Source organism: Anopheles ziemanni, chromosome 2, assembly GCF_943734765.1.
Source record: "Anopheles ziemanni chromosome 2, idAnoZiCoDA_A2_x.2, whole genome shotgun sequence".
Classification (NCBI taxonomy): Eukaryota; Metazoa; Arthropoda; class Insecta; order Diptera; family Culicidae; genus Anopheles; species Anopheles ziemanni.
The window spans coordinates 13,485,963-13,613,490 of NC_080705.1; the positions used below are offsets into that span (position 1 = coordinate 13,485,963).

The 127,528-nt window shown below is 44.1% G+C and overlaps 9 protein-coding genes across 9 annotated transcripts; 5 read left to right on the forward strand and 4 right to left on the reverse strand.

Moving 5' to 3' along the window:
- Positions 1 to 17,368: 17,368 nt before the first annotated feature.
- Positions 17,369 to 67,458, forward strand: LOC131292713 (lachesin-like). The gene is made up of 10 exons (XM_058320849.1): positions 17,369 to 17,474; positions 31,078 to 31,184; positions 34,592 to 34,808; positions 37,346 to 37,504; positions 37,733 to 37,861; positions 56,165 to 56,315; positions 56,396 to 56,538; positions 66,649 to 66,801; positions 67,090 to 67,194; positions 67,376 to 67,458. Exons 1-10 carry the CDS (start codon positions 17,369 to 17,371, stop codon positions 67,456 to 67,458), a joined length of 1,353 nt encoding a protein of 450 aa, XP_058176832.1.
- Positions 67,459 to 86,858: 19,400 nt separating this feature from the next.
- On the forward strand, positions 86,859 to 87,728 carry LOC131293003 (trypsin-1-like). Its single transcript, XM_058321083.1, has 2 exons — positions 86,859 to 87,061; positions 87,134 to 87,728. The coding sequence occupies exons 1-2, from the start codon at positions 86,859 to 86,861 to the stop codon at positions 87,726 to 87,728; spliced, it is 798 nt and encodes a 265-aa protein (XP_058177066.1).
- A 401-nt stretch (positions 87,729 to 88,129) lies between these two features.
- LOC131293004 (uncharacterized) lies at positions 88,130 to 89,823 on the reverse strand. The gene is made up of 3 exons (XM_058321084.1): positions 89,147 to 89,823; positions 88,599 to 89,082; positions 88,130 to 88,543 (listed from the first exon to the last, which is right to left on the reverse strand). The coding sequence occupies exons 1-3, from the start codon at positions 89,821 to 89,823 to the stop codon at positions 88,130 to 88,132; spliced, it is 1,575 nt and encodes a 524-aa protein (XP_058177067.1).
- A 2,014-nt stretch (positions 89,824 to 91,837) lies between these two features.
- On the forward strand, positions 91,838 to 92,718 carry LOC131282679 (methyltransferase-like 26). The gene is made up of 2 exons (XM_058312209.1): positions 91,838 to 91,940; positions 92,009 to 92,718. Exons 1-2 carry the CDS (start codon positions 91,891 to 91,893, stop codon positions 92,664 to 92,666), a joined length of 708 nt encoding a protein of 235 aa, XP_058168192.1. The 5' UTR covers positions 91,838 to 91,890; the 3' UTR covers positions 92,667 to 92,718.
- On the reverse strand, positions 92,643 to 93,975 carry LOC131282669 (probable ribosome production factor 1). The gene has a single exon (XM_058312197.1). The coding sequence runs from the start codon at positions 93,894 to 93,896 to the stop codon at positions 92,763 to 92,765; it is 1,134 nt and encodes a 377-aa protein (XP_058168180.1). The 5' UTR covers positions 93,897 to 93,975; the 3' UTR covers positions 92,643 to 92,762.
- A 750-nt stretch (positions 93,976 to 94,725) lies between these two features.
- On the forward strand, positions 94,726 to 99,406 carry LOC131287429 (Golgi phosphoprotein 3 homolog sauron). The gene is made up of 4 exons (XM_058316514.1): positions 94,726 to 95,281; positions 96,165 to 96,411; positions 96,813 to 96,988; positions 97,084 to 99,406. The coding sequence occupies exons 1-4, from the start codon at positions 95,078 to 95,080 to the stop codon at positions 97,330 to 97,332; spliced, it is 876 nt and encodes a 291-aa protein (XP_058172497.1). The 5' UTR covers positions 94,726 to 95,077; the 3' UTR covers positions 97,333 to 99,406.
- Positions 99,407 to 100,467: 1,061 nt separating this feature from the next.
- LOC131282989 (cullin-associated NEDD8-dissociated protein 1) lies at positions 100,468 to 105,285 on the forward strand. The gene is made up of 8 exons (XM_058312548.1): positions 100,468 to 100,596; positions 100,852 to 101,021; positions 101,218 to 101,884; positions 102,002 to 102,260; positions 102,344 to 103,772; positions 103,836 to 104,725; positions 104,791 to 104,937; positions 105,070 to 105,285. Exons 1-8 carry the CDS (start codon positions 100,561 to 100,563, stop codon positions 105,213 to 105,215), a joined length of 3,744 nt encoding a protein of 1,247 aa, XP_058168531.1. The 5' UTR covers positions 100,468 to 100,560; the 3' UTR covers positions 105,216 to 105,285.
- Positions 105,286 to 109,121: 3,836 nt separating this feature from the next.
- Positions 109,122 to 114,371, reverse strand: LOC131286810 (ubiquitin-conjugating enzyme E2 R2). Its single transcript, XM_058315815.1, has 5 exons — positions 114,075 to 114,371; positions 110,952 to 111,038; positions 110,636 to 110,868; positions 110,446 to 110,560; positions 109,122 to 109,458 (listed from the first exon to the last, which is right to left on the reverse strand). Exons 1-5 carry the CDS (start codon positions 114,249 to 114,251, stop codon positions 109,351 to 109,353), a joined length of 720 nt encoding a protein of 239 aa, XP_058171798.1. The 5' UTR covers positions 114,252 to 114,371; the 3' UTR covers positions 109,122 to 109,350.
- A 3,128-nt stretch (positions 114,372 to 117,499) lies between these two features.
- LOC131290634 (cytochrome P450 307a1-like) lies at positions 117,500 to 119,284 on the reverse strand. The gene is made up of 3 exons (XM_058319800.1): positions 118,798 to 119,284; positions 117,898 to 118,707; positions 117,500 to 117,834 (listed from the first exon to the last, which is right to left on the reverse strand). The coding sequence occupies exons 1-3, from the start codon at positions 119,282 to 119,284 to the stop codon at positions 117,500 to 117,502; spliced, it is 1,632 nt and encodes a 543-aa protein (XP_058175783.1).
- Between the last annotated feature and the right edge of the window lie 8,244 nt (positions 119,285 to 127,528).

Genomic DNA, 127,528 nt, shown 5'->3' on the forward strand with positions numbered 1-127,528 from the left:
CTTCCGGTGTCACTTTCAACCCGATGCGAGAATCGAGACAACGTGCAGACCGAATCAAATTCTTGCCCTGAGCGACACACCCTAAAACGGTCCAACCGCGTGGGATAAGCCCGGTTCGGAAGTCGGATAAACGGACCCTGAAGCCACTGTGTCTGACTGACACTTGGTTGGTGTGCCGGATCGGGTCGCCAGGAACCCGTTGGCAACGGAACACGGCGGAGAGCCGAGTCCGACAACAGGCAAAGGCAAAATGCTACAAATACGAGCGGCCAATTTGCGGTTTTGTTACGGCAACAAACGTTCGGTTTGTTCAGGAATCTGGTAGGATTGCGGATGCCTGCAAGCTGGAGGAGGAGGAGGTACGGCAGCATACCCGCACCCGGAAAGGGGGAACAAGTTTCCCGTTTATTTGCACATCCGGAAGGGATAGCCGGTGTCAACTGTTTGGTAAACTTTCACACCGACAAAGCTAGGGACATGCGAGAGAGAAAGAGGTGCATCGAGTTGACACTTTCAATGTCCAAACTAGTGAAGGATGTTGCGGGCAAAACATCAGAAAAATCATTTTCAACCAAAACGCTACAAAGACTCACCATATGATTGTGTACTACTGAAAAACATTGCGTCATATTTTGCAGGATCCTTATTTTTTTACGTAAATGCTATTTTATAGATTCAGTTAAAACTAGAAAATGCAATAATCACAACGTTTCTTTGAAGCAAAAACTCGTATCTCAATAATTGCAACACCAAGTTTGTTTTCATTGATTTTTATAAATGGTGAAGATTTTATAGCCATACGTTCTTCTAATATAAAAGTGGAATAACAAGAGTTTTGTGAAAGAATAAATATTTATGTATTCACAAATGCCAAAATTAAAGGCAAAAAAAAACAAGCCAATTTCAAACCAAAACTAGGATCATATCTGGAGAAAACTCATAAATGTAACAAATATCAAATAATATTATATCAATAAATATAATAAAGAACCTCTTACTCTCTCTCTAAATTTAACTTAACTCGAATGAACATTCCAAGCTTGTATCGTTCTCAACGATACCTATTGTTAAAGGCAACAAGAAAAGAACCGCCCGAAGAATCGTGCCCGTTTTCCCGATAAGCTCAATTAAACCGAACCACCGATCCAAACCGGAACCCCTTCAACTTGGCCCAACTTGAGTAAAGTCCTGCAGCTACTTTTCAGTTACGTCTAATGCTACGCAACTTGAGATCGTTCCTACAAGATGTTCTTGACGAAAGAACGAGCAACCCTCCCCCCGAAATGCCACCCATCCTCCGCCGGCGGGAAAAGCTTAGACCTTAAACCTTTCCCAGCTAAAAGTCATCGCGCGAATCTTCCCTTCACCGACTAGACCGACAACGCTGGAGGGGTTGATGCATCGTGGCAGAGACTAGCGCTCCCCCCCGCCGTTCGTCTCGATAAGGGCTATCATTCTGAAGTACGCGCTCGCGGGGCCTTTTCCGAGAAAGCATACTTTCCCGGCCCGAGCCAGTTAATGCGCTTTCGCTATTCCGCCACTCAGGGTGGAACGTGCGGTGAAAGTTCGTAAATCAGTTTCGTTGCGAATGTTTGCTAAAATTATAAAATTATTTTAATGATGATTTGCCAAGCACGCGATACAAGGCGGTTACGCTGTAACATTTTTATGCGTTCCGGGCGAGGAAGTTGATTTTTCTCGCGAGTTCCTTCCCCAGCAGAGACTGAGTGATGCTGACTGACACTGCGATAAGGATGAACCCAAGGGGCAGGGAAATGTTTCGTTTAACAACGCACTTGAAGGTTGCGTTTTTTAGGAGAGGGAATGCTTATGCCACCCTCCCTAAAAATGCTGCCTGTAAAATGCCAAAGGCTAAACATTGACTGCCTACTCCCGGTGTCTATCTCTCGCCTTGCGTTTTCTCCACCAACAAACTCGTGTTGGGCGAAAATGAATAAAAAATTTAATTAATGATTAAACTTTTCCCCAGCATACTACACGGTGCGACAGGATAGAAAAAAGAATTACCCCACTCGGAAAATGAAACCTAGTTGTACGCGAGAAAGTCACCAGCCCAAAGTCCGGAGTTACTGAGCACCAAGCAAAGCGGCTCAAACTCAAACCCGGTTCGAATTCATCGTGTCGGAAAGAAAGTGTAGCATAATTAGTTATGTTTCAACCACCGAAAGATAAGTTTACCGAGCGTCAGGTCGGAGTTATAATTATTATTATTATCGAAAATGAGTTAAACTTTGCGACCCGCTGTGCCGGTTAATGGCCACTGGCGATTGTTGAAATTGCGGTTGGAATCGTAGTTGGATGGAGGAGGAGGGGGTGGGGGTGAGAATCGGGGAAAAACTCGCCATATCTGTGAAGGACAGGAAGAAAAGGCACAGAAAAAGCATCCAGTATTGCCGAGGACGATTTAGTTAATGGCACTGACGTGAGAAGTCTTTCCGTGGAGTTTGTATTCTTTTCTTTCGTTTGGTATTCATTCCCTCTCCATCTCTTACTTTCTCACTTTTCTTTTACCTTTGCACTCAGGAAAAGGTGAACCTAGCCTTTCGTTGTAGGCTTTCAAGCCCCACCGTCAGGTAGAGTACCTGACGTTTATTGGCACAAGTTCATCGTTACCCGGAAGGGTTTGTTCCTGATATCTGCCACCCAGGTCGACTATCGTTGTTGGATGATTGGAAATTTTTACTTGCGCGCAGGCAGAAGCCATAATAGACGCCCGCAGCAACTTTGTGAGCAAATTGTGAAATTTATAGTCGGCAACTTATCGAAACAGAAAAAGTGTCACGAAACGTGATAAGACCAGTGATTGGTTAACTTTAAAATTGTCTCTTGCGAACAGTTATCTGCACAAGGCGACGCGGAAAAACGGTTTGATTTGAGTGAACTAGCATAGGAATGGAAAATAATGGTTTCGCTTTTAGAGTTATGTATAATGTAGTTGTAACACTCAACAAGAAAATTAGAAATTAACACCGGAAAATAAAACATACAATGGGTCAAATTTAAGCAAATAAACTTTTTCTGATATAGGTAAATAAACCATGCATTCTGATTATTTTTAAGTTAATTGATCAACCTTTTTTTTATTAAAAAACCACTAGTTATTGTTCCTCGGTTTTCCTCACCCTACCACTAATGATTTGGAAAAAGCTACACTTCAAGCTATCAATTTGATATTTGTTTTGGATCAACCATTCGCAAATCGATCATCCCCAAGCAATGAAGAAAACATGAAAGCACTATTTAACCCCCGTATTGTTTTTTTTTGTTAGTTCTCGCACAAACCCACCCCCGCTGGTCAGGACAACGCCGGGAAAATGTTATTCTGCACCAAATGCAGCGGGGAAATGTTATTCTATCATTAGGCGGAGAGTTACTCCGGGGATTATCCTGGCGTGCAACCCGATTACAGCCAAAGCGCACGGTGTATTGTTTTAATCCTTCCCTGTGAGGGTGTGTTTGTGTCGATGGCAGCCTTTCCGACGACCGCGTTGAAATCCGGTGAACCTGATTGCCACGATGCAGCGCGCGCAATGCAATAATAATCATGTTCGTTCGATTTTCCCCAGCCAGCGGTCAGCAGAGCTTTTCGGACGCTTGTTTTGTTATTCGAACTCGTCAAAGTTTTTTGCGCCCCCTATCTTCTTCACCTCTTCCATTCCCGTGAAGAAAAACGATCGTTGGATCGATCAATCTGGATGCTTCATCCGGCGGAGTTTGATATGCAATTACGTAAGGGCTGCAGAAGGGAATCGAAGCTGGTTTATTGAGTTCCTGTTTTGTGCCAGGGACTTTCACTAATAACGATCAGCTTGGCGGCGGGAAAGCAATCCACTTTCTCATCCAGCGAGACTGTTGCCATAAGTAATTGTTTTTGTACTTTGTGGCACACGCACACACTCTCATCGGTGGCGTTGGTAGATTAAAATTTCCTCCACTACGCTCATTCGAAGGCCCGCCGAACTTATTCCCTACACCGTAACCAACCAAATCGTTCGTCAACTTTCGGTAAACAAACCCGCGTGTGAAAGGGTTTGACGGTCGAAGGTTGGTAAAACTAGTAGAAAATAAAGGCTGATGGAGACGAATTTTACGACCTCCTTTCCCCTCTTTTTCGCTGAGCAAAAGGAACCAATTTTCAACGATAGTACGATAAGCGTATTATTTCTTCTGCCAACCGGACAATATTCAGACAATTTCATGATCCATTTATCCGTGATTTGCACGGAGACTTGGATGAGGTTTATTTTTGAACGCAACCAGTAAGCGATCGGTCGTAAAGTCGATTAAAAATGTTGTTGCGGATATAAATGAGTTTTTTAAATTGCTTTCGTGAAAACCTTGATTCGAAAGCAGAGGATGCGGTTTTGCTGAACTTAGCTATCTGCTTGGACCGTTTCATAAATAATGGATTTCTCTTTTGCAGTAAAATATTAAGATCTTCATCTATAACGAAAAAACATGTTCCGTGCACTTTCTGTCATCTAATTCGAACTCCATCATCATGAACACAGTATTATAAGGATTCTGTATGAAATATTTCCCTCTCTCTATTTTACATGTACTACAAATATATTTAATCTATGCTCATTTAAACCAAACCGGAGAGAAAATGCAGTATGTCAATTTTGCTTATTTTTTAATAAAATTAATCAATAAAAACACAAACTAAACAAAATCTGAGATTTGCCGTCAAAGTAATTTTTATACGATTCTAGGAAGGTAAAAGTAAGTATCATAAAAAGAGGTAAAAGTGAAGTAATTCACAACAGAAATGCATACTGAAATATTTTCTAAAGAAAAACATTGAACTTAAACCGAAATTCCTGATACTGAAAATGCATTACCCATTATAACTTTCATGCCGTAATATTCTCAAAACCAAACAGTGCTTGAATAACACCTGCTGAAACACTTCTCGCCCAAGGACATGTGAGCTTTCGTTTGTTGTTCATTTATGAACTCAAACTAAGGAGCACAGTCAGTTGTTTGCCGTAAGTTTACGATGCGTTAAGTTATTCTTTATCATTTTACGGGGTTTCGCTAAGCACAGAAATGTGCTTGCGTATAAAATCTACTCGACCGCAGGTCAAATTAGCAAGCGTTTGGCATTCCTTCGGCACCCAGCTCCCGGCTTCCTCTAAAACGTTCCGCTTGCTTTTTATTATGTGCCCCAAAAATTGTGTTTAACTTTCGATGCACCCGTCGGCCTCGGTCGGGTTTGGTACACACCTGCGATAAATAAAATAAGCACCGGGGCTACCATAAAGAAGGGTTCGGTAAGTACGCCTCACTCCCGTTCCGACCCGCCCAACACCCTCCCAAAGGGCACCCCGCGCGAGGAGTAACTTTGGTAGCTGAAATCTGTGCGTGCATGTGTGTGTGTGCGCGCGCGATACCACCTGGATACCATTAAGGAAAACAAACACTAAACTCAGCTGGATGAACTCCAAAACATTCCCATTCACTCGCACACATCGCTCGTACATGCGGCCACAAACAAACACATCCCTGCAGACCGGGCTCCCTCCCGGGATGGGAGAATCTGTCTATCGTCACCTTCCACCGGGACGCTGCCGCCACCCCGAGCTCCCTCCGGCCAACATCTCACTCCCAGTTTGCGCTAGCGGGATTGGAAGCGAGATCGACACGGCAAGGCCAGATGATACCTACACTGGCCACCCATTTCCCGTTAAAAACCAACACGGAAAAAGGTCGAGGACGACCAGGTTCCCGGTAGGGCCCCGAACGTCCCGTGGTGGGTGAAAGAAGACACCGATTTTCCGACCAAAAAGCGCCCCCGGGGGACCACCGGGCACACTACTGAGGCGGGGGAAAAAAAAGAGACAATCCATAGGACACACCGTTTTCCCACGTGCGCCTCCACACCCCCTCTGCACCCGTCCGACCCCGGGCTCGAAACCGGGAGCGGGCTGGCGCTGTCGAAAAATTATAATATTTTCATGTTATAAAATCGCCTACGGGTAACCGACAAAATATTTTATTATAATATAGAGTTGCTGCCTTATCTACATCTAATCGTATTTTTCATTTTTCAGCCGAAACATGTTCTTGAATTTCATTACGGGGCAGGCCCGCAACCCTCCGGCCGTCAGTGCGCTTTTCCGCACACCCTTCCTGGTCCGCGCCGCGCTTTCGTCGGCCCTTCCACCGTAAGGTGAAATTAGGTTGACGATACCCCAACCTACGACGAGAGAAAGGCCGGTGGGAAGCTTGGTTTGACATTGGACGGAGCCGGGAGTGACGGCACAGGACGTGGTGAGATTGAAAGAGAAGAGATTTGATAGCTTCCGCATTTGGAAAAGGCGCACAGGGTGATACGGAGGCCCGTCGAAGGTTACCCCGGCTCGGGATGACAGATGAATGTGTGAGGTCGATCTTGTTTACGAGTGGGTTTAGCAGAAAAGTATTCAAGAGTTGAAAATAAAACAAAAAAATTCATACAACAATGGGAAGCTAAACAAAGCAGCTTTAGAAGAACTATCAATTTTATTTAAAAAAAATGAAACAATGAAAAACCTACTTTATTTTTCAAGGTTCTTACACACCCTGTTCAGCATCCACAAAAAAAAACACGCAAAAAATAGGAAGGGGTATACATTTTCTACTAGCTTTCAAAACAAACCCCCACGAAAAATCGCGACCAACGAGTTGATTAGAAAATGATAATAAACGTTTAAAAACTTTGCCTCCAAAACAAATCGACGTAACCTCCCACCAAACCCCCCCTGTCCGCTTCCAGCGCCAACTCATGGAAAAGAGTTCAAGCCCTAAATTGCTGATCGGCGATAATAGTTCGTGATCGAGAGGAGCGTACCTGCCCCCAAATACGTTCGATTTAAGCGGTTGTTTTAAAGTTCGATCCTTGGAACGGCCTGGGTGGCGGAGGGAAGAGGATGGATAAAGACACCAAAACGCTCCCAACCGAAGTTGTACACCTGGAGTCAAGTTTGACCGCAGCGGATGGCATCGAGCTGATGAGTGAGTGAAGTTGTGGCGCTTTTTTAAGCTCGGTAGCTTTATGCCCTCAAGGGATGAGTACACATTTTGAATACAGATTGTCGAAGCTGCAAGACAACTTTCTTTCGTGCAGAAAAAGGCAGGCAACAACTTCGAAGGAACCCACGTGAAATGTTGAAATGACGAGGCGCACGGATGAGGGAGACTGTCGAATGTTGCCTATCTCGTTTCTTGACTTCGCTTGTCACGGGGCGATCTTTACGAGCGTCTTTCAGTAAATTAAAAACCCGCCCAAGCTTTCGCGTGGCCGCTCGTGAAACGAACCAATGGCCCGAGGCTCATTGGCGATGTCGGGGATGGTACCATCATTGCATGGCCGCGTACGTACATTGGGGTTTTGCGTGTTTCCAACAAACCGAGGCAAAGATCCCAACCGTTATGTCATTAGTTATGGTTCGTGGCAAATGAGTTCCAGCTTCATGCGACAGTTGAAAGTTTTTTGAAGATTTTTCTTTCCCCGGTTTCAGCAGCAGCCAACGGCCAACTTCGAATGCGTGGCGGAAACCTAACCACGTGTATGAATTTTAGGTAATTTTTCCTCGCAAAGTCTCAAGTTATGCGAACACTACACCACGCAAGGCATATTTTGGAACATATAAATGCAGATTGCGATCGAATCTCGCGGGACCCATGTGCCGAGGAGTGCGTTAGCCCCGTGGGGGGTTAGACCAATGTAAATGAAGCTTGGTTTATAAATGTACTCTCACTTTCTTTCTCTCCCTCTTGCGACGAATAGCGAAGGTTAGAGCTGAGGCACATCAATGTGGCGCCCGAAAGGCCACAGCTCCGCGTTCACGAGTTGTTTCGGCTAATAACATTTTAAAGAAGATCGCATTTAGCCGCACAAGATGATGATTTGTGCCACGGAAATATGATGGGTTGCATAAATCGACGGTTGATGTTCCGCTGAAGCATACTAGAACGCGGAGCACAGCTGCGACCTCGCTGGCTTGTGTGATTAATTGATCAAATTTATTCAAACATTTTAATAGGCATCGGGAATGATAATGGTTTGTATTTTGTTTTCCTCATGATTAATTATTGTTTTTCAGTTTTGTTGGGATTGTTCTTGGAATTTATTAAGGATGTTGAGTAGAGGTTTCTCTCGGGAAAATATTCTTGGAATCATTCAACGAAACAAACACTTGCCAAATAGGTTTGGACTAGAAATTAGTCTACCTTTTTCAATTTCAAAAAAAAAGCTGGATGTGATTTATGCGGCCAATAATATTTTAAACTGTATGATTTGTCGGAAAGTCTTCTCACAAACAAGTTAAACTGCATTTAAAGTAATGTTCTCGCTTCATCATATTTGTCTCAAACAATAATGTATTTAGTGGAAATAATTATAGTGTTCCCACCTGAATGAAGATATCAAGTATGTCAATGTCATCCTCGGGGTCATAAAATAAACTTCTACACAAAGGAAGCGTCACGTTATTGTTCGGTAAATGAATGCGTCCAATGCGATTGTTTATTTTAACGACCGAAAACATTGCCCGTAACGAATACGATTAGCTTCGTCGTATCCTGCGCCCCGCTGGTCACGTAGTGTGTGTTAGACTCATTCAAGTTTTGAGTGCAGTTGAGGTGGAAAAGGAGGTTGAATAAAAGGGAAGTGTATTACCAATTCTATTGCAGCTGCCATGAATTATGTATCAGCCAATCTCTTCCGCGTAGGTGCATGCATGCTTAACTTTTCTGTTCCACTTTTTTTTCCTCCCGATTTCTCGCAATTACCTACGGACAGGATGCGGTTATTGGGAACGCAAAACCAATTGACTTCTAGTCCCTAAGCCCGAAGTTGATCATATTGCAGTGTTTCGTCGGTCGGAATAAAACGATACTCGTTAGGAAGGCTTTGCGAGGTTCGATTCCTAATGGCGTCTAAATCCTGCGACAAGCGCCAACATCGAAAAAATATTCAACCTCCACAGGGAACGGCCCGCTGGACATTAGCTGTGGAGTGAAATTCGCGAAGTGCGGCCGCCGGTCGTTTGATTGCGGTTATGTCACGCTGCAGCTGCGTCTTCAAGAAGTTCCCTCGCTGAGCCAACATCGACGCGGGGGCACCAGATCAGACATCGACGTTGCTTATTGAATAACAATCAGGTGAGTGTGGCCCGGCGCGTACGTACGTACGTACGTCGATCGAATAAATTTCATTGCCGATGTCGATGGAGCGAAAGCGCACCCTTAAGTGCCCCCCGAGGCCAATTGCCAAACGTCGCCAATACTCCGCTTCCTTTTCCTGCTGGGTGGAAAAACGTTCCGCTCGCAGATGGCCATCCCCCCCTGGCCCCCGGTGGTTGTATGCTTGGCAGTGCTCCAACGCCGAAACTGCCCGCCTTTCTCGCGGCCTAACCTTTGCTGTGGCGAACACGAAGGCTTGTCTTGTCTGTGTGTCTCCCCAATTGAGGCTTGCACTGAATTATGCTTTCCACTGGCACGGAGTCGGCAGTAGCAGCACTGCATCGTGGTAACATCTTCAGCAAACCAGGCTCCACTAAGGCCTACCCGTGTCCTCTACCCTCGAGAGGGAACCCGGCCGGAAAAGGCACTGTGCGCTATAAAATACTGCAATGACGATGAACCATTGTTGCGATTTGCTGATGAGCTTTTTAATAATGCTCACACTCTTCGAGAAGTCCCGAAACCCGCCGGAAGGCCGGCGAACGCGACGGCCGGAGGCATACGGGTTTTGGTCTGATTTCTCGTAATCAGCTGTATACATATTTGGCCCCGATGGTGGGCTTCGGGCAGGAAAAGCAATCGAAATGGCAGATGCGGAGGCACGCCATCAATTTACTGCACAAAAAGTAGTGGCTCTTGCTACCTCAAATTACCTTCGAGAAGGATCTTGAATTTGGTCAGAAACTGCAATTACTTTCGAGTGCAGATGCTCTAGAAAAGCATTTAAAACCATATTGTATGGAAGAAACGTTCAATTTTTAAGGAGAACGTTCAATTTCTTTTCAAATGACCTAACTAACAACAATTGAAACAAGAAAACACAAGATTAAAAGTTTGTCAATCATCCATTTTTTTCTAGTTTACACGATAAATTTCAAAAGTCAACAAGAATTCACAACATTTTCTGTTGGCTTTCATGTAGTTCACAAGTTTAGAAAGTTATTCGTACATTAGGAAGATTTTATTTTATTCCGTTTTTTTTGTCTCCGCTCTCGCACAGTTGAATCCACCCCGACCGGATGCAAAATTGTCAATTCCGGCTGCCGAAAACGCTTCACCGCCGACGGTTTGCATTTGACATGCTTCGGGTCCGTTTGTTTATCGTTGTTTCGTACGCCCTTCACAACATTTACCGGCTTCCGGTAGAACCTCCGGATTTCTTGCGCAAACAGTGGCGCTGTTTGGTGTGCAACATTTCGTCCTATTCCTTATTCCGTTCTCGAAGTCAGTACGCTTCGCATTGTGCTTATCGTTTGTGCCGCTTGTACTTGTGCTTCTAATCAGAGCTTGCTTGAGCAGCGGCTTAAGGGGAAAACTTTTACTCAGTCGCTGTTTTTGTCACATTTGGCCCACCTTGACTGCCTCCGGTTTCGGTGTGAGTCGTTTATTTAGGCGAATTCTTCCTTTTTTTTGTCGATCGAAAACATGAAATAGGAAGCGAAATATCTACTCGTCAGCGTCTGAATACAGGTACTCGTGGAAAGGAATAAAAATTCATCCATGAATGAAAGATAAAGTGTTCTTTTCAAGCGCTTTCTGCCAAGTTGGGAACAAATGCTAAATTTGTGCCATTTCAGTAGCGTTTAGGTTGTTCTGATAGTAATCAAAGTTGGAGCGAAAAAAAAACTAACAGAAATAACACATAGTATTAAACAATGGACTATTATTTCTAAAACACAGCGAAACATATAAAAGTAATACTTTCTTATTATGCATTTTAGACAAATCACAAAAGATCGAAACGTATATTTATTTAACTCAAAATGAAATATTATTCATAAAATATCCACCCGTTATCGATAGCGTTACTCATACAATGGCACATTTATCAACCGGCTTATAAGACGCGCCCGGTTATCCTGCGGGATCTTTAACCATTTCTCCGCGGCAAACATTTTCCCGCACGATGTCTGACCATTTGCCGGGCCGAGAATGACCCCCGGAGGGGGGGGGGGGGTCTGCATGAGAAACTTTTTGCAAAAACTAGACCAACCGTAATGACACAAACTTATTTATCACATGCCATTTAATGACGAAATGAAACAAAACTTTACTCATTCGACTCGGCAACACAGTGGGTAAGGGGGGATGATGCGCAGATGGCAGGCACACGTGGGTAGGGAGAACTGTGGACAGTTAAGCTGTGCGGGACGAAGAAAATCATGTAGAAATTATACAATTACAGTTAAATAACTATATATATTGTATTAAATTATAACAAATGTTAAAAGAATTTCATCTGTGATTTATTATTTGGTTTATCCTGGATGATATTCAAGCATAGTAAAAGTATCTCAACCAAATGTTGCATGGCTGTGCGCAGCTTAAACTCTCGCCTCGCCAGTGTAAACGACACCGAATGCGATCGCAGCCGCCGCTGGCGACAGAATTCACTGATGAAATGTAATCAAAACCCGCTACACACACAATTCGATAAAAGCATTTTCCCGAGCACAAGGGAGCGGAGCGCCAGGTTCTCCAAATAATTGCTGTTTTTGAATAGTTTTCCACCAAAACTGCGAGGCACAGGCCATCGGCGTACCATCGTATCGATCGGTGATGGAGGGTGGAAACAGATAAAACAACCATTAGCCCACGTTTTTACTGAACGAAACGCCGGTCCGCCGTTGACATTTAACCGTTGATCGAACATCAGATAGTGGAAACATTTTAATACCTACGTCGACATCCGATACGTTGCAAAAGCCGTCGCCATGTGGTTGTCGGTATCGTAATGCGAAGATGAAAAACGGTCCGTGGCAACCGCAGTGGCTGAAAAAAGGGCCACGGGATAGGATAGTTTTGAAATTCAATTATTTAACCAGCTTCTTTTAATCGGCGAACTTCTTTTTTGTTGCAGTGAGTCGCTAATAGGAAACAAATAAACTAATAAAAACTTCCGACTGACGCCATGCCATGTCAAACGGCCGGTTGTGTGCGTGTGTGTTTTGCGAAGCAAACCGGAAGCAGTACGCTTAGAGCCTCCAAGTTCGTTCTGCCGCCTGATTTGAATCGCATTAGTAATCTAATCTTTTGGATGAATCTTAAATCTAACCTTTTATTCTCGTCGGTCGTTTTTCCGGATCGAATATCCCAAACCGACCGGCTAGAGCTGGTGGTAAAAAGGAAACAAAATGTGTGTTTGCAGGAGAGTGCGTCTCCCTTTTTTTATTATCTTACCGGGTTTTTCTTTCCTGATTTTCAACACACTTCCAACCACTTTTTCCAACGTTTTTTTTTATGATGAGCTTCCACAAGACGGGCCTTCCATAAAATGACCCCGGTTCTGGGGGGGGATGCAAAAACATGCGGCCCCGTTAGGTCAAACCCGGGTGGTTGACATTAAGGTTTTCTTTTTTTGCTTGCCTTTTGGAGACGCTGAAAAGCGATAGGACGCATGGACGAACGCATCCGGGCGAACAATAACATTTGTCTAAGGAGTAAAACCGGCAAAGGCACCGGTCTTGGTGCTGTTTGTCTCGGAAGAAACATGATTCGGGTGACCATTTGGTACAGGTACAGGACACGCACGATACACATACACATACACACGGGATCCGTAAGCAAACGAAGCAGTTCGATCCACTTTTGAGAAACACGTGTATAAGATCGAATGGCCGCTATGAAACACAACACAAAACACAAAACGAAAGAGAAACAAACGCTCGTTTCCTCCATCCCGACAGATGGGAAAAGGCTTCTACCACGTATTTGTATGTTCCAAAGAGCAACGGAGAGGGGAAAGGTTGTGTTTTCCCGTAACATTTATTTTATTTCCCGGACCACGCGCCTCGTTGCCCCCCGCTGACGATCCCGTCGCGCCCCATTACAAACCGTACCGGGCAGCGTTCGCAAAATGCAAAGATACCGTGATACTAACTTAACTGGCATAAGTGGAAACGGAAAGCCACCGCCGCGATGCTGCTAGCTGAATTTGATTTATAGTTGTTCTTTTCGGCATTGCGTTCTTATGCTCACACAATCTGCCGGAGAATGTTTTTATTCTTTCCCGGGGCATGAGACGCCAAACGGCGCAGGGGGGTGTGCTGGGGAATGCGATTTCCGAATGCGTCCGTGGGCGTGCGTTCGGAGATAATAAATTCTGTTATGATTTTGACAAATTGTGTATAAACAGAGCGCTTTGAGAAGACGGGAAGAGTGGGGCGTAGAGTGGCCAGGAATTGAGTGGGGAAAGTGAAAATGTTCCACATAATCTATGTCATTTTTACGTTGCCCGAATCACCCAACCGACGAAGTGATGAATCTTATAGGGAGCCATTTTCCACTTATGTGTTTCAATTGCCAGCGTTTCGTTTGCCATTTGTCTTTGGAAACGGTTGGAATGGATTGTTAATTAACTTGTTTGATTGTTTAATTTCATTTGAAAATTCAACAGATGAAAATGAGAATCAATATTTGGATAAAGATTTATTACTCATACGAATGTGAGTTGATTTTTTCAGATTCACAATAAGTTATTCGAGGGCAATGAATAAGAGCTTCACTAAAATTACAGTAAAACTTTTGACAATTGAAAGCCTATGAGTGTGTTTCAATTTAAAAATAAATTTTAATTTTTGACATACTTATTACGTATATAAAGGAGAATCATGTTTCAGAATTACAAATAGTTACTTCGAGCAAATAAACATTTGTTACTTCTTCTTCTTCTTCTTCTTGGCGTAACGACCTCTTGGTCATGCCTGCCCGTTAAGGGCTTACGAGACTTGTTTCCCTGTTGTACGTGGATAGTCAGTCCTCTCGTACAGGGGAGGGTCCGGTCTCGGTTGGGATTCGAACCCACGCCGTCGAGGTGGTGAGCCCCGGCGCTCATGGGCCGATTTTCTAACCGGCGCTACCGCTCGGCTGTCGCGGACCCCGGAATTTGTTACTCTAAAGTTGGAAAAAAAATCTGAAAACACATTTAAAATTAAACTTTTCGTTCACCTTTCTTCAAAAGACTATGTCAAAATGGACAATCTTTTAATTTGAACACATTTCGCTCTTCCAGCAAGTGTGCTCAACAAACGAAATCACATACTTGTTACACGCCTGAAGTATGTCGAGCCCCAACCGGATTAATTAACCCCAGTAATTCCATCCGCTCGGCGTGTCCTCTCATGTCGAACGCCAATAGGCTTGTAAACAACGCGTCCTGCCTTGCGAACCACGAACTCCGGGTTCGTGGCCCTCAAATGGCATCATCCCGGAATCATCGCAATCGTCGCCTTATCATCGTCGGCCAAATCATCGGCACGAGCCGCCCGTTATCATTCGCCATCATCGCGGACGGCATCAGCAACCGACCGTCAGCGGGCACGAACCGCCCCGAAGTGAACCGAACCCCCCGGAGGGGAAATGGGCAAGCTTCGGGAAAACTCGTGCCAGCTACCCCCACCGGCGCAAGTTTATCCCTTCCGGTGGGACGAAATTTCCACGAAATTTTCCCCTTTCCGGCCGGAGAAAGGAGAAAGTCGACACGACGACGACACCGATTGTACCCGGTGTGGCAGTGAAAATGCGGCCGCACGTGCCCACGCGACTGGTCGCTCCTTTCCCTGCCATTCCGGCACCCCGCACCCCCACGGAGACCGCTCACTGCAGCCATGTGCATCCTCTGCGTGGAGCGGATGTTGGTCTTATCGGCTGGTGACTTGGTGTAGCGCGTTCAGTATTCAGCAGGATCCACTCAGCGGCGGTTCGGAAAATCGGGCGCTGTCCGGAAATCAGGTACCGTGTGTAGGAGTGCCGGCGGTCCGAAAACTTGCTACGTCACCGGGGTGCTGGGGTTCGTCGCTTATCTCTCCGCGGTCCAACACAAATCGAACACGCAAACAGATGGTCCATCAAACGCGGTGATGGTTCTAAGTTAATCACGCCCCAGTCATCATTGGCAGCAGGGAAAAATAATAACAAGTGTGTTGTTCCATCGTTTCCGTTTTACGCACTTCCGGTTGCGTTAGAGAGTCATTAGGGAAATTTAAAACATTCTTCTCATTACCTTAATGAACCCATCGTTCATCGTTCACACCTCAATTCGACCGACTATCTGGCTCGATCCCAAGTGATGTCGAGCCGTATCGCGTTACACCACCGACCGAACAATTTCCATCACCCACTCATCAGCAGTGTGTTCTTGTGTTTGTGCGTGTGAAACCACCCCCGTTTCAACAGCCCTCACTTCCGGTGAACTCAAACAACTCACGCATCGAAGCAAACCCTCCGGCTTCCCACAATCGATGGTGGTAGTGTTGTTTTTCGGGGGTTGGTTGTGATACGATGATGATGTTGGTAATTAATTAAGTTTTTGTAAATATTTAACAAATGTGCAACATTTTCGTGCCACGCGCGGTTTCCTGGTCGAGAGGCCGAAAAATAGGGAGGGAGAAACCGTTTGGTCGAATTGGCCCAACCGTTGGCATTTTGCGGTTTTCAGCGTTCACTTACAAATGGTTTTTAGCGGGCGGGAAGGGTGGGCGATTTGACGTCACTTCCTGTATGTGATATTGTTTTGTGCGTGTGTCAGTGTGCGTGCGAAACGATAGCTGTCATCATGCAAGAGCTTCGGGTTTAAAACGATTTGAACAAAACTAAGCAGGCTTTGGCGGGTGGAAAACCCGGTATTTTCCGCCCATAAAACCATCGGCTTCGAACCCAGGGGAGGCCGAAAAAGTTAAACCAACGACGGTGCGACGAGGCTAGCACACAACGGGAAAACCACAACGCCAACACATCAAGCGACAAAACGGCCGGACGTTGGCATTTGCCAACCGTGTTCGGGCGTGAAACGGACGGAAGTTCGGACTAATTAATCGGAGGAATGTGCGCGGCGCGACGAAGTGGCACTGCGTGAACGGAAATGCGCCACCGGAAATGAGTGAGCGCTCGAAACAGTGAACCTAATGCCCAAACCGAACCCAATTTTCGCGCGGTTTTCGAAGCCTGTTGACAAGCCGGGTCGCAAAAGAGCCGAGCTGCGGCGGTGAAAAATCAATGCGAATCGCAAGGACATGGCGGCCGGTGTGTGAAACGAAATTGAAATAAATTACATCAGAGTGATGCATTTCATTGTGGCTTCCGGTTAACGCTGGGCGGTGCGATATAACGTTTGTGGTTAGAAAGAAGGGTTTATGATAGGAAATGTCAGCACATTGGGATGGGCGGTTTAATATTACAACGTTTGTAGGTGTTTATTTTCATTTGCAATGTTTTGCACGTGTTATATAATTGATGAAATAGGAAAAATGCTGTGTTTTTCGGAAAAATTAGAACGAAATAAGATAAACTTTCATTTAATAGCATGCAAATTAAAGTGGAGACATCTTCAGCTTAAGTTATAGTTTTTTTAAAAAGAGTACAGGACCCAAGAGCCGTTAAATAACAAGTTGTTGTGCTAAAGCTATCTTGAATCAAATTACTTAACTAGCAAAAGCATCCAAATTAAAATGGAGACATCTTCAGCCTAAGTTATGGTTGTTTAAAAAGAGTACAGGACTCAAGAGCCGTTAAAATGGCAAGTTGTTGTGCTAAAGCTATCTTGAAACAAATTACTTAACTAGTGAAAAAAACCGTCGAAATTTCATGCTACCGAGCGCGTAAAGCAAACCAAATCAAAATACTCATAATTACCATCTTAAAACCGGAACCTTTAATTCCTCGAGAAACCCACGCTTCCAAGAATCCTATTCCGAAGCGTGTTACGCAAATTGAGTACGAAATGAAACACTAATGAATATTAAATGTACCAAAATCAACACAATTTTCCACGTGAAAAGTGAAACCGACAGCGACCGTTGGGGTTTAGTAACGATTTTCCACCGTGACGCCGTGCGTTGGCATTCATTTATTTCTCGTTTTCGGGTGTAGCATTCGACGTAGGCCAACCCCGAAATCCAGGTCAAAAGGTGAAAGAATTTGAAAGTAATAAAAGTGTCCGTCCCTACACGAGTGTGCTGTGGAAAATTGTGACGCCGTGAAAAACGGAAGTCCAGTGCCGCGGGATAAAACGCGTGGCAGCAAATTAGTGACACACGTTTGGCGACACTGCCGGCCGAGTCGGCCCGGTCTGCGATCGATAACCTCGTGCTATGAGAAGGGCACTGCCACTGAACAGCTGATGAGCGGCCTACAAACACTCGAGGCCCTCTTCTTCATGCTTCTAGCGGCGTCGGGGGTCTCTTCTAACACAACCAGCAAAACAGGAACAGCACCTGCAACGAACGGTAAGTGTCGGCCACATTTTCGTAATTTTCGACAAGTTTTACCCCACCCCGCAACCCCTGCAAGCCGGGCCCGTCGCCTCGGGGCAAATCGTATCGCCAGCCATCGGTCGGGCGGTAAAAGCGACGAAAATGTAATTATTCTGGCGGGATCCGTTTTGTCGCTTTGCCGGGTGGTTTTTCACGAACGGCATCATTTTCACCTGCACACCGGGGTAGGAAAAAAGCTTCCGGCGGGAATTCTAATTTTGTATTCATACAAACATTGGCCCTGGGAGGAAGGTTTTCCGATGGCACGCTAGTCGTTCGCCTGAAGATGCTCTCCCTGTCGGTTCCGTGCGCCGCTCCGTGTAGCGTTTCGAATGTAATCTACATTAATTTGTGCTCCGATTTTGTGAGGTGAGTGGAATTATCGGTCGGAATAATAATTGCTACATAATTATGTTCGGGGAAGACTATTCGGGTGCGATGCTCATTTAAATCACTGTTCAAGCGAAACCCAAAGACAAACATGCGGATTTCGCAGCCTGGTGAAGACATTGCAAAGTCAGTCCCTCGCGCGTGGTGTTAATTTTGCATCTCCATGAAATCGATTCTCGTGAAGCAGTGTTGAATGAATCGGTCTTAAATAGAGTATCGGCAAATATATTCAGAATATTTTTTATAGAATATTACTCAAGATAATTATTCTGTTGCATAATTCCGTCATCCGCAATGCAGATAATAAAACACCATTTCATGCGTGATTTTATTGATGAATTAGCGGATGTTTCAAGATTTAATGATTGATTTTGTAGAACGTAAATATTGTTATCGTTTCAACATAAAGCCTGATAAAATGTTGATATGCAATTTTTTTTATATGCAATGTTTAATTCATAAATGAACGATTTACATTTTTGCAGTTAAATATTTTAGTTTTTCCCTTTATAAACGATTTCAGTTTCAAATCAGTTAGTCTAACTCTTTGCTTGTAACAAAATCAACGGTATAGTATAGATTACCTCTACCATCACATTACCGTGAGGGTAAAATGGAAACTATATTATTAAAAACCGAGGAAACTCTGAATTTGATATTTTATGTTACAGTTACAAAGCTGATTCTATAACTGATTTATTCTTATAGAAGACAAATGATGTGATATTTAATAAGTTATTTTCAAGAACTTTGATTTCCGCACATTTGCAAAGCATAACATATGCCGACGTCATTTTATTGTAAACTTTTCCATTAAAGCAATAGAAAATAAACACATTTTAAGAGTACGTCGAGCTACCGTCACAACACGTCGGCTTTAAAACGTCCTTGAAGGCGTAGACCGGACCGCTCGGACATCGATCGTTTCAGTACATCGACAGTGTCCTTGCCACAGATGTTTCCTTACGTAATATAACCACCGGCATCACCAGTACGTCGGAACCACAAACTCACCCAACATAGCGCACCGAATGTGGCCGACCCCGTTTCTCGAACCGGCCCGTAACCCCTTGGCCACTTGTCACAATAGATAATAATCAGATGTGACGGTCAATATAGCAGCGATGCTATGCGGACGGTACGGTACCGACCTGACAGCAAGGTACAACATCGCTCGAACGATGAGCGTCCACCTCTTGATGGGTCCTTTCGATTCGCTTCGAGCAAGTGAACACAATCCCATCACGCTTCGTCAATCATACGCATTTTCCCCGTCCCATCAGCTGACGAGCGAAACGACTTCGGGAAAAACTCGACCACGGTATGTCGATGGAAAAGTCATCATACGCACCCGGCGCCCCAGACCATATCCGCCGGGGGGTTGGCCTCTAATCTAGTGCGGAGCGTAAGGGACACGGCTTCACGTGTGTTGCATGTTTTCCTTTCCTTTTTTTTTTTGAGCCAATGGAAGAGCTGCCATCGACCGTGATGCAAAAGTCGGCAGACATCCTCAGGATGCTTAATTCGTCTCCCCCACCCTCTGGATGTGGTGTCCGTTGTCCCCCACCGCAAATGGCGTTCGATGGTCGGTTGTCGCACGGTGTACAAACAAAATCGACACCAATGTTTTCGGCAACAGACACACCACCCGCACACCACCGCACAAACACCGTTGCAAAGTCAATCGCTGTGGACGTGTCTCCTTCGTGGTGCATAGCCTCGCCTACGTCCAAAAGAACACGTACACCCGCCCTGGGGTTGCAGCGTGGCATTATCACGATGCTGTGCGGTCATGTTTTACATAAATACGACACACCAACAACATGTGGCTTTTTTGGGGAGGTTGCAACCGATGCAAAACGCAGCCCGGCATATGGACGCCGCTTCGCCGTCGGATTCGGGACTGGAGCGCGTCTGTGGTGAAACACCGATTCGCATCCCGATACACGGTGTACCGTTTCCTCGTCTTGCTCGTCGAGGGTGTGCCTCTAGGGTGTCCTTTCGGGACAGTAAAGCTCTTAACTTTTGTTCATTCAACACCCATTTCGTACCCTTCCACAACCCAAGCTGCACCGAATGATATGCTACACTCGCCACGAAACTACCGCCGCTTATGCTGTTGGTGCTTTTCAGGAGACGAGATTCTCAGAGCACTTACACTGAGTAGCTGTTGACACCGGACGAAACGGTCGTTGGCGTTGCGAGCGGAACGGAAACCGACCGCCGCCGATGAGACGATGATTCAATCAACCACATTCTTGTGGAACACGTCGTAATCGAACGGGCAAATGTGGGTAGAGAAGGCAACTTAATCGCTTCAAAACTCTTTTTGTTCACCCTCGGTGCCTCGGTATGCTAAAACGTTATTGCAGGGGAAATTCCTTCAACTGTACTGTGCTGATCACTTCCGCCCAGCAGGTTTGTGAAATTAGATTTTCGGGGGATGCAATTTGTTTGCATTTTGTTCCCTTCACACAATGAAGCGAAAGCGAAGGATTTGCAACAACTATGCAAATGTAATGGAATGGAAAAATGAAATTTTGGTGAAGTAAATACATATGAACATAATTCAAATTAAAAACATACTTTGATGATTAAATACTATATTCACAATAAAATGGTGGTTTCATAAAAACTTTTTTCAATTGCTCATCGTTTCACATATTACTTTAAAACACTGGTCCCTTATCAACTTTTTTCATGTTTTTTTCTTTCTCATATTCACATCGTATTTACCCTTTTAACGCTTATTTGATCGACCTTCACAAAGCATATACCGTTGAAGCTATCATAAAACAACCCGTTTCCGTGGCGCAAAATTAGTCGTAAAATTATTATGTTACGGTTTTGTTTCACAATCAAGCACAAGCCCTTCACCGGCGTTCAGCAATTAGGCTCCCCCAGCAAACAATGATTATTTGAACAAACCACGTACAGCATGATACCGGAATGGGGGAAGCATTCAGCACAGCATCAGCACCGGAATCCTATTGTAGAACTCCGGTTCCTACCCATTGACATAAAACAGCCCGAAACCGACGCTAGAACGCTTCCACTTGCGCAGCCCCACCAACTTCTCCACCTGAGCTTAAGACAAGGTAAAGACAGGGACCGGAGGTGGCTTCTTCACTCCAGGGCGAACCCCCAAAGTGTGAATTTAATTCAACTCATTCACCGCCGTTTTCGTGAATTGCGAAAACTCATTAGAGATTTATGGGATGTGATAATAGATAATCAAAGTTATGAATAAAGCATATTAAAACCGAAGTCCCGTAAGTTCACATAAAGCCCGGAACCTGAGCGAACGTACGCCACGTCGCAACGTAGTGGAAAGTTCGGATGGAAAACAGATGATCCAATTATGCTTATCTCGGGTGTTATATCGTCCCGCCCATTGTTGTGTGTGTGTTTGTGTGTGTGCGGTGCCGCCGCCATCGGGGATGTGCTATCGTCGGGAAAATTCGTCCTCACAGCCATATCCATGGAACGTATAGCATTCCCGGCTCGACGGGAGCCGTAAGCCGAGGCACTAGTGAGTCGAGAGGCTGGTAAATGTTAGACCGTATTGTCTGCAATTAATTATGTACCGAACGGGAAAATGATGCTCCCCCCGTCCGAAAACTGGGATATAGAACGGAAAAGATGCGTTGTTTGGCTTTGACGCTGGCAGAAAAGAACACTTTAATGGCACGACAATTACCCCCGATTTGCGAGCGGTCGATATTACATCAGCTTTCGGTTTGATATTATGATATCCACATCGGTGGAAAACTCGTGAGAACTGCGGAATTCGTTTATGCCCCGCTAAATTAAACATCATACCACGAGAACAAGAACCAGAGCTAGTCACAGTAATGATAATAAAAAATATATATTATTACATCGAAAATCGAGAAAATGTTGATACGCTACAGGAACAAACAAAGTCAAAAGAAAGTAACACAATTTTTAAAAAGGCACAAAAACCTTAAAAGCAAACTCATATTACATATAACATGAACATTACGTGAAATATAAACAAAGACAATTAAAGACAATACAGCCTACCATGGCCACAGGCCAAGTGCACGTCCATAAATGACCCAAACATTGTTTGCAATAGGAAAATTCGTTGCAATTTAATGAAAACAATATTCCGATCGAATTACTTTAAGCAGAATTATAAAACAATCTTGTCAAAATTGACATCCATGTATTAATTGAAATATGACGAAGAAAATCATCGAAAATAATCCCTCTGCATTCATATTTGAAAGCAAAACAATTATTTAAAATCTTCCAACTCTCCAACGGAATACGTTTACAGTCATTCTCTTTCCACGTCAATAAACGCAACAAGCAATAAATCGAGCTGCCCACGCGAGGCACGACGAAAACCCTTTGGTCAAATTATAGGATAATGTTAACATACTGAAGAGATTTGTTACTCCAACCAGCAAAGGCCCGTAAAAAAGGTACAGGTTTCACGTGCAGCCGCGGCGAGCAATTATCGCTTGTTTTTCACGACGCGCCAACTCCAGACCGGGCGGGATAAAAAGGCCCATTTATCTCCCCGTCAGCAGCTACGGTAACCTTCTCATACGAAACGGTTCCAACTCCCGGCCGCATCGTGCATCGTGGAAAAAAGCAATTGGTGGAAAATTCCCCAATTCACCCGCACATCCCGCCGGACGGGTTGCGCGTCCGGTTACAATGCAAATGGCGAGCGCCTCGCACAATGGTTGTTTAATAAAATATTAAATTTAACAGCCATGGGTATTAAATGATTAAAACCGTGCACAGGAGTGGCTTTTAATTTGGTGTCCGTAAATTGTTTTCCGTTTGCCCGACGACCCCGCGAGCGACGATGGGAGGCTTTTGTCGGTTTGCTTTTTCCAGCAGGGCCTTTTTTTTACGGTCCATCCGAATCAAAAGTTAAAATAACAAACGATGGGAAGCCGTAAATACGTGAGGAGTGGAACGCGGGCTGATGGGTAGGAACGGTCATAGGAACTAAATGAACGAATATGAACTTTGTCGCATCGTGCGAGCAGTTGAATGACCAAGCCCGGCCCCAAAATGACACCGGTGAGGCGAGTGTCAATGTCAGCAGAGTGTTTCGCAGCCATCAACAACGAGGTTGGGGAGGCACTGCCGACGGTTGGAACGGACTCGGTTACGGGCAGGACATGGTAATTGATTTCAGATGGCCCACACTCAGCCAGCATACCGTCAACCCCAAAAACCGAGCAAGAAATTTGAATCTAGCGTCAACAAAGGAGCAACGATCGGTCAACCGTTCTACCTCCACGCCGCATGTAGTGCGTGTAGAAAACGTTTTTCCGCAGACATCCACCCCCCTTGGGGCGTGAGGTGGCGGTCTAGCGACCGTCTGCCCGCTTAGCCGACGATGGCAGCATCGACCCTCGGTGGCCAGGAGAGATGATGACGATGATAGAGCTGCAATAAATTGATAGCCGACGATGGATTTGTTGTGTCCCGAGCCGGGAGCAGCCCTTTCATCGAGGGTATTGCTTTTGTGTGTCGGCCAGTAATTTAGAGTAATGAATGAACTTTGCATAAACATCTTCACCGGTGGTGGTATGATTTAATTGTCCTCATTGTGTCTCTTCGCATCGAGTGATATCGAGCATAAAATCAATAGAAAGGCGGTGTGAAGAAGTCAGGGTTCAATTGTATTATGTTGAACAGAAGCTTGATAGCAAAATAGTGCTTTTGGTTTTTAGCTAAATGAAACATAATTTAAAGTGTAAAAATAAACAGAAAAATGTACAACATATTTAAGTTAATAATTAAGAGTTTAAAAACTAATTAAAACTAAATTTAAAAAATAAGAATTTTTAAAAGAGTTAATAAAATTGCATTTAAGCAGAATAAAAGAAGAATAATAAGAAGTTCTTCAAAGATTCGGTGTCAAATTGCAAATTTTATGTTCGTTAAGGGATTTCACAACGCTAGATTTTAATGAACAGAGTAGTTTTAAATATTTCAAATATATCAGTAGTTTTTTTCAGAACGTTGAGTAATAAATCAAAAGCGAACAACAATGTAGAAATACTTAAACCAAATATTACACGGTGTGTTACGAATGTAAATTATACCGTGTTCATGCTTCATCTCTGCGATATCAATTACATTTCGCGCTCCTTTTCCTTTCACGACATCAAAGAAGATCGGTTGTAATCAACAGGCATCCAGCTACCCGGAATTTCCCACGCTTATCAACGCTTGACGCCACCACAAGCCAAAAGCCATCCCACAACCGCCCCCAAGACTAATAACCCAACAAAATTGGTCTCGCTATAGGGGAAAAAACAGAAAACACTCTTCAAACCGCGCCCATTCTTCAACCTCCAAGAAGCAACCGCCCTCGAACTCCCGAACAGTACAAGGACCTTCCGAAAAGCCACCAAATGAGCCACACCTAATCTTCCTGTTTATCGTTTAGTGTGGAAACAGGAAACCATTTATCTTAATGTAACCAACCGCTACCCACCGCCATTTTCACCATCGTGCCACCAAGAAAGCTCGTCGAAAACGCTCGTTAATCCCGCCGCAAAAAAGGGCTTTTCATTCGTTTGCTCGCTTTCTCTCGCAATGTCCGTGCCGCCCCATCCCGCTCCTACCGCCTTCGACAGGCTGCGGTTGGCTGTGGTTGGGAAAAGCATTAGGTCTTGCTTTTTATGCACATTCAATTAGATTGTTTTTGCTCCAGCCGCCTCCCAAACAGATTGTTTTCCTCAGCCAGGCTTCATCCGTTACGCCGTGAAACTTCCCTTCGGCGCGTGCCAATTCGCTAAGCCATAACAAACATTACTTCGAAGCTTCGGAGCGGGAGCCGCGGTTGGAGGCGCAAGTCTATCATTTTGCGCCACAAGAAAACGCCACCATCGAGGGGGCGGTATGGATGAACGCGAAGAACGCCCGACGGAAGCGGGTCGGATTTCCTGATTTCCGAAGCACAATTCTCCGTCATCGTTGTCGTCGACGGCAAGGCGAGGTGGGTTGCTCTCTCCAATCCCGAACCGTCACAAAGGACCGTTCCCGAAAAGGGTCACCGACGGGATAGGCGGGAGGTGAAACCGGAACCGGGACAACTTTCACCCTCACCTTTCGTCGCGGGCCATTTTTCTTCGCGCTTCGCGTGACGCCGACGTTGACGTGATTATCGTTTTATGTAATTAAGATTTAATTGGTTAATTAGTACGTCAACGTCGGTTCCGGTGATGAATAGAAATGGGACTTCCGGTTATAATTATCGAACACCTCCTTCGCCGGGGGGCGTCCGTATTACGGGATTTATTTTCTACTTGGCCCACAATGTGTTTTCCACTCGGGGTTTTCGTCTTCAAAGAAAATGTTCTACCGCTATCATAAACCATAATAAAGCAATTGTTCGATCTGCACAAGAAGGGCCTATCTTTTCACTGGTTTATCGATAATTTTCTTCATCTCTTTTATTTATAAATGAAAATCTTTACCTTTTATATATTTGGTAAAGTTAACAAACATTCTAGGACACGCTTATTGATGAAATGCTCTCGTATTCGGAGCGTTCTTGTAGCCTATTCCTTAATTGACTGTCGTTGAAACTATTGAGCAAACAACACTACATGTAATTTGGAATACATTCCAACTGATTCCAACCAGTTCCGTACAAGTGCACTTAAAGTCTCAAACAAACTCCCATCGTCGGAAATCAACATGTTTTTCATGACATGTAATGGCATTTCGTTTCGAACTGTCCCCCGAGTTTCTCGTTACGTGTCGTTACATCATACACATGTATGGCAGATGATATGCGGAAGTTTTCTAAAGTCACCCCTCAGCCCCTTCTTCCCCCGGGTAATGAAGAGGGCACGTAATCGCTCGTATTTGGATTGGCACATTCATTGGTATTCATTCGCGGTCGACTTTTCGTGCGAGTTTGTTGTCGAAAGTTGTCGATCGAACGAAGAGAAAACTTTACTGGACGAGTTTGGCGAAGAACGAAGAAGAAAAAAAAGCAATACCCCATCCCACTCCGCCTCCTTCCCTTTGGTTTTCCACCTTCCCACGCAGCGAGTGACTGCTGACGGAGAAATTTCATTTAAAATCAGCCAAAAGTCAAGTTTATCAACAACAATCAATTGGCAAAAGCGATAAAACACCGTTAATTTAATTTCGTTCGTCGCTTCCTGTGCGCCGAGGCAGGCACACAACTCCAAAACACGACCCAAAAGGGATCACGTACAACATTCCGCTGGCGCAGACCACCTTGAGTTCGGCGAGTCTTGCGTCCCGCTTGCTTCCGGATCGTGCTCCGTGCAAGATGTTTCAAGACTGACGTCTTTGGAAATTCTCTTCCATCAACAGAATGAGAACCCACTCCACCGGATCACCCAGATCTGGTGTTTCGTACTCGTTCGATCGAATCGCACCCTTTCATCAGAGCACCGGTGAAAGATGTCCTTCTGACATTAACCTCTAGCGCCGAACGAACCGCTTGCAGCACAACAAACCCGACCCAACCGAGCTGCTGACATCGAACGATTGGGAGAAGTTCGACACCACAAATGCTTCCTCCTGTCGTGTCTCGTGAAACTAGACGTGCAATTCCGAAACGAGCCATTTCAACCACGATAGGGACGACATAAATAAAAGAAAAAACTACATGCCCAACAAAATGGCCCAAAAACACACGCAAAAGATGTTTCAGCCTCAATCGTGCTGCCATAAGGCTGTTCTCCTCATCTCCTAGAACGATTCGCTCTCGCCACACTGTCTTGCGTTTTATCTGAAAGTTCTTGGAAACGGGAGTAAAAACATCCTCCTACGGCTAAAACGAGCCCTTCTGAATGTTTCCAGATGGCGAGCACTAGAATTCATGCGGCAGAAACTTGGCCAATTTATGTCGATTTAATTTCTGACGTCGTCCAAAATCGGTGACGCCGTTTGTGGCTGTCTGAAACCATCCTTTTGCGTAAGTAACTGTGTAGCGATTCCGTCTTTCACAGTTATTAAACGAAGAAATAAGTTTTGAATTTCAGCACCTATTTTGGCAATAGATTTTGGACATAATTAGAGTTACTAATGCAACTTCAATATGAAACCATGAAGTGAAAGTTGAATAGGTTTAGAAGCAAGAATTCGAGAGTGTAAATATCTTCGGATATCAACCAAAAATTCTTGGAACCTTCAGGCTTTCGAAACCAAAAACACTTTCCTGTCGAAACCCCGATGGAAAAGGTGTAGCAAAACCGTAAGATCGTGAGTAGCATACTAAACGAAAACAAACACACGGGGGCATGGTTTTTTTTGTGTGACATTTCCCTTTTTCTGCCATGCCCTATACTACAGCGGCTTCATCGATTTTCATTTCCGGTCGGTAGTGCCAAATGAAGAACGAACCCCGGATACAACCAGTTCACTTCCGCGTGACAAACGCGACATCTTCGACCTTCGCACTTGTTTATCACTCGCTGAATATTTATTTGTACATATATTTTACTGGCGCGATGCGAGACTCCCTGACCATCCTTTCGGTACCGGAGCGTATCTTTCGATCGCCGACATCGATGGTGAATAGTTACGATGGGCGACTTTTGATCGTGTTTAGCAGCGACGAAGAGAATGGGTTATACTTTCCAATTCTTGTTTCGTTCGAAAGTGTCTGCGTTCACTAAAGACAGTGTTTTTCTCGCTATCGTACCGTCGGCATCAGCACTTTTAAACTTCTCACTTTCCGTAGGCGGGGGTGGTAAGTTTTACCGAAGAAAACAAAAAACAAAACGACCCGGATCTTCTTTAGTTACCTCCCAGAGGCCAGCGGTTTCGCCAGCATCGGAGACAGGATCTTTAACGTTTGTAGGGGGTTTGTTTTCTTCCTCGGGATTGCTTCTTTCTTGATGGTTTTTGGGTGTAACAAAACTCCAGTTGGCGCCAGCGACATACACACACACCGTACACCCGCCTCCCCGAGTTGCTGAAATTGATAACCACTGTTGCCATTTATCTTCGGCAATACGGTTCCGACAGGGCCTCGCCGCTTTCGTGGCAATTTCGACGGCAACCAAAGACAAAACGCCGGAAACTGCACGACTGCGTGCTGCTGGGAGTGTTTGCGACGGCACACTTTGGCAACCGTTCAACCGAACACGAACCGGATCGGAGCAGCGTCTCGTAGTGCAGTCACCGCGGTGGTGCTCAGTCAACAAACTGAACCGATCTCGCCAGACTCGTCGATTGCCGATCGGCGGAATTATTAAAAAAGAGCAAACAGAGCGGGTCAGAGGTGGATAGCGCGATAAAGTGGAATGAATTGTTTGCCGAGCGACAATGCGTCTTGCCACGAACTACGGCCGAGAAATATGGTCTCTGCTGGCAAGATAATGCACGCCGGTCGAGGCGTTTGGGCTCCGATCGGCGCATTAATAAAAATGTACATTATCAATTCCAATTGAGCAAGTCAAACACGAGTATTGTCAATCTTGATAAGCGTTTCTGGTTTTATGCGGTTACACTAAATGGACGGGAAAGTAAAAGTGCACAGTTTTGCTAAAAACCTGTTCATGCAATTTAAAAATTTAAAAAACTTGGCGGTTTGATTGCATCTACATACCACACACATGAGTACTTAATGCAAGGGAGGACATTACATCATTGGAAATAACGGTTCTAGATCAGGATGACCCTATGAACTGTTGGTACATTCCACCACAATATTTGTGCAGCTCCGTTAATTAATATCTAGCTTCTCAACCAAATATAAGCGGTTCAAAACACTCTATCGTCTTCCAAACGACTCGAAGTTGTTCCGTAGTTCCAAGCATCTTTATAATTTCGGTTAGATCCAACCAAGCCTTCTCATCGTGCAGTGCTGGTGTTGTGCTTTGTTTCGCTGTGCTTTTCGCAAATTTACTCCATCCGTGCCAATGGTCCGGGGTGTGACTCCAACTGTACCTGTCAATCTGCAAGCGGGTTTAGATTTGAAGTGCTCTTGTCCAAATTGGACTTCCTGCAATATCAAATGCACGAACTGCGACACAACCTCAGTGACAATAGAATTGATTGATGCAATTGAAACTGGTGACAGTGTTATATATCAATAAACTATTCTGTGAAAGGACAATTTGCTTCGATCATCATTCGTCGAGAAATTCGATACAAAGAAGAAACAATCTCAAATAAACCTATTCACTTTTATCTCGATCGTTAAGTGATCAGTGTCCAATCATCATTTTAATGAAACGTACATCTTTTAATAAAGTTGGACAATAAGATGAAGCATACCAAACAACGCAAACATGTAAATAAAAATCAATATCGATCTCCATTTATTGGCGTGTTTCTTTTTTGTAAGGAAAAAAAACAGGTTTACTGTACTGGGACCTATAAAAATCACTCAGACCAGAAGAGCATAGGCCATTCGTCTGCAGACTACAGTTTGTTCGTGTTCACAACCATCATGTGGCACCATAGTACTTCAGTTGTTTTGTTATATTTCTTGTTATTGCCGATTTGTTCTACTCAAGCTAATCTTAATTGCACCGGCCAATCATTCAGCGGTTTTGGATTTGAAGTGTTGATTGCCAGGTTAGACTTTCTACAGCAAAAGGTTGACGAAATGGCTCACAACCTCAGCAGTCTACAAAATATTTCTGAAAGCCTAATCGCTCATCAATTGATTTGTAACTTTTTCGAAAAAGATTCTGTCAAGGAGAAGGAAACGAAAGTCCCGGTTGGTATTAAGACGAATCTTCACAAACAACTATTTCGATCGTGCAGCGAAGAACCCACCAAAGTGTCTGGAAAATATGTACTGCAGGTCAAGAATGAATCGTTCGAGGGAATTTGTGAGCAGACACTGTTCGGAGGAGGATGGCTTGTGATTCAGAATCGTTTCAATGGATCGGTGGATTTTTATCGCAACTGGAGCGAGTACCGCCGAGGTTTCGGGAACATCGAACAAGAGTTCTGGATCGGGCTGGACCGCCTTCATCAGCTTACCTCTTCTCGACCCCATCAGCTGTTAGTCGAAGTGCAAGACTCCACCGGAGAATATAAATATGCACAGTACAGCGAATTCGAAATTGGGAGTGAAGCTGAGCAGTACATTTTGAAGATTCTCGGAACCTGTAACGGTACGGCAACCGATGCACTGCGAGCTCACGTAGGTCTTAAATTCGTCACTTTTGACCGAGAGAACATGGCACACGGATATAATCGAGCAGTTGCGTATGGAGGAGCTTGGTGGTATGCTGACGGTCATCACTCTAATTTAAATGGCATCTATATGAAAGGTAGAAAAGGTAGAGAAGCAATGCGCTGGTATACCATAGGGGAACGCGTCAGCTTAGGGCTATCTTCGACACGAATGATGATTCGTGCAATCTAAGAAGCATTCTCAAGGATAGATAAAGATCTTCAAAAGTGTTCTTTGCAAGGTCAGAATCTGTAAGAAAAGCATATTAAGCTCAATGCTAAACTTTGTATTCATCTCTGCAACCTACACACATGCACCAATACTGTTCTCCACACTTATGTTTTTAAACTCAGTATAGTGAAATAATAAACCACATGTTATGAAAAATATCCCACCCTGCATATTTATCGAACAAATCAAACTGGGTTTTTCGTCTTAATTAAAAGAGTAAACGAGATCAGCGAGTGCCATTAGAGATAGTACAATGTTATCACAACGTTAACCGATAATAGTAAAGTCAATTTGGTCTGTTGATACATATGATTGGTAGTATAGGCTATTAGATTTCTTAAATTCATTACTAACTACCAACAGTATGTATGAAAAAATGTCCTTTCCTTATACTTATTACATACTTATCCTACTGATTTCTTACTTAAACAATTCATCGAAAGTTTAAACCTTCTTAAACCAGAACATCAGTTCAGTGTCACTTTTAACTTCGCTTTTAACAACATAGCTTCCCTGTGGTTCAAGCGTATATCATTTTAAATACGAATAAGCTTATTCTATTGAACGTTATCTCAACATCAATCGCGGAAGAGATTGTTTCCTATTCTGTTGGTTAGGCTGTTTCCATCCGGGAAGGCAACATTTTTAGTAACGAAAAAGGCAGCATGCTCGGATTGGTTAGCCCTTATAGACAGAAACATTTGACATTAAAACTAAGCTGCGTTTATAGTTTAAAATTAACGGGTTTTTTTTACTTCTCTCCATTTTCAGTTGTCGTCGAAGAACCAGAATTTACGGATGTTATAGAAAATGTTACAGTGCCTGCCGGACGGAACGTCAAATTGGCTTGTTCCGTAAAAAATCTAGGATCATATAAAGTAAGTACTAATGATTCCATTACCGACAAACAATTTGGTACAAAACATTACAGCATTACTTAACAATACTCATCGACACGAACGATCACCTCGACAAGCGCTACGGACACATTTACACTAACGACCAATACCGTTTCGTTTATCCCCTGAAAAAAAATCTCAAAATTTATAGTTCGTACGTGTCGTTAAGCCATCTAAGCATCCAATGGGGAATACATTTGAAACCACGAAGCAAACGAAAACATTCCCAAGCAGAAAGATCAAAACCACGCCTCGTCCATCAAGCTTCAATCAGTAGCACGAAACGTGTGCAAATCTGTTTTTATTAAAATTGGTATCTTTTAATAAAAAGATATCACCCCTAATCGCCCGCATGCTACCCATTTCGTCTGCGCTGTGTTCACGTGAATGCACGCAGTCATGAATATTTTGTTAATAAAAATTCACATTTATTTGCATTCTACCGGCTTACGATTTCTTCATTCCTTTGGGTTTGTCGTATTCCGTTTCTTCGTCCCCGGACAAGAAAACAAACGCAGGAGAGTGGTCGTCTGATCGTTCTCCAGCGATATTTTGCTGGCCTTTTAAATGGGCCAAACGATACGTGATTCTCTGATACATTCATTCTCCGTCGTCCTTGGTGCTTGAAGGACGAATTTTTCTACGCTTCATTCAATTGTTTTTGCGCACACATCTCTAGTATAGGAAATGAACAGAGCAAAATGAAGCAAAATAAAAAGAAAACATAACCTTCTTAGCCTCATACATGTTATCGTTTGCAATCCTACTATTTGATCCTTGTGTGATAAAAAAATACCCAGAACTGAGTATATAACCACACACAAGCCGCTCACATGCCGCCGATGGCGAATGTTTACCCAAACGATCAACTTTCCGACGTACTCGGAAGAAATGCCTACACATCCTCAGACATCCTTGTATGTCTCGGGTAAACATAAAAATTCCACATTATCCTTGTACGCATCCTTCAACCGGGAGCCGGTCTGCTGGCATTTTGTTTTTCTTCTCCATTCAAAAGACGATAAAAGGGGAACGGAAGAAGGTGCAATAAAAAATAAATTCCTCCACGTGCAAGTACATTTTCCATGTTCGTTATACCCTCAGATGGGTTGGATCCCGCCCTACTGTCTGATATCATGCCCGTATCCGTATTTTGACCACACTGGGGACTGAATCAGTATCGTGGAAATGGAAGCCTCAAGCACGCAAACCATACACAAATCCTTAGAATTTTCCTCGGGGAAAAGGGGGCGATGAAAATCAAGGTGAAAGTATATTATACGGTTCGACGGAACGAAAGACGCCTGATCCTTTGGCGTCACTTTTCGCCTACGGTGAAAGTTGTTGTTTTTAAACTCGATTTTTCCTCTTTGACCTTCCGAAAAGAACGGCTTTCCCAACGCTTCTGATTGCTTTAACGAACCCGCCGGCATATGCATGGGCTGGGAATACCGGCTTGCGTCATCACAATCGAAGAAATGCCCATGGGTTAGACCCATCGTTTGATAGCAAACATTTCCAACGAAAATGAACAGGAGAACCGAATGGTGGGAAAACCACAGAAAAAACACAAAACACCTTCTGGGATTATGTTTACGATTAATCACAACATGCGTTCAATAAAAATATAAACTCCATACGAAATGGATTTCCCGTGAGGACTACCTAAACGGTTTGGATCAACATCTGTGGTTCACGGCCAGTATAAGAAAACGACAAATAAATGGTGATGATAAAGCCGTACAAATATCTTCTCGATAAACTTGATTGTGTGGTCCCCTTGGCGATCCTAAGTGATTTTGTAGACCTGGGACAGATTTAAAACACACAAAAGAACTCAGAAGGATGAAGGAACCAACCTTGACTTTGTGTTTATTTGAGAACGACTTTTTTTAGCATTGCAAAAAATATACTGACATAACCTACAAGCAGTTTTTGATACGACAAGCGAAATTGATTAAAACTTTGTTTAAATGAATCAACTGCATCCATTTTATTTTTGATTCACCATTGTGATTCCCCCTTAATTAAGATGTTGAAGTCAATTATGAGGACGGGTTTTTGAGCTGATTGCTTAATTGGTTGGTCAATTGGATGACAACCAACATTTGCTTTAATAACAATGTCTTCCAAAGCCGAGCTCAGAGGTATAAAAGGAACGTTAATATGTAGATCGATTGCAAAGCATATCAATGCTCCTGCGTGATAAATAGTGTTACTGTCATAATTGTTACTTCGCAGAAAAATGTGTTCGTACCTTTGGATGACCCTGATGTGCACTGCTTTTTTACTCTTGTCGCAAATCGAACGTATCCAGGCGAGTGATAACTGTTCCGTTCAAACACACTACGGATTTGGCTTTGAAGTGCTAATGAACAAGTTAGAATATCTGCAGCATAAGCTGGACGAATTGGGACAAAACTTGCCGCACAATATTTCGGAAAGCATTCTCTCCAAACAAGCGACTTACAATAATCCTGTGAAAATAACCGAGACCAAAGTGGAAACGAACAATCCCCAAATTCTTGCTACTGGATCAGAGCTCCGATCGTGTCGCGAGGAACCTGGCAAAGTGTCCGGGAAATTCTTGCTACAGATCAACACAGAAGCGTACGAGGGAGTTTGTGAGCAGTTACTGTACGGAGGAGGATGGTTGGTAATTCAGCATCGTTTCAATGGATTGCTGGACTTCGATCGTAACTGGACTGAATATCGCCAGGGATTCGGTGACATCGATCAAGAGTTCTGGATCGGACTGGAGCGTCTACATAGGCTTACCACTGCTCGATCTCACCAGCTTTTGGTTGAGGTGAAAACTTCCGCTGGTGAAGCTGGCTATGCACAATACAGCGAGTTCGAAATTGGAGGTGAAGGTGAGAAATACGGCCTAAGGAAACTTGGCACCTACAATGGCACGATGGGAGATTCGTTAGTGTACCATAAGGGAAGACAATTCAGTACCAAAGATCAAGATAACGATGCCTACCCGGGGAGCTGTGCCGTAGAGTATGGGGGTGCCTGGTGGTACAACGCTTGTCATTACTCGAACTTGAATGGCCTCTACATGAAAGGAACTGTCAATCCGAAATCGATGTGCTGGAACAGTTTTAAAAACCAATGTCAAGGACTAGCGTCTTCGCGCATGATGATTCGTGAAGTGTGAAAACATATGCTCATGAAGAGAATATCGCCGTGTCAAATTGTTATCCACTTTAGACAACAAGAATGAATAAATAAAAGTTAAACATTGGATAATTATGCATTTGATCCTTGGTCTAGCTTTTGTAAAATCTAAAAAATATCACAGCTCGAATAGCGCTCCAACAAACTCCTCAAAACATATTATGGATCGTTCATACGACTTTGCTACGTATCTCTTCTTTCAGGTAGCGTGGATGCACTTCGAGCAGTCCGCGATCCTTACTGTACATAACCATGTGATCACACGGAATCCTCGCATTAGCGTCACGCACGACAAGCACGACAAGCACAAGACCTGGTTCTTACACATATCAAACGTGCAGGAGGAGGACAAGGGACGCTACATGTGCCAAATCAACACCGTCACGGCAAAGACGCAGTTCGGCTATCTGCATGTGGTCGGTAAGTAGCTTGAAGAGAAAAACCCATTATATACTAATATTAAGCAGGAACTCACAAGCACGATGAAAAGCTTAATGACTTTTCGATTCGGTTAATGCTGAATGGTAGCTAAGTTTTTTTTCATGTTTCCCTGATCTGTTTCACCTGATCGTCCAATCGTTGATGCTGTCACATCCAACTTTTTTTTCAGCTGATAGAAATGGACACTTTCGGAGCGGGGTTTATCCTGTCTCCGCCACGAGCGCCATTTAGTGGAATAAAAACCCGCCAGCACGGAAATCGATGTTCTTTGCTCCATCTATTATCCACAGGTTCTGTTTCGAAGCTGCTGGGAAGCGAACGACAATGCCGAGATTCTCGACAGTGCTAGAGGAGAGAAAAAACTCAATCCCAATGTCGTTACAGCGCCGTAAGGTGCAAATTTAATTTTCCCTCCTAATGCCAGGATAAATTGCCTGTGTCGTCGAAAACGGCTTTAAGTAATGGGGACGGTGACGCGATAAAGCGGCAGTAATTAACTTATCCCTCCAGAAAGATTAGTTTCGCAGGCAGTAAGAGAAGAACATTTATGTATGAAAGGACTGCTTTTGCTTTTCTCAACCGGTTCCTTACCAACAATATGTGTTGCTTATAAAACATAGAACATCGAGGATAATTGTGAACTGAGCTCTTTTACGTAAAGAAATAATCCCTGAATGTCGAGATCTGCAGCAGAAATTAACAATGCTGCTTATTGTTAAACATGACTACTTTTTCCAAACTGCAACTGATCGGTTTCAAATGGCGAGAATGACTAATGGAATCTGCATTGAATTTGCATACCGTTGTATTGAATCCTTCCGCTGGATGAAGTCACAAACCTTAGCACTCGACTTGCCTTTTTGTTATTGTCAGCTCCTTTTAATCTATTGCCCGAGTCAGCTTTCTGCCGAAACCGGGCGCCGATACAATTTCGCTCATCATATTGTTTCGATGCCGTAGACCTGCATGCTGTTGCAATTTTTCACGTTTTTTGCACCCCCCAAACGATGTCTCGCAGCACAATAGAACCCGTGGGGCTAAATCCGATCAGCACTGCAGCAACCGAAGCGAACGGAAGTGATTCGATTTTGCACTTTTGTCGTTTGCGCCGATGAAAAACGATAGGCGTAATGAAGAAACGGAAAATCAATTTAAATTCAAATCACATTAGGATCATCAGCCACATCGTCATCCGATACGTAAAGTACGCGCGCGACCCGGCTGCACACCGGCACGGCGAAGACGAACCGGGCAAAACTTGCAAGACGATTGACGATGGACGCAATGCCGGCCCCGGTTCGAGACCTTCCCGGTTAGCAATCTTGTGTTGAGCCATCGGATGCTGATGCAAGAAAAACAACGGTTAAACTTCCCCCGAATGGCGGGTGGTGGGGGGAGGCGATGAGAAAAATCCCAAAAGATGCTTGGCTTGCAAACAACCTCCGGTAATAGGGGACTGGAACGGTGGAGGGAGGTCGGCTGGTTGTGCCGGAGCATGAAAACAATTTCAAAATAAACATTTATTTATTTTCATTTCCCTGGAGCGTGCAGCCCACGCAAACAGTGGTTTTGGGGAAGGACGATGAAGTAAAACGGACGCTTCTTATGAACAGTCGACATCTTGAGCCTCACCATCTTTCAAACGGTGCAGACACCGGGCCATACAAAAAAAAAACAACATCGTTCGAACGGGAAGGCCAAAGGGAAATGCTTTGAAAAATGCAAACCCCCACGTTTCCCCCACTTATCGCAGGGTGTGCGGCGTGTTTTTCCACCAGTATGTGTGTGTGTTCTAAGCAAGTAATCCTTATGCTAGGACAGCATGAAAAATTTGGCACCCATTCAGGAAAACTCTTGCAAAGCGCAGGGGGGGATACCGAAACGGTGAAGAAAAACCAGCCAACTTTTTCCCATTCGTCCTCCAAACACCCATGTGGAGTTGAGCAGAGAAATTCATCAACATATCTTTTTCCTATCTCTTTTACATTGTGACACTTTGTTCACACCTTCCTCATGTTCTGGATGTATGATTTTCTTTGGAGAAAATTTCGTTTGCTGTACATCCGGAGATGGTGGCTTTTATTGTGCTTGAATAATAGGGAACTTTGGATAAAGGTTTTCTAAATCATTCATTTTGTCACATTCGATTGGGTTTGATGGTATGTAGAAACATGATTTTGGAGAAAATGATGTCCAAAGCGGGTCAGAAATGGGAAAATTTGTATTCAAATCAAAATCAAAACTGATCAAATGGTTCTGGAAAGAAAGGAACACCTTTTTCAAAAATCAATGCAAACTTTAAGCTAGCTATAGATAAAAACACACTTTTTCCATTTTTTCATCATGAGTCGTACTTTTCTGTGAAGCCATATGGACATGGTTCTGTTGATGAAAACGAGCACTTAAGTTATAACTAGTTTGAAAAACAAATTCATAATTCTTATCCGTGACACACAGGAGTTTTTGTTGATAATTATTTTTATTATTCTAACTATCCCCCCCCCCCCCCCCCCCAGTGCCGCCCAACATCGACGACTCCCTCAGCTCCAGTGACGTCATCGTGCGGGAGGGTTCCAACGTGACGCTAAAATGTCGCGCCACAGGAAGCCCAACGCCGACGGTAAAATGGAAACGGGACGACAACTCCAAGATAGCCATTAATAGATCGCTGAACGGTAAGTATGCTGGCAAACCCAAAACGTAAGAAAGTGGGCAACATTTTCCAAACGGCTCAAGAAACCCCGGGTTGCGGTTCCCGGGCGTTCTCGCACCGTTATCGACCACACGGGAACGGTCTGTCGCCTGCATTAATAAATTTCTTTTCCCTTTTCTCACCCTCCTGTACGCTACGACAACCACTTCTGCACGCTGAATCGAACACGGAAAATCGGCACCACCCGCAGTGCCCGAGTGGGAGGGCAATTCCATCGAAATTACGAAAATCTCCCGCCTGGACATGGGTGCATACCTCTGCATTGCATCGAACGGCGTACCGCCCACGGTGTCGAAGCGAATTAAAGTCAGCGTTGACTGTAAGTATTTCGCACTCCACGGAACACGCCGGCACTATCCACACGTTCGCCGATTCGGGCAAATGGACATGAATTTCCCTTACCGGCGTTGTGTGCCCTGTTGTCGCTGTTCCTAGGCGTCATTGTGGTGTAACTGCTTAAATTAAAACCAATTTACATTTGCCATTAAATTAAACTCGCCCCGTTGGGCGAAGCGGAAGAAGCGAGCGTTAACGTGTGGAAACCAGGCCGGGGAAAACTGTTGCTAGTACATACACGGGGACCCTATCGCATGAGCGAAAAGTAATACCGACACGAAACAACACGAAACAAAAAAATACATTCCCGGTGCAAACAAGCAACAGTAAATGTGATTTCCACCCGAGCCCCACGGCGCTAGAATTTTGTCGGTCGTTACCACGGCGCAACAAACCGAAACAAAAACAGAAAAAGAAGCCCAAAACAACTAGCGCTGGGCGAACGGACAAACATGGTGGAATAATTCCATACCGATGGCGGTCGCCATAATCCTGGAGCGAGTATGGAAATTAAAAACACTAATCGTCCATTTAGCCATCGAGCGAGCCCCGGAGGACGCCGTGGAATGCCGGAATGGATTGGCTACTTAAAACCATTAGAGGTGTCAGCCCGCTTGTTAGCTCAGTGTCCGGTACCTCCGGGACTGCGGGCTATGATCGGCGATTTGAGGGGGATTAATTTGAATTTTATACTGCGCTTCCGTTTCCCGGCGTGGGGCTTATGTCAATCGCTTGGAAAACCGATCTCCGAGAACGGGGATTTATTTATGAAGGTTGTTTTTTAAGTCAGTGCCACTTTGCTATCGATTTCAAAGCAGAGTCTTTCAAGTTTAAAGATTATTCTAATATGTTTCTACTGTTTTTCTCAATTAACTTGGAAAGTCATTTAATTTAAATTGTATAACTAATACTTTAAACTAACTTATACAGTACAAAATTGTGTGGCGCATTCGGTCCAAAGCTTAATGATAACTTAAACTAAAGGCGTTACTGTGCAGGATATCAATCTATGGTATTATTTGACACACGCTTATATCATTTCTTGCACAATTTTTTATTGATAACACATATTTTATGTTGTTTTGTGATGTTGTAAGACAAATTGCAAAAAAGTATATTGTTACTTGTTTGATAAACAGTCTAAGCGTATGTTAGCTTAGTTTTTAAACTCCAAGTATTTGAAGAGATAAACATGTTATCTATTCAGCATAGATTCCAAGCTCTTGAATAATGTAACATCCTTCACGACGAGTCCGTATCAACGCATCTGTCCTGACTCCCGTGAATGGATTTAATCAATCAAACTACATGTGATCAACGGAATCGTACCACTTCATCTTCGGAAATTCTACCGAGAAAACACTCTGTATTTTCAAACCTGTTCTCCTACCAGTAGAAGAAATCCGCTGGAATGAATCACGAGAAAATCAATGCAAGCATGAACGTCCCGGAATTAAAGTGCCCATTGATCTTACACTTTCACTTTAAATCTTTTCTCCGTTCTCAACTAAAATAACTCACGCTACATCCTGGCGACGTTCAGAACTTCGAGTTCCGTCCGCACAGTCGGAAGGAAAATTTAAATTTACCGAACGGAAATCGGAGAAAAATGGGCATCATTGGCGGCGACGTCGTGGACTGTAAAGGACAACGCTTCCAACGCCCCCACCTCCCCCTAGCCTGACTCCTTCCCATTCACGCGGATCGATCGTGATGTATCCTTAAAGCTACCGCGGGAAGCGAACGAAAAACGGTCACGAAACGACTTTCGGTAGCGCCGTTGAACGATGCCAAAAATGGGTTCGGGCAGAATTTAACATCGCCATTGAATTACGATATCTTCTTCGCGCCATTTCGCCGACGGGATTCGGGAAAAATCTGAATGCTTGCCAACGAACCACTCTGTCGCTGGCGAACACCGGGAGGTGGTGAACCTGGTGGTGGTGAGGCTAGAACGCAGGACAATGTAACACGATGGTGGGATAAAAAATTAAAGCTACACTTCTTGAAAGACTGATCTTGTTCCGGTGCTTCCTTCCGGCACTTTTCCGCCCCGAACCAATCCCGAATCTCCCCGATTCCGTTCCCTCTTATCCTTATTTGATCCGGCAACGGAAGAATCTTCCCAAAGAACCACCACCTGCACATGTCTTAGACACTCATGGAGGAGGGAGGTTTTCTCGGTTCTTCATTGATCTGCCTACAACTCAACACCTCCCGCAATCCAACTGATTCCGGCAGCAGGTCCCTTTTCCAACCGCCCCAACCATCACCCTTCGACAAAAGGGACGCAACCACCCTCGGGCCGGATCAAGCGTAAAGCTGGTGCGAATTGGTGCTCCACCACTCCAAGAATTCCTTTGCCCGGAAGCACCACAAACTTGGGGGAAGCTGACGATGGTTCGATGGTTTCGTTGGGAGGGCGAGAAAGATACTCAATACCACCACCGTAATTCCAGTGCCACTAAAGGAGCAACTCTGGCTGAGCCTGGTCGGGTCGTCGGTGCGTCGTTCCCTAACTTCGACGCGATGATTGGGAAGGTGTGAACGAAATAATAAAAATAAATATTTGAGCAAAAATCAACTGGCGCACTGGTGGCGCGTTCCGGCGGGTGGGGCATATCCGTTTATATCTCCCTGCACCGACGTTCCGGCCTGCCGGATGGACGTGATGCTCTGGGAGACACAAAAGGATCCAAACGAAGAGGAAACGGTCGACTTCTTTCATTTTTTCTCCCTTCCTTCGCTGTGTCCTTTACGTCGCTTGTGGCATTCGTTTACGAGCCTTTTGCCGTTGCGTGGGATTGGTCTAGACTCGCTAGACACTTCCGATGACGCGTACGTGCGGGACATGTGCGATGTAAATACACACACACACACAAACGAGTGGACCGGAAACGGCACGGTAAAAGAAAGCCAATCTGGCACAAACGTACAAATACAGATATCGCTTCACTAGACTTCTGTTCCGGCCGCCTTTCAAGGCGCAGTTTTCCACCGGGAGACGGTTCAGCGCAACACACAACCCAGGTAAGGTGGCCGTTATCAGGTAGAAGGCATCAGTGGCTTAATAATCAGAATTACACAATTTAAGGCAACATTTGATTGAGCTCGTACTGCGACAAGACGGCGATGTGGAGGAACTCCGAGCTGTTTCCCTTAGGGAAGGGAACGGTGCGAAAAGGAAACGAAGTTCCTGCTTCGCAAAATAAAATTCGATTCCGTCGGGCGAACCCGAAGCCGGCCGGAAGTAGACTGCAATCAAATAAATTGGCAGTTTTTCCTCCTTTTACTACCGGTGTTTCCGTGAGACGGACGACTGGCTGTGAGAGATTCCTTTGCACATACACACACCTTATGTTCCTGTCGTGCTTACACGCCGTTTCAACGATATCGGTGGTTAAAGGTTGACCAGCATCGATCGTGTAGTCAACCTGTTAAATGGTGTCGAAAATTATCCCCCCCGAACGGCTCCATGTCCGAGACGACCCATGAAAGCTGGTGGAACGTATTACGACCCACCCCCGGGGGGAGGGGTGGCTCGTTTGTGGCGTGATCTGCTGCAAGGTGTGGGAGACGGAGCGGCCAATCGGCATCCTCGGGCAACATAATTGATGATGCAGCATATCCACTTCCGGTGGGATAACGATTATTGCTAATGAAGACAATCATCATTTACTGGACGACCTGGTAGTCACTGCTAAGGTTGCTACCCAACCCAATGGAAACTCATACACACACACACACACATGTCCACGACCATCAAACAAGAAGGCGGGAAACCTCGTGATGTTTGCCCTTTCGCATCTGCCAAGGATGCTAGAGGGTGCTCTTGAGCTGCCGGCCTTGAGTGTGCTCGTATAAATAGCGTTCGCTTCGGAAGATTAGGGCGAGCAAAGCCCGGTCCTTTGATGCTGACCATCAAATGGCACTTCAAACGCCGTCAATCGATTCAACAAAGACGTGCACGGATACTGTGGCGATGGGTTCGATGGTTGGAGCCGACCCACCCATGCGGCCGTCTGATGAGCCCCAAACACTTGACGTGTACGGACGTGCGGGAAATGTTTGCATCTAATTAAGGATCGAAGTCCAGGTCGGTGGATTGGGGAGGGTTAATTTGATTTTGTATCCGGTAGTTATTATTACCCTTCGAAGCCTTTGTAATGGGAAAGAAAAAATTATTGAAAATTTTGGTAAGCGTTGAGTAAGAATTATTAGTAAATATGTAGAGTGTGCTTTTTTATTAAAAGACAGTTTAAAGATGGACAGACAATCAATCAAAACTAATCAAATGTGATTTTTAATATTTTGGGTATTATCTCTAAGACGCCTAACTCAATTGAATTTTTATAACGCATTTTGTTTAATTATTTCTGATATAATTCTCAATTGTAAAATTTAACCTAGTTAACTAGTTAAAATAAAGTTTTTCCAGGTTTCTAGTGCAATGCAAAAGTATGTATCAATTATTTCATTAACAGTTTTGTTGCTATATGATTAACACATTATTTTTCTCAAACTATATTGTAATGTGCTTCCGGGAAAAACACTCACCTTCAGAATGCACGGTACATGCATTTTAGGAAAATATGGCGTTACATAATTAAACAACCTATAATACCAGCTTGCCAAGGCTAAAATAATTGATGATCGCGTAACAGAAACAATCTGAAGCAAATGTCGGGAGCAACATTAATTTCTGCCAAAATAGTTGCGACAAGCTGAGTAAATGCTGTCGCAACGATTATCATCTTTTTATGTGATACCTTCAATCACGCACATTGCAAAACCTTGCGGTAAAAAGGGAAAATGTCAACTTAGCACATTGTCAAAAATTCGTTACGATACAGCTTATGGGCGACGTTTCATTTCTTTCACAGACATTTCTTGCTCTCCCCGTGCTCCTCAACAAGCACGCTGTCCTTACAGTCGTCGCAAATCGTCTTTGCTTATTCTTGCGCGGCAAAGAAAACGTTCCCTCCCAAAACAGCTGGGCCATTAACTGTTTTGGCGATTTTCGACAGACCGCCAAATGACTGCGCTATCTTGCAATCGGCTTAACTAATTACCCTCTTCTCGCGCGCTCCAGCAACTGGTTTGCCGTCCGTCGGAAAGCCAGCCTTCGCGCGCGAAAGTACACGAAAAACAGGGCCCCCTTTCGAACATTCGCACAGCAGAGATTCTAATGACCAACGAAAGACTGGCAGACAAAGTCATAAGCGCGAACTGTCTAAGCCCCAATTTACATAATGGCCGTTACAATAATTTGTTCCATTCGGTTCCGTGGCCTCCCCACCACCCATCTGGCCCCCTTCTTCACGACCTTCCGGCGCGCATTACTTTGCGGTGATGTGTCGGAAAATCGCCCACACCCACCCGCAACGAAGGGTAACAATACGCTCGTGGGGGGAGGTTGAGTGGTGTAAAAACAACTTTCAACAATCCCGTCCCGGAAAGTGGAGCAAAATTAAAGAACCCACACCAGTCGGGTGCGGAGATTTTCGTGTAGAACAAATCCCAACAGGACATCAAGTGGTGCTTCCCCGCATTCGGGCGGGCAGGTTGCGCCCCGAAAAACAAATGTAAAATTTGTAGGCTGCCACTCCGGCACCGTATCCCCTTTCCATCATTATCCTTCCATTCGCTCGCACCCTCCACTGCCTCCTCATCCTCCCACAAAAAACACATCGGAACCCGCGGTAAAATGTTTCCACGATGTAGACATAATCGTAAAACGAATCGCATAATAATTTTAATGCTAGTCATAAAATCAACACTGCGTAGACACCGGTCGGTGGGTGAAATGGCTGGGCGTTTAGGTGTGGTTGGACGTTACGGCGCGCCCATTCAACCCCCACCGGGAAATCCAACCCGCGAATGCTCCGGATGCCTTCCCGATTTCTGCCGAGTTGGGAATCTGCAATGAATTGCAGCAGCGTTTTTTTCCCCCACCCATTCCGTTCTGTGGTTTTTTCGGACAGCGGATGGGACGATAATTTAGCGCGGAAAACGCAAGGGAAAGCCAATGCCGGCGAAGAGACGTTTTTCGTCTAGTTTCACACCGGACAGAATGAAAAAAAAAACGAAGCGAGGCATCAGCCAACCGATCGTAACCGTAAAGGGAGGATACCACAAACAAACGAAAAAATGGCCGAACCACTTTCCTTCTCTACCGGGGGGAGGGGGAGGAGACAAGCCCGAGCAAAGCAAGATTCCGTGCTAAAGTTGAGCGTAAGCCTTTGGGCCGCGAAGGGCACATAGCCAGATGGAAGCAAACTTTTCTTTCACCCACGAACCACGAACGAGCCCGGCTACGTGCGTGGACTTTTGGATGAGACTCACGTTCTCGACCGGGGCCACACTCGACCGGGGTCTCGTCGTTTGAAGTCGAAGAAAGGACTTCTTTCGGCGCAACGTAAATAATGCTCACCGGGCGCTACACGGCGCTTGGTCGGGAGTTGATTTAATTAGAAGATTCTGACGCACGCGAAACCCTCGGACGGATATGCGCTCTCATTATCGCCCCTCGAAAGCCATCCCGCAATCAAATCCAATCAAACCGTACCCTTAATTACATTCCTAGTTAGCGTTAGCGCTAACAGGAGAAGAAATAATAAATGAGAGGAAAATTGCGTCCATCAAACTGCTGGGTTTCGGATTAATGTCCCGAATGGATCTATACGAGGCTTATCATTGGAACGAAGCTTCTTCACTCACATCAGAAAGTTGATACGTTGATGTCCAACGTAGAGGAAAAGTGATTTTATTTTACTCACAGAGTGCAAAGCCATTAATAATACATATCGATTGGTATGAATACCATATTTGAGGAACAAACACTTGCCATTTCTGTTCTATTTCACCCTGATCAGTCACTTCCAATAACCAATCGAAAGTAAATTTTGCTTATGGTTTCAAATTTGGTAGTGAATAAGCTCTCAAATACAAACTGATAATAATTTTTAATGGTATCTCAGCATTCAAAACAACTAAAACTGTAAACATATTGAAACCCACAACAACAATCTTAAATTAAAAAATGGAATAAGATGTTAATTTTTATTATAATCGTATTTTTATAAATTCAAGCGAAGCTATTTGATCTTGCTATTTCTTTTCATTAATATTATGTTTAAACAACGCTTTTCTATAAGAACACAATCTGTCATGCTTAAAATACACAAATTAGATTTCTGTTATCCTGATGAACCTCGGTCCCCCCTCACATTCTAAAACTGATTCAACAGATTAATCATGCTTTCCACGTCATCCCAACCCACAACCAGCACTGAGTCAGAGTGTTTGAGCAATTATTCAAAACTTTTCCCTAATCCGGAAACAATATCCTAGTACGCGTCGGAAAAGAGCGCATTCGAGCTCTACCGTCTTTCCCGCGCCTGGTCACGATAAAATTGACTCATATTTGTCCTTAACCCATCATAACTTCATTTCGCAAGAAGCACTTTCCACACCACGCCGTCGACGGGCCGGAAGTCTTCCGAGCCGGGAAGGATTTGCTTCCCGTTTGTCAGTCGGTCTGTCTGGCACTTTCTGGGAGTGTGTTTATGTTTACAGTCACACAGCGTGGCATAAAGTAAACTCACCCCGATCCTTATCCACTGCCGGGCGCAGTGTGTGGGTGTGTGGGTGTCACACGTTATCCAGTGTCACGAGAGCGGGAAATCTCCAAAACCCCGAGTGCAAATATATTATGACATTTTATGTACTTAAAAACAGTCGGCAAAAGTTTGGCGCGCCGGCGGAAGGACGACATATCCGTTGGAGGGGTGCGTTTTGGCAGATGTGTTCTTATGCTTCCCAGCCACCTATCCCCCCCTTTTTTCCCGCGCCCGTAGAATACTTTTCCGGATTGTGACGCCAAATGGCGATGCTTTCCCGAAGCTCTTAGCGCAACCCCAGCAGACTCGCCCTTTTCCCGGGGTTGCAGATCTGGATTAGCTTCAACATGACGACAGCACGCCATGCTCCGGAGCGCGTTCGAAACACACGCGCCTGACGGGGAAAACCCCGAACCGAAGAATATGCCAACAGTTTCCTCCATTTCGGTTTTCAACACCCGGACAGCCGGGGCCGGGAGGGTTGAACGGGGCCGGCTTGGAACGTGGGAAAAGTGCGGTGCCGATAGAGAAAACTCGTCCGCCGCAAGCTGGCGAACAGGCCGGGCGCAATAACCATGATTTTGCCACTTTGGTTGACGGTTTTTATGTCGGCTTTCATCGTTATGGTGGTTTGAGGTTCCGGCGGGTTCCTTTTTCTTCATTTCTTCTCGAGACGAGCGGGGAAAAAAAACGTGCCAAAGAAGCAGCACGGTTAGAACACTTCGGGGTAGTTCGAGGCAAAAACAACTCCGGTCGGATGCCGTCACGGCTAAAGAATATGAAACCAGCATAGTGGAAGAGGTTGTCTTAGTAAAAAAACAGGACCAGGAAAAGGCAACGAAATGTGGCTTGAAAGTGGATTTTTGTCAAACCGTTTTATGGTCTAACGATAAAAATCGTTTGTTTGTGTGTAGGGTGAGGATTGGGCAGGATTATTCCGCAGGTTGAACCGCTCTGCATGCTCCGCACGCGAAAACGAAATAGTGTTTCTCATAAACGAAACCAATCGAAAGTGACAACCGGCAGGACGGGTCGCGATAAATCGAAATGATAAATGAACCTTGATACCAGCCAAACGCTTGGCCAGTCCCTGGTGGTATAAGGGATAATTTGTTGTTCACCTTTGCTACCCTGCCAACTATACCAGCGATGTATTTAACATGTTCAAAGATCGTTTATTTTTCATATTGAATGTAGGATACCGCTTAATCATGTGCTTCAGAATAAACAGAACATCACAGCTATTGGGTTAAAAGTTTCAAATTGCTCTTTCATGATTAAATATCCTGCTAATACTTAATACCAATCAAATTCATTAATTTGTCGCAACAAATAACATAGCAGCTAAATATATTTTCCACTCTTCAAACGAAACAAATTAAACGAGAATTAATCCCGCTATACAGCAAAACATAAAAAGTCTTTATTAAGTACATTTCATTACTTCAATTTCAACTTTTGCTTTGATGTGTACGTAAACCGTGAACATACACTCCACATATCTATATCGGATTATTTAATAAAATTAAATACCAGCCATACCGTAACAAGCAAAAATCGGTCGGTTTACAACTTGTAACACTACCAGTGATGGAAATCAAATCTGTATTTCGTCCGTTTATCCTGCAAACACTCGGTCACAAGCTAGAACAAACATAACACCGCCCGTGTGCAACAAGTGAACAAATGCTTCCCATTTCCCGCAGGCGTTATCAAACAAACATTCACCCAATCCATTCCTTCCTCCGCAGAGAGGGCTTTGCGAGGACAAAATTGTTCAATAACACTCAAACGACCACTCGATTTCACCACCCATGACCCGACAAACAGTTGTAGCACTGTGTCCCGACCGGCAACAAAACTGCCGACAATCCCAACCCAACCAACTGTTGAGCCCGACGGAAGGGGCCATGTCCGGAGTTCGCAAGACAAGCGTGCAAATTTAAATACGACCCATTTCGAGGCCCTCTTTCGAGCATTATAAGCGCTTGCCTTATCGCCCCTTCCCGAGGTGGAAAGGTGGGGATTGGTTTATGGCTTCCTTCCGGGTTTCGGTCCCTGGCGGGAGAATGAAAAAAAAACTACGGGGTGACAAAGCTAACACATATTCGCACCAATTTGTTTCTCGACCACCACCGTCGTGGTCCCGATCTATGTTTGTTAACAATTTTATTAAAAGCAAATTATGCAGCAGGCAAGTCGAAAATCAGCTGCCACACTTGGGGAGGACAGGGCGCGTTTTCCTCTCTCTCTCTCTTGTTCTTCGGTTTCCTCCTTTAGTTTCCTCCCTTGCTTTGGCGAAGGATCGAAAATCCTTCAGAAGTAACTTTCGTCCCCACGTTCGTTTCTCGACGGCAGCCATGGAACACCATGGGAATATGATTGAATATAAATTACGAAATTTTTCCCAACCGCCTGCCTACTTCCTTTTTCTTCCTTTCACCCCGTCGCGACTGCTGACAACTTGGTGTCAATGTCTTCTGGTGAGTCTCTCCGGTGAGTTTGGCCTCTGGACCTCCGAACTGGGGGGAACTGCAGAACCAGGACCGACCGACCGACACCACCGATGTGACACACTGGAAATATTAGCATTTAGATGTAAAGTTTTTGCCACACTTTCGGATTCGTCTTTTCCCGCTCACCATTGCTGCACGCGAGGAAAGCCGTTTGCCACCGGAACTTACCTCCGTGTTGCTTGCAATGAAAATTCACCGCTGCGTAGTGGTCGCCTCCGGGTCCGCCTACCTTTGGCTCAAAATATGCTCGACCCATCGGATCCTCCCTCTGGAGATGGTCGAAACATCTGTTTCCTAAGGACAAGGAAAGCTTTAAAAAAGTGGGTGAAGAAAACCCGAAGAAAACGACCATTCGAAAGTGGGCACGGTGGTTACTTTGGAGCTTCTTTAATCTTCACTTCCGGCGACGCGACGGACGCTTTGAGGGGAGTGTTCTTTAATCTCATGTTGTTTTTCCTCCCTCATCGACGACGCTCGTTCTTCGTTACCCTAAAGGTCTCACCATACTTAAACCCACGATTTCTTAAGATAACATCGTCCGGGCGTTTCGGAGTTGGAGACAAGATTTAAGAAGCGACAGCATATGTAACTAAGGGAAGCAAGAAGGTCGTCCGGTAGGGAAAAAAATGTGCTCCCGATGAAACTATGATTACACGGAGTTGAGTGTCTGCTTTTTTATTACTGCGAGAAACTGCATATTTTATTAAATCTTGGATTGTAGTACCTTCTTAGTTTGATGCGCAGAAGAGTGGATGAAGTACGTGTTTCAGCATGTTATTAAAAGTTTATGGCCTGTTAGATAACAGCATCAATCAAAACTACTTTTGCTTTGATACATTAAGGGTTTAATGAATTCCTTTTTCACATTCTTTCGGTATCAATACCATTTCTACATTTTAATTAGTTTTTTAACATGTTTGACACTCTTTATAATATGATTTATATGCAATTCTCGCCGGCCATCAAAGCGTTCATTTGCTTGCAGCTGTTTTTTTTCCGTATGCTTTGGACATTCGAAACGAGCCTGATCTCTTGGAAGAAAACAGACCAAAAAAATGGGCCAAGAACAATCCTGATTGTTCCTGAAACAATCTAAATGAAATAAGTGGCACTCGGCATAAAACTCCAATTATGCTAAAAGTTTTCCATTTCCGCGAGGCATCTGCATCAGCAGAAATGAAATTAAGTTTCCAAACAGTTGAAAATCGCTTGGCAAAATCACGCTCATGCCTTCCGGAACCGTGGGGATGTTTTATTTTCCCCGGCCCGAGCGCCGACGAGAAAAGAGCTATTTTATGTTTCATTCAAATCGTTCTCGCTTGCTGCTTTAGATGCCCTTATGCGCGCTTATAGTTACACACACAAACAATGCAAGACAGTATTTTTTTTTTATATAGCTCTTGAGTTGTTGTTTTTCATCAGATCATTTTCTTGTCTTAGAGTCGCCTCTGGCTATCTTTTCTCTTGGCTACTCAAAGCTTCACTCATTACTCCGGGCCCTATCAACTGAGCATAATTGGTATCCGCCTGTCCGTGCTGCTGCCATCTTCAGGCTCTCCACCATTAATGAACCCTCACTGATTATTTTACCTTTAACATATCTTTAGTAAAATGTTCGTGTATACCGTTCCAACGATAAAAATATTTCAAAGAATATTCGAACTCCTTATTTGTATACTTGTTTAAAATATCTAGAACTGACCCCGCAACAGGTTTACCTCAATTAGAAGACAATTGTATCGAGACCCTCAGTCTTCTCGTAGACAATCAAACCGTCATCGATTTAATAATGCCATAAAGGCGCCCATTTTCCCACCACAAAACCGCAAATCCAAACCCGTCCTTATGAGACCGTCTAGGGAAAACGAAACAACATTCAGCGAACCGTAAAGTGTTGATGATGTGACCACTTAAAGCCTCGTCTGCTCTCTCTGCTGCTGAAGAGCGGCTCAAAAACCGACGAAAGATAACGACGGTTCGAGACATCGAGTGGAACCCACCGGTTTACCACTGATTTGATGACCCCCGGGGGCTCGTAACACTTTTCCCGGACACCGTCTTCGCCTTCTCCTTCCGCCAGCACGAATTTTCATCCCAACACCGACCGTCCTGAGGCTGGATTCCTGCACAACACACCATTCTGGCACCAACCATCATCACGCCCAACAAATTGAATTCCCATCAAACGGGAAACTCAGTCGACGGGGTATTCTGGAGTGGATGAACTTTTGTAACGTACAAGAACAAGAAAGTTCCCCGAGAAGATGTTGGGCCCCAACTGTGGTTGTTGCAATGGAAATAAAATTCCCTCCCCTCTGCCCTTCGGCCTCAAACAGAATACACAAACCGATATATAGACAAAAAAATGCGAACACTAAGATTCCTCCAAAGCTCCCGGTCAAACCGACGAAAGAGGAAGCAATAAAATATTTATGAACATGTTCCTTCTTCCTCGGAAGAGGATCTAAGGAAACCGTTGATTTTCAAAGTTTGGCATCCCCACCAGCAACCGTTGTGGGGGGGAAAGTATTTGGCAAGCTGTGTGGTTCAACGTTTTTTTTCCTTTGAAAAATGAAAAGAAATTGCTTATTGCGTTGATTTAAAGTAGGGAAACCCCCGGAACGAAAGAAGCGTAATGCATGCTCGGAATCTCGGAACATTTTACTCAAAAATTTCGCTCCCATTTTTAAGTCCACTTGCGAAACGGTGGTCACTGGAGGGAGCGCGGAGGGTAATGCAAGCCGAACGTGCAGTAATATTTCCGGTCCGTTTGAAGTTTGGCCTCCCGCGGCAACAACGTGGTGCATTTTTGATTAATTTTACATTTCGGTTCTGTTTTAAGTGAAAATTATTAAAAATTATTCTCAAGCAAATGTTTGCAAGTACAATTTTTAAGGTGCAAATGTGTAAAAAGTCTTTGTTATTAAACTTTTCCATTAAACCGCAGCGTAAAGCTGTTATTTCAAAATCAAAGACAAACAGAACACCTGTGAACATTCAGATAAATCGTTGATCCCAAGGGCTGGGAAAAGAAACAACCGTTTGCAAAACACTTCCAGCAGTTACCAAACATCAACAGCATTTTAGCATTCACAAGTTCTCCAACGAATAAACAACCGACACGTTTCCGTTCTTTCGCCCGTACGGAACGCAAATCTAAATTTGAATATCGTGCCACACGCGGATTTAAGCTTGCGGGTGCAAAATGAAGTCCGGAAGAAAGGAAAAAAATGGCGATTACGCCTCCTTTTAGCCCAGCTCTGCTCCTTTTCCAACGCCCCCCGTCACTCGACAATGATCGCATCACCTCTCGTGTACGGCTCATCAGCATGACGAATGAAGGAGCTTGATTTATCCTCCGAACAATGCGAAAATTCTCAACAAGCCTTAAGCCAACAAGCCATTAAAGCACTCAACGCTTTCCACTCCAACCAGCGGGTGATAGAAGAAGGGGAAAATCGTACGACACCACAAGAGTTGGGCCCGGGAACTGATTCTATCTTATCACCCGGATGGTGCGAGGATTCGTACGGCATCGAAAATCGGACGCGTACGTTCATATGTTCGTATCGCGTGGAAAACCAAAACCGCCAAAGTCGACCGTACCTGACGTAGTGCCGTTCGGAGAAGGAAAAACGCTTACGGTGGAAGAGCTAAACCTGATGGCGGGCAACGTCATTCCACGCACCTGCTTCGGAACTCGAGCGATCCATCTATCCTTCTCCGGCAGTGAAGGTTGGGGCCACAAACCCCGATGGTTGCGACCATCGATGCCGTTCTCGGTTCATTCGTAAGCCTCCCTTTAAAACCCGTGGCCTGTGGAAAAATGGCCTCGGATTGCACATACACTATGTGATGCTATTCCAGTGAAGGCGAATGGCGTTCTGGACACATTCTGGCGTAACCTCATTTCAACGAACTGACATCAAATGTGTTTCAAACGAATCCCGATTTGAGGCCTTCCACAAATAGCGAACATTTGCGGCTTATCCATTTTTCCACAGCGGATTTTGACCCCATCAAGCACAACATGTGGAATATTTCTATCCTATTTCGAGGAAATTAAATTGAAACAGTAAATCTTCAAATCAAACAATTCATCCAAACATTTTTCTAATGCATATTGTATATGCAATATAGTTTCCGTGAAAAACTAAGTATAAAATAATGAAAAAAATGACAAATATTCCATGTTATCATCCAACTACGGTGGCAAATTATACGTTACTTTCAGGCAACGGTGTTTGTAAAGTACGCCTTAGCACAATTTGTAACGTCCCTTGGGCTCACTCGCGGATGCAAATCGTCGTTTATGTTCCTCTAGACCAAAAGTGCATTTTTCCAGCCAAAACGGACATAAAACGATTCCAACCAACTCTTCCCATATGCTTCAACTTACTGCTAGTTTCAAGGACCGTGCACATAAAAAATCACTGCCCACAGGACTCTGGAAGCTGGACCGAACGGCTCCCAGATGTGTTGTCCGTGTCGATGGCAAGTGGCAAAATGCGATTACGTTGCAACCGAACGTCCAGAGAATCAGAGACGACGAGGAAGGATCCAGCACTCGACAGCAATATCACCACTGATGCTTTCCGTGGTAAATCCTTAAAGTGTTTCCCCTAATGTTAGTGCTAAATGTGTTGTTTTTTTAAGTGCTCTCATCGGAGGTTAAGTATGTTTTTTATGAAGGAAAACTTATAGTAAGAACTGAATTTCCACACCTTTTTCCTATGTATGAAACGCGCTATCGAGAATACGTATTTATTTAATGTTTGTTTTTGAATTTTGCGATGATTTTCTGATCGATCGTTCAACAACAACCAAGTACATGAAGGCTTCTGAAAAATAGGTTGCTGTTTCTCATTTCAGAAAGTAAAAGTTAACCAAAAGTTACAAGAACACTTCAGAGAAAATAAATAAAGATACAAATAGGTTAATTTTCGACTGTTGGATCAAGTTTTTAAGTCAGTTGAAAAAAACCAAAGCCCTTTCAACTGCACACTCCTAATAAATCAAACCATTTTCTCGCCTCTCCGGAAAATGTGCTTGTCCAGCTGCTGCCGGTCGGCAAAGAAAAACACCCAACGTCATCGCTGATGGAACGGAAAACAGATGGTTTCTTATTCATAGCCTAATCATCACGTGGAATCAACGATGCTACCTGCCGTATCGCCACCCTCAATCGGCCATTGCTATTAACATTCCAATCAATTCAACCATATCAGATCACCCCGGCCAAAGCCACTCAGCAGCGACGGCCTTTCGATTTAACCTTTCGCTTGCACGACCGAAAGTCTGGTCACCGTACCAGAAGCCATCGGCCACCAGGAGTTCAACCTCTGCTCTGGACATGATCTAGCTTTGAGGCTAGAAGTCCCGCGAGGCAGGCAAGGGAAAAACTCATGCTCTTCCAACACCGCACGAATGGAACGGTTCGTTCGGTGCAGTACGCTGGTCAGCTCCCGGTGGAATTTACACCTCGATTCGATTTCCGTACCCGGTGCTTCCTCGTGGCTGAACGGGTGGATTTATTTAAATTCAATTTCCATCCACCTCACCCAGCAATGGACCCTTTTTCGAATCCTGCAGGGCAAACATAACACGGTGCGGCCTTCGATGGCAACGGCGGCTTCGGTACTTTCACTTCACTTTGTTTTTCCAGCCATTTAGAGAAGTGTACCCTGCTGGTGTTTCGGTTCCCTTTTTGCAACGATTTGATAGAACACTACGCTAAACGACAGTTTGAAAGCGAAACAAAAAACAACCAGAAAATCCTCACCGAACACGACGACACGATGGTCCCATTCAATCGGTGGAAAAATCCGCCAAAATAGATGGAAAACAAATGAACAGATTTGAGCCCACTAAATGGATCTCTTTCCGTGTGCTTCTCAACCGGTGTGAACACATCAACCAGGTACATTCTATTCATGGCAAATCTTTCTGTTTGTTTTTCTTTCCTGCCATGTTTTCCATCGTCCGAATTGGTTTAAGTTTCGTAAAGCAAATTGAAGCACACAAGCGTTCCCGGTAGAGTGGATCCATGAACCGTTTAACAAGAATGTTCTCTCGGGTACAGACACAGTTGCCTTGTTCCTCACCAACCACTCGAAAGGATTGTGATAATGCGGAAATTCAAATTTATGTATTATCAGCCCGCAACTCTCCCGACGCTATCGGTGCCTCAGGGTGATGATGTGTCGGTGCTAATCCAATGAAAGAACCGCGAGTAAAAACGTGGCATGATCGGCTCGGGCGGGGAATAAAAACGCCAGAATGCTTTAACAAGGTTTTTGTCGATTCACTTTTTTTTCTTTCTTTGCCACTCCCAGAGGAGTCCACGAACCATGTGCTTTACTATCCATATCTGCAGACACGGTGTCACATCTTCATGGACGACGTTCGGAGATTTCATTTTTTGCACCCCTTTCGGTTATAGCTACCGGGGGTTTTCCCCGAGTTTCGTTCCACCAGCGCCATCCTCGAACCCAGCTCGGAAGTAATAAAATACGTGAATGGCATTAAAAATTCATTCATTCGACTACCGAAATGCAGTGCCCGGATTTGTACCGTGCCGTTTCGGTTACGACAGTCTTGGGTGAGAGGCGGAGGACCTTTGGGACGGTGGAAAACAGAAAAAAAGGATTCGTTCTTTCCCCTGTTTTGTGTCCCCATACGGACTAGACATACTCGTTGTAAGAAAATAGAGTTATCAGTTGTAAGGAAAACGTTCCCGGAAGTTCGTTTCATGGTCTCGCGCATATTTCACGGTTAGCGCAATGCCCAAAACCCATACTTTTATTTTATCCTCAGCCATGACTTTACCTTATGATTAACTGTATCACAGCTAACAAGTACATACGACTTGACGTTAGAACATATTTTTTGAAAGGCATAAAACACGCTTAAAGCGCCACATCCACAATCCCGGCCCGGTTTTTAGTAACCCCGGTCACGGACCGGATGCCGCTCGTTATGATTGCAGCTTCGATTACTAATTGACACATTCGACTGCGGCACGCAGGACACACCAGTGTGCGATCGGGACAATTAATCAATCATCACGCCTTATTAAGCACCATTATCTCCAACGCCGCCAATGGTTTGGGTTGACAAGAGCGGGCGACCGGTCACGCCCCGTTCGCGACAGAAGTCAGTTATTTATTTGCGTAGTCAATCGGACTATTCATGGAGTATTTAACGCTCACTTATACTACCAGTAAAAAAAAAGATTAATCTCACATGCCTTTCCCACGCACGATGAAACCGTTACGATGGTTATTTACGTACTGACTGTACGCATATTAATTGGGAGAGCCACGATGGCAATTTTAAGCAGTAAATTTCATTATCGAGTGCGTGAGTACATTAATCTACAGACGAGTTTTTAATTATCCATCACAACTCTAATTGAATTTTTCTTAACTTAATTTTAAGGGAATTTACAATCGTCGAAATTCGTTTTTAAAATAAACTTAAGTTGTGGATTTATTCAATATAGTTGATTAAGCACAAGAAGCGAATTCTTTCCTCCCTCAAATTGGCAAAATTTATAAACATCCAACAACGTACCACTTTAAAATCTCCCGTCACGATGACCCTCGATGGTTCGTGACTCGTCATCTCCACCAAATGCATTTGTCATATGGCACATAACGACGTTGTACGCCAGGACGTGCAACCATTCCTGCGACATGACACACATCTATCGTGCCAGATGGACAATACTCCTCCGCGCCATGTTTAGAGTAACAAATAACTAGACGATAAATTTCCCCATTCCCATCAGTTCCGCTGAAAAATGCCACAAACTGCATGAAAAACCGGGATCACACCCCTCTTGTTGGGAAGTTTTCGTTTCAGAATGTTACTCCCCATGATGCATTTGACAAACGTGAACTCATTGCTGTCACTCATCTGCTGCGTTCTTACATGTTTTGGATGAAGTTTATTTGTGCGGGACCGCGATCGTCGTTGAGTTACACCACAGTTACAAATCTCTAGCTGTTAACTTTACGTTTTCAGGTGGTAAACAACAGGGAAGTCTCGGTCCATAGCCCGAACGAGCGGAAGTGATCTGAAAAATGTGAAGAATGTTTACCGTTACACTTTATTTACATTTTTATTCTTCTCGGTTTCACCCAGTTCCACCGATGCTCTGGATACCGCACCAGCTGGTCGGGGTGCCACTGTACTTCAACGTGACGCTGGAATGTTTCACCGAGGCGCACCCAACATCGCTGAACTACTGGACACGCGAGGACGGCCACATGATTCATGACTCCAAGAAGTACCGGTAAGCGACGAACTGCGAAACAGCGTCCAGGTGAAACTCAATTCCACAAACTTCGTTTCTCTTGTTCACCACCTCGGCAGAACGGAGTCCAATGTCGGCATGCCGGTGTACAAGACGCACATGCGGCTACACATCTACAACATCCAGCAGACGGACTACGGGACGTACAAGTGTGTCGCCAAGAATCCACGCGGCGAAACGGACGGAACCATCCGGCTGTACAGTGAGTACATCTGCAATTCCCTTACGCAACCTGCTTAATCCGGCCCCGAAGACTAATAAGATAGGACAGATTAATTCATAACCGTGGGCACGTTGACACACCAGGTTTCACTTGACACCCGCCCGAATGCGTTTGTCACGTGTGTCGTGCCGCTTTCGGGGTACTACTTAGAGATCCGCCATTACCTTGGAGCAAAATGAAACTAAACAACCAAACAAACGAGCGTTTACCGGAAAGCGCACGAACACACAGCCTCCCTCTTCCTCTGATTCTCTCTTCCACGAGTTCACAACTTTCTGCGGTGCTTTGTTGCACCTAACACCGAGCACGGTGCGCCATAAATCACAGTTCCGTTTATTGGCTGACAGTTTTAATTACACTTATTAAATCATAAATTAAAACTTGCCGCGCTGCCGGCCAGCCAACCGGCAAACACCTGTCATTGAACGTACAATAATTGAAGCTATTATGTTTTATGAAATGCATTCCAATGGAACCCTGCACCCTGCCACCTTCACCCGGCCGTTCTGTTTCACTCCATTGGTTTCATCGCTGGCAACGTGAAGTTGACAACTTCTGGGACACGGCTTCGGCCACGCCACAAGAGGTGCTCGCGTACGAGGGGTGGTTTTCATTAAGTTTCTCCAACACCTTTACAAATCGACGATTGCGGATGCTTAGGTCCTCCACAACATCCCCTGCACCGGGAGGAGGAGAAAAATAATCTCATCCCAAACGATGGTCCGACTTTGTGGTACGATTTTGAAATGGTTTTCACCCTGAAACCTGCAACTCGAACGTACGAGCCGGCGTACGAGACTGCCTCTGTACATTAGAGGGGGACTAAGAAGGGGCCGTTGCAGTCAAGATTCTTCCACCCTCCGGGGAAAATCCTCCCCCAGCCGACGAATCTTTTGAATTATCTTACCAAGGGTTACCAAGGGTAACGCCATCCGTCCTCCGTCGGCTCAACAAATGGGAAATGGTACACACTCAAGAACAATCCCGCCAACATAACATTTCCCATGAACTACGCTTCCTCCACGCTTTGCATAATTATTTATTCAGCACAAAAACACAAAAGGCAACTGGAACCGTTGCCACACCTGGGCGGGTGGCGTTGCTGGCGAGATTTTTACTCCCACCGAGTGGCGTTTGCCTTGGCGTAACGAAGCCTTCGAGCTTTCCCTTTAAAACGGGAGATGGGGTATTCCGAATGCAACCCAGGGAAGCAACGGGACGCTGGCAGTGGATCATTATTTATGACCAAACATGCCGAAACCAGGCGTACCGTGCATGATTTGTGCCAGCAGGCGGTCGGTCGGAAGGCACCGAGCATCAGGTTCATGCTCGAATCAAAGAATACCTGGCCGGTTGCCGTGTGTGAAAGTGACTTCCCGAAGATCTGCCCACCGTACTTTTCTTCCGCCGAGCATCCGAGCGTCCGGAAAATGGCAGCTTGCGTTCGAGTGCATTCGCATGTGAAAACAAAATGCACTGCCCTCGACACCATCCTGGCCGGGATGAGCCGCCAGCTGTAGATAACCAACCAGCGCTTCTCGTTGGGCAAAGGATTTTGCATACAGGTTAAGAACTTGCCGTACGAGCTGGCTGACGCTAGGTAAACACAGTTGTTCTTCTTGCGGTCGGTTTGTGGCAATGTTTTAGATTGTTTACCACAGCTTTAGTTTTAACCCCGGTCGTATCTGCTCGGTACGGGAATTTTGTGAAATCCTAGGACCATCGAGAGAATCATCGCCAACGACTTCATTAAAATACCTTCCGTAGAAACCAATGCAACGTTGGGAAGATGGGGAGGATGAGAAAAACAAATACGAGTGAAGAGATTTTACCATTTGCTATTATTGAAATCAAACCGAAGAGGAAAGTAGAATTGAACAACGTTTAATATTTTAGAATATTAAATTTTTAAAAATCGTTCAAGGCCACGTATTCTATTCAGATTGAAGGCTAAGGTTGAACAACCCGTTATGATATTGATTTATCGTGTCTATATCGCTTTTTCCCCTTCAAGAATGTTTTGTTTGTAATCTATTCAATGGGCACAACTAACCCACGAAAACCAAGTCAAACATTTCTTTCGAAGTTAAACCCCTCACCAGTTTACTTCCGCAACAAACAAGTCCTTTTGACAGGCTTCGGCATACAAACAACTTAGGTGTACTAAGGAAATTCATAAATAATTACCTTTCCAATGGCTCGCCGCAAACGATTGAATCCATTTCGGACGGCATCAATTAATTATGGCGACATAATTTAAAACTCTCCGCTAAACCATTTTCCTTACCCAACCACCCCCAGCGAAACCTAACAAAGCGTAAAGTTACCTCTGCCGGGAGGAAAGCTAATAAATGAAAAACAGGAATAAAAATTCAACAAAACGCCACTGTTCCAGCGACGTCGCGAAACGCAGGGTGTGCCGTCCAACGGAAGGTCATTGTTTGTGAAACCTCAGATATGCCCGCACACTCGTTTTGCTCGCGAAGGAAAACCGCAAAACTTCCCTCGGCGAACAACAGCGGGGGAGCGGCGAGTCGTCTGATGGCCTTTTTATCGCTGATTTGGCACCGACTGGGAAGAGGCGGTGGAGAGTCGGATCCTGTGGAACGCCGCGGGGACGAGTTTTCTCGTTTTCTTCCGACGGAAATTCAAACGAAGCGTGCTTCAGTTATTTTTGCGCGACCATCCATTGCCTCCCGCGTCAAAGGCCAACGCCGGGCTGGCTCGGCAGTGCAAAAGGACCCTCGCCATCGTCATGATCGGCGCTCTCGTCGTCGTCGTCTGGGTGGTCCATTATTACTCTTAATAATCATATTTCATTCAACCATTGTGCGGCACATTGTTTGCTTCAATAAAAATATGTTTTTCCAGCGCATTACCCGGGCTTCCGGTATGCTGCGACTTTGCCATTCCCGGTGTTTGCAGTCTGTGACGAAATGACACTTCGGCCCCGGTTCGACGGGACTTTGGCCTGAGCGCGGGCGGAGTCGGAGTCAAGGTTGTAGAAAAATTGCTCAAACGTTGCAAGCATAAAACTTCCTCACTGTCTTGCAAACCGCCGCCACCACTTATGATGATGCTATTGATGCGGCGGTACCAATACTTTTGGTTGGTTCCTAGAATGGACGAATAAATTATGATTACAGATTTATCCATGCTCGATTCAAGGAAATCTTGACATGATTTGTGTATCATTTTATGAGTATCTCTTTTTATTTGAGAAAGAAGGACTTGATTTAATTTTCTCACGTTCGAGCAAACAAGATTTAAAATAGTTTTTTTCCTACACGAAACATTAGTTTTTACTGTTAGGATAAACATATCAATTTGATAACTTAACATTTTCTTAATCACAGAAAAAGATTTACACACACTTAATTTATCTTAAATATACGTTAAATCAAGCTTAAGAACTCCTCTTAAATATTTTGTACCTTCGTTTGCAAATTCTCGTTTGGAAAGACGAAGGAAAATGAGTTTTTCCATCACTCAACAATCGCCACCCCCGGCCTAGTGCCTGTTCTGACCAAACCACCGTTAACGGACGAATGAACACCTTCTTTTGCATCATTATGAACCATAATCAACGAAACTCACCTTTTTCCTCTACCTCAAGCACGGGCAACCAGCACCCATTTCCCAGAGGAAATGTATACTTCCCTTATGCTGATGGCCCTTGTCCCTCCTCGTCCGAAGAACGAAGAGCTGCCAGAAAACCCATCCTTCGTTTTCCATGTTTTCTTATGTTTGTAGTTCACCTTGCCTGCTTGACTTTATTCGTCCGGAGGAGTTTTTCGCTCGCTCTTGCTCACTCACTTTTTCTTATTTATGATTTATCACTCTTGACTTACTCGACCCCAAAGGAACCCGGTGCTATTGAATTGACAAAGGATGCTTCCGCTATTCGCTTTTCACCCGGCTTTAGCAATTCCCTTTTTTTGTTGTTGTTACTCCTAACGCTACTGCTCTTTTCTACTTCCGGTGAACGGTAAGTCCAGTGGACAGAATTTTAATGAACATATTGTTATTTAGTCATCAAAAATGAAAAGTCATTAATTAGGTCCCCACTTGACGCAATGAGAGACTTTAAGGATGTTTTTTCTGTTTAAAGTGATCAAACAGAAAAAAATGTTTCATGTTCTTGCTGATAAAATTAACAACTTACAGAACATTTGATTTATTATACTTTTACTGCAAAAATTAGTAACGCACAGAACATAACTTTCAGACAATTTTAAACTTCCATTTCCATTTTACAAATAATTTTCTACCGTACGATCACGTTTTCAAACCAATTTTACCCAGCCATAATGAGCAGGACTATTTAAAGCAAACTTTGCGAAAAATGATAACCGCTCTTGCCGAACCTAGTAAAACTTTAGGAGCACGTAACCTTCGAGAAATTATGCCAGCACCAAAACCCATCCTAAAGTAATCTCTACGCTACTATCGGATGAGACACAGAAAAAGTCATACCAGGCTTTCGCCAGGGACTCATCCGTGGTATAGAAGACGATGCTTAAGCAAGAAGGAATTTTACGCCCCCCTTCCTGAAGGTAAACTCGTCCTCGTAGGATCGTAACGCTATGTGGCTTCCCTACTGCTAGACTGCACCTCGGTTTGTTACAATTTAATTGAGCTTATTACATTTTTATTCATAACATAATCCAACATACTCGCAGCTAAATATGTTACTCCCGTACCGTTACCGCCGAAGGCCGTATACTGTCTATGGAGTTTGTTTCGCCACCGAACTGCTCTAGATCCTGTAGTATAGTGGAGGGTGATGTAATATGATTACTTTCAACATTAGTGCCGTCTACTGAACGATGCAACGGAGCTCGGAATGCTCATCATGCGTGCAATACTCAACCCCTTTACGACTACTGCTATTATAATATCCCTTTCTGGGACGATGGAGAACACATGGAAGAGAGTAATACTGGAGACTAGAGCGAAAAATGACTTACATTAGGATGCTTTGTGCGGTTTAACCAAAGACATCGAAGAATAAATCATTACATCAAATTAGACACCAAGTCGGGATGCCATAAAATGTTACCGAACGATGCTTCAAGATAGTGCTTTGTTAAGCTACTTACACAGTTTTGTTTAGTTTTGGGAGCTTGATAATATTTTTTTTTTCTCATTTAGAGATAGGTCAAGAAGATCCAAAAATATTTAAGTCCCTGCTTACTAAATCTACAAAACAAATTAAACAATACCAAAAGTTTTTTAAAAGAAATGACACAAAATAAGTGAGAAAATATTTCAATTATTTATTACTATGATAATCTAGTAATAATTCAGTAACTACTGAAGGTGAACATATCGCAAACACGAATATCTTCCACATTCGCTTCATGTCGAACACCCCATATACTGCATGATTTTCATTTCCAAAGTATAAAAACAGCAATTGCGTACCACGCTGTAGCTCTCCATCATTTAATCCCCCTTCGATTGGCAGAACAAAACTGTATTGTCCATTTGCACGCTCTCCATCCGCATTTGACGCATTTGCAGCAGCCGTCCAATTCGGTAATGCCGGTTACAGCATTCTGCAGACGCACACCGGCGCATCCGGATGCGCTTATTACCGCTGTCGGAGTTGTGAAGAGATGAAATGATTTATGGATTACGTAAATTCCAATTCCAACCGGCAACGGAGGCGAAAGGCTGACCGCTCGGACCGAATTTTGCCCTTGAGCGAGCTTTACACGGCCAGAGATCGGGGCTGGCTTTTACAAACTCATTATAAATTTGCATCAATTAAGCGTATCCTTCCAGGCCGATGCGCAGACCGTTTCGTACTTTTTTTGTATTATTGCGGGTGTGTTTGTTTTGACTGGTTTTATGTGTAATTTTGGCAACTTTTGTTTTCAGTTGGAACGGGATACAACAACGTAAAACAAGCCGCTGAAGGAAGACCGCCAGAGTGGATCTTTTTTATCCACTTCAATCAACCACTCTGGGGTTTGTGAGGGTTTTTTATTTGTTTCTGCAGAAAACATTTCCAGATCACTGATACAGAGAGTAATGCTGGATAATCCGGTTTTACGTTTCCAGATCGTTTACAAACCGTAACCGTGAAAACAAGTGGTACTGGTTTGACAAAATTTAGCATTTAATATAAGTGAACGCTGGTATTGGAGAAAAAGTTTTAAACTGATTTAAAATGCCTCCGAGCAAGATGTTATCAACCAACTATTAATCTAAAAGATTGAGTTGTGAGTTATATTTTCCTTAATTATTCGGCTTCCATTATTGCTATAAATCTAACCATTATTGCACTTCTTATCTAAATTGTAAAACTCTTCCTACTCAAATTAGTGATGACCTTTCGCGAGAAAGAAATTACTTCCCGAGTAGGTGACCAATGAACCCACGTAGTAACTTTTTAAACATTTGATTTATGAAGGACATCGTGCAGCAAGATACTAAACATTTTATGGGCACAGATTCATCATCGAGTACTTCATCTTTGCGCCCTCGCCAAACGAAGTCGGGAAACATATTCCACGCGAATGTTTACGGTGAAGGATCTAATAACCGCTCTTGTTTACGTCGCCCATTGCTTCAAATTACACCATGCTTGAGAAATAGTATAGCAAAGTTGGATCTTTGGCACGTTACGTAGCCCGAGGCTATGAGGTAAAGTTACGCCGTAAAAACACTTCTAAGATGGGCATCCAGCCCCAGCTTGCCTCAGCTCGACTAGCGAGAGGAAGCTATGTAATTCGAGCTCCGGTCAAAAGCCGCCCGGTCACAGCTGCTCTAAAGGGGTGCAATTTTTCTTTTCTTATTCAAATTTTGCCTCGCTCTTTTTTTTCTACTCGAAACAAGAGTCGGAGAGCTAAACTTGAAACATCACCTCCACCCACGGAGATTGTTCGACAACAATACGAACGAAAGGATAATTTCAGTTCTTTCCGACAAGCAAGCTGTCACTGACGAATCCTTTTCCCCTTCATTTCATGCCCTTTTCCCTCGCAAGGCTCCAGCGTTGTGCGTCAGGCCGTCGATAACTTCAAACTCCCACTCTCCGACAGCTGTCTTCTTTCTTCATTTTTTCTTCTTCTTTGTGAGAAAAATACCAACTCGTTGCCTTTACCGAACCCCCAGCCGCTTGACGCTGATTGCTGCGGATTTTGCTGCTTTCCTTGAGGTTTCCCTTTTACGGTTATCTTTTGCAACATGCCTGATACGCCACACCAGAAAAAAAAGAAGTGGGCAACTGAAGACTACGGAACGGAGAGGATGGTCATGACGAAGGGAAAATAAGAAGGATAACCACCTTGACACCCATCTATTTTGGAAAACATTAATTTTTACCGCTGCTCTATCGTGTTTGTATGAATGAAAAAAAGGAAAGTAGAATGAAAGAAAAACAAATTAACAAAAACTGAAACTCGAAAAATATATCCATGACGAATCAAGAAAAACTACTGGTAATTGTAATTTATTGCGATTTGCAATATCTTTTCACGGATTTACTAAAAATATTATAACCATTCATAAAAATCTTAAACATAAAATGCTTTATTGTTGGATGCAAAAAGTTTTAAAAAGGACATGAAATAATACAAAAGTAACGGTTAAGGTTGACAACAAGCCTTAAATGGCCCGTTAAACCGTTGAAGGTAGCCGATCGACGGGTTCGGCACCGATTAGAGGACAAGCTTTAACATGTGGCCCAAGCATTTCTACCTCTTTAAACCCCTACAAACATTCAGAAGGCGACGGGTTCTCCCATCACATCACCTTCCCATCTTGATGGTGGCAGTTGATTTATATTCTAGACGCACCCTCTGGACGTCAGGGGTGCAAGAGTCTTGGGTTTTTTTATGCTACTTTCATTCCTTTCATGTTATCCATTTTGGGGCTACCGACATCGGTTTTCGGTTGCCTTATAAATATTCCAACGGAACATCCGCCACCGAAACGGTGACGATGGATAATGTGGATGGATACCGGGCGGGGAGCGGCGAAGGAAAATAATGCCCACCAAACAGTTACCAACCGTCGTCAGACGGAGGTAATTTTGAACCGAAATTCGTAAAAAAGAAAAACCACCCACACACACATCGGAGGAACGCAAAGAAGAACATAGGTTCCGGTCAGGTTGAGGCTGAGTCCTTGCACCTTGGAAAAATTCGCTCACCCTCAGAGGATGGGTAAGGCTACCTGTCATTGTTACTGCTTGCCGGCGAGAACGAGGTTCACCAGAGTCACGGGAAAGAGGGATAGTAATTTCCGCGCACGGGATTCGAAACACGAAGCCGAAAAAAACACCGACAATTTGAACTGTCTACAAACGCTGGCAAGGTGGGCGGATGCTTCACGCCCCCAAAATACCCACACCTGCACAGCTTCAACGGTGATGGCGTTATTATCAGCCTCGTCATCGTCATCATCACCATTTCGTTTCGACAGTTGCTCTCCGAGCCGACGTTTGAGACAGTGTCAAATAATGGCAGAATAGAACGCAAGTCATCGGCGGTTGATTTATTGGTGAAAATGGTAAAATAATTGAACAAGGACTTTTAAGTTATTTTAAGGCACGGAGGGAATTTCTCACCCTTGGTGACAAAACATCGGGCAGAACGGACGAATCGCCAATATAACCGTCATCTGTTTTTTTCGATTTCTCAAAAATGAATGATTTTATTTCTACCCATACCAGACGTCCCTTGAAGCCTTCAAACGATTCTATTTATACAGATGGAAGAAAAACTTTCTTGATTCGCATTTCCCGAATTCGAGAAGCACAGGCAAGCAATCCAATCATAAATAAAATAAGATATCATTCCGGTGAACCATAGCAAATCTCCGATCCGGTAGGATATCGTCGTAAGCGAAAATTCAAATGATACCACCCTACCGACTTCCGGTTTCGGTTTTTCCCCCCACCCTTTTCCACTTTGACATTTGCTTTAAAACCAACCACAAAACATTACCGAACGGACCGGATGGATCATTTGTATTTCCGCTGAACTGTTTGAACCTCTTCTGCCTCTTCTTTTGCAAGGTGAGCCTTTATGCTTCGGCCCGTCCCAAGGTTCTCTTATTTGATGCCCTCGAAGTTTTGAGCTTCGTTCCTCGTTCTGACCTAGTAAATGCTGCGGAAAATGCGTAGGCAGCGGCAACAACAATCGAGCAAAATATACCTATTATGCCTTCCTAATCCGGTCCTGAGACGGCATAGCCTTGGAAAGGAAGAAAATGACCCGTAACTAATGCTGGCGTAATGCTGTTACGGGGGATTTTATATTTGGGGTCGGAATTGGCATGTTTTAGATCGGAGCTCTACATGATCTTCCGTTTGCGAGTGTAGGCTTTTGAGGTGAATCCAAACTGTTTTTTCAATCGTTTACAATCAAGGTCGGAATGAATCTTTGTTTAAAATCATGGAATCTATTTTTTAAGATCACATCTCTAAATTCGAGTTTCACCGGAAAATACAGTTTATTTTATTTATTTTTTTAAATTTTCGTTCATCCATCTTCATCCAGGCTTGCTGCCACACAAAATATAATCACCTTCGCTTCGTGACCATAACTCACGATTTGGGAAGCCACTTTCCGAAAACTCCGGGAAGCGTACAAAACTTTCCCTCTAACGAGCTCCCTCGACGGGAGGATCCAAAGTGGATCGTTGGAGTGCCCGTGAATGGCCCGGGTAACCGCCAAGTTATCGTGTCCCTTATGTCGTCCGTAAGTTTTCCCAGTGGACTTTCAATTGGACGAACGAAAGCCGGACTCCCGGCATCCACCGAACGCAGAAATACAGCTCGTTTCCGGCCCCGGAAATCATCTCTTACCAAAGGCGAAGAGCCACTTGGTTGGATGAAAAATATTTTCTATTGCTTCTTCTTTTTTTCCACCCCACCCACCGTTGGCCCTTTTCACCTCTTTCCCGATCGGTACGCATTCAGTCGCGCCAGCAGGACTAGTACTATTCGATTTCAGCATTATGCTTCCCTTATTTTGGTGTCTCACGGTGCAGGCTAGCCTATGTCCGACTCACCCAAATCTTGCTACGTGTCTTCTCTCCGTGACTATTTTTTCGTCCCTCTTTTTCTGCTAGCATCCACACCTCCGACAACGTCACCCGGACCGCCGACGACCGAGTCCTACTCCGACCAGTGGCCCAACCGGAACGGTAACGATTCGGCGGGCGGCCTCCACCATCATCACGGTCAGCATCCGAATTCCTATTCCGTGCACGCGTTTGATAGAAGTAAGTATGTGCCAAGTGTATCATCATTAAAAGGGGGTCTGCAGCTATTTGTAGGGTTCCTGTGCGTCCTTAAGCACTGGATTACGTAACCCCGAAGGGTTTCACACTTGAGTGGGAGTAATTGAATTAAACCTACCACTAATATGCGAAGGGAATTTCATCGAGACCTTCCTAAGGCCACGAATTCTCAAAAGGGAAAATGGTACCAAGTTGCCGGAAGCAGTGCAAACACAAAACAATGCCAGCTAATAGTTTATGGAAATATTCCACACTCTTTATTCCGAACAGATTCTAAATACTCCTCCAATTTGAACGATATCGATCGATCGGAGCAAAAGTCCTTCGATACGAAAGTCATCCAATGGCCACCAGAAACGATTCGTAACAATCAAGGTAAGTGATATAGTAATATCGAGTGATGTGCCCTACCTTTCCGCTGTTGCCTTTTGATATCTTGTAGAGAAATAATTTTGAAGTATGCAAGTCAAACAATTTTTAGTAAATAATATTTAATAACATTTTTCCACGAACCAAAACATCAATATAAATTCCACATTTCTCTGTTTTCGCGCAGGAGCTGCAGTTACTACCCGAAATATTCTGTCCATTATTGTTAGCACAAGTATGCTATATTTAGCAAAAGTATGCCTCCAGTAATCTCAACAGTAATCAAACCATTCTATGTAAAATAAGTGCACCCGTGCGTGAAGAGTAAACGGAGGTTCAGCCACTTCGCAAACAAACGGAACGCTTGTTGTAATTGTATACTTTCTCCGCCGCCGACCCGGGGACAAGGTGATAGATGGTTTGAGTTATTATATTTTTTGTTTCTGATTTCTGAATGCAAAATGTTCGGTGGAAAAACGGACCCAGGTGCGGTTCCAACGCATCAACTGCAACACGCAGCTACAGCAACAAAAGAAACTATTTCAACATGTATAACTGAATGCAGGGTTTATAAACATATATACTAAATGAAAAACTATATATATACAAGTATATACTAATTATACAATATATTACAAAGAGGAATCCCAGGCAAGCATATACACAGCAACATTTAGCCAAAACGACGTGAGATAGCACTGCAAAACAATCTATAGGATGGTGTGAAATGTGTAACGGATTGAAAAACTTAACTTAGCGCATATCTCAATTGTCAAACGCACCATCAACTGTAGAGTTTATGTATGTCACAGCAGAAGCTAAAAATTCATACCCAAACAAATGGCTAAAAGTGTAGTATGGCCGTGTTAAGTAAACAAATGTATACCGGAGTAACGTGGCGTAACTTACTCAAATGCTCAAAATTCCCTATAATAATAACTGGCGTATGGAAAATAGATCGATTACATGGTAGTAGATCGATTGGTAGAAAGTGCAAAGAAAGATCCTTACTCCTTACAGCTACGGTGAAAGTGTTTTTGACAAAAAGCTCGACTCTTCCAGCACTGCTGTCAGAAAGAAGTTGTTTTTTTTTAACCAAAAAAAGGAAATGAAATTGAGGAACACAAACTCATTGCAAATGTTTTGAAGGAATGTAGGAATGTACTGTAAACGTTAAACTCGCTACCATGACCTCAAACCATTAAAACAAATGTTCCAGAATGACGCTATTCACATCAAGTCTAGCAACATCAGCATCCGGAGGGAAATATCCGATCTGCTGATCGCAGGGTTACAGTTACTTGAAGCAACATTTAGCATAAACGTTCTTCGGAAAGTACATCGATCAAAATTATTGAAATGCTCATCTGGTGCAGGTGCAGGAAAGAAAAAAATAGTTAAAGCATCTGGAACTAGTTATAGCTTAAAAATCAACATATCAACATATTCTCAGTTTCTTTAAAGGTTCCTGCACACCTGGGAATGTATGAAAATAGTAAATTACGAAGATGTAGGCAAAATTATCTTTTAGTACAATGCGCGCTCTCAAGATAACCATAATAAGTAATAGAACAAATCACATCTTTTAAATTAAATTTTTATAGATAGATATTAAGTTTCAGAGACCGACGCGCTCTTTTCTAACGGTCTTTTGTGTGTTTTATCAAATAAATGAAATTAATCTATCGATAGCAAAAACATGATACGTTAAACAGACATGAACGTTATACTGGGAAAACGCATCCAAAGTGCAGTTTGCAGATATGCTTTTCAGACAAGTTTGGAAAATTCCTAACATTTTTTCTTATCGAAAGTTTTGCAAAAACGAATCGAAAGTAAGCATTGGGTAGCGCTATGAAACTGATTGCGACTTAGGCCCTGGTCCTATTCGAATGCATTTCGAGCACCATTTCCAACGATAATTGGATTTCTTTTGCAACTGGCCTACGATTGTCGACCGCAATTTGGTCGGTCTTACAAGAGTGGTAAAAAAGTAGCCTCGTCTTACGAAAACCACCCTCGTATTACTCTTCCAGCGCTTGGCGTACTAAATCATCATCCACACAATGCGTCCCGCCGGCCAATTCCGTAACTTTCCAAACGGGAAAACTTCTTGCGACGCGAACGACATCGTTGAAGTTGGTCGAAGCGTCGGTCTTCCAAAGAATCTTAAACCAGCAGTACGGTTCCATTTGATTATTTTCACATCGTCGGTGATTTCCATAATTACAGTCCGTGCATCAGGCAAGGCAGGGTCTTACATTTATTTTCAACTGATAACTTTTAACCCATTTTTTCGAATTGAATAGTCAAACTTAATACCAGCGATAGCGCCGATGAAAAACCACTATTTAAAATTAAACAGGTCCAATAGTCAGCAAAAACTGCTAATATGGTACTGGAAAGCGTGTAAATTTGGCCAAAGCTAGAGCACACTAATGACGCACAAGCCGCTTTAATTGTGCGACCATTTAAAACTACTCGCCAAGCGATGTGAAACTCCTGTGCTATCTAATATTGTGCCAAAAAGCGTAACAGCAGGATTGCAGGACGAGTATATCACGTTAAAATTTGAAACGAAATTGCCATTGCTTCTGTTGTGATGTTGTTGTTACTTTGTTAAGTTGTAGATGGAGTGAAAGTGGGAAGTTTGTAAAAAATAATCCATGGGCGAAAGCAAAGCGATGTCAAAGAGAATTGGAAAGCAGATCAGGAGGTAAGCCGAATGTTAATATGGATAGGGAAGACATTCTAGTGACAACGAGATATACGTACGATATAAACTAAAAGCTAGTTGTGGACCGCTCGAAGGCAACATATGAACGCGTAACTGGACCATTAGATAAACGTTTGGTTTTCCTTCTGATTTTCCCGGTACACCCGGTACACAGGGAGATCGCTCAATTTGGTGGAGCCTACGTGTGTATTGAAAATGAAATCGCGGCTAAATGTTCCATAAATATTTAAGATGTAGTATGCAAACTGTAAAGAACAAACCTAATGTATCGAACACTATACAAACACACACATACACTCACACACACATTTATCGTGACAAACGCTCCTTCCTCTCTGTAAGCCAACAAGCACACTGGGTGGGGCAATGCTATCAAAAGATTCTGAACACCTAGATCACAAAACCAATAAAAGCTTTGAGTAAAAAACTGTTATCTAGGATGATTAAAAGGTATCGCTATCTATCTCGGTTTAGTATCCGAAAGAAATCATTTAATAATAGTTCGTACGAACGTAAGGTAAGTCTTCAGCCGAATATTGCAGCTGCATATAAAATGCTCCGGTGAGTAAAATTATTTTACTTTAACTTTAATTTTAATAAAATAAAATAAGCTATTTCTTCTCATTGGTTACATTGCAAAATGATCTTCAACTGTTATTCTTTTTTATACATTCAACTCACATAAACTTATGGAAGATATGTTTAACTCTCTGTAGGAAAAAAAATACAACGTTAGTGAAGATAACCAAATAAAAGTTCCAAGTTCATAAATGTGTGCAATAACAAATCACCAGAAGGCGGAATTAAATGAGCAAACTTCGCAATCGGTTAATCTTTTCGACGTGAATCAAAGTTTTCTTCCCTCTTTTACCAAACACCTACGGTGTTTCTGGAAAACTTTTTACGTTTCAATAATCATCTCTACATTTGTCACGGTGCTGATAGGACAACGAAAATGTCCTATGAAAAGTGGTCGCCTGTGGCATCCGATTTCGAAGTAGAACCTTTTTTACAGCGATAAACTTTGAGCAAAGGAATACATTCGCTGATTCATTCAATAATGGCATCATTTGGTATGTATTTTATGAGTAAATGTAATGCAAATACATGTTGAACACGTTCCAATATTTGTCAATGATTTTTATGTTCGAAATTAAATAACTCCCAACGACTGTGTGGAATTTAAGATGAGGTGAACCTCCTGCAATGTGTATTTCAATCGTTTTAACGGTTTTCTTTTCGTGCCCTTTCTTTCTGTTTTACCACACCGGAGACAAAAAAGTGAGGTGGAAAATTTACAAACCGAATTATTTCAATGCTTCTCCATGCGTTCCACAGCATCAGTTTTTTGAAAAAAACCTTTCTTCTTCCATCGTGAGAAAAATGAACAATGCTTTTGTTCAAGATTTAAAAAAAACGCAACGAAACCGGGCCAAAGAAACCCTTCCGGGCGACTAATACTTGCAGAAAGTACCGGAACGATTCCGCTCTTCCGGTTTGGGCTGTGGTTTTCCCGGCACGAGATTAAATGTATAACGTTCATACTTCACCGATTGCTTCCATCGTACGAAACAAAAAATTGTTACATGTTTCCGCTTTTCGACGACCGGATGACGAGCGGAAAGAAGTACTTGCCGAACCTTCGTGGAGGGGTGGGACTAAAAATGGTGGATGTTTGTATTTCCCCTTTTTCCACCAATTGTTTTCCCTCTTTACTTGTAGCCGCATTCAAGTGGGATTCTCAACTCATTGTTTGGCATTTTTGTTTTATTTTTTATGCTATCGTAGTGTTTCACTATGACAAATATTCTTGCAGAATGATAACTGACTTTGAAACACCGCAATGACGAAATGGGTACAAGTTGGCGTACTCGAAAACCACTTCAATTTCTCGAGCTGCGAGATACTAGCAATGGCAGGTTTTGCAAGGCATTGCCTTCAACATCTTTAGTGAATGAAGTTGACATAACCGGTAAGCAGGTAGATTAAAACACCCTACGAAAGCAAGCACTCTCAGATACTTTTGGTGACACACGAACGACCAACAGATGAGACTTTGTGTCATAATTCCATTATTAATGCGACCTACGTACGAACGACTTAACCAAACAAACAACACGCACAACAGGCTGTGAATACTTTCTTTGGATCCGTAGGCATCCCTAAAAAGTACGTTAAGCCATGCTACTGAAGATGATGCTCTTCGGTGCCTCAAGTCGAGTTGCAAGAACGACCTAATCTAATCAATAAGACACTTTCTTGGCATTACGGGACGTAAGTATTTGGCTATATTTCGATCGTGTCGCCGAAAAAAACCTTTCATCGCGGCTTATTTCTATGCCCATAAGCCTAATGTGTTAAGTGACCTACGCGCCCTGCTGAGAAAGATTAAAGAAATGTTAACTTGGCGCCGATTTGATAATACAGTTCTGCGAAGATTCCATACATTAAGGTGAATCATTAAGTCGTTTCAATATGCCAAACACAGCTAAGGATTAGCTCAAGCAAAGTGGCAATAAAAGTAAGTCGGTGCGTCTGGTAACATGTATGTGTTTATATGATATTTTCTTATCAATCTGATGGTGGTAAGACGCCACGCAGCTCACAAATGAATGACGTCAACAACCGGGAAATCGAATGGGAGTTTTGAACAGCAACGCTTCTTATGAGCAGAAAAGATAAAAAGTATGTTCAAGCTGTCCGATTAAAGCTATCTCTTGGGCGATATCAGGCACCTAAAACATGAGCGATATAGTTAACGTCGGTTGCATTATTCGGGGCAGGCCAGTTCACTGCCTGCTTGTTTTAATATCCTGCTTGTTGTGATATCCAAACTTTTCACTATTTCACTGTATTCTTGACGTTACTATTGTATTCTAACAATCTTATGAAAGTATGATAAAAAAAACAAAAACACGAAGAAATTCTATGCTTGTATGCATTTTTAATACACCGTACCATATGCCAGAAGATTAAATATATCACACCATTTAATGTATGGTCGGCTGTCAAATGACACTACATGGTGTAATCAGTTGGCACAATTATAAGATAAGACTGCTATCGTATAACCCATAAAAAATTCTAAGAAATGCAAATCGAAGTGCTGATAAGCCGAACGTCAGACGAGTTTTAGGAATTCTATGTTGACATGCTTGCTTATCTCTAATCAAACCAAATATAATACGTGTCCAATGTGTTGCGAGTAGTGTTGTGTCAAGTAACTTTTCTTTTGCTGTACTGTGGTACCACACAGTACTTTTGTGTGGTACCTTTACACACAGACTTTTGTTGTGGCACCGTATACTGGCTAAAAAAGAAGTAAATATGTAATTAGTCACAGTTGATCTGATTAAATTGTTCACATTTTATACCATAAAACCACAAACAACTACCAAAAATCCAAGCAAAAGTAAAACACAATACAAAACATTGATATATGAAACATTGTGCTGTGTACTCACTTTATTGGTGGGGACAATTTTGACCATATCTCGGGAACCCAAACTCGCGTCCAAATTACGTAAACATGAAGAAGATAATGCAAAGAACAATCCCTTATTTTTACTTTTTTAACAATTGTTCGTCCGCGACAGCCGAGCGGTAGCGCCGGTTAGAAAATCGGCCCATGAGCGCCGGGGCTCACTACCTCGACGGCGTGGGTTCGAATCCCAACCGAGACCGGACCCTCCCCTGTACGAGAGGACTGACTATCCACGTACAACAGGGAAACAAGTCTCGTAAGCCCTTAACGGGGCAGACATGACCAAGAGGTCGTTACGACAAGAAGAAGAAGAAACAATTGTTCCTTTCAAAGTAAATTACCTTTGTTTCTGTTTTAGCCTACAGTGTACTGGCTTTATGGGTACAGTGTTTTACAGAAAGAAGATAGAACATAGAAGATAGTTCTATCGGCAATCGTGTAACGTGGGTAAAGGAAGGATTCATCATCGGGTACACGGTTAGCGTTTAATGAGCTTCTACAACAGTGTGTCCTGAGTGCTGGATACATCCCAGGTAGTCTTGTAGGTGGGGTACTGTCGAATGGGTTTGTCCGCGCGCCCATGGGCGTCTAGAGCCGTGTTGCATACTCGGTGAAGCATGGCGACGGTGGCAGGTAGCCGACCTATAACTCGTTTCAACAACTTCCAACAGTCAAAAGGAGTTATAAACGTAATTTTTATAACGGTATAACATTTTATTGAGCTACCGTAATTCATTTTGAAAGTACGTTTGTGATGCCACACTCTACTGTGCTGACTGTGTTGGGTAGCACAGTAGCACACGACCCAACACTAGTTCCGAGCCATCTGGTTTCAATAAATCATTTTAGTTCGACCATAGCAGCGTTCGTAGTCAGACGTATTTTTCTACAAAAGTGGTTTACAAAGTATTATTTATGAAATGGAAACACAAAATTTTAATGATATTTCATATAGCTGTTGACGTGGAGTTGGTTGTGGTGAATTGCCGAAAAGTGTTATAGAATCTGTGGCGCAAGTTTAAGCCAATGATTTCAAGAAGGTTAATCTCAGCACTGAACTAGGCGCGTTGAGTATGGCCTCTGCTAAAACGTTAAACTCGCATTGGTAAATAAAGTCGGTGTGTATTAAACAAACGTTGTTAAATCAAACACAATTTACAAGTGCATGTTAAAATAAGCTGAATAGAGCTTTAGCATATGATTTTTATATTTAGAACTTGAAGGTTTTATTTTTTGTTTCAGCTTCCGCCACACACGACGTAAAGCATGGCGCAGCATGTGTCACAATCCGGGGTGTACTTAGAGGAGATAAGAAAGTACATTGAACTTGATATAAAAGAAGATTATATACTTTTGATGGTTGACGATGTGTTTAAAAAAGCCCGTGAAAAGAACATTACGATAGATGTTTTACATATATTCCACGATGGTCAGACGGTAGCTGGGATCGTCGAAACGAAGAAACTCAATAAAATCAACGCGCTTTTTTTGGAGAAAGGTACTGGCACAAGCAAACAAGACGCCCAAAGCAGTCCTATACTAAAGAAAAGAAAAATTACTGCAAACGACGGTAAAACAATCAATGTGCCGAAAAATACACATTCTGCTGCGGTTGCGACGACCAGTTCAAAGCAAAATGAAAACACCGGATTGAAAAGTTTCCTGCATGGAATTGCGTATCAGCTGAAGCTTATTCTGATCATATTCTCCCATGCCTATCATTTGAAGAAAAATAAGAGCAACTTCGAATGTACCATTTCAACGGAAGATCCAGAAGCAGGAAAGTTTGATGATATAGTCTACAAATACTCGTACCCAGGCGAAATCAATACCGTTTACATACAAGCAAAACACAAGAAAAATACCTACAGTATTGTAAAAAATGATCTAACAACATCATCGAACGACTCACCGTTTGCGCTGGTTCCTTACTTTTCGTCCTTTCTGGACCTGAAACTACTAGACAACTCCAACACAAAGGAACTGTTCTTAACCACCAACGCCACACTGCACGAAACATTGTTGCCCATCGTAGAAAAGTTAAAACGTTCAACAGCTGCTGAAATAGACACCTTTTTGACAGCAATTAGCGATCCCGAAAGTGCTCAACAAGCAACGTCCTATAGGCTGAATTGGCAAAAATTGAAATCAGATCGAGAGTTCCTGCCTTTAATAGAAAAACTTAAAGGTTGCTCGAATAGCAATCGTTTGGCAAAACTTCTCGCGGAACACATTCATGGTAAAAAAAAGCTTACTCAAAGAACCGCTCTGTTCAAAGCAAACGGTGCAGCCATCATAAACAACATCGTAGGGAAGGTAAAAAACAAAAAGTTGGATCAATTTTACATAAACGATAACTTTTTAACACCAACTGCACAAACACGCCAAAATGTCAAGTATTTTAGAGATATATTTGAAGCGGAATACAAGAAGTTGTCTAACGGCATTGATGTTTGGCAGGATGTAGCACTGAAAGGAATAAGTATCACCAGCGGCTTCATGAAAGATCTCTCGACAACTTCTAACCCTCCTAATTTTCCCAACGACGAGGTAACCGATAGCATTTTGGAGGAGTTTTTCAACGTGTTCGTTTTAGTTTGCAATACCGTAAATGAAGTCGTCTTAACAAAGAGAGTCGTAGAAAGATGGGAAAATTCAATAGTATCCCAACTGTGCAATAGCCAACTTGGCCAAATAGCATCGGAAAACGCTTGCTCTGCTATGACGGAATATGTGTTTAACTGGATTTCAAGAAATGGTCGAAAAGTTAACGAAAGTGACATAGAGAGATTTTACGAACAACTCTTTTATAAAATACAGTTTCTGCAATTGCAAGGGGTCACCGATAACCGCCTACAGGAATTGGAACAATTGAACATTGAAGTGGAAGAACAGTATCTACGAGAACGTTGCTTCTATCACCACTTGTGGCCCAAAACCAAATCCGATGATTTGCTTTCATACCGAAGCCATTTTGACACTAGCCTCATAGCGACAATAGTTAAGCATACACTTATGATTCCACAGGAGAAAAAAGACGAGTACGAGTACATATTCTTGGACGACAGAACTTACCAGCATATGAAACCGGTGATGGAAGGAATTTTCCACTACCTTCCAATTAACATCGCTCTGATCGTTGAGTGTAAAAATGAAACGGACACCGCGAGCCTGGTAGATGGTGCAAAGAAGATGCTGGAAGATACTCCTGAAAGTTTTCTGAAGAAAACGATCGTCATTGAAAGGATCGGCATTGAACAACAGTCAACAAACAGTGAATTATTTCTCATCCGCCACCTCACCAAACGCTCTAGAGAGTTCTTCTATGAACAGCATAAAAACATGCAATGTTTCGGGGCCAATGTTAAGCTGGAAGACATAGTAGAAAATGATGATGATCTAATGTACTTGTTTGAGCTTACGAAAACGCAATCACTCTCTGGTAATATTATCGAACATAAGTACAGTACGATACAGACTTGGTATATCGAGCGAACTATCAAAACTGGACGCAATGAGTACGCGATGAAGAAAGCACGGTATCGAACCCGAGCTGAAATGAAAATTTTTAGCAGTGGCAGTTTAGGCTTATCCACCTTCTGTAAAGAATTGACAAGTAAGCTAGAAATAGCAAACTCCCTAAGCATGAAACGGTTTGACGCCGGAAAGATCATCCAAAAACTGAGGCAACAAGCAACACGGGGCACGAAGCCCCACTGTGATCCGAACAAGAAAATGCATATCATCGTGGATGAGCCTGGAATCGGGAAGACCACCTACCTAACCTGGCTGGCAAAAGAGCTTCAAACGGAGAACTCGTCAAACTGGATCATTCCTTTCACGTCGATCGAGTACGCAACAGATTTTGCACGGATGTGCCAAAACATGGGACACATCAATCCAACAGTCGTTCTTCGATTTTTGTTTGAACTGCTCTACCTAGCCTGGTACGTACCGAAAATCAACCGTCAGATGATCGAAGAAACCGACCCGGTACGGGAGAAGGCCAAACGGTGCGCCAGTGTTCTCGATTTTACCTCAGGCAATCGGCATGTGTTGATCGACGAGGTGGAGGCGCGTAGGTTAGGCACGCAGCAACTGGCACACTTGCGGATATTTAAGAAAAAATACAATGACTCCAAAGTGATCATACTCTTCGACGGGTTTGACGAGATCGCACCACACTACAAGGAGATCGTACTGGCGTTATTTTCTCACTACGATAACATGTACGGTATTGCTCGTATCTACCTTTCTTCACGACCAAATATGTTCGAGAAGGAGTTTGAGGAGCACTTTAATGAGCCGGAATTTTACCACCTAGAGCCATTCTCCGAACGTGACCAGATTGTGTTCCTTGACACATTTCTCCGGAGAAAATTGCGGGAGTACGCAACCTTACAGGGCAATCAGGATGGGTACGAGCTGCTATGCGTTTTGCACAATGTTACCGATGAACTGCTGGGCGACCAGAAGCAAATACCGCTGTTCATGAGTGTCTCGTCCGAGCTGCTGTTGCCATTGGTACAGACACACTTTAGTTTTGCTCCTGACATCATCGTTTCTACGGACCTCATCGGAGAAGCCAAAATTCTCTTCGAGCCGCAAAACATGATCGAAAAATTCATCGGCCGCAAGCTATACATACTGAATGTGGAGAAAACGGGCACGACCGACGCGGCGTACAACATCCCGGCGACGCAACTGAACGCGGAGGAATTGAACGCCGTTAAGTACCGCAAGCATATCCTTCTCGCCCTATACGCTATGTGTGGCCAGGATGAGCTCAATGGGCTACTCGAACAGAATGAACAGACGGAGGCTTTACAGTACATGATGCAAGTGCAGGATGGAAAGGAAAAATCCGGCATCGTGGAGGCATTCAACGATAACGTGCCACAGTTCATACATCGTACAATTCCAGAATGTCTCATGGCGCGTTGGATTTTCAACAACAGAACAAAGGAAAAAGTGAGAGCATACCTTCACTCCGACCAGTACTGGACCTACGGCAAGCGCGTTGTAAGAGACTATTTAAACCGCATACTTGCAGATGGATGTCCCATTCACCAGGCAGTTATCAACCAACATATGTCGGAGGTGACGGCAATAATAGAGCAGGACCCAAAGGCTGCCAGTACATTAGATGCCGGTGGGAGAACCCCACTCCATTTGGCGTCTGAATTTGGCGATTTGTTGCAACACCGGCATACAACGTTCAGAGATTTGTTTGAGAAGCTACTCCAATCATCCCCCGAAACTGTCGACACCCTAGATAATCTGTTTAATTGGAGGCCCATAGATTATGCCCTGAAGAGCGAGAGCTTTCAAGCTATCAAAATGCTCCTTGAGCATGGCGTAAAAATAGATCCAGGCGTCCTTGCAAACCAGATTTTACACTGTAGCACTGATCCGTATGAAATTCTATATCGGTCCACTAATTATGAAAGATTATTGTGCACTAAAAATGGACGATACCAGGAACAAGTGATACAAACCTGCCGACAAGTGGCGGACAATTTGTTCCAGCGAGAAAGTTTCCACCTGCATGCACCCATCGGGGAACGCAACATTACGCCAATCGAATTGTGCATAGACCGAGATACCCCAGAGCTACTGAAAAGTTTGCTTCTTGCAAAACACTCCATAGAATATGCATTAAAAAAGAACAATGTCGGTATACTAGATTTTATTGTCACCAGCAAACATGATCTTCCAACAGACGGTAGGGTCACAGATGAAGCCATGAAACTTTGTATACAGAGAGGATACACCAAGCTGTTTGGGATCCTTTTTCAGCAACATTGTAAGCAAGAAAATCTTCCATACGACCCCGATGGTCACGACCACGAGAAAGACGACGCAGGGAAAAGAATTAAGAATCTGCACGTTTTTCACAGCGAATTACATGATCTGTACAGACCGTCCGAGCACAATACAACGATGAACCTGCTCAATGAGGCCATCGAGCATGGGAACTTTGATATAGTCTGGTGTATGATCGAGAAGGCGAAACTTGCTATCAATAACGATACCATTAAATATCTGATCGTTCGTGCAGCATTGTTCAGTCTCACCACCCATAGGCGTTTGATGCCCATAAGTAGATACCTCCTTGAAGCATCGGAGAACATATTTGCCGTCGACGGAAAGGGGCGTACTCTGCTTCATTACTTCGCCAGGGTCGGCTACGTTTACATGGTTAAGTACTTGATCGAGCAAAAGGGATTCTTCCCCGAAACCGTGAACGACACGAACGGATGGAATGCGTTCCATTACTGCGTGTCGCAGCACGATATGCCAGAGGAAAGTGAGCCAGACTTCTGCACAATATTCCGTTACATGATGGAAAAAGGACGAGCGGACGATATACATGCCTTCGGGTTTGACGGAAACAACGTGCTCTACGTTGCTGTAGAAAGTCGTCACTTCAGAGAGGGAAAGCTAATCGTTGCATCAGTGCTAGAAAATGTGTCCGCTCCAAACGATCAGCAAGTGCTGAAGGTGTACTTCGAGGCATCAAATTTGTCAAATAACGAACATTTTGGAGATTTTCTGGACTTTCTCATTGATGATGAGCAGGGCGAATTTAATGATGTGTTTCGTAGCGTTAAAGAACAATTATATAATTGAACAAAATGTTATTAAATAATTAAAACTTAAAAACAATTATTAAGTTAACTACAATAATAATGAAAACAGTGACTAATACAAATGTTTTAATAAAATGAAGCAAATTTGATGTATTTCAATAGCAGGAACAAAATCATTACATCTAAATGGAATTTGACAAGAATGTCAATCATGAAAGAAAATCCTGCCTATTGAATCGATTTATTCCAAGCAGTTCCAATTCAAAACGACATTACCTAATGGACCATTTCCATCAAAAACCCCTTTGAGAAGCTTCCCTGCAAATCGAGCGTAAAAAAGGGGGACCTCTTTTTAGTGGAGAGTGGAAAAAGTCTAAACTGCAACGCGGAAAGAGTAGAACTGGAAAAGAAAATCCCACCTAATGGCTGTCACACACGTGACACGATGGAGGCGCCCAGTTCTTCGTGCACGCTCGAGCGATAAAATGTTAAAATGGCAGCAAAATGCATGCCGCTTAACGCACTTCGACCTTGTCCGTAAATGGCCCTCGCTATTGTGCAGTTTGTTGGCTTCCCATCGCTTACTCCGTGCACGCCGGGGAGTGCCTCGCACGTGTATTTATCTCTCCGGCGGATCTCCCTTCGCGTCGTCACCACTCAAGCGCCACTCAAACAACAAACCGCACGCAAACATTCACGCCAACCGTACGGTCGCGCCGCCTAAAACACTTGCCGTACGCAAACCAACGTTATTTTGGTTTAATTTCGAAACCTCAAAACTATTTACCACCCATCCTTCGGCCCTCTGGTGGCACTATGTTCGCTTCCTCCCGTACCCAGGTCCCTTCCTCCGAAGCCGCATCGTACAGGGCGGGTCGTGTTCACACCTCAGCTAACCGAAAGGGACATTAGTGTTGCTGCTGGTAGTGTTTTCGGTTTCGCCTGCCCATGGAATTTCCCACGTCCAGACGGCAGGATTGATGTTGAACACTCGTTGCTCGTGTTCTGCCGTCCGTCGGCGAGGGAAAACTATTCATTGCATAACAGTGCGGTCCGTATTCGTATGAGTGTTTGGTGTTTGAAATGTTTTCTAATATATTGACCATTTTTTAGAAGTTTTTTATTAGCACAAAAATGTACCAACGGATGAGGTTATGAGGTGGATTTCAAAATATGTATTTTTGTTTACTTCAAAGATGATTACCCCCGAAAATAATTTATTTGACGTTAACAGGAAACGCAGCTTAAAACATGTACGCTATTTTGTTCATACAAAAAAACTACTCCTACTTATGAAAGATAATCATAATCATAAAGTATAAGAGCAGCAATTTATTCTATCTTTCTATTTAAAAACAGTGCACAGTGCTTTGTTACCGTAAACAAAGTGTATATGAAGAAAGTACAACCTATATGCAACAGGGCTTCGAAAAATGGTAAACAATTCCCAAGTGAACCATTGACTTGAAACCCCTTAATTTTTTTCCATGCATCGGTTCGGTTCCTCACCCTCGAAAATTTCCATAGAGCAACACCATCCACTAAATGCCACCAAACAGGGAAAGGATTCGCTGATTTTTAAACTAAAGCGAACAAACGCAAAGAATTAACCAGAATCAGCGGCAAAGGCACACAGCGTTGAATCAATATTCTCCTGAACTGAAGTCCTGCTCGGTTCACTAGGCAGAAAATGCTTACATCTGCCCGGTCTTTCGAGGTAGTACTACAGGGCACGCATGTGGCAGGCAAAAAAGGGGGCAGTTTGCGTGAAAAATGAAAATAAAATTTAATTGCCACAAAATTCAACAGGATGGAAAAATGGTCCACCGTTTAACGGGAACGCCTTTACCGATGTGCTCAGTGGCTGTGACCAGTGAACGGCTCCCTACCAGGAGATGAATGCTGTTGGGTGAGTAATGGTAAAGGGTGGTAGGAAAACAACTGTTTTATACCGCCGACAACGCTAGCCGGAAAAGTCAACTTCGGGGGAACATCGTCGATGGACCTATGTTTGGAAGGAGAAGGCAACAAAGAGGCTTGCACTTACAGTGAGGATGCATAATATTTTAATTCGTTGCTTTTTCATGAAGTATTTTTCTAAGACAAAAAAATAATCACAATTTTATTAACTAAATTAAATTGATAAATTAAAATCAAATAGATAAAAGGAAAATAGTGAAACAAATAAACTTAAAATCTTTTAACAAAAGGGAATAATAGATACAAGTGACATGAGAACATCATATTCGTTAATCTCCCAACATCCCGAACATGCGAAAGAGTAAAAACTCACCACCAAATACAAACAACAAGGCAACAGCGAGTGTGTACTCGAACCTTTTCGGTTCGTTGACTTCGTTCGCGTGTCCGTGTTGGCGTAAATCTTGTTAAAATAATATGCTTTTAATTTGAAGGATCCATAAAGCACCTTTTCGGGTGGTCATTATCGTTATGAAATCAACCAAAGTGATCGTCACTCGACACTTTCACTGGCAGCCAGACGTCCGTGACCGTCGTTTGAGTTGTTCCTCCTCGAGGTGTAATAAAATTTACACTGAATAAATAAAACACGAACATACCGATAATGGCTGGTACGAGCTACGAGGGAAAAAAGATTCACGCTACCAAACGTGAACTGTCCGCCAACAGCCAACTCAAGCAGCCGCGGCCAACCTTACGGTGTGATGGGTAAGTGTCAGTGCAGGACATCAACGACCGTAGTCCAAGGGTTTCGGTAGCAGTTGGTCCGTCGTCCCGCTTGCGTTGATGCAAATCTTTGCATGAATAATAAATGAGGTAAGGGAAATACTGCTACGATGTGAACGAAAAGCGGCAAGGCAAAAGACAAACATTCGGGTTCTGATACATCCGTTGCAAGGTACGCTCAAGTGTACGAAATACAGCTACTTAGAATTTAGAATGATGACAACTTCGTTAGTGTAAGGTGGATTCGATGATTGCATCATGGCCTAAGAAATGTATCTTAAAAACACTTTTTGAACATGCTTAACCAAACACATTCGGCATTCTCTGTAAATGAGTTTATTCCAAAAACAAAAGTATGGAACTTTTGGATTGATAAGAAAATATTTTGCGAAAATTTCAATGTTTCGAAAAAATGTTTGGAAAAAAATGTATAGTTTTGGATCTTTAGGTATAAAAAGATTCGATACAATCACCGACACTCAATCAAAACAAGATTAACAACAAGGCTAGGCATCCGTTCGTCCGGATCGATGTTTGCAGACAAAACAACTCACGTTGATCTTTCAAACATGTGTCTAATTTGGAAACTGTTCAGAGACCAACTTATCAACTGACCAACAACAACGTGCGTAGGCACAGCGTCTCTCAGTCAGCAACGACAATGTCATTCTTCCGTATACTATAGTCTAACTAGAGCTGTACGGTTCTCCTGTCGCCTTTCAGGTATGATGGAAGGCCTCATTCCATCATGAAAAATTGACTTTACGTTCCCCATGGACTCCACATCACACGCCGCTTCATGGATAGTCCACGACAGCGAGGAGGACGAAGACGGTGATGATGATGATATTGATGAAAGCCAAAGCCATGAATATAAGAAAACATCAGAAAAATGGGCGATATTTTTCTTGCATACTAATGTTATGTTATCATCGCTCAAACTTTGGTTGGTTCGGTATGTTATTTCTGCCAGAATTTGCACAGGTTTTAGTTCGAATGCGTTTATCGAGCAGTATCTTTAAACAGTTCAAACAGAATTGGGACGCATTTCGAGAATCATATAAAAATTCCAAATTCTTTTCAACGCTCTTTGAAAGATTTCATCAAAGTTTTCTTCTCCACTGATTAATTAAAAATAGCTTTTCGCCTAAACCATACCCAATTTGTTATTCATGACTCCAATTTTCTGCAAAATGTGAGCCCCAAGCACATGTACACACGCGCAGAATTTCTGGAAGGCCTCGTATGCCATGTAAGTTAATTTGAATAAACCACCTACCTAAAGATTACACCCACTTAGCCGAAGATAGTTAGACGAAATTGTCACTTCCCGGAGTCTAGGAGCTCATCTTTCAACGAGTGCAAAGGACGAAAATTTTCAAATTCCTTTATCTGCACAATCTTAAAAAAATCTCAAAGTAAATAAATTTATACAAAAATACAAATAACATAAATTTAAAAAAATTTAGTGTAATTTTTTTATAATAAACGAAAAGTTAAAACACAAAAACAAAAAGATCTTCACATGCAACACATGCGTAATCAGCGAACATTTAATAAATTCAGTTTAATTTTAAAAGAAAAAAGTAAAACCATGCGAGAATGCGAACTGCGAAATCTGGTTGAATTGTTAACTGGTTGCCGAACTTCATGTTCAATCGAACCCTTCCTGAATCCTTTTTTTTTCAAGGACAAAAAACGTTGTCCACTGTTTTTGACTTCTTTTGTTATCACATGACCCGCGTCAAGCCTTTATCGAAGCTCCACGATATATCGGTTGGTAAAGAACGAGGGAAGGTCCGTCATGAGCAGATATTTTGTTCGATGATTTGAACCGAATAACCAATGCAAAAAATATACATTCAACAAAAGCCCATCGATTTGAAAAAAAATACGTTTATCAAGCCCACTTGATTTAAAATTAAATCCTTACCACCTTTGTCAGTTACATTTTTGTATCCCTTTTTAATCTTGCAGTGTCGATTGCGTCATTATGCGATATGTTGTATTAATTGACAAAAATAAACAACCATTACGTTCGCCACAATAATCAGACCAACAGATGAATCAAACGGAGCGATAAAAGAATAATCATTTTTAACGGTCATCAATTTTTTTTTCTGGTTTTGCCATTTTTCTGCAGGGTTTGTCATGCCTAATTTACTGCTCTATTTATGTTACCTTTACTACAATTTTCCATATTGCTACCGATTCATGTTACAATATGTTGCAAACATGTATTTATCGTTCGCTATCTGCATGTATGGATTATTTTTTAAATGCAGCCCCAAACGACTGATAGTTCCATCCGAGATCGACGGAACTTGCCATTCTAGAATATACGAACCTGCTGCAATAATTACCATCATCGAACGAAGATTAACTTTGCCACAAAAAGCAACGAACCATCCCGGTACTATTCCTTTAACAACGAATATTACCTTCATGATGGCAAGTTATTTTCTATTTGTCCCATTTTCCAGATTAGGAGAGAGTGCCTTTTTCAAACGAACTTGAAGCAACTCATCGCACAATTTATATCACTAATGTTAGAAGCGTAAAATAAAGAAATGCAGATGTTCACATGAAAATTTATCTGATGAATAAATTCCCAGCATTACGCATTCCGCAAAGAAAACGTATGCGTGCGTGGCTCAAAGCCTGCGAGCCTTTAAGAGACCCGAGAATCCGCCCTGTTCGGTCAGCAGTCCTCCAAAACGCAATCGCACACAATGTACGAACCCCAAATTACTTCCCCCACCCTCTGTGTCTTCCATAGCCGAGTGCATCATATCAAAGCAGCTGCATCGGTGCACCGCCGGACCGCAGTGTCGCTTTTTGGAAGATCTGCAAATGAGCAAATAATTGGAACCGAAACTCGAAATCGCCGTCCCGGGATCCGTGGGGGAACGAATCGAGCAACTGCCGACACCCGACGATGGACGCAAGTAAAACAAGTTCAGCATAATTGCATTTGTCGCTGTCGGCAATGTTTCGCCCGGGCCAGGCCAGCACCGCAGTAAGACCGGGGCGTCCATGGTTGGCATCCATGCAATCATCTCCCACCCGGAAGGCCGCGTGCCGTGTCGGAAAGAAGGAAATACCGGCCCGTACGTTAGACCGTCCGTTTAACCGTGGAGAAAAGCAACGACCCGAAGCCGGGAACTTTGTAGGTAACGATAAAACGGGAGGTAAGGAAGGTGGTTGGCGATCTTGGAGGGAGGTGACAAATTTTGACATCAATAATTATCGCTCTCCCAGCGGGATGCCAAATCGGTGTTTACCCGGTGTGGGGTCGGTGGCGCATCGCCTGCGACGCAAATCGGTATCGAATGCAATTTAGGGCCGGCAGCTGCAAACAACAATGGCAAAAGTTATGGTAAGGGAAACCTATACCAGCGTGTCTGCGCATTGTTCCGTGTCGAACGGAGGCGATGATTGTTTGGCGTTATTTGCGGCCAAATAGTAGCATCGATGAATTATGTCTGCCAAGTGGGTGTCAGTAAAAATGGCAAACAATTATCCAGCATCGGGATGTAACCGAAACGCCCTGTAAGTGGAGGTTGAACCATAGTCGGGGAGGAAGTTGAACCGAAAGCTTATCGTATTCTAGCATCAAGTTAAAAGAGATTTTCATGGAACTGAAGATGAAGATAACCAATAAATGAGAGAAGTGTACCATAAACGTTTTCAATTAAGACTGACTGATAATGAGGAAATTTAAAAGTATAGGAAAATTTAAATTTGTTGAACACAGCAAAAGCATCCAAATGTTTTGTATATAAATTGAGAAAAACAATTCTTTGAAGTATAAACATAAAGTTCTATAACATAAAGGATTCATTAAAGTTCTATTCATGTGACATGATTGCCGAATACAGATTTTTTTTTTATCATAGGGCACGTTATAGTACGCACCAATTGGAAACTGTGATCGTTTCCGTAGGGCGTTATCACTGAAAAAAAAGTGAACCCGAGGGTCGTACACTTGGCCTACAAAAGCAATCACCCATCAAGGCACCCCACAGAGAGCTCACTGAAGGCTTAGGTATAAAACGAATGGAGGCCGGTGCCAACCAGTCAACGAATTGCGATGGCAGTTCACGAAGCGACACTGTATTCTTTGGTCGTCCACACCAGCTGTACCAGTATGGGTCTGTTTGTGGCGACTGATCCGAAACACGCCGGACGGACAACGCTCGATGAACACCCGAACGAGGAACGCATTGTCGGTGGTGTTCCGGTGGACATTCGTGACTTCCCGTACCAGGTGTCGCTGCGCCGCGGGAGACATTTTTGCGGTGGATCAATCATCGACGAACGGTGGATACTGACCGCCGCCCACTGCACCAGGTAGAACACATTGTGAGTTAGGGTTTGATGTGGCAATGTTATAAATAGATTTTCCACACCTAGATCAATGAGTGCCCGCAACCTGTGGATTCACGCAGGTTCCGCGCACGTTAATGAGGGTGGCCAGTCGATCAAAGTGAGGCGCATCTTGCAACACCCGAAGCAGAATTCCTGGAGCGATTATGACTTTTCACTGCTCGAGCTGGACCGGACGCTGAACTTCAGTGACTCCGTGCAGGCCGTCGTCTTGCGGAGGCCACCGAAGGAAGGTGACTCCGAATCACAGCCGCTACCGGATGGAACGTCGTGTAAGGTTTCCGGCTGGGGCAACACACACAACCCGGACGAGTCGGCACTGGTGTTGCGAGCGGCCAGAGTTCCGCTGGCCAACCACCAGCGATGCAGTGAGGTGTACGAGGGCTTTGGCAGTGTTACGGACAGCATGATTTGCGCCGGCTACGAAGAAGGTGGTAAGGACTCGTGCCAGGGCGATTCTGGAGGACCGCTCGTGTGTGGAGGGCAGTTGACCGGAGTCGTTTCGTGGGGAAAGGGATGTGCCGAGCCGGGGTACCCGGGAGTATATGCCAAGGTGTCGGAAGCGTACGATTGGATCGAACAGACGTTGGCAGATGCGTTCGACCGGACCGTGGAAAGCGCAACCATTTAATAACGTTTCCATCCTTATTCAGGGCTTAACTGTGTCTACAACTTTTGCACGAGCTGAATACAAGGATTAATGCAGTTTATCGAATCAAGAAAGTTTGATCAAGTTGTATTTACTTTTCCTTCTATTCATATTCAATAATTCCGTAGCTCCAGGAAAACCGTGCGCGTACGAAGATCCAAATACGCTAAGGTACATCATCAAAGGCGTAAGTTTGAATCAAAACCACGTATCCACGCACGTCGAAGAAGTCCGAAGACGACTCATGTAACTGAAGAAAAAATAATTTACAGCCCCAAAAGAGAAACTGAAATGTACAATAGTTATAGCATTGATGGAAACATAACAATTTATGCAAAACAATTTACAAACGTAATGCATTTTTTCAAATGCTTTTACTCGTTTCACTCATTTGAGTTCTCGTGCGTTGGAAACATCAGTTCAAAGTCGTAATCCGTGGCACGAATGTATTGCAGAGTGAATGTATCAGCAACCTCCGCGATTTCACTTTCCGATTTCGACAGATCAAATAACACCTCGAATGGGGTCTCTTCCGGAGGAACATGGACATCCGGAACACTTTCCACAGAGGGCAGTAAACGTCGGCCTATTTCTGCTATCGGATCGTAACTTTCGCGATAGCTAGGCTGACTTTCAATCGACCTGGCCTCGCTCATATCGCCCGCTTCCGAACTGGAAGAAGAGGGTGCAGCAGCAGCTGGAACAATGTCCAGATCGTCTGATATTTTCACGTTGTCCATTTTTTCCCAACATAATGAAACGTCTCCAAAGAGATCTCTATAGGTTTTTTCGTAATACTAAAACATACTAATTTAGTAATAAGGTTTTTTTTAGTATTTACAATTTACTTACCTTCGGTTGGGCATAGGTTAAACCCCCAATGGTAATCTTCTCAACAGAGGATCGCTCACTTTCCTCATCAAGGGCGCCGTTTTGGTTTTCCACACCATCTGATTCAAATGCAGCGTTTGAAGGATACTCAACCGGAACTACGTCCTCATTCACAAGTTCAATTTCGCGACCAGGGAGACATTGAGTCACTACAAACACATTGCACTTGGCCAGATCCGCGGAAGGTAACGTAACTTGATCGTCCAGAACTAGGTTGTCTGAAGAATTGATGTTTGCGTTGAAAGAATTTCCCCCAATTTCTTCAATACCACCTAAGGACACTTGTGTGGAACGGCATTCATGTGGGGCGGATCGCAGCGCGCAGATTTCCCTGGTCATTTCTACTACCTGCAAGCAACCGTTGTACTCGTTGACGAATTTGAGCAGTTCTTCATACTGATTGATCATCCACTGGATGGCACGTTCATCCATACGCTTTTGCTGCCTGTAAAAAAGCGTATAAGTTGCAAAACGCCAAAAAAGGAGTTTTATCCTTAAATCAGGCTTACTCCACAGTAGTCTGCACAATTTGTTCCATTTCGCCAACAATTCGCGACTTCTCCAGCCCCATGCGACGGTTCACTTCCCGCTCCAACTGCACCCGGTAGTTGGCCGCGATCTTGTGCAGCATTTCCTTGGCCTGTTTTCGCACCTTCCGACAAACAAACTCAGCCCACAAAGCACGAGCTTTGGCGTACGACCGATGGAGTTCGCGCTTCTCCTCCCAGAATCGTTGGCGCATGGTTTGCTCCATGTCCCGCAGTAACGCTTCGTAGCGCTGCCGTTCCTGCTCCCGTGCTATGTCTATTTTCTGGCGACATTCAAAGCGGCAAAAATCCACATCGTCCGAGCTGGTACCGGCCGCAGCCGCAGCCGCTGCTGTCCGCATCCGCTCCCGCCAGTATCCGTGGACGCGTTGCGAAATGGTGTCCCCTAGCAGGAGGATGTGCTCGTGAATTTGTCCTCGCATCCTCTCGGAATCGTACTCTTCAACGGGCGTTGGCTCACTGGAGACCAGTAAACGTTCTGGTTGTACGGCTGTCCGTTGGCTGGGTTGAAGGGTTTCGATTATGACGTCGGCCAATTCGGGTCCAAGCTCCTTTCGCATCTCGGATATCGACGTGGCCGTTCCGGTCTGAAGGAAATACGTCCGACGGCAGAGTTTGGACGGCGCTCTTCTCGACATGGTCGAACAGTTTCTCGGCCACGGAAAGTTAGAACGACCAGTCTCTTAACGAAACGTCAAAACGAAAATCGCATCAACTACATTGCCTACTTTTTTCAAAACTTTTCTCATTTCCGTTCTGAATATACTCATACTTTGTTAGCTAGTACATTTCGAAAAGCTTCCGAACTGCATCGGAAGCATGACCAAACCAAGTACCCTACGATGTAATAATTTTAGATATTTGAAAGCCAAACGAATTGCACTTTTTAAAAGGCCCATTTCTTTTAGCTTCAATTGTTTTCTAATGCCTTGAATGCCTCTAATGAAACCTTTTCAAGGTCACACCCCGTGTATCATTTCATTAGCTTTGAGCGTCGGCTGCACATGGATTGTTAGTGAAAGTTTAATCTTTCACCTCCCGAGAAACAGCACAATAAGACACTCGTAGTACCGCGCCGAACCTTTCTCCAGAACGATTCCGCCTGGTTGGTCTTTCCGGCTGGGCTGACGATATTGAATGCCATATTTTAAATTAATATCCAGCAGCATGTGTTGTTGTTTAATAAGAAATAACATATTATGCATGCACACAAAGCCTCATGCTTACCCGTCACCTACACTTTGGATCAGCTCAAACCTCACACAATAACTTCCAAGGGTTATTGGTTATGGTATGGTTTCATTGTATTCGATTCGAGAGTGTGCCGGTGCCTTTCTCGTGAAGGAATCAACCCATGTCCACTTCGTGTCTTCGTTATGCCCCTTCGTTATCAATGATGATGTAGGAGTCCTAATACACAGTACCGGCGTTTCCCGTCGACATCCTTGTTTGGGCGATCTACTGTTTCATCACGCCACCGTAAGAAGATGTGGAATTCCACGACCAAGAGGCGTCATCATTTTCCAACGCCGGCTCGACGGCTATGATACGCCACCATTCTCTCACCAAACCATACTTGAACGATACTTTGGAAAATCAAGGTCCAGCATACGCCACCGAGCGAAAGGATGAACTTTACTTCAAACGGTCTCACCTTGCAGTGGACGGTGCTTCTTCGTCCTCTTCGGATCGAACTCAAGGTTTCCGTTTTCGGTAATTGAGCTACACACCGTAATATCCGCATGTATCCGCACATCATATCCGTCCGTATGGAGCTGCCAGTAGCTAGAGAGGAGGAGATTGATACGCAAACATTGATGTAGACCGAGGTGTAGTACGGCGAACGGAACAATCTTACCGGGCACAAGGGCGACTCGAGGAACAAAGGAGGAGCGACATCGACAACATCGACGGGATGAAATTTGCATTCTAATAGATGACGCTCATGCTGGACAGATGGCACCTTTCCAGCGCACCACAGCCACTACAGAGCTACAGATTCTTCCCGATGTTGTGGCTTACCGGGACACCAGCAAATCTAATACCAACCAAGGGCGTATGAAATAGATTGCCCGGAGAAGACACATTAAAGCGTCGCTATTACTCTCATACCCGGCATGAGCTTCCGTAATGGGGCCATGTTTTTCACCAACAACTGCTGGACTTCAGCATAGCAAGTTAGATGAATCGTGGTAGCTTTTAACCAGAAAACCTAAATTTTTAAAATTTGCTTTTTTTTCGACGACTGAATTCGCTTGGAATAGAAAATCTCGCAACCACTGGATGCTTCCTCGTAACCATGGTAATTAAAATCTAGTACCAAGTTTGACGTGCTTGAGAAGTCCTTAGATAATCAAGTGTGAAGTGCTTGAGAATTGTTTACGTTCAGAATTATAACTTTTTTTTCTTAAATAAAGGAGGTTCAGAAGCCCTGACTTTAACGTACAAAAGTGTAAACAATCAGACATTTCAAAATGTGTTGACAACCGTTACTGAAGGGGTATATGTCAACAAAAAGAAAAAAATAATAACAAAACAATAATACAATAATACAACAATAATAATAATAACAAAACAGGTTCCTCGACCGTTTCTACTCGCCTATGACGAATATTATCAGTAAGTAAAGTGATCTGATGAAATTGCCTATAAAATACGCTAGTTTCGTTGTCAAGAACATTACATTGGCTCATCGCTGTACAAAGATGCTATCGACAACATATGCCACTGAAGATGAACATTCTCTAATGGACATGTAAGTATGAATCATAAAGCAACATACTATGTTTTATGGAAATTAAATCTTATATTCATAATTTGCAGATTTCATGGAAGAAAGTACCCAAATCCAGCCGGTGAAAGAAACAAGGACCCCATTTTGAATGTACTGAAGCGCGTCTTCAACACAAAAGAGCCGAATCTGTTCCTCCTAGAAATTGCTTCCGGCGTCGGCTTACATAGCACCTACTTTGCTCACGTCTTCCCTAACATTACCTTCCAACCGTCGGAGGTTGATACGTCGCTGTTTGGAAGTATCGCTGCGTATCAACACGAAGCCCAACTGGAGAATCTTTTACGTCCGACAGTTATCGACATTTCGAAGCCCTGCAGCGAGTGGAACAATGGCGCAAACATTAACCTTGCCAATTCGGCCGAACGTTTCGACTATATGCTGAACATCAACATGCTGCACATATCGCCGTTCGCCTGCGCCGAAGGACTGTTCCAGAACGCTTCGCAGCTGCTCAAACCAGGCGGTCTACTTGTGACCTACGGACCGTACGCCGTTAATGGAATCCTGACGCCGGAGAGTAACGTGAGTTTTAATGAATCACTGCAACGGAGAAACCCCGAATGTGGTATAAGAGACACGAGTGTTCTGCAGAAATTGGCCACCCTCAACCGGATGACGCTCGAAGAAATGATAGACCTTCCGGCGAACAACAAATGTCTGATTTGGAAAAAGTTGGCAAAACAATAGATTTATTTGAATGTTTTGTTAGAGCTAACAAAATTGAAATACATATTTCTCTTTCCACGAACATGCTGTAAACTATTGATATCGCTGCATGTATGTCTATAGGAAGAACCTTCTTCGACTCTCCATCTGGTGCCGTTTGTTGGTGATCATCCATTCGTAGTCGCCGCATTTACCATCGAACAGTCCGACCTGCAGTGAACGCAGTTTAAGCGTAAAACGGGGACCCAGCTCACGTAGCTTCACTCGTTTGCCATTCTTATCGAACTCGTACAGATGGTGTCGGAAGAAAATGTAGTCACGTTGGTTGTGGAACGTAACTGCACGTCGGCCTCGGAACTCTGGTTCGTAGTGAAACAGCGCACCCAGCATTCGCCCAATCGTAAGACCGAGACGAGTGGTGAAGTTGTTCAGAATAACCTCCGGACGGTGCTTAGATATATCTTCAGCGCTGCGTCGCAGATCTTTCAGCGATTTGTAATTGCTTATTTTGAAGTGTGCCGTTGGTCCCTCAGGAAGGTGAATCACGAGTAACCCTTCTGGCTTTTTTCTCCACTCATTGATGACCAAAAGGTCGGTGTACTCTTCACGGATCGCGCTCTTACATACCAGCTTAAGGCGAGCATTCTTTCGCGAATATATTTTTGAATTGGGTATTATTTTCTTTAGCAAGACTCCAAACTGACTCGTTTGCCAATTCGGGATACGATTGTAGGTAATCAAAACCTTCGGCACGTAGCTTTTCTGGTAGTACCCGCAAAATTCGTCGTTAGCCAGATCGTTCACGACTTCCTCTTGATCATCGGCCTGCACATTCGTGACCGTCGTGTCATCCTTCTCGCGCAAGGTTTCGATCGTATGCTGTGGCTCCGTCGGAGTGCCTTCCAGTTTACGCGTTTTCTTATTAGCTTTTTCCTCCTTACGCTTCAGTGCCTGCATACGCCGGAACTGCTTGTGACGTAGTTCCTTATTTTTCAAAAAGTTTATCGGGTTGATTACCGGATAGCTAGCCTCTTCCGGATCCTCCTCATCGTCGGCCAAACCACGCTCTCGGCGCCGTTGAAGGGCCTCTTCGGCACGTTCCGCCGCTTCACGGGCTACCCTTTCGTCCAGGTAATCCTGCAGCCGTTTACGCTTCGGTTTCGGTTCGCTCCCGTTTTGTGCTACTTTTGCCTTCGAGGTCGATGGTTTCACATCTACCTCAGAATCACTGCTATTATCATCGCTAGACATCTTGAAAAAGTACCACTTTTAAGCCACTTTTGAACAAGTTTTATTAAATTGAGGAACCGCGCGCCGCTACTAGCGACCACGTTTTGTTTTGGAATGTTTTGACCGCTAGTCCCTTTAACATTCGACATTATGACGTTTTTATACATGCAATGTTTTCTGATTTCAAAACTGGCGTGGGTGACACATTGATTTGTTGGTAAGTTTTTATGAATCATTTTGCATTTTTGTCATAAATTTAATGTTATAAACTTGCTTCAGACCTAATAGAGTTTCATTTATGAGCCATTTTACATATGATATCGCTAAACTTGACTATGAGTAGTTGCACGTTTCCTCTACATAGTGTGATACTTTTTTTCACAGGGATCCCTCGAATTGCCACGGCTAAACGTCAAGTGCCCGCTGGCATTCTGTCAATTTCAATAAATTTCTTCGATCCGCCATGTTTTTTCCAAACTGGTTCACCAGTCGTCATCGTCGCCGTGTTTCGTGTCAGTAATAGTGGAAGGAATATTTGCACTTGCCTTTCTAGGTAGTTTTTGCCATCCGTTGGCAAAGTTGTTGCCGCAGTGTCCGGGAACAATCACGAATTTCAAGTAGGACATACAAAAGTGTGTTCGGGCATCGAAAGTATACGCCGTCAACGGAGAACATCGACGTGCAGAAGAGAAACAACACTCCTTCCTCGGGTTCTCTACAGTGTTATTCGATTTAGCCGTGGAAAAGGCTTTGTGCCAGCGACTCCCTGCTCTTTTCAAATTGAAAACAAGTGTTCTGCTTTACATTTGATCTATTGTTTTTATGCAACGTTCCCCCCAAGCCCCATGTTAGGGAGTGGCTAGTGGATGTGAATATCGGAGGACACAGCCCCCAAAACCATAAGGAATTAACGATACATGTTTGCTTGAGTGTACGTGTGCATATTTTTTTTGTTGTTGCATCCATTGCCGACAAGTGTGGCCCCACGGCCAACGCGTATGCGGTAGCGCTGACGAACGACATCCTTGGCTCCTCCAGGGTGACTCAGTGGTAGAGGGCTGCTGAGGTGAACAGGCCAACTACTGCCGTGTCAGGTGTCAGTCAGCGACCCTTCCTGGGCCTCGGACTGCCAACTCTTCGCAAGCAAAACAATCACAACAACAGCAACAACCAAGAGGAGGAGAACGACGACAACGACGGCAATGAATCGAAGTGACGGGCTAGTGCGACGTGTAAAGGCACGCGACGCCGAATCGAACGGTGGATCTTCCTCGTCCGCGGCTAACAACGCCGAACAGGAGGAGAACAAAGTGGAGAAGGAGGATGATTTGGATGACTGCGATTCGAAGGAAACGAGGCTTACTCTGATGGAGGAGGTGCTGCTGTTAGGGCTAAAGGATAAAGAGGTACGAAGATGGGTTCCTAGAGCATCCAAGTAGCATGGCATGGTAGTGTCTTGGAGTGGGATAACGGTGGTAAAAATCATACAAAACGACCCACTCAAAGATCAAAGGCCACAGCGCGAACGAGTTGGAAATTGCCGGAATGACCCTGGTGGTAGAAACATACCTACACCGATGACACAATTCGACGTTGCCGTGAGTGAAGCTAGGAACGACAAATCACCTAGTAACAATTTCGGTCGGTTAAACACATTAGTCAAATAGCTGCGAATGTTTTTGCTTTTACAGTAAACTAACTTTGCATGTTCACCACACGCAATGTCGTTATCCTCCCACGGTAATTTGGGTGACACCTTGTGGATCATTTCATTTCCCGTCATTCCTATAATGACGGTCATTATTAGCCAACAATCGCTCTTATCGCCACTGCCTTCCAGCAGTGGGGGTAAACGTTAACGTTATTCAACACTCGAAATCATCCCGAAGCCGGCGGCAAGCTTTATCATCATATCAAAGGAGGCTATCTTTATTTCTTGCGCTGCACGTTTCCTAGCTAACCTATGCGCAACACACAGCCTACTTTGGACTGTAAATTTGCCAAATGGAACGTGTCATTCTACCTAAAGTTGTTATTTGGAAATTTCCACCTGCAAAAGAAACAATCGGTTAATTTCACCCCGCTCGCTGCTTGCAAAACGTGCCCGGGGCCTGTTGGGTAAACAAGACCGTCTGTAAATGCGGCCCAATTGTCACGCAATGTGTTTGCGGCAAAGGGAAAGAAACAACACTCATTGATATGTTACCTGCGATAACGTTCTCGAAGTCCCCCTGGGGCTGGTGGGTTATTTGAACATTAAAACAGCTGCTCTTATTCCTATCGCAACAGGGTTACACATCATTCTGGAACGACTGCATATCGAGCGGACTGCGCGGATGCATTCTTATCGAGCTGGGCCTTCGCGGGCGCATCGAGCTGGAGCGGGCCGGTATGCGACGGAAGGGACTTTGCACACGAAAAATCATTCTCAAATCCGACACACCCACCGGTGATGTACTGCTCGACGAGGCCTTGAAACACATCAAAGAAACCTGCCCACCAGAAACAATTCAGAGCTGGATCGAATATCTCAGCGGTATGTATGGGGAAGTTGATTGTGACCAAGTCGAAGTAACCTTCGCTTCGATTTAATATGGTTCAAACACTTTAAAACTCATAGCTACTTTTTTATCGTCAAACTAAAAGATTGAACTGAAACCAAAACAAACAAGCTTGTTTGCTCGTTGCGCTAGGCTGCCTCCACGCACTTGAATACATAAAATAACAGAAATTTTTTAAAGATGATTAAAGTTGCATTAATTTCCTTCTGATAGAGGCGAAGATTACAACTCACTAAACGAGTATAACAAAGTATGATAAAAGAATGTTCAAGAATACCCTGTCATAATCCAATCGGTCATACAACACACCATAAAAGCGTCGATAAGATAGAACTGAATGATTAATTCCGCTCTAAAATATCTCAACTGTATGCAGGAGAAACATGGAATCCACTAAAGATACGCTATCAGCTGAAAAATGTCCGCGAAAGGCTGGCCAAAAATCTAGTGGAAAAGGGCGTCCTAACAACGGAGAAACAAAATTTTCTCCTCTTCGATATGACGACACATCCACTCACTGATAACGTTATCAAGTGCCGGCTGGTCAAGAAGGTAAGTCGGAAAAAGGCCGGAAGTGCGCGCTCGCATCGGCTCAATCTTTAACACGCAATCTCTCTTTTTTTTTGCTTTTCGTTTCTTTTTTTTAGATCCAGGATGCGGTCCTCACGAAATGGGTGAACGATCCGCAGCGCATCGGCAAACGAATGCTAGCGCTCATTCTGCTTGCGCACGCCAGCGACGTGCTGGAGAATGCCTTCGCCCCGCTAAACGACGACGACTACGAACTCGCGATGCGGCGGGTGCGGGAACTGCTCGATTTGGACTTTGAGGCGGAGTCCGCCAAATCGAACGCCAACGAAGTGATTTGGGCCGTATTCGCGGCGTTTACCAAGTAAGCATACGCAAATCCCTCGACATCCGACACTGCACCATCCGCGGCTCCGGGTTGGTTCAATGCCGGTCAAGGGGTTTCTCCGCATCATAAAGGTGGTTGATTAGATTGGTGCTGCTCCGGATGTCCAGTAGTGTGGCCCTTAAACCGCCCTCATACTTCGTTGTGACATACTGCAGCTCGCGTACGTTTGCTGCATGATATCGGGCCAAGCGGAAACACCCGAACAAGACGTTCGATGGAGGTTCCATTCTAATTTGTTTCCATTTCAACAAAACTTCATGAAAACGTTCTATACATCCAGCACAAAAAAAAAGTCTATAGCTGGTACAATTGTGATTTTCAATAGTGGTTATACGCAAAATAGGAGCTTTAAAATAATGGGCCTCTTAGAAGACTAGCAATCGGAACTGCTGGCCCTTCCCTCTTTCAGCCCCAGACGCGATGATAAGAACGACCACATGGAAAACGAACACAGAAACAGAACACACTTCCTCCGCCGGAAATTATTTGTTCAAAGCAATAGAGAATAGGCTGCAATGATTCCAGCTTGCGGCAGCTGGACAAACCGTATGACCAACTGGGACAACATATGAGAAGGCGTGATGCAAGAGTGTATCTTATCGATGCCTTCATTTTTCGATTGTTTTTATGTACTACTTAGAAAATGGTGATCACATTTCCTCTCACGCGAGCCGGAAACATCGATGATAGGTTTAATAAGAAATAATTGTCAGCCGGAAGAAGATAAACGCACGTGACGAGAGGATATGATGGACCAATGATGATAGTTCGCCGCTTGATTCCGATACCAATACGGCCGTAACGCGAGGGAATCTAATTTCTTCGTGCAGTTACAAGCCTTTCTGTAATTTTTATTACGCTTTTGCTAGACATACTTTTTTTGCATTCATCTTCGGTGAAATTCGATATGATGATAAGAGATAAATTGAAGAAACTGAGGTTACGTTGGTGCAAGTAAAGCAATTAATATTGTGATTTCAATAATTTGATGGCGCTCATCTGTTGGTCTCCATGGTGACCGTGGGAAAAATGGGCGCTTTATTTTACCATTAAAAATCACAACCATCCTGGGTTATCGTGTTTTAAGGTGTGTCGATAGAATCAAAGTTTCTTCACGCTAGAGAGGAGAAAATACAGTGCAACTAAAAACTAGCCTAAACCTACCTATCAAACAGTACTACTACACTAAACCCGAATTGCCACAAGGGAAGAAGTTTTTTTTTACACTTTGCTAGTTAAACAATTTTCCAAATATCGATAATGGTAATTTAAAAGCATAGCTAACCGATTGAGAAAACAAGGAAAAAGCATACACGTCCCACGACGCATGAGCGTGGGCCAAAGAAGGATAGGAAAAAATATACCAATCTAAATTAAATCGAATCAATTCAACTGAAATATCCAATACATCTTGCATCCTTCTACCAAAAAAACAAAAACAAACTAATTCGACGAGCACTATATGTGTCGAGGTTATTTGTTTAAGCCTTATGTTTGTAGCTTATCTTTTACATCACGTGCCCGAGGCAACGTTTGGGAACATAATTTATCGTAAATCCCCGGAATTAGTTCGAATCTGTCGGAGACGTATGCTGACACATTAAGCAAAAGGAAGAGCAAAAACAAATACGAAACATTCTTCACTATCGCGTTTAAGAATATCGCTATTCTTTTCCTATATTTGTTTTGCGTTATTGTTTTAGACAATTTATCGATAGATATTTTTCCACAATTTATAGCCTAGATTTACTGCTTTTTAAAGAACATAGACTTAACACTATCGTTTGGTAACAGGTCAAAAGATAACCGAGTAAATGTGAAAGCAAACACCAGAAACTATGGGTTGAAAAAGCAAAACACACGGAACGAGAACGGATGCGTTGTGCTGGAGTATGGACGGAAGGTTTTATTTCCTATAACCTAGAACGAAGTAAAATGAAAATCAAACACACAAACTGTATATAGCAACACAGACAGCGTAGGGACGAACCTATTGTTAAAATAAATAAGTAAACGAGATATGTAAAGAAATAAAAGTATAAATCGGTTAAAATCTTTACCTAACGTTGGTGTCTTTTACTATTTTTAATGTTTCCACTCATTTCCTGTGTACATCATCAGTTTACAATATAGAGCATTTTTTATGTTTCATAAGAATCATCACAAACTTGTCTTGTCAATTGTATCATAAAATTTACTGTTGATGTAAAGTTTAAAAGTGGTTGTTCAGCTTACAAACAGTAAAAATGATGTGATTAAATTTCTAAACACATTGAAAGTTAGCTGGTAAGCAAAGTTCACTTTTTTACATTTGACTGTAATCCTGTACTTATTTTTACAACTTGAGACAAAACTACTGTTTTAAAATCGATAGAACTGTTTAGCATAACATTTTCATCGGGAAATGTTTTGAATTTTGACAGTTTCGCCTCGTCAAGCTAGTTCTTCGCTTTCGCCGCATAATCGGCGAAATATTTGTCATTTCTTCTCTTGTTGACTGATTTCGAATTTTGGAAAAGATTTCCAAAGTTTTGGACACTTCTTCGCAGTCTATTTGCAAAGAAAAAGAAACAACCGTGTACACCCATTGTGACTAATCGAAAAAGGAGATTACGGACAGAATACGAGGAAGATACCGGACGGCCGATCGCTCGTTCGTGCATCGTTCAAGCGAACTAGCCAAAGAAGCACAGAAGGAACGAGTTTTCATTAGCAATCGCGGTAGCATACGCATAAGTTTCGCGATTCTGTTCCTTCAATCTTTGTGGCATTGCCGGCCCAAGGAAAGCGAAGAGGCGCCGAAAGAAAACAACCACGGTGCGTTGGTGTGCTTTTCCTGTCATCCCGAGAGGTCGTACACGACGTTTGTCAGCCGTACCTGAAGAGTCATTCTTCGTTGTTCTACCGCTGCCTGTGAAATTGTCATTCCGACTGCTCCGAATTATCGCGATTTTTTGTGTGCCTGGACTCTTTCCATCGGTGACGAAAATATAGCAATATATATTATCGGAAGTCGCATGTGAAAGCTCTCGCGCTCGTGTTGATTAAGTAAACGATTTTTTCGGGCGAAACGAACACCTCACGGCCACGGTAGCGCATCCCAAGTGTCGTGTTTTTCATTGCGTGTGTATCTTCAACCCAGCTCAACAACACGCAAATTTTACCCGAGCTGCCAACAACCTGAGAGGAAATCTCTACAGCCACCAGCATGGCGTCGTACCAGATAGCAAATTTGCTGGAAAAGGTAAAATCAAATGCATCAGAGTGACCGTATTTACTGCTATGTTTACCACAACCAGGACGAAATTATCGATAGGCAGGCGTAGAAAATTCTACCTCTCCCCCTTTCTGCTACGTATCGAATCATGGCTAGCTTTTGTTTTTGTACTAAGCATAATCTTGTTTTCGTATCTCCTGGTTGTGGGATTAAACTCGCCACACAGTTGTATTTTCGCGTAAAAGCATCATTTTTGATAATTTTTGCGTTGTTTATCTCCAGATGACTTCCAACGATAAGGACTTTCGCTTCATGGCGACCAACGATCTGATGACGGAGCTACAGAAGGATAGCATCAAGCTCGACGATGAGTCGGAGAAAAAGGTTGTCCGTATGGTGCTCCGTCTGCTGGAGGACAAGAACGGCGAGGTGCAAAATTTGGCCGTGAAATGGTACGTATGCGGTATAAAAGCGGGTGCCTTAAGAGTGAGGTTATGAATTTGGCTGTGTTTATTTGCAAATCATCAAAACAAAAATGTTCGTTGGTGAATGTTTTGTTTGTTTGGCAAAATATCTTTTTCTTAAATTCTTTAAAAAAAATTAAGTAAAACTTTACTCATGCAATTGTTGACTCCGTTTTACTTCTAGTCTCGGTCCGTTGGTAAACAAAGTGAAGGAAAACCAGGTGGAAACGATCGTCGATCTGCTGTGTGCCAACATGGTGTCGAACAACGAACAGCTGCGCGACATTTCCAGCATAGGGCTGAAGACGGTCATATCGGAGTTGCCACAGTCCTCTAACTCGCTGGTGCCGAACGTCTGCCAGCGGATCACCGGCAAGCTGAGTGTGGCGATTGAAAAGGAGGACGTGTCGGTTCAGCTCGAGGCACTCGACATCCTTTCCGATTTGCTATCGCGCTTTGGCGATCTGCTTGTGCCGTTCCATGAGCAAATTCTGAAGGCACTGGTGCCGCAGCTCGGCTCAGCCCGGCAGGCGGTCCGCAAGCGTACAATCGTCGCCCTGTCCCACCTGCTCACCACCTGCAACAACAACGCGTACAACAAGGTGATCGAACATCTGCTGGATGGGCTGGAGAAGCCACAAAATCCGGGCACCATTCGCACGTACATTCAATGTTTGGCCGCGATCTGCCGGCAGGCGGGGCACCGGTTGTGCAATCACATTGAGCGCGTAATGTTTCTGCTCAACCAGTACAGCCTGCGGGACGACGATGAGCTGCGGGAGTTCTGTCTGCAGGCGTGCGAAGCATTTGTGCAGCGTTGCCCGGAAGCGATCATGCCACATATTCCGACGGTGAGTAATTCGTCAGGCAAAATTTACAAACCTCACCCGATCGACCTTTTGCACTTACCGGAAGATGGGTTTACATAGCAAAACTAAACTAGATAATACATTACGTTTGTTTCACAGATCGTCGACCTTTGTTTAAAGTACATTACGTACGATCCCAACTACAACTACGAGGCGGACGATGGTGATGCGGGAAATTCGATGGACATGGAAGACGACGAGGAAATTGACAGCGAAGAGTACAGTGACGATGACGACATGAGCTGGAAGGTGCGCCGATCGGCCGCAAAGTGTTTGGAGTCGGTCATCTCTACCAGACACGAGCTATTGGAGGAATTCTACAAAACCCTCTCCCCGGCCCTTATCGCACGCTTCAAGGGTACATCATCGCGCCTACTGTGTGCTTTTATTTAGACAACCATTTTAAAATTGTGATTTTCTTACTCCCCCCCTCCCTTACAGAACGCGAAGAGAACGTTAAGTCAGACATATTCCACGCGTACATTGCGCTGCTGAAATCGACCCGCCCGATGGGTGACGATCTGTTGGGACACGATCCGGACTCGATGGAGCAAATCCCGGGTCCGATCGCGATGCTCCAGGATCAGGTGCCAACGATCGTGAAGGCGGTGCAGCCGTTGATGCGCGAAAAATCGGTCAAAACACGCCAGGACTGTTTTCTGCTGTTGCGCGAGCTGCTCAATGCACTGCCGGGGGCCCTTTCGAATCACATCGATCAGCTGATGAACGGCATACACTACTCGCTGAACGACAAAAACTCCACCTCGAACATGAAGATCGATGCGCTCGGGTTCGTGTACTGCATGCTCGTCGGCCACAATCCCCAGGTGTTCCACGCGCACATCGAAATCCTCGTGCCGCTCGTCGTGAACGCGGTGTTCGATCCGTTCTACAAAATTGCCACCGAAGCGCTGCTGGTGCTGCAGCAGCTCGTGAAGGTGATTCGTCCCGTCGATGTGCCAGCGACGGCTCCAGCGGCCGCCTCCACGTTCGATTTCACTCCGTATGTTTCGCAGCTGTACACGAGCACCCTGCAGAAGCTCCGGTCGCCCGAGGTCGATCAGGAGGTTAAGGAGCGTGCGATTGCCTGCATGGGTCAGATCATCGCCAACATGGGCGACGTGTTGCAGCCCGAGCTTGTCACCTGCCTGCCACTGTTCATGGAGCGTCTGCGCAACGAAGTGACGCGACTCAGCTCGGTTAAGGCGCTCACGATGATCGCCGCTTCGCCACTCCGTGTCAACCTTAGTCCGATCATCGCGGAAGTGATCCCGGTGCTCGGGTCGTTCCTGCGCAAAAATCAACGCGCCCTCAAACTTAACTCGCTCACACTGCTCGACACGCTCGTGTCACACTACAGCCAGTTTATCGAGCCGCTGTTACTGCGCAACGCCGTAGCCGAGGTTCCACCACTGCTGAGCGAGTCGGATCTGCACGTGGCGCAGCTTTCGCTCGTTCTGCTCACCTCGGTTGCCCGCCAGCAGCCGCAAGCGTTGATTGGCGTGCACGAACAGATCCTGCAGGAGGTGATGACACTCGTCCGGTCGCCGCTGCTACAGGGAACCGCACTTAACTGCACGCTGAAGCTGTTCCAAGCGCTCGTGCAAGCACAACTGCCGGGGCTCGGCTACCGGCACCTGCTGGCCATGCTGATGAACCCGGTGTACAACCAGCAGCTGCACGTGGGCAGTGCTCCGCTGCACAAGCAGGCGTACCACTCGCTGGCCAAATGCATCGCCGCCCTAACGCTGCAGGTGCCGAACGAGGCGCTTGTGGTGGCCGGCGAGTTTCTGCGTGAAATTCAAAACCGACGTAACGACTCGCACCTGATGTTCTATCTGCTAACGATCGGTGAAATTGGCCGTCACTTGTAAGTAGATTTATTTGTTAGTCCCACGTTTTGTTTGGATATTCACTGTTTCCTCCATTGTAGCAATCTGCAATCCATCGACACACTGGCACAAACGATCCTTAACTGCTTCTCAGCATCGTCCGAGGATGTAAAAGGAGCCGCCAGCCATGCTCTCGGTGCGATCGCGGTCGGCAATCTGAACCATTATCTGCCCTTCATACTGGCGGAGATCGAGGCCCAGCCGAAGCGGCAGTATCTGCTACTGCACTCGCTGAAAGAAGTCATCTCATCGCTGTCGACCAGTAAGGCCGGCCTGGAGCAACTGCTCCCCTCGGTTCCCTCGATTTGGACGCAGCTGTTCAAGCACTGCGAGTGCTCGGAGGAGGGTTCACGCAACGTCGTGGCCGAATGTCTCGGCAAGCTCGTGCTGGTCAACCCCGAGGAGCTGCTGCCTCGGCTCCAGATGGCGCTGCGCAGTGAAAGCGCGCTGATGCGTACGGCCGTCGTGTCGGCCATCAAGTTCACCATCTCCGATCAGCCGCAACCGATCGATCCGCTGCTGCGGCAGTGCATCGGCCAGTTCCTGTTCGCCCTGCAGGACCCGGAACCGTCGGTGCGGCGCGTCGCACTGGTCGCCTTCAACTCGGCGGTACACAACAAACCGAGCCTGGTGCGCGATCTGCTGCCCGAACTGCTGCCCCAGCTGTACTCCGAGACGAAGGTCAAGAAGGAGCTGATCCGCGAGGTGGAGATGGGCCCATTCAAACACACCGTCGACGATGGGCTGGACATCCGGAAAGCGGCCTTCGAGTGCATGTACACGCTGCTGGAGCAGGGTCTCGATCGTGTCGACATCATGCAGTTTCTCGAGCACGTGCAGGCCGGCCTGCGCGACCACTACGATATTAAGATGCTTACGTATCTCATGACCGCGCGGTTGGCTGCTCTCTGCCCGAACGCTGTGCTGCAGAGTAAGTACCGAAGCACAGTGAGCGGAGGGAACGTTTGTTTTAATTCATACCATCCCTTCCGACAGAGCTGGATCAATTCGTGGAACCGCTAAGGGCAACCTGCACACTGAAGGTCAAAGCCAACTCGGTGAAGCAAGAATACGAAAAGCAGGACGAACTTAAGCGATCGGCATTGCGTGCAGTGGCCGCCCTGCTTCAAATTCCTAAGGCTGGTAAGTAGTAGTAGTATTTCCTTCCTTACAAAGCAACCATAGCAACGAAGAAATCAAAGTTTGCTTTGTGTTTTAATTGAGATTACAACGTTTCGCTTCCACACCTTCTCATCTGCTTTGGTACTTTTTCAGATAAAAATATATACCTGGCCGAGTTTCTGATACTGATCCGCAGCTCGTCCGAGCTGCAGCCGCTGCTCGAATCGGTACAGAAGGATTCGTCCGTGCTGACCAACAACAACGTCGACGGGCGTGACCTCTCGATGGACCAGAGCTAGGTGGACAGGCACAAGAAGGCGCGCATCAGTTGATACTGTTCCGAAGAAACGTAGCACGACGATGGCGGTGGTGTATCACGCAAAGCAAACAGGGAGGGGATAGGGAACCCGGAACAGGGCCGTAGGAAGTGATCAGATTAACTCGTTCAGTAGTGTATTGTGTGATGATCGTTGTGCGACTCGTCTTGTATGTTGCTTATTATCACCATGGTCATTAGCATCGGCGTTATAAATGGATACACATACAGAGATAGGCAAGATACAAACAACAGCCAAACAACGCAAAAGGATAACAACTAAGATTGTACAACCCCCCCTCCCACGGCTACAGGATGATATGTGTAGTGGATCGAAGTAAATATTAAGTAGCATTGCTATGATTTTGTGCGACCTTATCTTTGTAAGCGAAAGTGAAATCGACCCATCTAACCGACATCCCGACGTGAATGTGTGTAAAAAAGCGCGAACATTTTTAAATTTGTTTGAAAAAAAACCAAAACGCGCCCGCTTTATGCATGCATTTTCTTCGAAGATCCTCATTTGACTATCAAAAAACAAACAACAGCAACAAAAGCACTGTGTATCGAAGGAGACAAGAAACGAGAAAGAACACTGACGAAACGAACAACAAATGGTCGACTTTACATGCACTAGTTTTTTTTTTAAAGTTCTATTTTTTCTATGAAAACACATCGTTCTAATATAGTTCTCACGCCCTTCCAAAATGAAAGGACAAAGCAAATTGCGGACGCTTTGAAATTCGTGTTAAATGTATGATGATATCCTCTCGTGTTCGTAACGATGTTGGTCCCCTCGAGTGTTAATGCGTCGTTGACTTTAAAAAGGAACCATATTAAACAACAGAAGCACCGATTGGAACGAAGTAAATATGATCTGAACGAGAATTAAACAAAAAATAAACCAATCATGAACAAGAAAAACCATATGTGTTTACTTTGAGCAACGATGACCATCATGTTCCAACCTCGAGTATATTTCGGTCACTTTGACTATTAGATTTGGGTTTCAAGTTTCTCAAATAACCCCAGTTATTCCCTTGTACAACTTTGTGTTTCAAATAAAATTAATTTTATTGACATACTACTTCCTTAGGTTGCCCTTAGCCTTTCTCTGTTGTTGCCTTTACTAAACGTAACATAGGTGTTTCAGTCGCTCAAATTCGGAAAATATATTTGATTAAACAGATTAAAATATATCCTTACAAAATAACATAAATCTATTTAAATTCTGTTTCCATTTTTTACCTGCAAAGAAGAGAGAAGAAAATTATCCACTTTAATCGACGATTGCTGCAACGTTGCCACGCGGAACGAAACTATCGGAATAAAATCCCCTTTTTTGAACATTCTTCTTTTCATTTAAACAATTATCCATAAATTGATGACGGTGGAACTAAACGCAGTTCAATTTATTATTTACGCGCAAGGGTGGCAAATGTGTCTTTCTTTTTGTTTTTATTTTATTCGTAAGTCTACAGGATTCGACCCGTGTTCAAAGTGTTTGGCGCTTCATTCCGGTACACACGGGGCAACGGTTACTTTGCTGAAATCCTGTGTCGGTTTCATGTTTTTTTTTTGTTTTGTTGACCGTTTTTAGAGCAACGGCGACACAAACTCCTTAATCTACTATGTTGATAATCGACAAACTGCTGCAGGCGCATGTCGTTCTTCAACCACATCCTGCATTCATTATGTAATGTGTATTCTCGCTTACATTTGGCGCCAACGGGTTAACTGCTGCTTTATGCGTGCGTATGAGTTTTGTCACTTTTGTTAAATAAAAAAATCGCCAACTTCAAGATACTTTCTATATATATTGCTTCTAGTAATGTATGTAGGTTTTCTTTACTCGGCGTACTGTAAGTTCCGTTGAATCTGCTATCTTCTCGCGTGTGCTCTGGCATAAAACTACACGAACATCCAATGCTCTACTCTCTATCTCCGTCCAACCTTGGACTATGGTATTTTCTTGTTTTTTTTTCATCCTCCCAAAGTCCCAGCTAATATTTCTATCGTCTAATGGTTTGATGTGAACTTTCGTAACATAGAAATCAGATTTACGTACCAGAGCCTCTGAAGCAGCATCAGAAGATGGGGTTACAAGAAGAATGCGGAACGATCGGAAGCAACGAAACGATATTAAAAATAAAGATAATTGCAGTGCACATTTGAGTTGTATTTACATTGGATAGGCTCGAACAGGTGGGTTAAACGCACTACTACATGAAGCACAAACTGCAAACACAAGGAAGAATGTAACCGTACCGTAAAGTAACGTAAACTTCATTTTTACGCTTCCATTGGTTACTTTGATAATCACTGTGTTGCCTTTCGTGTCGAGAGAAGAACTTGATACTTTCCATAAATCATTAACAAAGTAAGACGTTAGACATTTTCATGGGTTCATTTTCGCATTTGCATGTTTTTTCCGAGAGACAGCACAGCCCGATACACATGCAACCCTCCAGCAAATAATAATTTTCTCACCGGCCAACGTTAATGTTTGCCATTCATGTAGAAGTACCTTAGACGAGAGCACCGTGTCGGTAGAGGGAAAACAAAGCAAAATACATGAAGAAAAATACCTGTGTGATCATACGGAATACGGAAGGAACACTAAGCAGGAAAATTAAAAAAAAGGCTTTCGTTTAAGAATAAGCAACTATTTATATTCCATTTGTCTTACGCTCATCATCATCACCAAGCCGAGTGTTGTAGGTCTTACTTATAATCGCATATGCGCCGGTTTTAATATTACCGTATGTAGTTGATGTTGCTGATGCATTTTACATTTCATTATTTATCCCCTCGTTGCTTGTCGTGCTCAAATCAAATCGCGCTCGATATCGAACGAGCGTACCACTACGGATACGATTCTCAGCCTGCCGGCCCGGGAACACATACATTACACATTATTGGGTTCGATTGGCTTTCAGGCTGATCCTTCGGTAGCCTTCCGGTTCATTTCGTGTATGTGTGTTTATATATATAGCGACGATAGAGTAATACATGTGATTTGTTAATCCTTCCGCTCTTTATCCTTACTGTTGCACGAGTGTAGAAGACCATGCTTCCCCGTTACGCGTGGGTTTGGGGTCAGTGGTTTCGTCTTTGATCACCATTTTGTACCTACGATAGAAATTCAATTGCTGGTTGCCGCTTTCACTCGTTCGTTTGTAATCGTCGGCCGCAGATCAGTTCTTGTATAGAGCTTTCTACCTCAAAGCCGTCGCGCGGTAGCGGCCAGTACCTTTTTTCTGGTCTTTCGTAACAAACCTTACCCCAAGACTAATTGAACATAATTAATCACTCTCAAGAATCGCAGCAGCCCTACCATCATTGCAATAAGTCCGTTTTCTTATTTGTTTCTTTTTTTTGTTTTGCATGGGATTGTGGTGTATGTATTTGCATTAACTAACTTTCTTGCTGTTTCTCTTTGATCATGTACGGTTGAGCGAGATGTTGATACTTTTTATCTTGCAGCAAACTACGAGACAAGAGGGGAGAACCATGCCAATACAAAATGAAACTCAATTCTAAGATAGCGATAACTTACAATTTACTTGCACGATTGTTGACCGTATTCCTCTATTTTCAATTGTTTCTTTCTTCCCTTTCGCTGGAGCTATACAGACATGACAATCATCAATAATTTATAATACGAAAATGAACAAAAAATTCTCAGAAACTCTGTGGGAACTTTAAATTTGTAGCGTCGCGCAGCATTTGTCCCGCCGTCGATTTGGAAGAATACTTTTCTCTGAGTGGGCAAACATGGTACTGAAACGTTCGGAAACTCGTCCCATGGGTTACTAGATTCGCGGCATCCGATTCCCTTCCTCTCTAGGTTTGTTGTTCTAGGCTCCCGTTCTCGAATTGGGCCCATTGATTGCACCGCACACTAGAGACGGGGCGGGGTTTACCCAAAGGGTTCCGATTTCCGACTGTTACTCTCCCTTCCTACACTTCTATCACGCGCTCCGTGTATCTCCGATAGTCGTCTCCTAAATTTTCCCTTTCTTTTTTTGTTTTGCTACATGTCCATGAATTGCATTGATGTTTGGTTGACGTTCTCACACGGCCACCGTTTGTTGAGGAGCAGCACGATGAGCTCGTTATGATTCTCCGTTGCCACTGTCGTCGGCGTACGATTCGACCGACGCGTTATCGTCATCCTCCGTGTCCAGGTCGTAGTCGTCGTCGTAAAAGTCGGTCATATCGAGCTGAAAATGGAAGAAAAAGGTAAAAATTGTACAGTATTGTTTTTTTTTATATCAACAGACTTTTTTAAGTTCTGATTAGATTTGATTATATTCTCGAGTTTTAGAAGAACTTCAGCGATTTTCCTACAATTGTTTGTGATTTCTACTGTAACAAGAGCTACAAAACCTAATACAGCCGTGTATTGTTTCGCAAACAAAAATATAAGCAATACGAAAAAATGCTCTCCTGCACACACCAAAAAATAAAACATTCTTAAAAAGAGTTTCGTAGTTATCGTTCAAATGCGGTTCGCATGGCAATTGGAATAATAATTAATTGTTTTTAAAGATGGTGTTGTTTTTTTTGTGAGTCGATTTGAGTAATTAATTGCTGACTAGTAATGTAATTTTCCAACACACTTATTGAATTTACATGCGGCGGTACGACCTTCGTTTGTGCTTCACAGGTCAGTAGAAATCATTGGCCGATACGCAAACAGTGTTCATCCTACGAATAAATAACACTAGGGCAGCACATGGTAAACATTTATCAGCACCATTGCATTGTGAAACTTGGCTGCCATAATAAACAGATAAGGAAGTTTTGAGAGATCTCACGTGTTGAGGATGCGGTTACAAACTGTTCCCTTCTCGAGCGGTCATAGATTTTTGGTTAAAGTAGAGATTTAGGTAGTCCATTTTTTATTGTTATACACTTAGCGGAATTAATTGGTAGATGGCAAGTACGTTAACACGTTAAGCGATATGCCCAAATTGCACTGCTTTCCGTTCTGCCAGCAATTCGTAGAAACGCCGTCCTATCTAACGGGTTCTGTCGGTCCGAGCAAACCGACGCCGGCTTACGGGGAAGAACACTGTCGGCCCCACGGGGCCGACGTAGCGCTTAACGTGTTAACGATGGTTTGACTTAAATTGCTCTATCAAATCGTGGTAAAAGTCCATTACAGCAAGATTAATGTGGAAAACATCATTACTTCGATTCCTTACCTGTGGTTCCTGTCCGGGAGGTTTCGTTTTCGACTTGATACAGTATTCTTCTAGTGTGAGCGGTACGATGATTCCCTCCTTCTCCGCCTCGGCTTTGGCGGCTTGTGCTTGTCGTCTAAAGTGCGAAGAATAAAAGATGAATGTTTAAACAAAATGCTTGAACAAATCCGAAACCCCTTATCATCATTACCTTATGATATTAGGATACTCGTTGTCTTTGCCGTGTGAATCCCGCCATCTTCGGTACATGACGGACGCGTCGACATTGGCTGGCGAGTAGGTGTTCGGTTCGTTTAATAAGGAGATCACGGACAGCAGGATGGTGCGCACGTTTTGGGTCGGATTCCATCGTTCGCAGGGCAGCTCACCACTCTGCGGATCGTCGACCGGCGGATGGAGGATCGATATGCACAGATCGCCATTCTAAGGGAAACAGAAGGAAACCACACTGTTAGATGCTATGCATGGTACACCTTTTTTATTTGCTTTGGAAGCAGCACACTTACCTCGTAGACATTGGGATGCCAAACTTTTGTCAAGAACCTTATCGAAGGAGGCGAATATGGATAGTCGGGAGGAAATTTCATGTGAGCCTGGGGGAACAAAAATAGGAGAGACATGGATTACTAAGATGCGTTCAACAGTTTAGGGACTGTTATGCCAAACAGAAACCCGTATTTGATTTGGTAGGTGCATTCGTAAACTAAGAAATATCTTTATCTTATTCGAACCGCCGTTCTTTGAAAAGAGCAGGGACAAATATTTTTTATGACACAACTCTTCTAATAGTAGTTAGTTGACATCAGTCTTACTACAACTACTACAGTTGTTACGCAATGTTCATATCAAAATGAACTTGGTACAATTCACAATAGTTGAAATATTTACTAAGGACGAAAGTTGTTCAAAACAATGAACTTACAGGTCATAGTGATTCTTAAAATAATATGATAACTCAACTAAAGGAAAATACTTCATTTCGAAAATTTTACGTTCGGTTGCACTGCGAAAAGGCTCACCGATGGGTTTGCTCGATAGAAAGACAATGGAACAGATTTTTCCATTCAGCAGTGCTTCAATCAATGACATCCGATTACTGCATACAATACATACGAAGGAAATAAAAGCACACATTAGCATGCAGGACATGTATAAAAGCATAGCAAAAGGATTATGCCTCCTGTTGGGACGGAGTGATTTCTTTTTCGGGTTCTGTTGGTTTTAGATTCCCGAAACATATGCATTGCAGTGACAATAAGCACTTCCGACGGGACGATAGGCAAGAGAAAATCCTTTTTTTCCCGTACGCCGTGGGAGGACGGCGAAGAAATAAAAACGGAATAATCAATTAACGCTCTAAAAATAGATGATTTTTTCGCGGGGTCGGTTGAAGGTGGCTGGGAGCGAAGAGCCGAGAAGAGGCAGAACACTGATGCGCAACCCAATAATCTATCGACCACCAAGCCAAAGGCTCAGCACGGTTGTTTGTAGTTCGACGAGACGGTCAGTGGGTGGGTTAGATTTTAAGGAAATACTGCACTTCCGCATCGGGTCACCGGGCTTCAAGGGTGCCCGAAGGGACGACAGCGTGCAACAAGTAGTAGTAGCCAAACATTTACATTTATTAGAAAGATGTAGTGGTACTTGGTTTTGGTTGTGTTCCAAGCCGAACACTAAATAGGAACCGAACGATAGATCGATCGATCGCACGCGTCATCATGATCACGCCACAACAACATAGCCTTCCTCACGCGATTCTTAGACCAGGTGGACATCTAACACCTCAAAGGAAAATACACTACCGCAAGAGCAAATAACCCCAAATTGATGTCAAGCCCGCGCTTCTCTGGTTTGGCGAGATTCGTGTCTTCGAGTGTGTGAACATCTGTTTTCTGATCAAGAAAAAGAATGGGAGCATACGGTTGTCTTGAGCCAAAATGATTCAAAATGGTTGATGCGTCGGGGGTACTTGCCAAGAAGCTGACAACTTTTGCTAAAATACAAGCTGAACACAGAACACTGTGACAAATGTTTGAATATTTGAAATGATCATAATTCCACGTAAACTATCCCAGATAGATTGAATATAAGTTAAGTATTGACAATAAATGTGTCTTCGAATAATTTATCTGGTTTTTATTTGTTTTTGGCAAACAATAATATTAAATATGTGAAAAATAAAAAACAGGTTTAAACGATTAAACTTCAAATTGAATGGGCATATCTAATCGAAGTCAGAACAAACAATTACTGCAATCATATTTACTATTAAACCTACGCTTTTTTATCATCATTCCACCGGAAAGTTGTGCAATTGCTGTGTATATGGGTTACTGTAAATATATTGTCGGTGGTCATAAAAATGATCGGGGTGGTTGGAAAGGGGCGGTATGGTGAGTTAGACGCACGGGAAAATGGCTGTGTATCAATAACTTTTCCAGCTATTTTGAATTTCGCGCAATAACCCGCAAGGCCCGTACACCCGGAAAACGCACATTTTGCAACGCGAAACATAAATAAGGAACCGAACGGCATTGCACAAGTGGGGTCCGATGCGATTTGAGTAGTAAAGTAGCTCCGTGAGGTACACGCGAAAGACGCTCAACACGGCCCCTTATGAAGCACGGTTGGCGATCATTTCTGAGGATGGAGGAGGGGGATTGTCGTTCCAGCTCGTTCATTCTGCGTATTGCTGTCTTTTTTTTCCATCCCATGTTGTGGCCACCGGAGACTGGGAGGGGTGGTCGGCGAAGGGATAAGCAAGTTATACGACTGTGGCAACGAGCGGTTCCAAGGTTGTTTTGATGGCGTTACAGCTACATAGCACAGCGAGAGTCAACCCGCTAGAGACCTCAGACGGGCTCGCGTACGAATGGCTGACGGTGCCGATTCGAGCACGATTATTCGCCTTCAACGCTCGCGATCATCAACAACGCGATCATCGTCCGCCCGAGGGAGGGGAGGATCTCGAACAGCCGTCCCGGCTGTTCAGTTTCTTCGCAAAGAGCTCTGGGAGGTTCAGCATGCGGTGAAGGTGGACTGCGAGCAAATGGTTCCACAAGGAACGTCAAAACCGCAATTGTATCGAACTATTTGAACGCACCACGTGCACATGAAAAACATTGCCTTTTTTGGGGAATTCTCTGAGCCGATCGCTATCGAACCGTTGGCGAATCGATTCCCACGAAGGGTGCAACGTGGTTCCAAGGGAATGTGTCTTAGGAGGGACCTTCAAGAAATGGAGTATGGGCAAACCTAATCTTCTCTCTATGTTTGTAACGTCATTTTATAGCCAGATAAAATACGCACTAAACGACGATAATTAAAACCACAATATTATTAAACACAGCTTACTACGAAGCGGCTGACCTTTTAAAGTAAATTTCTAAAATGAAACTGATGAGCAACACAGGGCCTTTGTGATTGCTTTTTTCTCCAACGGATGAGTATTTCAGTGTCTGCAACTGATGGCAATGAACATAAAATGAAGGATGAAAGATCTTCGCGAAATATAACTTTCAACATCCCATCGTTTGAAAGATCCAGTTTCAAGTTATCGCGTATGATGCTCTTATGCACTGTCATTGGTGTGAAATTGGCTGATACTCTTCGGCGCACTGCGTACTTACCTTAAAATAGCCACCCTGGTAAAGGGTATCCGGTGGCCCAAAGATGGCCACTTCCCACTCGAACAGATTGTCTTCGTTCAGCAGCTTCACGCGGAACCCTTCGACAGGTTCCTCCTGAAGGCTTTTATACTCGAGCGACAGGGCGCGCACGGCGGAACTGGAAGGTGTTGCGGCCATTCTGCGCTGTGAGGCTGTGTGTATGTTACTTCGTTTGTTTGTGGATTTGTGGTGTTGGTATGATGCTGGGTATGCAGCAGCACACAACAGCGGTCGGAAGTGTGTTGTTTTCACTGAATCCTTACGCGGTGGACTCCTGCCAAACACGAAACACTGGAAATTGTCGAACACTACGGCCTGTTCTTCTACCGCTTCAAAGGGGCAAGCGGGCTAGAATCTGGCAGTTGTTTACGATCGAGCGACACACCACCAACCAAATCACACTTGCACCACTGCTGCAGGCTTAACTGGCACGCGAATGCACACTGGTTGCACCGTCGTCCCGTGTGTAGGCGTGTTTGCCCGAACGGTACACTCGAAATAAATGCGCACGGATTCACTTCCTGTGCCGTTCACTGCAAGAGCTGCAAGCGCGCCGTAAACCCTACGCTTCCGTTCTCTACCAAGATCCGCAAGGGGGGTTTGGCTTCTTTCGCGACGTCCGAAGATGATCGTAATATACTGCTCTTCTGTACGTATCTAAAACGAGATCAATGTCGAGAAAAATTGGGATTACTTTCGTGTGCACATCCGAGTAATCGCTTTGTTCGTCGGGCTGGTTTTCTCGCAAACAACAACTGCGCGGGGGACAAAGAAGTTGGGTCCACTGGCACACACAAACAACGCATGTTTTACTGCCCACACTGCTGGTGGTAGCTTTGTGCGTTGCAAAAGGAAAATATGACTGAACGGAGCAAAACCAAAACGTTCTTCATTGGACGACCGGAATGTCACGGATGTCTCGCGCGCCGCGGGGGAAAGTAGAAAATGCATCGTGTGATGTACTGCAACCCCCGGAGAAAGATGTCGAGATTCCAATTCAGCTCAAGGCTAGGTGGAGCGCGACACGGATTTGGTTCCATTTGCGAACAGAACAAACCTCGGATGCCACCGTGCATCATCATCCACTCGGAAGCAACGAAACAGTTCCCAAGCGTTTTCCTCTGTCTACTGCGATTAAAAGTATGTGCGAAATAAAAATAAAAACAATGGCGGACATTTTACCTGCCTCAATGTTCGATCTCGTTTGCACAGTCGGGCCACCCCGGACGGTTCGGTCTTTTCGCTTACACTAATGCAAGGGAGCTACAATTCTGCGTCACTCGACGACCACTCGTCGTTATCTTTTTCAATATTTTCTTCCCTGTCTCGCGGGAAATATCAGTGGCGGGTTTGGTGGTCGGGAAAATACGTTCGCAACGAACGAAAGAATATTTAGGAATCGCTGAGCTTGATCGATCGACGAACAGGCGAGCGGAGGAAGGGCAGATTTCCGTGGTCAGACGTGCAGATACGTGCCATGGAAGATTTTTCACGTGCTCAGGCGAACGCTTTTCACGTAGTTTGCACAAAACACAGAGACTTCCACCTCCGCGGGCTCCGCAAAGTTACGCTTCGTTTACTCACCTATTCGTTTTTTTTCACAGCGCACAAGACGGTAGAAAAGAAAACCACTATGGTGTGTGGCAGACGCGAGGAGACACGACCTCGAAACGTAACTGTTTTTCCACCAGCGACAGGGGGCTACGCGAACGCGAAGGATGTTGCAACACTACGACAACTTTCTACGGCGCTCCAGCACGCGTTATTTTGGCAGCACGAACAATTTGAACAGTCGCAAAAGACACTCTTCTATTTAACGCATTCGACAGGAAAAGAAATCGCTTTGATGCGTACGGACGCGAATGATTCACACGACTTTGCTATTTGCACGTTCGTTCCATTATTTGACAACAAAGACGGACATCGCAGATTTCTTCTCGAACACAAGGTGCATATATCACTGCCTATACCTTGGCTAGACGTCATGTTGCTAGCTAGGTAAATACAACACTGCGACGACTTTGACGTTCAAAATGGTCGATTGAGGTACTATTTGTTTAATTTGTCAGTTAATTCAGCAACAAATGGAGGATTACAATAGCTATAATAAATATAAAATAATTAGAAGCAACAGATACACAAACGGAGCTAATAAAACGGAGGCACTCTCATTTCTCAAACTGATGAATAGATAACACATTGAATTTGTTGTTTACAGCATGATTTAATGAAATGTTCTCTATTTTACTAACGATGATACAGTTGGTCTACCAGTTACTTACAATTATTGATGATTTTATGCCTTCTTGTTGTTTTTGATCGGTATGATAATTTGATATGTTGTGCCGATGCTAAGTGCTGAGCATATTTTTATATGAAACTTTAAAAAGCTGAGAAAGATTTTATGTCGTAATTTTTTTTATCATATTCTGATACGATTCCACTGAGATGTTTCTTTTGTCTACCTCGCTTTTCTTTGGCTAAACCAAATCCTAGAACTGGTTTTGATAGTAAACTTCGAATTGAGTGGAGCTGTCGTGCAGTTTCCGTTCTAAGAGACAAATGATATGTTCAGTCACTCTGTTTTATCAGCCTACTTTACCTACTAATCAGTTAATCGCTCACAAGCGAACGTATGGCTGGTTGGACCTCCTACATAACGCGATTGGCAATTTCTTGCCAACTTACTACACACTAAGGACCTATCACTCCAACCTTTAGTATCCTCGGTTCCTTACAACATCACAGCGAAGCAATGACAATTTCTACAGCAGCAAAACTCGAGTGCATTCGAGCGATTCTAGTCGGCGCAGCATGCGCTGGTTTGTTCAATATTCACAAGGGTAATATAAATACGCACAATTACGAGCAAATAAACAAAAAATACTAACATAATTTCACTCTCGATCTCTGTTGCTGAGCAGGCGCAGTAGGCCAGGTGCAATTAAGTCAAAAAGGGCTCAAAGTACATGTTGTTTTCGATCTAAAATTGCCTTCCTTGATGTGCCCCGCTATCATAACACCTTCCCGCAAAAATTTGCCTATTTTGACTCAATGAGCGTCGCAAATGTGTTGTACAGACAAAAATGAAGGTGTCCGTGCGCCCTACTTCCGGCGATTAATCAGTTCTGTATCGTGAAAAGCAAGGGCGCACTCGTGCCACGATGGCATTGGGGAAAGTGATCAATTGCGACCACTTCCGCCCCATCCTTACACCAGCAGCTGTTTCTTTTTATGGCCTGACACGCTTTTTTCATTGTTGAATTTAGGATCGTGTACTTGTTTCACGTAGCGGCCAATTAGGAAGGTTGAGTATTGATACGCTCTCTACTAAAACGACGGGTAAGTTGTGTGGGAAAGCGTTACGCTACTGTAGAGCGGTGGTACTAGCACTCCCTAGCGGTTACCTTGAAGGCGTAGGACTTTTCCGGCATCGCCAGCGACCCAACTGGCACGCGATAGTCATGCCCTTCGATCGGGGCAATCGTGTAGGTGTGCAGCAGATTGGAGATGATGGAGAAGCTCAATAGTTGCGTCATCCGGTAGCCCATGCACGAGCGTCGCCCGGCTCCGAATGGGATGAAGAAGTCCGGTTTCACCAAGCGCCCACTCTGCAGGAAGCGCTCGGGTGCGAAGCGCTCCGGTGCGTCCCACAGTTCCGGCGACATGCTGAGGTCGTAGTTGTTGAGGAAGATGAGCGTTTCCTTGGCCACGGTGAAACCTTAAATATTTATTTTGGTTTTAGAAGTGCAATACGCCTTATAAAACGAAAAGAAATATTTACCTCCAATATGGCTGTCCTGGTTAGCGACGTGCGGTACGATGGGGGACGCGATCAGACGCAGCGCCTCCATGATGACGGCCTCGGTGTACGGCATCTCGTTACGATCCGTTAGCTCGATCACCTGCCGACCGTGGCGCTCGAGGATTGCGTCAGCTTCAGCCTGGATTCGCGCCTGCACCTCCGGATGCTGCACGATGTAACCGAACGTTTTTACCAAGAAGTTGCCAACCGCCGAGTGTCCGCCGATGATGTCCTCCAGCGCGAACAGGGCCGTCTCCCACTCGAGCTCCGGACCCAGCCGGCCCTTGACGTGATCGATCAAGCTGTCGACGTAGTCGCACGGTTCGCTTCCCTCGACCCACTGCTCATACCGATCGCCGATGATGGTCTCGAGAATGATCTCACGAATCTCTTCCGCCAGCCGATCCATGCGCTTCAGGTTCTGGCGGTGCAGTGGCAGCAGAAACGGGAGAAAGTCGGCAGCGTAGCCCTGGTTGACTTCGTAGAAGATCTGGTCGAAGTTGTTCACCATCCGCTGGAACCGTTCGTCCTGCACCTCGAACCGGTGGCTACCGAAGTACTGGGCGAACGCGTTGGCGCAGATGCTGAGCACAAGTGGTTTGATCTCGACGATGGTCGGTGTCTGCTGTGATTCTCCGCGGCCGATCTCACCCAGCATCTGGCCGATTTCATCCACCACGATCGTGTTCAGCTCGTGGAATCGACCGCTAAAGTTGCGCGGGAATGTGTGCGGCACCAGCATGTCACGGCGAGCCTTTTGCACCTCGGACCAATCACAGAACGCAAGTGCTGCAAGTGAGCGAAACATAAACGTTAACAACTTGCACATCGATCCCTCATCGGACACTCATAGCGGAAGTAGTAGAAAGGTATACTTACAGTTTTCCTTATTGCCCGAAAACAGCAGCTGATAGCGACGGAAGTTGGGTCGACTGTCGAAATGCTGAGCCCGGTTGATGAGCACCTCCTTGATGGTCTCGATGCCGTTCACGACCACCGCGTTGACCGAGCCGAGTCGGAGCGCCGTAACGGCTCCGTAACGCTTGCCTAGCTCACTGAACGCCTGATACGGTACCTCGTACCCGTTCAGCTCTTTGAGGGCTCCAATTATCGGATAGCCTTTGGGTCCCGGGGCCTTCGGGGGAAGCTGTTCGGAAGCGGTTGGAGCAATCACTGGTTCGCTTTCCACCCCAAACATGAGCCCTACCCCCGTGAGCAGCTGCTTCAGCGCGTTTAACACATCACTACGTACGATCACTTTCTGCTTCACCTCAGGCAACAGCATCAGCAACGTTAGCAACAGGCAGCTTACCATCAAGTAGGCGGTGCTGCTTGTGCTCAACAACGTAACGCTAATGCGATCCATCTTGATAACGTCTTCAGTACGGGAAAGAAACGATCGATGAACACTGAACGAATTTCACACGAGATCTCGAGGACTTCTCAAGATACTGTTCACTATTTATCCGCACCAGCGAGCACACAGTGAAATTCACACAATTCAGGGCGGCTGACTTTAGCTTGTGGGGATGCTGTTCGTCAACGGTCAAGCTCGAGCCCGTTTTCCAGCAGACGATCGAATGTGCACGGATGAAGGCGACGGATCGATTTGATACGAACTGATCCGGCCGCGATACCTTTTATACTCTGCGCGGCATTGAAATCGTTATGCAAATCGGATAAACCCGAACGGAGGATCTTCGTTCGTTCGAAACTTCGCCAGAAGGGGATGCCTTGCGTGGGGCTGTACCGTTTGTGGAATGGGACAAAAAAAGAAGATTTCGCTCTCCGGCAGGAGATGCCCTACATGCTCTGTGCAGGACCAATCAAGTCAAATGTGAGCTCCGATCTTCGGCCTCCCCCCTATTACGTTGGCGTTGAGCTCTTTTCATTGGAATGAATATAGAACAAACGGTTCCCAGGTCGACAGTTATCTTCGGCATCCGGAAACAATTCACAGTGTTTCGCTGATATCGAACGCTGGTGACGTCCGTAGCGTACGGCTGGTTCGATACATTATATATGGATAAATTCTCTGATTGATTCTAAATTGCAATACAATGAGAGATGATAAATTTTGAAGGCAAATAGGATTCACAATAAATGGTTAGAAACTTGCAGATCGCAGATTTTGGCAGTACAATTGCTTAGATTAAGTAAGACCATCAATAAATGCACAGTGGGCTTACTGGTTTAACATTAGGTTCTTAAGTATGCTCTTCTAACACTTTTGAAGGTGGTAACACAGTGAAGGTAACATTAAAATCCCGATTTTATCCGCAAAATCTTGTTTCCATACAGTGGAAGTTTATAACATAAGGCATATTAACATTTTGCTAAGACTTATATGTAGAAAAGAACATATAAATAGTTTAAATAGCATAGAAGTGATGTAAAATATTGGCCAACTATACTAAAGTTTATGTTGTGAATAGGTTTTGAGCATACACAAATTTATTAATAAAGGAATTGTAAGAGGTTAAATTTACGCTTTAAAAGTTATGCTTAGCTCAAAACTGATGAGAAGGACCAAATACGTTAATTATAATTACGACTAACTTGTCCGCAAACATGATATAATGACTTTAGATCAAGTAAAATCACGCGAACTTCATGTGTTATAAAAATATGAGAGTGCGTAAATTTAAGGAAACAAAAAACATTTTTTTGACAATAAATGTAACTTCTGTACAATACGTGAAAACAGAAATAAAAAAAATGTAACTTTGATTCATAGTGACATTAACATATCCATTGAATTTTTAAAGTGGCGTTCATTGCGGATTAGTTCTTTCTTTAAACTAAAAACAGTTGTAAAATATGTTTGATGATGTTGCATTTTAATGTTTCCATCTAAATACACATTTCAACGGAAGAAAAAACAGAGAAATCAAAATCACTTGTCAACCTAATAAAAAAGGAAACATACGCAAAACCAATACCGTTAAACATGCCAATCATTGGCACATTGCATGAGACACCATGCGCCTCCATTTGCGCTACTTTCCTTTGTCTTGACTTGGTGCCTTGCTGCAAATGGTCACGTTATTGAGGTGATGCTGGCGTAACATAATCTTCATTCCGAACGTCCGACCTCTGCTACCTTCTTCTCCTTCTATGCGACCCCGGATCGGGGTCGGGTTGTTTGTTTGTTTTGTTTGTTTGCTGTTGTTGCTTTCATTTTTTTTAAATGTTACCCCTTCGAAAGACCGTTCCGTTCCGATCATACCGACTTATTAGAATACAAATTAGGCCCGGCTTCCGTATCTGATTGAACCGCTTTGGATCCCGTTTGCGGCGCAGAACCGTCCGTTAACCGTAATATGGTCCGCCCCTCTCGTGGGCCACTTGCGCGCTTCCCCTGCAGAGTTCAACCCCAACCCTTTCCGTATGATTTCCTCCGAACCCACCGTTCCCTCCACATATGGTCGATCAACATCGGAAGGAATTTTCCATCGATCGTACACCGGGGGCAAGTTGATCGCCCCAGCTGTACCCTGGCGATGGTGCCGTCAATCAAAGGGCAACTGTGTGTGTGTGTGTGTTTCTATGTGTGCGTCATGATGACTTGCAATCGCATCTGTTCGACCACCGAGAGTGGCACTTCGTGAAATTGTTTTCACTTAACCTAACCTATTTGCATTTGCAATCATGTTGATCGGTCGCGAAAGGAGATCGGGGTTTTACCCACCGGTGAACTTTTTGCTACTTTTTGTTTGTTTTCGGCTTAACGGCACCGACCGGCCTGGTCACCAAGTACAACCGAGACCCACACTCACTTTCCTCCGGGATCGGGGTCCGGGTCACGCAAGATCGTGGGACCTACGGTTCGGGTCCACCGAAGGGTCCCCAAACACCGGCCACAACCGACTCCGATCGGCGCTTACAAATCGTCCATTATGGATGAGGTCTTGCGTCCTGCGGCCTGGTGTTGTGTTGTGTGGCGTGGCACAAATGGTGCAGTCGGAAAATGGACACCGTAAGCTGTCATACTTCTCACTCGCACCCCCTTTTTTCCTTCTCTTTCGAGCGCTCACGCATCCGGGCGAGTGGGCATAAAATGAGGCTACGAGGGTAGCGAAGGAACGATCTTTGGCCGTTGTGGTGCGCTGGTGGAGAAAGTTGCGGCTGAATCATAGTGGTAGAATTTACATAAGTTCAATTCGTGCCCTGATTTGACACCTTCGTATGGGGCACAAAATGGTGGTCGGTGGGATGGAGGAGGACGCTAAAGAGGCGTTCAGCCGCATCGTCTTAAAATGGGGAAGAGAACCGTCGAGAACCGACCGGCCTGAACCGTTGCATTTCCAATTGGAGTCAAGTTCTGTAGGGCTCTGGCGTGTCGGTTAGGGTTGGCGTAACAGCCGCTAGTCTGCCCCTAGAGAGAGGATCGATCTAAACTCGTAACGATCCGATGCAGTATGCAAATTGCTAGAGTTGTCTGCATTTAGTCTAGTCCCTAGGCCCCAGCCAGTGGTCGCCGGTGTTTTTGGGGACAAAAGCAGAATTTTATTTAATTTTCCCCGGCAACACGGAAATAGTTTCTTCACACGACGGGGTGCACGTTTTGCGAAAGGTGAATCTTTCGTGTAGGAATAAGACACTCACTTACAAGTCACCCCCTCACGAGGTGGTCACTTTTCTTCCATCTCGCGGCCTAAAAAAAGGACACATTTACATGATATTTACACACGCCTGGACGATTCAGGTCGCCCTCAGGTGTTCGTGCCGTAAGCTACGGGATGCTCCGGATTGAAAGACGGAGATCGCAGGGGGCCCGGACCAGCTTCTAGAAGCTGCATATCGTTGACCTTTGAGTTGGTGTGAGCCCAAGCCAACAGAGCACAATCGGGACGATGGTGATGATTTGACCTATGCTGTCCGCCCCTCCCCCTTCCTCACGGTTGCAGCGAAATCTAGCACCTCTAGTACAACGGCCGGCCCGGGGCAACGACAGAACCTCAATCCATAAATTGGAGATTTGTCCCGAATTGCGCCTCCGGCTGCGCAAGTCCGTTTTGTTTGGTGTTTTTCGATCGCTTCTCCTTCGGTGGCGGTGGAAAATGGTAAGCCACACGAGTACAAACACGGGCGAAAATCGCATCAAAACAGTGCATCCAAAGTTGTTTGTTGAGAAGTGTTTGAATAATCCATCTATTTATTATTTTTACGCATCGCAATCTTTTGAATGCTTTCGTAAATCCTATCTAAAATGCTGTCCTAAAATAAGTACACCTTTTTAAATGAAAGCAATAAGGCGATGTATTTTTGATCTTTCCATGTCCTTTATATGATCAATTTACAAAATTTATATCTCCATTGATCGGCTTCAGGAGTCCTTGTTCGGACAGAACCCATTCATCCTATCACGCTGACCTACAAGCGTTATCGTCGGTGAAACACTGACCCACAGCCACCGGCCGTCTGATAAGTGTTCCATCTACAATTCATTCGTGTTATATTTTATGTATACCACCACTACTACTGCTGAGCCGATAAACATGGTACCGAGCATAAATCTGGCGCAGGCGCTGCGTGACGTAATTCGTTCGTATCAAAGCACATGGCAGCATGTTGTTTGTTGTTTGTTGGATTCCATTTCCTGTCGGACGGATGGTAAAAAAAACCTACAAACCTACCTCGGTAGCTTACAAAGCGTACGACGTCATCGGTAAACCTGGCCAAGCGGTGGTTTAGCATATTATCCGGAACATATAGTAAATGCGTTTTCACTGCGCAGATCGGTGCGTTTCACGATGCGTCGTAGTTTTATGTTGAGCTGAAATTCATTCACTCTGCGTTGAATTCCTCGAGCGGGGTGGCCATAAACGTCATATCTCTGCCACCCGGCGGAAAACTAAAACCTATTTATGCATCAAGAGAAACCGTATGGGACGCACGGGGACGAACATTTGACACTGCAGGAGACAATCGATGCAGATGGGATTCGTTTGTTCCATCGAGTAAACCATCGATTTGAATAGGACTGTGCTTTGCTAATGCTTTTTTATGTGTTTAGCAGCATCTAATTCTATTAGGTATATTGCAACACAAGTGTTACATAACAAACTGTATTACCATTTTTGCAACTTATTTTAGGGGAATTATTTTAATGCAAAGTGTCAGAGTGGGAAAAATGACGCGCAAAGTGTTATGTTTATTCGGAAGAGAATGAGTTTGTCTTAAATTTCATGAGCTATAAATTGAATAAACTATTTAGTTTACGACATTAGCTATAAGGATGGTACACATACAATAAAGAGAGAGTCCCAAATCTTGATGAGATGAAGCGATAAAGTTTTGTAACAATTTTAATTTGGAAAATATTTAACATAAGTGATGTGACTAAAAACTTAAATTAGGTGATTGTAAAAAACGGTTTAAAATTGAAAAATTCATTTGGCAAATGAAAACTTTTCTTTTGTAAGTAGAACACTGGTCATATATAAACCGGAATGGCCGTAGAAAAGATAATAAAATGCAAATGATTCTGAAGCACTCGTTACACACACTTAACGCACACTAAAATTAAACGGAAGAATCAAACAACCGATTCGAAAACCATAATTTTAAATCAGAATACTTATATTTTGTTTAATATTTCTCAAAGAAAAGCGGGTAAGCAATTATAGTCAAATGTCATTATGTTAAATTCCAATCCTAAGACATTTATCATGACACTAGCGAAAACGTATTGATCATATAAAGATCATTCAGATAAATTGATGTCGAAGTATTACATCTGCACGATCCTGTGTTTCATTGGCGGATCTCACATTAGCATGATTCGATGCAATAACAGTACTTTCCCATTGAGTGCGATGGAGGACATCCTGTGCACTCCTGTTGGAATACTTTCCACTTCATTGCAACATTCCGCCCCGTCACGTGTTGATTAGCATTTCTCCCGTTTGATATCCTTTACTTTCTCTCTACCCGCGCGAAGTCGGCCACACGAATTTGTGCATTCGCCTCCGACCGGATACTTATTACCTTTAATGGTGTATTTTTCTTTCCACCCTTTGCACACGGTGCTGGTGCTTTATTTTAATGCGTCGATCATTCATCGTCGATCATTCCTTTCGTCGACATTCGACCAATTCGTGAAATAGAAGAGATTTTTTCTATTGCATTAAATTTTAGTTTCAAGAAGATGTGTTTTTGATTTTCTTTTCTTCGTAAAATTGTTTACATTTTCCACCATTTCCATGATGGGCATGGACTTTGTTAGTCCATTTTTACTCCTTGCTGAATTTGGAACACGATTCCACCGTTCCTTAAGCTATTCTCGATTCTGCCCCGGAGTACCGAAACGTCGTGGGTTTTTGATTCTCTCTTTTGATTTGTGCTCGTTATCCATTCTGTTTCCAAAATCAGAGCCTGGCCAGCTTTAATAGTAGCATAATGTGGTGTGGGAGTGATTCCACACCCTAATTTTCCTTTCTAATGAGGGGCTGATCAGACGCATATACCAACATTCAAATCCTTGGAGTCACGAGGCACTTACATAACGGTAGCGTGAAACGGGCCAGTGTTAGATAATCTTCTGACGAATCCCGGACTCCTTCGCAAGGGGAAGGAGTTTGGATGAAACTGCCCACTCGCCAACCTAAAAGGGAGAGATGGAAGGCTAACCACGTAACGGTGCAATAAAAATTCCGGTGCAATTTTCCAGATCATACGCAGATGATTACGAACGATCGGGCGATCTGCACATTCGGGGGATATAGTTGCACTTCTGCGCCGATCCAAAAACAAAAGAAAAGGAAACCTCACGCAAACAATAACACTTCTTTGACCGAAACGCATCCAATTAGCATTCGGTGCAGCTGAACTTCTGTGGTTGCCCGTGCAAGGCGGATCGGCGACTGGCTGGGCGGTGCAAACCCCTTTTTCGCAACCTCGGAGGCGAATATTGGCACGAGCAAACAACGGTATGCTCCCGTTATGTGCGCGGCATCAATCAAAACATCATCGGACCCGTGCCGAAAGTCTACATATGGGACGAAAACGCGACCGTGCGATCAAGCAAGCAACGGGACGTTCGATTCCTGCCGGAGTGATCCTTCTATTGCAACGGTCGCTTCTCCTTTAGCTTTGCTACCCCACGGATAAATGCAAAGGATTATGTGTGTGGAAAGACGCTCGCTCGCCACAGGATGGTGATACATTTTGCAAGCATGGTGATACATTTTACATTTTTTTTTTATGCAAAGTAAGTCACACTTATTTTAAAGACGTTGCTGCGTCCGGGACTTTTCTGGACGAGATAGCGGCCAAAGTGAACGGGAAGTGGTTCGGACGAACCGCGCTTTTCTGAGGGGGACAGGGGGAAAGCGTGCATACATTTTTCCAGATTATACAACGTTGATATTGAGCTAGCGTTAGCAAAGACAAAACCGACCCGAGTGTGGCTTTGCAAAAGGGGATCAACGGCGGGGAACGGGAAGGCAGAACAGGGGATAGAACAGCATTCGGCCATAAATCTAACGATCCTGTACATTCTACACCCTGTCTCCAGGGGAGGGAAGATAATCTGGTTTATACCGGTTATCGGTACATCACAGAGGGCAGTTACTGCGGTGTTTGATGGGTAACTTGGGTGGTATTTGTATTTGTTGATTATTGTCTCCTAAGGAAACGAAATTTGTTGCTCCTTTGTTTCGTAAATCGGGCAATCAACAAAAATATTACTTATCATTTAACATCTATATGAATTGCGTTTGCCGTAGCATTTTTACTGACAATATATCTAAAAAATCAACATTTTTTCTATGAAAAATTGAAAAAAATACTGTAACAAACGTTGTTCAATTTGGAATACTAATTGGCTTTCATATTATAGTTCTTTATCCAGTATTCCTTCCATATTATAAAATTGTGTAAACGAAATTGTTTTTTATGAAAATATGTATCATGAAGGTATATGTATGTGTTATCAGACATTGTTATTTATCTATAACTACGTAAGCAGTAGTGTCTCAAAATATTTAGCCAAGTAATCATTTTGACGATTTTTATAAATTTCACTATTTCATCCTGAATCCGTGAATGAAAGACATTCAACATTTTGTAAGCATCTATACATTGGGTACATTTTACAGATTAGTAGAAGAATAACTTTTCCAGAGCACCGGCGGGAGGCTTGGCTCCTTCTCTGTTTCGCTCTACATCTTTCTGCCATTTCCATCGTTTTACGCTATTTAATTCATCAATGGATCGAGAACATAAACAACAACCGCCTTGAGAGGCGGCTCCCCCGCCCGCCCGCAGCATCGCATCCGCTGCAGCCAACATCGAACGGGCAATGCAGCTGCGGGTGACAAACAACAGATACGGATATGTAACGTCTTCCGCAAACAATGCACCAAACTTTCACGCCACAAAGAGAGCCGGGCTGACGCTTTCGATTGACAGCGAAGTCGTGCAAGCGCGCGGCGAGAGCGACAGTAAACTGACTCAGAAATCCTTGAATTCGTGATCGAGCAACGCATCTGCATACATAAATGCAGGGTGTGAAGTGATTGCTCACACGCGCGTACTTCCTTCCGTTTTCGCCAGCAGTCCGGGCCGGGCCGATCGGGGATGGTTTACCCTTGGAATACTGAAA

What these genes read in the sequence shown, in the direction of transcription:
- LOC131292713 (XM_058320849.1), top strand. Translation starts at nt 17,369, where the DNA reads ATGAGCGGCCTACAAACACTCGAGGCCCTCTTCTTCATGCTTCTAGCG. An exon ending in AAAATCTAGGATCATATAAA is followed by an intron (nt 31,185 to 34,591) that starts GTAAGTACTAAT and finishes CTCTTCTTTCAG; the next exon opens with GTAGCGTGGATGCACTTCGA. An exon ending in CGGCTATCTGCATGTGGTCG is followed by an intron (nt 34,809 to 37,345) that starts GTAAGTAGCTTG and finishes CCCCCCCCCCAG; the next exon opens with TGCCGCCCAACATCGACGAC.
- LOC131293003 (XM_058321083.1), top strand. Translation starts at nt 86,859, where the DNA reads ATGGGTCTGTTTGTGGCGACTGATCCGAAACACGCCGGACGGACAACG. An exon ending in ACCGCCGCCCACTGCACCAG is followed by an intron (nt 87,062 to 87,133) that starts GTAGAACACATT and finishes TAGATCAATGAG; the next exon opens with TGCCCGCAACCTGTGGATTC.
- LOC131293004 (XM_058321084.1), bottom strand. Translation starts at nt 89,823, where the DNA reads ATGTCGAGAAGAGCGCCGTCCAAACTCTGCCGTCGGACGTATTTCCTT. An exon ending in ATTGTGCAGACTACTGTGGA is followed by an intron (nt 89,083 to 89,146) that starts GTAAGCCTGATT and finishes GCTTTTTTACAG; the next exon opens with GCAGCAAAAGCGTATGGATG. An exon ending in TAACCTATGCCCAACCGAAG is followed by an intron (nt 88,544 to 88,598) that starts GTAAGTAAATTG and finishes AGTATGTTTTAG; the next exon opens with TATTACGAAAAAACCTATAG.
- LOC131282679 (XM_058312209.1), top strand. Translation starts at nt 91,891, where the DNA reads ATGCTATCGACAACATATGCCACTGAAGATGAACATTCTCTAATGGAC. An exon ending in GAACATTCTCTAATGGACAT is followed by an intron (nt 91,941 to 92,008) that starts GTAAGTATGAAT and finishes CATAATTTGCAG; the next exon opens with ATTTCATGGAAGAAAGTACC.
- LOC131282669 (XM_058312197.1), bottom strand. Translation starts at nt 93,896, where the DNA reads ATGTCTAGCGATGATAATAGCAGTGATTCTGAGGTAGATGTGAAACCA.
- LOC131287429 (XM_058316514.1), top strand. Translation starts at nt 95,078, where the DNA reads ATGAATCGAAGTGACGGGCTAGTGCGACGTGTAAAGGCACGCGACGCC. An exon ending in CTGGATCGAATATCTCAGCG is followed by an intron (nt 96,412 to 96,812) that starts GTATGTATGGGG and finishes AACTGTATGCAG; the next exon opens with GAGAAACATGGAATCCACTA. An exon ending in AGTGCCGGCTGGTCAAGAAG is followed by an intron (nt 96,989 to 97,083) that starts GTAAGTCGGAAA and finishes TCTTTTTTTTAG; the next exon opens with ATCCAGGATGCGGTCCTCAC.
- LOC131282989 (XM_058312548.1), top strand. Translation starts at nt 100,561, where the DNA reads ATGGCGTCGTACCAGATAGCAAATTTGCTGGAAAAG. An exon ending in CCCGAACGCTGTGCTGCAGA is followed by an intron (nt 104,726 to 104,790) that starts GTAAGTACCGAA and finishes CCCTTCCGACAG; the next exon opens with AGCTGGATCAATTCGTGGAA. An exon ending in GCTTCAAATTCCTAAGGCTG is followed by an intron (nt 104,938 to 105,069) that starts GTAAGTAGTAGT and finishes GTACTTTTTCAG; the next exon opens with ATAAAAATATATACCTGGCC.
- LOC131286810 (XM_058315815.1), bottom strand. Translation starts at nt 114,251, where the DNA reads ATGGCCGCAACACCTTCCAGTTCCGCCGTGCGCGCCCTGTCGCTCGAG. An exon ending in GGCATCCCAATGTCTACGAG is followed by an intron (nt 110,869 to 110,951) that starts GTAAGTGTGCTG and finishes TGTTTCCCTTAG; the next exon opens with AATGGCGATCTGTGCATATC. An exon ending in CTCCCGGACAGGAACCACAG is followed by an intron (nt 109,459 to 110,445) that starts GTAAGGAATCGA and finishes TTCCATTTTCAG; the next exon opens with CTCGATATGACCGACTTTTA.
- LOC131290634 (XM_058319800.1), bottom strand. Translation starts at nt 119,284, where the DNA reads ATGGATCGCATTAGCGTTACGTTGTTGAGCACAAGCAGCACCGCCTAC. An exon ending in TTCGGGCAATAAGGAAAACT is followed by an intron (nt 118,708 to 118,797) that starts GTAAGTATACCT and finishes GCTCACTTGCAG; the next exon opens with CACTTGCGTTCTGTGATTGG. An exon ending in CCAGGACAGCCATATTGGAG is followed by an intron (nt 117,835 to 117,897) that starts GTAAATATTTCT and finishes TAAATATTTAAG; the next exon opens with GTTTCACCGTGGCCAAGGAA.